Here is a 122,679-nt window from a genome sequence, read left to right as displayed (position 1 = left end):
ATAAGCTAGACTAGTTCTCTAAGAGTAGTATTATTATACTAGAGAATAAAGAGAATATCTTCTCTGCGTTATTATCTACTATATATAGAGTAGAAGTAGCTTATCTCTCTCTATAATATATAGAACTTAATAGGCCTGCTTATAAGCTTATAGTATTAGAATAACGTATATAAGAGTATTATAGAAAAAGTAATTTAAATATTAGATAATATAGCATTAATAGATACTAGATATATAGTAATAATAGAAATAAGAGTATATTATCTTATAAGACTAGAGATAAATTACTACTAAGCTATAGTAGTAATTAATAGATATTTATATCTAAAGCTTAGTTAGCTCTAGCCTCTTAAGCCTAAGTTTAAATAATTAGCTCTTAATATTTATATCTATACTCTACTATTACTTACTATTAAAGACTATCTCTAGTAGTTATAAACTCTAAGTAATACTCTTAAATTAGAGTTATAATTAATGCTTTATAAAAGTAAGAATTTAGAAGTATATAAAATAGCTTACTAATGCCTATAGTAAAGGGCCTTTAAGAAAGTCTTAAAGAGAATAGTAATTATTATATATTAAGCTAGTATTAGCATAGAAAGAGATTACTAAGCTTTAAGTAATTAATAAAGCTACTATATAATATAAATTATATAAAAGAAAGCATATATAGAAAGAAGAGATCTTAATAATTAAGAATAGTCTTTAATAGATAACTCTAAAGAAGTTTAGTGCATATAGTAATAAAAAGAAAGCAAAGAAGTAAGTATATGCTAAAGTAGATAAGCTCTCTTAAAGATAGTATAGATAGTATAATAAGACTAACGTAGTTTATAAGCAAGCTATCTAACCTAAGCAAGCTGTCTATCTAATAGAGTTAAGATAATTATAATATATCTATTATAACACTACTACTACTATATGCAATTTGCAGGTAATAGAAATATTATTTAGACGCGTTGCTATTAGATGCATCTATAATTTTAACTTTGCAGGTATAAGCATTATAGCTAGTCTTCTTATAACATCTGCAATAACGCTATATATATACTCTCTTTATACTCTCTCTACTCTTCTTTTAGCTACTACTCTCTCTTTTAGCTATTAGATTAGCTATCTTACCTACTATAAGGCTCTCTGCTGCCTAAATATACTTCTTCTTTTAACTTCTAACCTCTATTACTATCTCTACTATCTTTTAAAGCTCTGCTATCTTCTGCCTTACTAAGATTACTTTATAACTTATTAATGCAGCTCTCTTATTAAGCTATATAATAGCTCTAAGAAGTAGAGAGACTAGAGAGTCTCTATATAGTTATATACGCTTATAAACTAAGATTAATTAAGCCTTTAGTTTAAGAAAGTTACTTAGTATTTTTAATTCTTATAAGGTATTCTCTAGCTTAGGCAGTATTAGCGTATAAAGGACTATATTAAGCTTTAATAGCATAGCTTCTAAGTTATATAGAACTAAACTAGCACTTCTAAAGCTTATATAGATATTCTTCTTTATAATTAACTTCTTAAAAGCTGCTTTAAAGGCTAGTAGAAAAGCTTTCTTCTTAATCTGCTTAGAGCTATACTATGCTAAGCTATTAATCTTATTACTATATACCTGCTTTAAAGGTAAAAAGTAATCTATATTAAGTAGCTATAATAGGTGCAATAAGTAAGCAGGTATATAGAGAATAATAATCTTCTCTTCTTTATAGTATTTATTAAATTTATATAAGCTATAGCTCTTATAGCTATCTATAATTAGCAGCCTATATATACTTACCTTTTAGTCCTTTATATAGGTATTAAAGTGCTTTAACTAAAGTAATACTAAGCTTATTTAACGTCTAGCTATTAGAACTAACCTTAATTACTTAATTCTAGAGTAAATTATAGAACTAGAAAGTTATAAGAACCTTACTAGAGAAGATAAGAAAGAGTAGAATAGCTTATTCTTTAGCATTAACTTCTTATATATTAGTAACCTAACTATAGTTTTCTAGCTGCAGACTCTTTATACTACGCTTCTTAGAGCCTATAAAGACTATCTAGCTATAGATAACCTCTATTATAAAGCTTATCTTATTAAAGTTATATATATCTTTATCTATAATGCTATACTTTGCCTTTATATTAGTAACTAGCTTAAACTAAGGCGTTATAATGCGTAGATCTTTATTAAGAGCTTACTAATAATTATATAGATAACTTCTTTAAAGCTTAATCTTAGGCGTATACGTCTTAAAGTTATTTACTTAGTACTTACTAATAGGCTTTCTACTGCGCTTAGTAAGTAGATTATTAGCTATATCTTGCACTATAGCCTTTATAGTAGATATACCTTATATATTAAAGCTTAAGTATACGTTAGATAAGAGCCTCCTTCTTTAGCTTAGTTAGCTTTTTTAAATTAAGCTTATAATTGCGTTAAGAGAAGGCTCCTTAGCGTTAGTCTCTAAGAGTGCTTTAAGGCACGCTAAAGGCTATAATAACGCATCTTTTACTCTTATTATAATCTTTAATTATAGCTTAGATAGCAAGCTATAAAGTCTCTTTAGTATAGATTAATTACACGTTGCGTTAGAATAGCATAGTAGTGCAGAGTAGTTATTAGGCTATTATAGTTAGAATAGATAGCTCGCTTAGGTTAGACAGCTCGCTTGTGAACTACGTTAGATATAATATATATATATATATAAGAAAGTAGTAGAAGTAGACTCTAAATAATATTATACTTTGCTTTATACTATATAGAGCTAAAATAAGCTATTTTACGCTAGAATAAGATAGTTTTAGTAGAGGCTTAGCAAAAGTAGCTTGCTAACCTATATAGCTTACTAATCTATAAGGTATGTTATATACTTTAGTTATAAGAATATATTATCTAGTTAATTTTACACTTTATACTTTAATATCTAGTTTTCTATATATAATATATCTAGAAAATATAATTCTAGTTCTAATATTATATATTATATAATTATCAGCCTAGGTAGGTAGAGCAATTTAACTAGTTTTATCAAATTAACGTTAAGTTAACGTTAAAAAAAAGAGACCAGAGCGACTTTATTGAATCGTCGTATCTGTCGAATCGACAGCAAATCGTGGCGATACTACCAAAATACCAAAAAACAGTTTTCCTGACGTATGCTACGCTTATGCAGAGTGCAGTTGTAATAGAGAGTCGTTCGGAAGATAAAGGCGCAGCCGCTCTGCTAAGCGACTGAACTAAAACTTACCTTATGAATAGTAGCTAGAGAGCAAGAAGCTAAGCAGCTAAGAGATACAGTAAAATTATCTTAGCCTAATAGCATTCTATATGACCAGCGCTCTTGAGGGACATCTGCAAACTTGATACTAGTAGGATGTTTTCTTCGAGCCGGTAGAATCCTTCTGATATACAAGTCTCCTACATTGACTTTCTCGTAGCTCTTCGTTCGTTCTCCTTGTGCATCATCGTCTCGACAACAATTGAGTACTTCTAGTTCTGCATCCGCATCTGGGGTTAGAAAGAAGGGCAGGGAATAGCGTTCCTGTCCGGTCTTGTTCGTTACACGAATGAACCGTAGCCGGAAATCTCCCGTTCGTCTGCTTCTCTAGGTATTGTCCTACGTTGCACACAAGCGTGCCGGGTTTTGGTGGCGCGTCAACCCAGACACCATCCTGGTTCAGAACCTCGAGAGCGGGAATGGAATCTTGGAGGACTAGTGTAAGCCCTAGAATACCGCTGTTAGCAGCTCTAAGGATAATCGAATACTGCGGATGTTTAGGGCATACATGAAAAATCAGCGTGCGCTCCTAGGCCCACATTCTCTTCATGTTTCCCTGTAGGTGTGGGAGGATAGTGTAACCGGACGCATCCCTGTAATGGGGAACTGGAACTTTTCATCGAAAGCATGTTCATCGAGATCAAATGCGATGGCCAGGATCCCCACGAGCTTCATGGCCAGTGGTAAAACTTGCTTATAGTACTTGTACAAGCCCTCACGCCACCATGGCGTATCTTGAGGCCAAATGTTCTGCGGCCTGGTAACGTATTCTGGAGGCTGTCGGCCAGTTTTGGCTGTGTATGCTTGCTCGGGCTCTAAATAGCAGTCGCCCATGGTGAAGGCTTCTTTGATATCTTATTGGTATAAGTTAAGGCTTGTAGTCCGAGGGCAGCATGGTTGAAGAGCTTCACTTACCACCTCGTGTCCGTGGATCAAGCCGAGTTTCAAGCATAGGCTCGTAGCCTCGAATAGCAGGGTTTTTGTGCACATGCGCGCTCATCTTCACCTCAAGATCAAGCGCAAAAAAGCGCTTGAGCAGAGCGAAAACTTCATCAACACTTTCCTGTGGAATCGTATGGTTTTCGATATAAAAGAACCCACAACTCTCACATGCACTGCGAATGTCTGCAGCAATGGTTTTCCTATCGGCCAAGGAACCGTCGATGTTGCTCACATCAATTATGGGAATGGACGTGAAGCCCCTGGGTGTCTCGGCTACTTTACGATATGTGGCATCCGATCCGGAATGGAAGTAAACGTACTTGATAGCTTTCTAGGTAGCCTGTAAGATGCAAATATGAGTAAATCAAGCGTTGATGACTAACCTCTTCGACGGATGTGGGCGCGAATTCCGCCGCTGATACTGGAATTGACATTTTTCATGAAGAGCGTACGAATGGCATTCACTCCTGGTATTTGAGCGATCACCGCATTGCCCGTGCTCAAATCGTCAATGAGCATTGTTAGTAGTGTACAACCCATCGGACGAACTTATCCGATGTGCGCCAAGGCGGTAACGTGTCGCCGACATTGCATTGAGAATAACACCATTGATTGGGCTTGCACAATCTATGTTGGGTCCACCACAGCTGCGGTGCCATCTAGTTGTTCGATCAATACTTCTCTACAGGGTCACTCACCGCGATACGATTAATAATCCTTGTAACGTAGTATCGATAGTGAAAGAGCTAGGCATCCTACAGCAATCAGAAGTGGAGAGTCTAACCCTGGCGGCATGCGATAAGCTCAACTGTGTCTGGTGAATACTCGACCTACAAGATTGCATGAATCTGCCCGTAGACTGCCTGATCGGCCTCGAATCATTTCGTGCCTCAAAGTGCTCATCAAATGGCTCTCACACTATCATATCATGTTAAGAACTTGTTCGCTTCCTCCTATGGCAAGAATCGCCCAGCGTTCTTTATTTGGCACCCGAAAGGAACACCTTCCACCGAAAAGAAGTGTGTATGAAAGTCTCAGCGACATATTGTGTACTGATGCATGGTGCACAGACTCCTTCAGAAAATAGACTTCTTCATCCTCACATATGGCTGTCTGGCATTTTTCACAAAGTGGCTAGACCAAGCCAACCTTAGCAACGCTTATGTGAGCGGAATGCGCGAGGACTTGGGCATGATGGGGACTGAGTACAATCTTGCAGTGACATGTTTTCAAGTTGGTAAGATGTGTCCTCATGGACACCGGCGAGGTATTGCTCACGTCTTTGAGGTCAAATTCTTGGGCCGATCCCAGCCAACCTGCTCTTAACCTGGGTTCCTCCCCGGATACTTCTTCCGGGTCTAGAGCTTCTCTGGGGTATCCTCACAATTGGAACAACCTTTGTTACCAGCACTCACCAGCTCTATCCCATTCGATTCCTTATTGGGTTCTTGGAAGGAAGTTGCTTCGTAGGCGTGCAGTATGTCCTGGGCTCTTGGTATAAAAGGACAGAAATAGGGAAAAGGACTGCAATCTTTGCATGCGCGGCATACGTAGGGACCATGTTCTCGGGTTATATGCAGTCCGCCATGATAGCGGGCATGAACGGGAAAAGTGGATTGGCCGCCTGGTAGGTTCTACCCAAACGGTATTGAGGCGCCCGACTGACATAGAATGGAGGCGTTGGGTGTTCATTTTCGACGGTATAATCACCATTGTCATCGCTGCATATGGTTTTGTATTCTTTCCGGATACCCCGAACCAGACGAAAGCATTTTACTTGTCAGCAGAGGAGAAGACGAGATGCGTAGCGAGATTGGTCGAGGATGGAAGAAAGGAGGAAACAAGACTGAGCATAGATCTGTTCAAGCGCACGATGTTGACGTGGCAGCTTTATGTTCTGACGATCCTGTGGTGGTGAGTTAGCCTTGGACTACCCAGCGAAGTGTGCTGAATCGACCTAGTTTTTGGAATACGACCGTCGGCAAAGTCGCAAATACGGTGGCGCAGCTCTTTCTCAAGAACGATCCGGATCATGACTGGTCTCTCTACGAGGTGGCGTTTTCTCTACCCGTGGCATGATCGCCAGCGCTGAATTTTTGCCAGGTCAACAACATCCCTACGTCCATCAATGGCTTCAACATCGTCATGGTACTGCTTCTAAATACCTACATTGATAGTACGGGCTGTCGGATGAATGCCGTAGTGCTGAACCTAGCTATTCTCGCCTTCGGTACGGCCTGTCTCGTCGCCTGGGACATTCCTCTCGGCCTGAAGCTTGCTTCATACATGTTCGCTGGATTAGACGGACCCTTGTCGCCAATATTCTATGCTTGGGCAAACATTCTGACATCTGGAGACGCACAAGTCCGAGCATTGACGTTGGCCGTTATGAATAGCTGTGGGGCTGCACTGACCACTGTGTTCCAGCAGTTTTTGTATCCAGTATCAGATGCACCGAGATTTAACAAGGGGTTCAAGGCGAGCTTAGGATTTCTGGTCGGCATGTGTGTCTGGGTTGTTGTGGTGAGAGTCTTCGAAATGCGAGAACTGGCAGGTAAGCAAGGTGAGTTGGAAAGGTCCGGCAGCGATGTAGACGTCGAACAAGGAGCGACGATGGTGGGCGTCGTTGCTGGCGGTAAAGCGTGAGTCAAGTGAGCAGAAGCACTCGTGTTCGCCACAGCGCTCGAGACGCGTCGGCGGACTGCTCTACTATCGAGTAGCTTGGGATGTCGGGAATGTCGGGAATGTCGAGGGAGCTGGTAGCGGACAGGCTGTGAATGCGGGTGCTTCGGCTCCAGTTTCCATCGCCAGGTGCGGCAACAATTCGGTGGGTGCCCGGTTTAAACTCGACCTGATTAAGAGAGAGAGCTACCGCTATCTTATCTATAAGCCTGCACAGACTTGCCAGCTGATCAATGTATCGCGAAGAGCTAAACCAGCCTTGAAGTTAGACAGCTTAATTGAATTGCCCTTGCATGGTGCTCATGATCGTGAGGCACAGCACGCGCGAATCATTGCAGCACAGGCGATAAGAATGCAGCGTCTTCGAACATCATGGTTGACGTATGAGTGTAGCTACACGCACTCACTAGGCAGCTTTAGTCAGCAACAGTGTGGCACCACTTGACAGTTGTCAGCCATGTTGGTTTTCCAAGCATGTCATGAACATTTCGGAATCCGGGTCATGGTCGCTTCCCGGTAAGGCTGTGTGACTTGTCATCTTCCGTCAATGTCAGCTCCATCATTTCTTGTCCGCCCGCTTCTGTGTCCTTTGGCTCCTTGACATTCTCCGTACCCTCGCGGTTCCCTGCATAAGACTCACAGCCTCGTGCATTCTTCGCGATGCCGTCAATGCCTTCCGACACGCCTGACACGAAGCACCTACCGCGGATCCTTTGTTTGCACGGCGGTGGTGTTAACGCTGCAATCTTCGAGGTGCAGTCGCGATCCCTCGTTCGCCATCTGCATCATTCATTCCGTCTCGTGTGGGCAGACGGCCCGTTTCTCTGCGACCCCCATCCGGACATAATCGGCGTTTACGGCTCCTACTCGCCGTTCCGTCGCTGGTTACGATGGCTGCCCGAACATGCTGAGATCGATGCCGAGAGCTGCATCGACGAGATGGGCTATGCGCTGAGAACAGCCATTGAGGATGATGACCGAGATGGGGGCACAGGCGAGTGGGTTGGTCTGATGGGCTTCAGCCAGGGTGCAAAGGTGTCTGCAAGTCTCCTACTCGAGCAGCAAGCGAGGGAAGAAGAAGCCAGAGCGCGACAGCGACCAATAGAGCCTGGCCTGATACGAGTGCCCGGAATCAATTGGCGGTTTGGCATCCTGCTCGCTGGTCGAGCGCCGCCCAGCAACCTGAACCCGACCATTATGCAGAGCCAGGCATTGGTCGATGCCGGAAGCATTTCAGAGGGCTTCCAATTCTGTAAGGAAGTCGACGACAGAGCAATACTGCGCAAGCCGACGCTGCATGTGCACGGAACTGCCGACCCGGGGCTTCACCTGCACCAAAAACTTCTGCACGACTATTGTGAGGACGGTACCACAACGCTGGTCGAATGGGAAGGTGCACATCGCATTGCCATTAAGACAAAAGATGTCGACCGAATAGTCGGTGCTGTATATGATCTCGCCGAACGCGCAGGTGTGGCTGTGTTGCGAACTGTATGACCATGAGAAGAAAATTTGCGTCTCGTTCATCGTTCGACAGAAGCAGCACACTTTGTTCGCGGAGCCGGACTTTCACTTTCAACACGATACCGTCTGCTACTGAATCAACCTATATCCGAATAATATCAAGACTGGTCTGAATGCTTACCACGGCCCTATATCAACGGATTACAAGCAGACACAGCTGATATTCAACCCAGTTGAAGTGTTATAATCGCGTACTGCTCAAGGCTGGTGTATGACTTTGCGGAAGTGGCCGCTTCAAACGCATCGTGTTTAAATGTCGTCACCCGGAGTAAGCCTAGATGATGCATCCAGAATTCTACAATTCAAGACTGTTCCTGCCTCTCTTCTCTGATCCTCTTCTTCTCTTCCAGATTTTGTCTCCATTTCATGCCGTCTCTCATGACAAGCAGCACAACTGCTATTAACGCCACGTATACCAAGGCAAGGAAGGTGAATGCCCACCCAGGGTTCATCGCGTTGCACATAGGGACGATCGCCGCGCTTGTCAAGTTTTAGTGTATGTTTTTTTTTTACCATAGCCGCACGTAGTAGTGTACTTACCTTCCACCTGCCGACATGAGACAACGGGCAAAGTTGATTGCAGCTGTTGCTGCAGCCGGCTGATCACGATGAAGATCAATCAGCAACCCATTCGTTATATTAAATGCCGTACTAATGCCGAATCCGATCACAAAGAGAGATATTTCGGGGCCGGCAATATGCGTCTGGAACTTGACTGTCCATCCGAACGCGATGAGACCAAGAATACCAATGACATGACCTGGAATAACAATCTGCATCCTTACGCGCTCGATGGGAAAGTAAGTCAGATCTTGCTGTTTTCCTTTCTCAATTGTCATGCCTATGGCCTTTGCATGCCGTCTAAAATTCCAATCCACAACATGGCCCATTGTCAGCGACGAAAGCAGCGAACCCATGCCATTGGCGATGTAGCAAAGACCAAGATTGAGCTCGTTGAGATGGTATGCGTTACCATAGAGAGCGGGAATCGCACTGACAGTGACCATCATGCCTGTGAAGAAGAAGCCATTGTATAGCAAGATGATGCCAGACTCTTTCTCTGCAATAATCTTGAAGGTTGCAAAGGGATTTGGAAACGCAACCTTGCGTTTCTGCGGCTTGAGGCCTCCTCCTGTAGCATCAGGCCCTTGCATTCGATGCTGCCACCAGCCCAAGACGGACTGATTGACGCCCCTGGCGGGAATCGAGCCGTTACCCACGACGTTCCGGCAAGTCTCCGGGAAGAGGAATATAAACAACACTAGCAGTACGCCTGAAAAGACGGCGAGGAAGTAAAATATCGCTCGCCATCCAAGGTACTGCGCCAGGATCCCGCCGATTGTGGGGCCAAACGCAGGGCCAAAAAGAATACCGGCTCCAGCATATCCCATGTATTTGCCTCTTTCAGCGGACGTGGCAATGTCCGCAACGACTGCGTAAGTCAACGCAATTGCAGCAGTTCCACCGATCGCCTGCAACATCCGCAAAATCAGTAAAGCAACGTAGTTTGTCTGCAACGCAAGACCAATGTTGCCAAGAATGAAGATAACGAAGCATACAATGAAGGACAGGCGACGGCCATTGTTGTCCGACATCGTTCCGATGAACGCTGGAGCAATGGCTTGCGCAATCTATTCAGCAAACTTTAGACTTCTGCATCTGCTTCTAGTCTGAATAGGTGGGGACGCACCATGTATGTAGTTATTGAGAGATTCAATTGTGTGGGCGAGATATTGAGCACTTCGGTCAAGACATTGAGTGCCGGAAAAAATGTCGTTGCTCCAAATGGGGATATCAAAGCCGAGATTGACACCAAAAAGAGGATCCATATCTTGGCTCCTTTACCCCATATCGTGTATGGTGGCTCGGATATTTGCCTTTGTAATCTTCCATGTTGCGGTCCATTCTTCTCAGCGTCCTGGTCATTCGAAAGGTCCGCGGACGCAGGGGCACCATTGATAGATGTATGCGATTCCAATTTTACGACAACCATGCTTTGGTTTTCTGCGAATCGGGGCGACTTGAGCAAAGTACAGAATGTTTGTGATGTAGATACAAGATTAGAGATTCAGAGTCGCAAACTGACCGACAACAAGTAAGTCTGGGATCCCAGAGCCTTTTAGATACTCTGCCGCCCGTTCAACTAATGAGCTAACGCCGGTAGGTGGAGCAATGCACACTACCTTTCCTCGCCCAACAGCTCGAGAGCTGCCAGGTGTGGACTCGGTGATGACGATTGCGCATTGTGGCAACGTCGCATCGATCGAAACGTGCAATTTGATTCTGTCAGGACGCCCTATCTAAAAGGGAACCACATTCCCAACGACACGATATGGAGCCCAAATTGTCCGCCGAAGAATGGGTAGGTATTCAAAAGGCAGGGGGGTGGTGGCGCTGCTCCGAGGCCGGAAATACACACGCGGTCGTGACATCAATTATTTCCGCGCACGCCCGAGATGCCGATAATTACTCAACACTTCATGAGGGATATGCACCTCCGTCACTCACAATATGGCTTTTTTCGTAGAAAATGTGGCAAGTACGAAAAAGACACTGTCAACGTTGTTGTGTATAGTAAATGCTCTTGAAATCTGAATACGTTGACACAAGTCACAGGTCATGAGCTTAGGGTAATGAATTCATTCGGAGTCTAAGATGAACAAGAAAGCGAGAGGCAGAAGTGAAGGACAATGAACCAAAGGCCAAGCACTACCGTCGTAGTGCAAACAAGATGGCTGTGTGCCTAGCTATGTAAAGCTGATCGGGAATGACCGAGTCGCGATCTCAGCGCTCCCTAACACGTGTCGGCATATTTGTGCTCCTGATATGCGTCGGTGGTGGGCTCTCCTGTGGGAGAACAGTGCACTCACTACTGGGTTTGCACATAGATTTCAGAGTTGCCACTGCTCTGGTAGCCCTCGGTGCTGTCTATTGTTAGTAATACGTTACCAACGGAGTGAATTGGTGGCTGGTCTTACGCAACAATCTGATAGTAATGAGTTCCCAAATTTAAACCGTAACGAGCCCAGGCGTTGAAATGGTTTTGCATGTTCACGCTACCTCCAACACGCTTGGCGGTACGTACAGACCAGTACTGCTGGAAGGTCCTAGTGCCATCGATGGAAGGTTGATTGGTACGGGTGGAAACAGAGACATCGTAGGTGCCGCCATCGGTCTGGAAGCTACCCTTACGCTGAGAACCGCTGCTGGGGTTGTAGGTACCGTAGGATTCGATCACATAGTACTCGACAAGAGGGTTGCGAGTCCAGCCGTATACAGCAAGGTAGCCGTTACCCGAGGGGTTGAAAGAGCCACCGTAGTTGATGGTGCTTCGATATTGTCAGCATGCGGGAGAGGATAGGAGAAAGTGTGTCAAACCGCCCGGTTCCAGGATTCCAACCTTTGCCACCAACAAAGTTGCCAGTGTTGCGCCAGACTACAGAGTACTTGCTGCCCTCGCCCATCGTGTATACTGCAGAACCACCACCATCGGACCACCAAGAGTAGAAATAGCCATTGTTGTAGCCCTCACTGTTCGCAGTGTTCTGGCGCCTCTCAAGGGCCGCAGTGGCGTTGCCATCGTCGCGCTCAGAAAGGAAGTCGAAGGGGGCAGCCAGAATGCCAGTGGCAGCCGTCATGGCGAGGAGGATGGACTTGAATGAGACCATTGTGAAGTAGAATGTGCTGGTTCTTGCTGGAGCTGTTGACCGTCCCCCATTGAGGGGACGTGAGCTTTATACCAGACACTTCGGCTTAGTTAAGCCTGATGTGTAGGAAGAAATCTCCAGGTGTAAATGTCTCAAACCATCTCGCCAGCACAATTAATTTGGAGATGCCAACTTGTGCAGAAGCTAGACAAGGGAGATCAGCATGAGCCCTAGGTCACACAAGAACTCCAGAGCACACATGACTGACATGAGATACCTACCCTAGCACGTCCTCATAGGATACAAGCCCGCCGGGTGTCGGCCAGACAGTCTTGGCCCTATCCACCTGCACTGATAAGGGCCTGTCTGGTAAACTGGAGGGACCAGTTTTGCCGTGGCAGAATCGGGCAGAATTTTAGCGCAAACGGAGCTTCCAGATTGCTGACTGACATATGAAATAGCTTCTTTAAAACAGAGGCTCCAGTTCGTAGACGCGCTTAAAGGGGTAACCTTTAAGCCTAATTTGTAAAGAATTAGCGCAGCTAAAACAGAGCTCTTACTGCCTCTCTACTTGTCATAGTAGTTTTTTAGGAGCAGGCTCACGTGAACGCTATACCTCTTTCAAAGCAAAACGGCCGGCGAAACTGGCGTACCAGACAGGCCCTAAGTAGCTAATTTTGGCCCATGTCCGATGCGTGAACCAAACCGTGTCCATTTTGGGAACTATGGGCGGAAATGAAAGCACGTGATTGCGTGTGTGACTGTCGAAACCCACCGGGTGATGTACTACTGCCCAGAGCGCCAAGTTGTGCTCGCCCGGTTTCCACCCTTGGGTCCTGTCTCCTCAAAGCTTGTTTTGATTAAATGTCCTTTAACAACCGAGGTGGTGGCATCGATTTCTTCTAGAAACCCGGAAGAGGTAAAATGCTCCATCCCTGTCAGTGAGTACACGGACATGAAGGGCTTCATACTTTTGCACCGGAAGAATCTTTCTTAGGCCCTGCTACCGTGTCCCAAAGCAGAGTTATATTGTAAAAGGGCTTCATACGATAGGAGTGGCCCGGCCCAAGTGGTGGCTGGCATACTCACGTCACAATTCGCAAACGCCGCCATAAGCATATGCGCACCTCAGCATTTCGAGCACGTACGGCGTTCTTGTGAATTGGTGGCGAGGCAGCGTCGTGTGGACGATCCGAGACAGAGCAGCCGGACGCGTAAAATGGAAGAATGGATCTCTGCCGCGGGTTGAAACCGAGTGGCCACATGAAGCGCGATTGATGGATCATGTTGCGGGGTGCATGTCACGAGTCGATGCGAGCCGTTGAGACCTAGCGAAGAAGTACGTGGGGTGGCAGTTGATGAATTGCCGGAACTATTCCGAGAAAGCCCGAGGAGTCTTGCGGTTGGATTATTGGCGGCTCAGTGTGCTTGTACATAGTACATCAATGCTGGAGGTAAGGGCGAACGATGGCAGTATCGATGACTGTCATATCTCCACATTTGCTTTTACTTCTTCTTTTTCCACGTGCAGTTCGCTTTGCGTCCCAAGTTGACGCCCCGGCTCTTTCTGATGAGCAGTAGGGAACGTTCCCTCTTCCATGGCCAGGCATATTCACGCCGGAACAGGCTGTGACGGGCTTGCGGTGCAAAATCGCGGACACAGTGTAGCAAAATCTCACAGCTCGAGGCCGAAACGTCTGTTCGCACGCTGGTCCAATCCAACAGGTCGTGTGGGCAGAAGTTGGTGTTGGAGTGACGTGCACCTTCCTAATTCGATAGTGCAGGGAAGCCGCGACGCATAGCTTCGGAATGACATTTCCCACTCTGCTCCGCGCGCCCTTCGGGACGACGACAGCCCTGAGGCACCACAATGCCGTCAACACAGTTGTTTCCGCTTGTACGCCTCTGCAGTACGTCGCGTGACCGACCTGCTATTCAATTGACCTCACCACTTCCCAGTAACACGACCGCGCGTGCATAAACACGCTTTCGTTGCCTTGTCCACCCCGCGCTCACGCTCACGCTCACGCTCACGCTCACGCTCACGCTCATTTCGCATATCGACCAAGCACCTTGCCATGTCGGAATTTGCAGCGTATACAGCCAAGGGTACTAAGAGCGCGTCCGCACATGGCCCAACTACCAACGGCAGCAGCAATAGCATAACATGGGGTGCTGAAGATAACCCTGCCGCCCCTTGACTTCCGTTCCGATGTTCACACTACGCCCACAGCTTCGATGCTGCGAGCTATCCAGCAATGCACACTGCTAGACGATGTGACCATGGAGGACCCCACCACTTTGTCCCTGGAGCGCTTCATTGCCGACCTAGCAGGCAAAGAAGACGCCCTGCTTGTACTGTCTGGTACGATGGGCAACCAGGTTGCGCTGCGCACGCATCTGACTGCCCCTCCGCAAGCTGTTCTATGTGACCGACGTGGACACATCATAAATTACGAGGCTGGCGGCGTGGCGAGTCTCAGTCAGGCCATGCTGCAGCCCATCGACGCCAAGAACGGTACATACATCACACTGGAAGAGGTGCAGAAGTACGCCGTTATCTCTGACGACGTTCATGCCTGCCCTACACGCGTTATTTCGTTAGAGAACACGCTCAACGGTGCCATCATGCCTCTCTCCGAGGTGCGTCGCATATCTGCCTGGGCGCGGGAGAGCGGCATCATCATGCACTTGGACGGAGCTCGTCTATGGGAGGCGGTTGCCGCTGGTGCCGGCACCCTCAAAGAGTTCTGCGCCGAATTCGACAGCATAAGTCTGTGTTTCAGCAAAGGGCTCGGAGCGCCAATCGGCAGTATTATTGTAGGCACAAAGGCTTTCATCAAACGCAGCCGCTGGATTCGAAAGTCCATCGGCGGCGGCTTGCGACAAGCAGGTGTCGTTGCAGCACCTGCACGTGTCGCGGTCGAGGAGACCTTTTTGGGTGGTAAGCTCACGCAGTCACACGAAAATGCGAAGAAGATTCAGAAGATCTGGACCGACTTGGGAGGCAAGCTACAATACCCTGTTGATACGAACATGGTATGGCTCGATCTCGAGGCCCACGGCATTGACATTGATCACTTCATTGAGCTTTCGGAACAGTACGGTGTCAAGGTACGTGGTGGCAGATTTGTCGTACACTACCAAGTTGGCGAAGAAGCAATTGAGAGGCTGCGCAAAATATTTACAGACATCCTTCATGGCACAGAATCACCAGGCAAGTCGCAACATGCTGAGCATGACCCTGAACTGTTGAAGCTCAAGGGAAAGGGGATTGAGTAGGAAGGCGCGACATGAGCTTTAATGAAAGCCGTGATTGACTATCAGACGATACGAAGCAAGTCGGGCTTGATATGAATAACGCTAAGTAATTGTCCGTAGTTCCGAGCACTCGGAATTGTCGGTACATAAGCTTTACCAAGACGCACTAAATTACGTTATATGATCCATGGATCCAATGTAGTCGTCTACAATGAAATAAACTCACCCCAAACAGCGTCATTGAAGCAGGACGGTGATGGTGAGGTGAGACAGGTACACAGCTGCAGATTGCCACCTCCTCTGCATAAAGGTCTTCTGGTATCATATCCATGCATCAGTCTTTGTGCCATTAGTGTAGGGTGTCCGCGACAGTGCAGCGGTACGGAGTGCGCATCGTGAAGGAAGGCGAGACGCCGAACGAGCGGAAATGCGAAGACAACTGGAGGCGAGGGAATGCGCCCGCACAACAGAATTGGCCCTCATCCATAAATGCTGAAAGTGGGACAAGGACGAGACACGAACTAAGGGACGACGCTGAGGTCTGCGGTCGCTGCGACCCGAGCAACGCTACACGAAAATAGTTGGGTCCTCGAGACGGACGAGCCGCATCCGGATACACAAAAGGAGAAAGGCTCCTTTGGCGAGATTCTCAATGAGCTGCTGGTTGATGCTGGGGAAGCTCATAGTCCCAAACTTGCCATTGAAACAGCAATGCAGTACATTGTCGAGCCTAAAGGGGGTCAGATACCGAAGAAGGATGAAATCACAGAAGACATACATGCCATTCTGATCACAGGAAGCGAGTGGGATGCACATGGCGACGACGAGTGGATTCATGCACTCATGGACTTGATCAAACGTGCGTCTTCCAAAATCCCCGATCTGACAAATTGCCTAATAGGCAAGTAGACCTATGGATCCACCGACCGGATATTCGATTCACTGGAATTTGCTTCGGTCACCAAATTCTATGTCGAGTGCTAGGGTCGACGGTGGCACCAGAAGCCAACGGGGAATGGGAATTGTCCCACTCACCTATCATCCTGTCCAACATTGGCCGCCAGCTCTTTGACCTGCCCGAAGAAACAGATCGTATCCATTTGCATCAGATGCACCTCGACCATGTGGTGAATGCACCATCAGTGAGTTCAACAGATTTGCTACCAGAAGGTACTCAAGTACATACCTGGGGCACGAGCGAGCATACAGGCGTGCAGGGTGTGTACATACAAAAGAGGCTATTCACGACACAGGGACACATGGAATTCAACGAGGCTATGGTGAAGAGGCAACTGGAGATGCGAGTGAAGTCGGGCACTCTTTCAGAAAAGGATGCGGACGAGGCGAGTGAACGGGCGGACTGGATGCACGACGGCAAGATAGTTGCGAAGGCTGTCATACGATTCTTCCATGGGGATGATGACAAAGTACAGTAGACGCCAACAGTTGCAGCAATGATTTGTGCGCGCTCTTATCAAATTTCACTTACTATTAGAGAGCAACAGTCATTTCATACGTAAGCTCAGGGAGACCTAGTACCTGACTAGTACGCGATAGAGCACTAAAACAGCCCTGAAGTTGTATGGCTTAACTTGGTCGCGCTTTAACAGTGCTTACGGTTTTCAAACAGCGTACGATAACTAGCGCAGCACCTAGTGATGCATATACAGGACGCATGGCCTCGTACAGCTACCAGCGCTCATAATTTGAATACATGCATCATGTGAAACACTCATTCACAGCCTGCCATTCATGAAAACTGCAATTTCTGCTCCGATAAAGAACACGTGATAGCGCGATGCCTTGGCGCGATCCATTTGGTCCCAACTCGTCTGACCTTTCAACGCCCCACACGTAATTACCCCATCGCCCCCCGTTACGTTCTGAACAGCTTCTCCCGATGTTCAGAAACCCTAGAGAAAACCATTGCCTACCCGAATCGTCGCATGTAGCGCCTTCAACCGGTCGTGCTCCTTCGCCACCTCGCTCCTCGACGAAAGCCGCGAACATGGCAGCGACGAATAAAGGCGCATCGAAAGTCACCCCTAAAGCGATTACCACGGCCGCGTCCGGGAAGAAGCCGGCAGGTCAGACCACACTGGTCGGATCCGACTGGGCGAAAAGATTGCCTGCCAACCACACGAAGAACAAGTCGAAGCCTGCGGGCACACCCAATGGTAACATCTTGGCCTTCTTTAAAAAGGCCGAGGATATCAACAACAGGATTTTTCTCCAAGAGCGAGGTGCGAACCCTACGATCGTGCTGGACGAGGTGGAGGAGGATGTCGGCTGGAGCGACGAAAGTGCCAATGGCGTCATGACTCCAGAGGCGCGCGAAGATCGCTATAACGAGAACGGCGGCAGCAACAAGAAGAGAAGAATAAGCGAGAGCTCAGCAGGACTCACAGAGCAAGGTCCCTTGTCTGCTTGTTCTCCACCGCCGCCAGCGGACATGGAAAGCGCCACATTACAAAGTCTCGCGCCTGCCGCTGTCAAGGATGCTCCGGGGCGGCGCAAGAAATCAGGCCCCTTTGTGGATGATTCGGAATCTGAAGACGAAAGAGTTGAACCATCTATCATCAAAAGAGGTACGATAAATTTGGAACCGACTGAGCAATCACCAATCTCTAAACTTTCGGAGGAGCCCATTCCTTTAGATGACACCGCACCAGCCATGGTCAAGCCTCCCCAGACCGTGAGATCCGAAGGCACTCCACGATTTGAGGGCGAGCTCTACGAAGATTTTGATGACTTGGAGGACGACGACCTGTTGGAGGGTGAAGAATACGATGAACGGCGATGGATGCGCGAACAACAGAAGTTGGAGATGCAAGAGGCGGGCTTCGAAGGCGATCCAGATGATTTTGGCGCCACAGACATGTTTCCGGGGGACGATGATACGCACATGGACAGGGAAAAGCCGGCGGACTCGGTCGTGCCGTTGTGTCCAATATGCAACGGCAGTCTCCCTGGTTTGACCGAACAAGAAGTCTCGGTACATGTCAACGCTTGCCTGGACGGAAATCCACTCCCTTTACCACACGCAAAAACCTCGCCTGAGGCTACAACCACACCTACAAGCAACGCAAAAGCGTTTAAGCGCCCCATCAGGCCAGCGAAATCGGGACAATCGAATCCCTTTCAGCTTGGAGCTGCCAGCAGCACACCGACTTCGGCTTTCTCGAAGCTGATGGCAGGACACGCAGAAGACGCGGCATGGGCATCGGCAGCAGCCGAGAACAACGCGGCCCGTGGCAAACCCGCATACCAGCGCACATGTCCATTCTATAAAATTATGCCAGGTTTCTTCATCGCCGTCGATGCTTTTCGCTATGGAGCAGTAAAGGGCCAGAAAGCTTATTTCCTCAGCCATTTCCACAGCGATCATTACATTGGCCTTACATCCACTTGGTCACATGGACCCATATATTGCAGCAAGGTCACTGCAAACCTCGTCCGACAACAACTACGGGTCGATCCTAGTTGGGTAGTGGATTTGGACTTCGAGGCGAGGACAGAGGTGCCTGGAACGCAAGGCGTCTTCGTCACAATGATATCAGCGAACCATTGCCCCGGGAGCTCACTTTTCCTCTTTGAAAAAGAAACCAGTAATGGAAAACCTTCGAAATTGCAACGCGTCCTACATTGCGGAGACTTTCGTGCGTGTCAAGCACACATCGAGCATCCATTGCTTCGGCCAGATGTACTAGACGTCGTGAGTGGCAGGAACAAACAGCAAAAGCTAGATGTTTGTTATCTGGACACTACGTATCTGAATCCAAAATACGCTTTCCCACCGCAGCTGCAGGTTATTCAAGCGTGCGCGGACATGTGCGTAAGTCTGAATAAGGGTCGTGCAGACGACGCGGATGGCTGGGAGCAAATGAAGCGGGAGCGAGCTGGTCAGGGCATGGTCAAATTCGTACGCAAAGATTCCAACGCCGATAATCCAGAGCAGCCGAAAAGCCCTGAACGTGGCCGCCTTCTGGTCGTCGTTGGCACATACAGCATCGGCAAGGAGCGTATATGTGTTGGCATCGCCAAAGCCCTTGGGAGTAAGATTTTTGCTCCCGCTAACAAGCAGCGTATCTGCGCTGCACTTGAAGATCCAGAACTCAATGCTCTATTGACGAAGGATCCTCGGGCCGCGCAAGTCCATATGACACCGCTGTTCGAGATCCGCGCCGACACACTGGACGACTATATGCGGAACTATGCCGATACCTTCTCCCGATGCGTCGGCTTCCGACCTTCTGGCTGGAACTACCGCCCACCGAATAGTCGGTTCACAGAATCACCAGCAGTACAGACTGTGTTGCACTCACAGAACTGGAAGAGCGCTTTCTCCATGAAAGACCTCACTCCTCAACGTGGAAGCACTAGTCGCGCAAGTTGTTTTGGTGTGCCATACAGTGAACATAGTAGCTTTAGAGAGTTGACAATGTTCTGCTGTGCTCTGAGAATTGACCGAATTATTCCTACGGTAAACGTTGGAAGTGCGAAAAGTAGGGAAAAGATGAAAGCTTGGTGCGATCGCTGGGCGGTCGACAAGAAGAAGAATGGGCTGTTCAAGCTTGGTGATGACGGTTGGTGAGCACCGTGCGGCTTCATCCTATAACATAGAACTATAATTACGCATCACAGAGCTTGTAAACCTCCACTGGGCTCTCCATTCTAAGGCTCTTGCATGTGTTTTGTTGTGACATGCTCAGACTTCTAGTGATTCACATTTATAGTTGTGTCAGAGTCCAAATGGCGATCAGTCACAGGTTGCACTCTGAATAGCTTTGAAAGATGAAGACTCTGAAACCCCTCTGGTCAGCAGCCTAGCGGGGAACTGTTTTGTGTGTTGATAGACACCAGATCACCTTTGGTATGTGACCTTGGCTTCGTCAACATGTATAGCTTTACAATCTTGTGCAATACCCGATGCTAACAATTCTCGCTTAAGTGAACGCTTTCTCAAGTTGCATGATGAGTGAGATATATCTAATGCAGCAAGATTGCTACAATAATGTAAAGAAATAGAGAAAACTATCAGAGAAATTTGTTCATTACTGCAGAAAGTCTTTTACCTTTGACTAAGATATAGATAGGATAACTGGTTTCTCCGAAGTGAGTGAACCTTTGTGCTAGTCTGATCTTGGCTCAAGGTCACTTTGCTCACATTCCTTTCATGGCGTCTTTTACTACATGTCCACTATTCTGGCTGAAGGTTGGGCCAATCAAAGGGTCACAATATATGGGGTGCTTATGGACATTACTTGGCTTAATTATCCCATCCTGGTCGAAAGTACCGCGCAAATATTAGTAAACTACCGATGTACGACGGTGGTCTCCATGATCACTTTATATCCAAGCGTATTTATAGCGCTCGTAGGAAAGGTACCTGCATTTTGTCAAACTGAGATAGCAGGAAACCGTCTCATCCAGCATGCACTTGATCATCCCCATCGTTATTCTCATAGGAAGCGTCCACGCGCATTGTAAGTAGGTTTTTGCACAGCCTAGAACCATCTCCTTGATTTAGACCAATTCTCCAAGCTCATCGTCAATGGCGTTCCAGAGACTAAAGAATGGACAGCCATCCGTCAAACTAATAATTACCAAAGCAACCGGGTGTGACTTCAGTGACATCTCAGGACATGCGCTGCTTCCAGAACCGAGTAGGCACAGGCACTGCAACAGCGACGGCTGGCACGGAATGAGGCTTCGTCGTCGAGTCGCAAATTACGCATTTTGGTCCGATGCAGTTTTATATGGCGAAGGTACCAGAGACAGCAGACATCAACACTTGGAAGCCAAGCGGCAATATTTGGTTCAAAGCTGCAAGCACAAGTGCGCGAGGAAGGCCTCTGACGAGTGGGGTAGAGACGTGGCCGGCTTATGGTATTTCCAACTCTTATAGTCCATCTTTCGATTCGCGGTACATGCACTAAGGACGAACAAAGAAGACCAATGTGTCGTTCACCATTCCCAAAAATACGCCATCGGGCAAGTACTTTGTCCGCATCGAATCCATCGCGCTACACCAAGCGCAAAATGTCGGTGGCGCACAAGTCCAAGTTACAGGGGGAGAGACTGGGAAACCGGCACCGCTTGTTTCCTTTCCGGGCGTATACTCTGTCAATGACCCAGGTTTTCGATGGAGCAATTACCCCATAGCAACGAGCTATAATGCGCCGGGGCCGAAAGTGTGGGACGTAAATTGATAGAGAGACGTTATATCGATGCGAAGGTCGAGAGGGTGTTTGGCAATTCTACACCGAATGGCAATCCTTGCTGTAGTGCGAGTGTTTTTGTTGAGATATCATGGAGCGCTCCTAATCGTGTAAGATGGATTACTGTCACACCATATGTCGGTCATTCTTGAGCGCGATCTCACGTTCCCACTTGTTGAACATGAACGCGGTCTCGGAACCAATGGCGACAACGACGGTCGCAACCAAGGCAATGGCTGTACCCAGTCGAGCGAATCCGAGGGAGGTGAATGCTGCGAATCCAAGAATCATCGTCAGGTATGCGGTCCGGAAAAGAAGCAGTAACAGGTCGTCCGAACTAGGTCTCATAACCAATCGTGATGGAGATGGAGACTCTGAGAGAGCTCCATTTAGGCGCGAGGGCACTCGAACGTGAGCTGCGAGGCTAGCTAAGTCATGAATTTACAGTCGATGTTCTATGCAAACGACAAAATAGGCGCGGTGCATGCTGATCCGCCTTTCCTCAACAGTTGGAGGGTCACTCACCTGCACGTCGAGTCAGAGCCACGTGCAGGTTCGTATACGCGTCGTAAGCCTTTAGTGACGTGCTTATCAGCTCTGCAAATCATACCTCGTGTGTTGCATGAATTTGTCGATCCAAATGCACACAACCAGGCGCAGGTAACTCCTTTGAAGCACAACCCTTTCTTGTTGTCGGGCCCATGCGGTCAACTTTACTTGATCTTTTGACCGGACGCGTGTGTATCTTTAAGAACAAAGCAATGAGAGTCAATCACGTAAAAGTTGTATGATAGATAGCAGATGGTTGTCTTACAAGTCTATTTATTTCGTTCTACCTACGTCATCGCGCTGCCTAGCCTCGCAGGCGGAGCAATTATCCATGCTTCGATCATGACGTCCTGACACGAGATGGACGACCGACTAATACACACCACGAGACATTGACTATTAGAAGGCCAGAATCTGGGACATAGTGGGCACAAGTTGCGGCTGCATACGATGGCCTCACCAAGCGATCCACCCCGGTGCTATATCTCATTCCTCAGTCAAACGGACTCACGTATTCCAAACGCATGCTCCCCTCACAAACCAACTTCAAGTCCTTCTTCCCCTGCACAGCTGCGACTTTTTGCAACATGCACTCCTTCTCACCTGCAGTCAAGTGTACATCCCGCAAATCGACGATCAAGCACATCAACCCCTGAAGATGTGCGAACGTCTTGAGACAGTGCCGGCTCTCTATGGGCCCCTCGCGAAACTCGTAGAAGATGGTTTCAGGCTTACACTTCGCTGTCGTGATGGCGTTTGCTTGCTGTGGCAAAAGTCGCTGGGCAAGGCCCTTTTGACACAATTCCGGATCAGATATAAAGACCCAGGTGTTGGCGACGAAGGGCAACATGGCAGTTTCGATATAAATTTGGCGCGAGACAAGAGTGAGATTCAAAAAGGACCTTTGCCCGCCACTGGACAGACATGCCGCGGTGTGATAGGGGCGGATCTCAAAGTTCCGCATACGGTGGTTGAGTTGAATGTCGTGGCCACCTAGGACAAAGGTGAATATTAGAGTACGGACTTCGCCGGGAAGCTGTAGGAGAGGCGAGAGTTGTATGTTGCGATCGCTGCTGCGAAGGTGGTCAGACGCTTAATTGGCGCAATTGAGCCACGGGAAGTTGTACTTACACGACAATGCTGTCCGCAATCGGCAGCAATTGCGTCATGTCAAAGGTCTCGCGTGAGGTGTAGGGCGATGGCGTTGGACGACGTGGCGCGGCCGTCGACCACCCTGGGCGGCCAAGGATGAGCATTGTGTGATCGTCACGTTTTGATACGTGTAGGTTGAGCTGATCAGGGTATGCTTGAGTAGAGTAGGATGAGGGTCTGGTGGAGGAAAGGTGAAGGTCGTTCTACTGGGGTGAACTAGCTTGACCGTTCCCAGTTCCCGTTTGGTCGCACAACAGGCGCTACGGCCACTTTATCACCTCCGCTCAAGTCAACCCGCAGCAGGAGGTGAAACATAGGATAAAGTCTGCGTGCTTACTCGCTAGTATTGTTGTTTCCTCACACTAAGTCTGGAGGAATGTCACGTGTATTTGTTTGTCTCTTTCAAGATAAGGCATTGTCCCCACAACCAGTATTACCCTCCACTTTCCACGTCTGCTAGGTCGGCCTCTTTTCCATCGTGCCTCTCATCTCTTTGCTCTTCACCTCTTAAAAGATCTCGCCCATCGAATCTTTCTAGCAAGCCCACCTCCCAACCCTGGAAATTCCTCGCAGTGGGTGGTAGCACTTTCTGGCTCTCGTGGAGAGCTTTTCGGAGCTCCAAGAACAATTCTTCCGGAAACTCTACATCCTCGACACTCGTGCTCTCTGGCTCACCGGGCTTGAGTGGTTGCCATTTTTGCGGCTGATAGAATACCTTCATTGATCGCGTCGGATCGAGACGACCCGGTGATGGCATGGAGGATGAGAAGAGGAGGTCCGGTGTGAAGACCCATACAAGAAGAGACGGTGTTGATGGCACTGACGCTCTGTCTATGGTTGGTGTGGTGGGGTGTATGTGGAACTTGCGGAGGCCAGTGTTTTCTATGAGATAGAGTAGCCGAGCCGTTATCCATTTCTGGGTGCTATACATGGGCGACGACGTTTGTGGCCAGGAAGCAGAGTGTATGTCCACGTTCCATTTCCATAACCGCCATCCGTCAGAGGTGTCGTCTGGAGTGCCTAGAGTGGCATTGCACTGCTTGCAGACAATGAAGCCCTCTTGAGTATTTTCCTGATTCATATTCTACGCGAAGTCAGCATTGCTACTTGGCTTGATGACGTTACGATTCACGAAGCGGTCGTGTCATGTAGCCTGGACATATCCTGCCAATCCCAAGAGTCTGAGGGTAAAGAGGCAGTGAAACGCCTGGCCGCTGACCCGACACACCGGCGATCCGTCGACCTAGGGAAGAAGATGCGTCCGATGCCTCGAGTACGTGTATGAGCGTATTATTCTAGGGCGATTGTATCGACGATGATGCCATGGGGAAGGCCAGATCGCCTTCTTTGCACCCGTACGTGCTGTAGCGGCACTGTGATGTCGCAAAGGAAAAAGCATGCCTTACCTGTGCTCCTTGGCAGTCCTGGTCCTTGAGCAGGAAGCTGGTCAGGTCGACGAAGCCGAGATGGTGCGTGGCCTGGAGCCGGTTGCCCGCGGCGTAGCCCTTGCCATGAATGGCACTGTCGTGGGCATGGTGGTGTAGATGGTGCTCGTCGGGCTTGTGGCAATGCCAAAAGTCCATCATCTCGGCCCAGTTCTCGTTCGGCAGGTCTCTCCACTGGGTGATGCTATCGCACGGCACGACTGCTGCGCTGCAGCCCTTGCACCGGACCTCGAGGCCAGACTGCCTGTCGAGCGACGCGCCGTCCCAGGGCACGACGTTGGCCTTGCGGTCCTCGCTCTGCAGGGCGCCGAGCACGTCGCTGTCGTCGAGCTCCTCCAGCTGCAGGCGCAGGGTGATGTCCTTGCTGTTGGGCGCTGCCGGCAGCGTCATTTCCGCCTCGCCCCCGCCCTTGACCTCGAAGGGCATGCGGATGGAGGCGGTGCGGCCCTCGTGCGAGACGGTGATGCAGATGCCGTCCGAGGACAGCTTCGCCGTCGTCTCGCGGTTGTGGTGGGTGCGCAGCGAGGCGAAGAGGGTGATGGTGCGCACGTGCAGCAGCAGCTCGGCGTACATGGTGATGAGCGTCTCGTTGGGGGCCATGGGCTGCGCATTGTCCTCGTCGCTCTGCAGCAGATTCGGGGCGGCAATGTCGGGGTCGTCTGGGGGCTTGGGGTTCATCAGGATCTTGATCGTCTCAGGGTCGAGCCCGAGGGCTGCGTACGCCGACTCGGGCAGTATGGGGCGCGACATACTGCATGAGGACGCGCCATGTTGGCGGGGCGAGGGCGAGGGCGAGGGTGCGAGGTGCGTGGGGTTAGTGAGCCCTGGAGGTCGCGCGCACTTGAGCAGCGCCCGTCGCCATGTTCCAGCCTTGGCTCATGCAGTGGAGCCGACATGACATGGAGGATCTAGCCGCTCTGGGCCGAGAACGAGGCATTCAAATATTATATTATCTACAGCATGTATAAGCATCAAGCCGACTCGACTTACTGCCCCTTCTTCTGGCTCTCCTTCGCCTCCTGCGCCAGAATGTGCTGCACGCCGCGCCGGATGCCCTCGCCCAGAGTGACAATGGGCTCGTAGCCCAGCCGCGTCCGCGCCTTGTTGATGTTGTGGTACTTGGACATGGAGCTGTAGCGCACCTGGGCCCGCGTCAGGTTGGGCGTCTTCCCCACGAGCCAAAAGCCCCACTCCAGGACGGTGCCAATGGCCCACGCCGTGTCCGCGCTCAGATGCCACACGCTCGACAGTGGCAGGCGGTCGCCTGCCTCGTGCCAGACGGCGCGCGCAAAGTCCCAGAAGTAGACGGGCTCGCCGTTGGTGATGAAGAAGGCCTCGCCGTCGACGCGCTCCGTGTCCAGCGGCAGCGTCGGCATCAGCTTGTGTGTCTGGAGCAGCGCGATGAGAGCAAGCACGTGGCCGTGTGCAATGTTGCCCACGTATGTAAAGTCGAACAGGTTGTTGTTGTCGCCGATCTGGAACTTGGTCTGCCCCTTGCGGTACGCCGTCACCATCTTCGGCAGCACTTGGACGTCGCCCTCGCCGATGATGCCAGCGGGCCGGATCGCGCACGTGAGGAACGTCTCGGGCGTGCGGTTTGCTGCGAGCACCGCCGTCTCAGCGTATGCCTAGACACATCAGTGCACGTCAGTGGCCGTCTGCATTTATCATCTCTGCCCGGGGCGTCCTTACCTTGGTGGTGGTGTAGTACTCGGGCTGCGCATCGCCCGCGACAATCGGCCACCGCTCGTCCGCGTTGACCAATGGCTCCGTGGCACTGAGAATGACGCTGGCCGAGCTTGTGTAGACGAAAGCCTTCACGCCTGTGTCCTGCGCCGCCTTGACCAGATTCTTGGTGCCTCCAACATTGACCTTGTCGTGGATCTCAGGCTTCAGGTTGAAGTGCGGCGAGGCCGTGTGGATGACTGCGTCGGGCCGGAGCTTGGAGAAGAGGGCCGTCATGGCCGCCAGGTCGGTGATGTCGCCGTCATGGTACGATACGTTGGGGCTGCCATTGCGGTTCGAGTTGGTTCGTAGGTCGAGCACCTCGACCTGTGTCTGCGGGTGACGCTCCACGATGTACTTGACGATGTGGCTGCCCAGAAAGCCGCAGCCGCCGACAACAACCACCTTGCCTAGTGATGCTGGGCCTTGTGATTGCGACATTGTGTCGTGTAAGTGTTCAATCGCACACGTGTGCTGTTCGGCGACGAATTGTTCTGCGGCCGACACGAACAGCTCGGTCGAGCAGCTGCCGCGCCTAGGGGTAATTGGCTCCCGCAATCCCAGCGCCTTGGAACATCGCCAAGCTTGCATCTTCACTCCATACTTCCTACTCCAACATGTCACAGCCATCATGCACACACCAGTCACGCCAAGAGTCGAATGTGAAAAGCGCGACCTTAAGCAATATTTTTCATTGCTACTGAGCAATGTCTGTGATATGACCATCATAAAACCCAACGCCGTGCTATGAGCAGCCTATGCTATGCTTGTCACTCCCAGTACGCCATGTATGCAAGCCGTGAGGCCAGTTGTGGGTATCGGTGAGTCACTCTTGCGATCAATGAAAAGAAAGTGGCGGCCGTTAATGTCATGATCCTGCACAGTACGAGGCTGCTCAGAAACAGTTCCTGCCAATGTTAGCCGCCGTGGAATCAAAAACCCAAAGTGGTGCCATGGCTGACATGATCCCGCATGAAACTCCTACAGTCAAAGAATGTGACTTACTCTGCACTATCCTGGACCGATCTCCTCAATTTGCGGTTGTAAACCTTCTTCTGGTCAGAAGTACCCCAGAAGAGGTTGGCAGCCTCCGGGTTAACTAGTGTCCGAGGATCGTATGCCGGCGACTCCTCCTCAACAGCAGCAATGATGGCCTCGATGTGGGAGCGCATGTCATCCTTGCGGGCAGCGTCGTAACAGAGGATGCCGTCGGGCGACACGCGGTGATGGAACAGAGGGGTAGCAAACTTGACGCGTGGTAAAACGTCTGGAAATTTAGGGCTGATGTAGAGCATGATGGTGAACATGCCGCCGTCTAAATTGGTCATGGGCCTACCAAAAAGGACCAATTGCCAAACGAACGGATTCCTCTCGACAAGGTTAAGGTCCAGTGTGACGGAACCGTCCGTTTTGTAATTCTCGACAATTTGTTCGAATTGGCGCTGAAGGTTGCTCGCGATGCCCATCTCCTTGTGTACAGCTGCCATGCCTTCCTGGGCCCAGCCAGTCATCTCCTTGTTCAGCTCCTCGAAGATCTTCACAAGACGTTCTCGGAGAGCTGTGTACTGATAACAGCCCTCCATGGTATTTCCTGGGCCTTCGAATGGCATCTTCTCGAAACGATCCCCGTCCTTGTGCTTCTTGGCAGCCTCGTCCACTGTTGCCAGGTAGGATGGGTAGTACCAAAGGAAACGTCGCTTGCAGAGATCTTTGAACGGTTCAAACGGCGTGTCTTCTCCGCCTAACTTGTAGTCCTCCTCGGCGTTGTAAACGGTCACGCCCGGGCGCTCTTGGTGAATTCCGAGGTACTCTTCCAGGCGCTCTACAACGGAAATTCTCAATGACTCGTGTCTAATCTTGTCGACGTATGCTGCCTGATTCTTCTTATCGTAGTCCGAGTTGGCGTCTTCAAACCCGGGCTCGTTCTCGTACGGATTGGACGACATCAGGCTCTGGATGGAGATGAGGATAGACTCAAGACCCTGTGCTGAGGACCACTCCTCGCCACGCTCGCCTCGCCACGTTCTGTTCGGATTTGTTACAGAAGCCCGCATAGTGGACCGGGAGGGAGACTCACCCAAGTATGGACAAACAAACCTTCCCGGCAGCGTAGATGTTGGGGTTGAAGCGTGTGCGTCCGCCATTCGTTGTGATGGCAGTGACACCGGGAGCCTTGGTTGGGTACTCTTTGGTGAACTTGACAGCGAACTCGAAGAAGCCAAACTCGTAGGGCGTGTCGGGCGGACCGATAATCAGCGCCCTGACATGGCGCACATCAATGTCACGGCACGCGACTGCAATGGAGAGATCAGAGCCCCTCTGGATCTCGCTCAGCTCGCGCGTGATGCGGAGGATGGACTGGTTCGACATCTGATAATGCCGTGGGGGCCTTCAGGCTGCGGGATCGCGTGGTGAGAGGCGTGCTGGTGCGGGGTGGATTGATAGTGCGGGCTTGGAGCTGGCGGTGGTTGGGTTTGTGATAGAGAGGGGCGGGGCCGGCGCGGGCGCGGGCGGAGTTTGAGCAAACAGGAGGAAAGGGCAGCCAGCCGTGGGCTGGTGAGTGAAGTGAGGTGAAGAATGGACGTTGAGGAAGCTCAACAAGCTTGAGCTCAGGTGCGCGTACGACCTAGGCTGCGCTCGCTGCTCGTGGAGGGACAGCGTTAGGACGACGACAGGTCAATAGAAAGCTGCAGACGCGGCGATGCAGAGCTTCACACGAGCTTGCGGAGCTTCACAAAGCTGTAGGTAGTGTCTCAGACCTGAATGTGCTGCTGATGAGCTGTTGATCTGGTACACCTCCGCTGCGCTGCAAGTGGGGCACAAGCCTGCCAGGGTCCAACACCATCCACCGTCGTGAATCCAGCCCTTGATCACGTCGCATTGCGTCGCGAGACACCAGCCGCTTCGGAACTTCGGATCTCGGAGCCAGTACGCGCTCGCTCAGCACTAGACCCGTAGTTTTGGACAATCATAGTGCATACGAAGCTCCGTCCATCTCTCCGCGGTTCACCATGTAGGGCACGATTCCCCTGCCCGCCGCGAATACGCTGACATACTGCAGGGTCGTCTTTGCGCTCTTCGTTATCAACAAGGCCGGTGGCCTTGTCTACAACCGCGAGTTCCACACGGGCATGAGCAAACTCTCCAGCAACGACTACCTCACACTCGCCGGGTCGTTCCACGGGTGCGTGATCGCATTGCGATGCTTTCACGGCTACCACTGACTAGTCATAGCATGCACGCCATCACCGCCCGTCTCTCCCCCGCCCCGCCAGTGCCCAATCCTCTTCCCGCCTCCTTAGCGCCCTCGCCCTTTATAAACCGCCCGACAGGCCTCGAAGTGCTTGAATCGAGCCATTTCCGCATACAGTGCTTCCAGACACAGACAGGCACCAAGTTCCTGCTATTCACCGAACCCCAACAACCCAACGTCGATACCACGATGAAGAAGATCTATGAGTTGTACGCCGACTACGTCATGAAAAACCCATTCTACACGGTTGAGATGCCCATCAGATGCGAGAAGTTTGATCGTAGCTTGGATGGTTTCGTCAAGGTCAGGGGATGACCAAGGGAACAGTCAAAGACACCACGCATTATCCCAAGGCGCTGAGGAGTAATACCGATACCTCTACAGCTCGATCGAGTTTCAGACGAACATAGCTGTAGGGGTGCTGTGTTTAAGAGGCAGATGAAGGACTGGTCTGAACTGTTCGTGTAGCGCCAATGTGCCTGTCTCCGCCGAGGACCACCGCGTCTGTAGCTAGTGAGCACACCCGGCAGGCGAAAGACGTAGCAGGCCACCTAGCATGATGTGCACTTGATCTCGCGGTGTATGGCCAAGAAGAGACTCCCACTTGCTCATTAAATTCATGTGGTCATTCCAGACGCTGTTGTCACGCCATTTCTAGTGGTACAGTAGAAGCCGTAGATGCTCTATCCATGGCTCATAGCCTCCATCGACTTGTCTCATAGCGCTGTGCCCCCGCTGCCTAAGCTCATGCCGTGTCCATCTTATCCTCGTCGTCCTTCTTGCCCTTGCTTCCGCTTCCGCTGGGCTGCCCTTGATTGTCTAATAGCGGTTGCTTCTCGTCGCCCTCAGCCACAGGCTCGAGCTCCGTCTTGCCCTCTGCGGCGTCCTTTGACTTCTTCTCCTTGTCCTGCCGTGCCTTCTCTTCCTCGAAACTCATCCTTAGGGCTAGTGCCAACTCAGGGTCTACTGAGGGGTCTACACCAAATTCGAAGTCGTTGCCGCCTGAAGCACCGCCCTCGCCTCCAGAGCCGCCCACTCCTCCTGCACCAGATGTACCGTCGCCGCCGAGTAGCGGGGTTGAGATGAGAGAGTCGCTGAGGAGGTTTGCACTCGGGGGAATGGTGGCAAGATACGATCCCTCTCCGCTCGATACGTTCTCGCTAAAGGCCTGGAGTTTCTTGGTGGTGTCGTCACTGAGTTCACCAAAGGCCACGATGTCGATGTTTATGCCAGTCTTCTTCATCTTCTTGGCTAGCTTGATGAGGTTCTTTTCGTCTTCCTCGATCGGGCTGCAGTTGAATATGATTATCCGTTGCTTTTGCGACTTGTTTTGCCTGTGTTTGAGGGCGAGCTATAACGCTTTATTAGTACATGTATACTGAGCTACCAATGTATCACATACAGCTGCAACATTGATGCCCGTCACGAAGTGAGAGTTGCCCTTTATCTTCGTCCTGTGGAGACCATCGAGGACCTTGCCGATGTCCGTGGTCAGGGTCGTTAGGATCTCCGGGGTACTGCCACCCATGCTCATTAGACCGACTGATGACTCGGGATTGGCGCCGGTTTTGGCAGAGAAGATGAGGTTCACGGCATCCTGCTGTGCCTCCCACCGAGAGGGTACGTAGTCGCCGTTTCTGCTTGCTTCGCTGTTGTCCACACTGTTCACATCAGCAAGTATTCGGAGGTCGGGCATGAGCTGCGTACACGATCATGGAAGCTTCTAACACCATCGTGAGGGTCGAGTTGGGGATGTGAGAGTGGATGTCGGAGTGGGTGAGTGGGCGATTGACGACGATGAGCTTAGGCGGAGGTCGGAGGTCTACAAGCAATCGCCGCAGCGCACAGACTGGATAGCTAAGAGTGGAGTCACGTGGAGCGGCGGATGCGCGAGTCGTGATATGCAGTTATATTGAATTGCATTACTCGCTGTCTAGTAACCTCACTTCGATGGTGAACATTCGAGCAATTGACCTTAGTTGTGTGTTAAATTGTTGCGCATGAAGTCGCATTACATTTCTGGTCTATTTTGCCATCTCTCGAAGTCCTCTGATGATGTTCTGGTGTCGTAGTGGTCTGATGCGTAGGGTCTTGGCGGTCCTGCTGCCTTATAAGCCAGTTTCTGCGGCCGCTCCTTCCACTTCTCTACAACCCGCTCCCAGGACTCAAGGCAACCACAACCACGATCAACAGCACTCAGGAACACCCGCAACAGTCTCACAAGCTCTCAAAGATCACATCTCGTCTTTCCTACACTTTTTTTCCTCCTTACGACACCAAAAACACGTCGAACTTCACCTGTGTACGCGTCGCGATGCAGTCTCAGAACATGATTTCCGCTCTGGATTTGGCCAGCAGGTCCGCGAACATGGAGCTGGAGTGTAAGTCATTCCTTCTCGCACCGGAGGAGCCACTGCTAACGCCTTCCTCACAGTTGAAGCAAGCATTGCGAGGTTGGAGGCAATGTGCGACACGCTGTGCGCAAGCACGCGCGACCGCCTGACGCGTCGCGTGAACCGAATTCCCGCCACTCTACGCGCCACACCCATCATCGACATTCTGGCACCATCTCCCGCCACGGCACCTTCTACAGCTGTTGCCAGTGCTCCCGCGGTTTCTTCTTCGTCGGCCACGCATTCAGCGTCGGTCTCGCGTACCAAACCGACAACAAAGCCAATTGCCAAAAAGGCCCTGAATGCCTCCAGGAAGGCCAATCCCGCTCCGACTGCTGCGAAAGCGAAGCCGGCTCCCAAGCCGGTCACTAAGACCTCTACATCGCCTCCGCCTAGCAGGCACACCGCGATGAGGTCCAAGAAGAGGACCAGCGAAGACATTTCCAGTGAGAACAAGGAAAACTCTCCCGTCGTGAACAACAAACGCGCCCGCACGAATGCCGTCACCAAGACGGCAACCAAGACAAAGGCGGCACCTACGACCCGAGCAACTCGAGCAGCCTCTCGCCAGCAGAGTGCGCAGATCCTCTCGCCCAAAAATGACAACGTTCGACAAAAGGGCACGAAAACCAACACTCGCCCACGCTAGGTGTATGGGTTCTAGTTATTGCATGGTTCTTGGCGTTGTATACCCCTTCGTTGACGGCGTTCTGGTTATCCTTTCCGACTCATTCTGCTCTTCTTTCACATTCATCTGCTTTCGACAATCTGCCCTCCCCAAACTTCGACTGGGCTTGAGCTGTCCTTGGGTTGCAGTCCCCGTAAGGGCGACTCCCCTCGGGTCGCTCGCCCGGTAGAATCCGAAGGGTCGAGTAGCGGACGTCTTGGTTCTTGAGGAGGACGATGAGCACTGAGCAAAAGTCTCTGCTTGCGATTTTGTTTGCTTTTTTCTGGAAGAGTTTTGCCCAGACGCGGCTCGTGTTTTGTTTCTTTCTAGACGTACGATTCCCAGACGTGATGGTTTTTGGTTCGGTTTTGATTTCTCTGGCAGTGCAATTCCCAGATGGCGTTGGTTTTGATTTTGAGTTATCTGGACGGACGATTCCCAGGTGCACTTGCTTTGGTTTGTTTGTTTTCCCTGGACGGATCATTCCCAGAGTGTTACTGTTTTGTTTTGTTTTGCTTTGCTTTGCTTTGAACGAAATTTCTTTACTAGGTGGTTGTGGAGGATGATGGGCTTTACGAAGGAACGAGATGAATCAATGAAATGACGATAACTCAGCTGTCCACTTGACCGTGATGGTGTTTGCAATGGTGATGTGATGCACGTGTACTTGATTGTCGCGTCTGTGTTTGCATATATATCATATGTGGCCTCACATTTTGAAATCTGATATGCCAATCGGAAGAGACTAGCCTGCATAGTCAAGCAGTTTTTGTACTTGTTAATGCAGTCGTTTATCCAACAGTAGCTCAAATCGACAAGCGTTCAAGCTAGACATTCCAGCAGCCTGTCTAACATCTACTAGTATCATACAAAACAAGCTCACTATTCACACACGTGCAACTACAGCCTTAGTCCCAGCCCATGACTGCATCCTCGACGATGGGTCGAATGATCTTCCTCCCCGCACCACTCTTGTGCGTCCACACCATCTGCCGGTTACTCAGCTCATCAACACGATGCCAGGGCGTCAACTCAATGCCCTCCTTATTGTTCTCCAGCGCTTCCTTGACGGTCTTGAAGAGCGAGTCGGCTTGGTCTTGGTCGATGCGCACATCGTCACGGACCGTAAGGACGATTTCGCGAATCTTCTCCTTTTCGCCGTCTTTGTAGTGCTTCTTGTATTTGTTGAGACAAATGGAGATATCGACGCCAGATTCAGCAGTCCAGGCCTAGAAGGGAACGTTAGTGTTTGGGCGAGAGAGAGGGGGAATGAGGGTGTATACAGCATGTACGGCGAACCAATCAAAGAGCTCGGCAAAATCAGTCTTAAGTATCTGATCATCCATCGAGTATGGAATTGAAGCGAAGCCCAGGCTGACGGTAGGTGTGCGTGGAGACGGAGTGTCAATCAGATCACCCTTCCAGTCCCGACGCAATAGGTCGCGCAAGTCAAAGTTGTCGATGTCCTTCTGTGCCTCGGAGAGCTTGTCGTCGAGGTCTTCCATGACATCTTCCAGGTCCTTCTTCGCCCATGCGCTCCTCGCGAGTACGCGCTTCGACGTCTCAATATCGGCTTTGGTGGTCTTGTCGCTCGTCAAGCCGCCAGAATCAATGGCAATGGCGCCGAGAATCAGCTCCAGTAGCTCGTGAGGCATGTGATATTCTTCGTCGAGCTTCTCCAGCTCATCGAGCATTTGTCGGGCAACTATGGTGGTGCAGCTGGCAGTGATTTCGAAGATGCGCGGTTTGGCGTCAGGTGCGGTGCCGCGGTCCTTGTGATGGTCAAATATGCTGACAATGTTTGCATGGCTCCATTTGCGCAGCGGCTCAGGATGGTCAACGAGGACGATTCCTTTCAGCTTCCTGCTCAGGGTTTCGGGGTCTTCTGGCAGCTCGTCCATGGTGAGCAGGTCTTCGTGCCCGGGCGTCATCTGAGAGTTATCCAAGGCCAGCTTGTTCTCGGGACGTAGGTCCAGCGCATGCGATGGCGTCTGCAGCAGTGCGATGGCTTTGATGGGATGCGACGTGTTTGCTGTCGAGTGCCCAAGGTGGTATGCCCACGTCAACGCCGCCGTCATGCTGTCCATGTCTCCACCTTCGTTCCCTTCCACGATGGTCCATTCTGCTGCTTTGCCGGCCTGCCAGTCGACAAGGAATGCTTTCTTGGTTGCGCGACTCCATTCGCTGAAGTGTCCGACTCCCAGGCGCTGCGCTTTGCTTGTTGCGCCCAACACGCTCTGCTTGGACAGCAGGCTCTGGGGCATTGCCGCAGCAGGGCTGGCCGCGAGTAGCACGGGGAGGAGAGCTCGAATGGCCTTCATTTTGGGCCTGGCGATGGGGAGATAAGAATAATGGCAGATGGAGGAGTTTGACAACAAAAGTCGCGCCCACCCACGTGCACAAGGCGGACCTGCAGTTCAGCTCAGGGCGGTTTCAGGGTCCAACATTGCGTCAGCCAAGAACACCCGCCTGCGCCTCGCTGAGCTGTCTGGACAACGATGGAGCGATGGAGCGATGGAGTCGGTGGCTGGACAAGCCTTTTCACTTGGCAATACGCCAACAGCGATTTGCTCGGAGTCTGGAAATTGGAGAAGCCTTAGAGTTTGCGCGTCGGATCGCCACAGGTATCCTTCGGTAGAGCACGGCAGCCGGCACAGGCGCGAGCCCCCCTTATACGACATAGTCCACGCGAGAAACAAAACTAAGGCGTCGCATTCTTCACCTGCGCGTACGGCCACCTGCGCGTACGGCCACCTGCGCTGCATCCGCCTTGACTGTGACTCCAACACAGCCTCTTCTTCTCTTCTTCTTCTCTTCTTCTCTTTTATTTCGTGGCCAGCTGAAGCCCAATGGATCCCAGCCGGAGCAGCGAGGGCCACTCAGTCGGGCCATCGACGACCTCCACTACCACTACCACAACACACGGCCCGCATACCTCGACAACGGTACACTCCACAACACCTGGACACGGGACTTCGGTGCACCACTTTGGGCCTCATTCAACGACCGTCACCAGTCCCACAGTCACGACCACCTCGCAAACATCTGCGCCGCAGCCGCCGACACCAGCCGCGAATCCATCGCGGTCGATTTCGCACAGAGTGCGCAGCTCCTCGATTTCGCAAAGAGTGCGCAGCTCCTCGATCAGGATACGGAGACCCTCGTCGCAGAGTGTTCTGCCCGCACCTTCACCGCAGCCCCAGCTTCCGCAAACATCCGCAGAAGAAAATGCATGGCAGGCTGGCCGACGCAGGAGCAGCTCGGAACCACGGCCGCCGTCTTCCGTTCTGTTCCAGGACGACAGCGAGTTGCGCCGGCAGATGACAGCCACGCCTCTACAGCCGCTGTACGAGGACGCTGTGCGAACCGGCAATGGAGATGCTTCTGCGCCGAGGGCTGGACCCCCGCCATCCCAAGGGCCCAGCACAAGACGGCAGGGTTTATCGAGGCAGATCTCTGCATTGAACATACGGCGCAATCACAACCAGGCCCATCATCACCAGCACAACACCATGGACTCCAATGTGGTGGATGTGTTGGACGTCATTGGTCAGTCCGCCCTCCTGGCTGTGCGAACTCGACTGACATTGCCATGTAGATCCCGAGATTTCTGCTCTCACCACGCTGAACAACGTTCAAAACTCGTTGTTTCTTCCCAACCTCCCATGGCTCTACAACCGTCAGCCAACCTACGACCTAGGCCAGGCGACGTCAGATTCGTCCGACGAGGAGATGGGATCGGCGTCCCGTGAGAAGACCCGCGAGGACCAACTGCCACACACGACGCAAGATGGAGAATTAGAAAGCGCTGCACAGGGCAGGGGTCTCACGCGGACCAACACCATTGATTCGATTCTCTCTACCATGGAGGAAGGTCCGGAGCACCATTATGCAGTTCTTCCCCATGGCGCTTCTTTACCAGGATGGACCGATGAGGAGAAGGCTATCCTGGACGACCATGTCCGCCATGTTCTGCACTCGAAACGCGCAAAGTTCAAGCGCACCATGCGTGGATTTGGCCGCTACGTGCGCAATCCCCTTGGCTTCATTGTCACCCTCTACTTTTTCTTGATCACTTTCTGGGGAGCCGCCTGGGTCCTCTTCCTTATCGGCTGGATCTATGTCAAAGGGCGACAGCAATATTTTGTCGAAATCTGCGATCAGGTCCTTACCGCACTCTTTTGTGTTGTTGGTATAACCATGTTTCCATTCCGTATAGTCGACACTTATCACATGGCCTATGTTGCTTTCTACGCACACAGGACATGGCGCATACGGAAAGAACGAGGTCTGGCTGCTTTGAAAGACCACAACGAATTGCCGCGGCAGTCCATGGCCGTAGACAGAGACGAGGTCGTGCAAGCCGAGATCGAAGAAGAAGCCGAAGAAGAACTGCCAGTGCTCACCGAGGAAGAGCAAAAGAAGCTCGAATACCACCAAGCGAAACTTGCAAAATCGCATACCTTCTATCGACCTACCGAAACGTACACTCACAACGCATTTTCCATTAGACTTCTCATCACAATCATCGTCTTACTCGACTGTCATTCCATGTTCCAATGCGCTCTAGGAGGCACCACTTGGGGTATCTACTACAAGCACCGACCAAAGGCTTTGACCGCTGTCATTCTGTCTTGCTCCCTTACCTGCAACATTACCGCCGGTATAATCATTGGCAGAGGCGATAAGCGAAGTCGCAAGAAGCTCGTTGTGGAGCAGCTCCTGCGGCAAGAGATTACCGAGGAGGCTTTGCAGAAGCTGAGAAAGGAACGAGGCCTGAAGGCTCGAGGCCTCATGACCAAGGGCCAGAAGAAGCATGTTCAGAAGCAGATGGGCGAGAAGAAGAAGAATCCTTTGGACACTATTTTGCATCGTGGGTAGTGTTGGATAATGGAGATTGAATATAATAATGTTTACTACCTCATCTCGCCGACCCCTAGCACCTCGATGCAAGCATACACTTCACCAGTTGCCAAGTCGTTCCTCCCTGTCCATAACCACGCACGTCATGAAGTTGCATCGAACTGTTCAACACATTTACCGCAATCGAGCGGCGTATCTACTCTTCGACTACTATGTATGCATCATTAGTCTATACCATTTGAACTCTTGAAGCTATACACACATATCCGCACTATCGAGCTTGACTACAGTCGGCTCGCTGTACATGTTTTGACGTAGTAGTAAAAGGCAAATTGAGGTTCACTTTAGTAACGATTCGATCCGTACACCAACAAACAAGCACATGGCAACTTGATAGCACTAGGAATGCCACGCATGAAAATCTCAGACATGCATTTGTCCATCTTGACTACTTCACTTCGTCCCACCTTGAATCAGCCATACCACTGAACCTCAAACGTGCCCAATACACCCATCTCCTACCACATAGACTAGTGGGCACCGTACCCGTTCACGCACACGAGTCAGCCTGCGACGACATGACCCAATCGCCATTATTGCCTATTTCCGATCTGACATGTCGATCGATGGATTGGCAAAGCTGACTCGCGAACAATGCGGAAAGAAAAAGCAAAAGAAGCTTTCACGAGCCCTGTCATGGGTGCGACATGGTCCACTCGCACACACCGATACGGGAAAGGGCCTTTTCTGCGTCTTCTCCACTCGCCCGCATGAGATCGACGGTCTAGGTCACATCTCAAACATGGGAAACATGGGACGTGGTAGCCACGATTCTCACATGCTTTGAGCGTTGCACTCCGGGTCTAAGTGGCTATCAAATGCTTGGTTCAAGTTGTGTCATGGCACTTCAGGCTTCCAGTACATAGTGTGACTGTAAACTCGCTTGGATTTGCATGACTGCACATATCTTACTAGGCTAAGTATGTCGACATAGGGACAATGCCTTTGCAAAACCGGACGAAAGCGCAATACACAACATCCTCCCTGTAGGCGCAAGGCTAAAGTTCCCGTGCATCCGGTACTAATGCCATGCCCACAATGTACTTTTTTTCACACCGGAAAGCCACGAAATATCATCCCACGTACAATACGACGAAAATGAACCACATTTGCTGAATGGCCATACTAGGTCGTACTTGTGTGCCCCGTATAGCATGAGGCTCTATGGGGAAGTTCCTCATGATGGTGGGTCCCGTCCTCATCCTCGGCGGAAGAGCGACCCAGGAAGCTGCGTATGACTGAGATCAAACACTTTGATCTGGGTCGAGAAACGCCCAAACAAGGGATGGTAGTAAGGCACGATTCGTGTGGTATATTTTGGGTATGCGGTGACGCCCGAGAGTATTACGAGTACCCCCTCGCAAAGATGAAGAAAGAAAATTCGTGAGAAGAGCATCGAGAGCACGCTAGATTGTGCCGAGGCATTCGGAAAATTAGCGCCGCCGGTCGTTTTTGAAGATGAGATATATGACAATGTCCTCGGATGGTAGAAAATTAGTGGTGATATGGTACACGGAGTGCTGATGATACGGGGCAGCAACGTCCTCGGTGTGAGCCTTGGCAGATTTTAGCGATGCGGGTGCTCGTATGGTCGCATGCCGCCGTACTCGACCCCTTGCATCTGCCCTGGTGCGGGACCTCCCCATTGCGAGGCTTGCGGTTGGGGCTGAGGCTGAGGCTGAGGTTGATGTGGAGCTTGTTGCGACTGTAGAGGTGGCAGCACGTTGTTAGCTGACGCCGGCGCAGCGTTGTTTGCTTGTGCCAGCGAGGCCGTCACATTTCCGTAAATATGCGACTGAGATGGGTCGACGCGGCGGAGCATGTTCCAAGTAGTGGTCAACTCGTTGCGCAACATGTCATTCTCTTCCTGAGCCCTGCGGGCGTATTCAGCCTCTGGTCGTAAACGTGCGTTCTCGACGCGTACAGCCTCGTGTGATCTGGAGAGACTTTTGATGTACTCGATTGCTGCTGCAAGTCAACGTCTCATTCGTATGTTTGAAAGCGATCGACTTACACTTGGTGAGAATCTCCCATTTGCTGGACTTGCTGCCTGGAGAGTTTGGAAGAATCACGTTCAGCTCGTCGAACAGACCCTTCATTTCGCTTCTTCGCTTCCTTTCTGCCATCTTGTGGCTTACACGGAGCTCTGGAGTACGACTATAATTGCCGCTACCAGCAGCGAGTGCAGCGGCGTGGTCGGCGGTGCTCTGCAGGCTCGTAACACTACGGTGCTGCATAGAGTGGTGGTGTGTGGGTACCATGTCTAATCAGTGTTAGTGTGTACTTAGATGAGATGAAAGCAGACGCGCGTACCGTCATCTAGTCTCTGTTGCCCATAGGGCATCTTGGAGTCTGCGGTCATGATGCTACTTGTAATCGATGTGGCATAACTGTTTTGCCGCGATGGCACATTGGAGCGGTCCACGCTAGATTCACCACTGCTGGACTGCCTCCTCTCCATTGGATAATCGTCGCCAGGGAAAGCCCAAGCGAAACCTTTGGTGGGAGCAGCAGCCATTGGATCTGGCATGCCTGAAACACTGCGGGGGTTTGGGTTGATGACGGGAGCCCTCTTCGGGGGGTGGATGATTCGAGGCGCAGCATTGCGACCGAGAGGCGATAGCGGTGAAGTGCCATTAAGCCGCTGCTCGCCTGGGATGCCTCGCTGATGTTGCAAGTTGGATACTAATGAGACACGTGAAGGATTTTGGCTTTCGTACGGCGAAGATGGGCTCGCTATGTTCAGCTGCGTCATTCCGGCGTTCATACGGCTGTCGACACTGCTGCGACGCGAATCAAATTGCGAGCTCGCATCAACGCTGAGCCGATGGTCCGAAAAACCTGGATTCATTGGCGGAAAGGCGTTGGGCTGTTCGTGTGGTTACAAGGTGGTCACATAACGGGAAAAAGTCCATCATACCTGCTGCGAATACCCAGATGGATGCCGACTTGAGGACGGCGTGTCTGGAACGGAACTGCGCGAAGGCGATTCCTCGGGGTTGAGGAGCGTGTGCACATTGAGACTCATGTTGGGATTATTGTTGGAGACAGTGGACGAGTCTAGGGCACGTGTCAGACGGTCAAGATGCAAACGTGGGCAGCGCATGCGAATGGCAGCTGGCAGCTGGCAGTAAGACTCACGTTTACTCTGGGAGACAGACCAGTTGCCCGAGTCGCGGGCTTCGCGGGCGTCGGATTGATGTCTGGGGTGAACCGGGCTCTGCTCGGAGGGAGGGAGCTGGCCGGTCAAGGAAGCAATAGATGGCAACGGAGGGCCTTGAGACACGCTACCGGACGCGGGAGGGCGTTGGTGCGAGACAGAGTCCATGGCGCAGCGCAAGAAGGAGCGTCGGTCAGTGTGCACAACCTCAAGGTCGAGGAGCGACCTGGGGATGGAGCAAGAGGGCTGGGGGTGGGTGATGCAGACAGTGCGCCAGCAAGGGGAGCGGGCCAATGACGTGCGAGAGCGGACCGAAGCGATAGGGCAGCGGAGTCGGAAGGGAGGACAACGGTGGTGGACGGGTCAATGAGAACAGAAGAGGCGAGCCGGGTCGGTGGTGAAGAATGGCAGCAGCGTGTGCAAAGCGTGAGAAAAGGTGAGAAAGAGCGAAAAAGCGAAAGAGCGAAAGAGCGAAAGAAAGAGAGAGTGACTGAAGTAACGAGAGATGCAGTGCGAGGTGTGGGAGACGAGGGCGCACAGAAGCGTGTTTGGACGGCTCCTACCCAAAGGGGACGCTTCCAGGTGGTGAGGCGGGGCAGAACAAATCTCGAGGCGCGCCAAGATTGGAAACCCAGGGCAGGCGCAAGTGGGTGGTCGCTGTGGTCGCTGTGGTCGCTGTGGTCGCGCGGTCCAGCCCTGGAGCGGCTTCCAGTGTGGGAGTCGAGCTCAAATTCGCCGATGACGATGCCGAGAAGGCCTCTTTTGGCGTGCAGCAGCGCTCCAAGCCGAACTGGCAATGGCGGCACGGCGTGCTGCGTGTGGAGCTACGGGGGCTGCTAGTGAGGGGACAGCCGAACGAGACGTGGCTGCAGTGAAAGTGCTGCTCCTGCTGGCCACGGGAGGAAGACGGGCCTGGAGGGGGATCGTGGTGGGAACTGCTCCTGGTGGGTGGTGCCTCGTCGTGGTACACGGCGAGCGAGGTCCGACTAGGCTTCTCGGAATGCTTCTCGGCCGTGAGAAATAAAGGCACAGCAGACGTCGCGGTGCCGCGGTGCAGTGCGCGTGGACAAGAGGCTGCTCAGCGTTCAACAAATCTCGGCAGACATCCGGACGGCGTACAGGTCCTGGCGAGGGCGGGATGGCAAAGGGACAGCAGCAAAGTGTCGGTTGCGGTTGCGGTTGCGGGTGGATGAGTGAGCGCCGGCGTGCCTTGCATGGGCGGAGCTGCGAGCACTGGTGGTCCAAGGGCGTCGAGGAGGCGACACAAGAAAGCAACGGGCAGCCGTGGGCCTGGACGGACTGCTGGTGCTACGCTGCGTACTGCGTGGAGTCGAGGAGCAGGAGCACAGCACAGAGTGGTTGCAAAAGACTGTGGGCTGTGATCAGCAAGGGCCTGGGGGGGGGACAGCCAATTGCTGCAGACAGCAGATGGTGGTGCCCAGAGCCTGAGCCGGCCACACGTGGGAATCGTTCAATCGAGGCCTCGTGTATCTAGCCAGCCGTCTTAGCGGCGGCTAGCTGCACTTAGTATGGCCTCCCTGTCTCCCTGCCTCCGCGCGAACCAACATGAACGGCTCCACCGTCAGACGGCACCGCACACACGACAGGGTTGCAGTCGCAGTCGCAGTCGCAGTCGCAGTCGCATCACTGCGAGCATTCCAGCGCCGCCGATGCTGCGCGCATGCAAATCGGCAGCCAGGCAGGCGCAGCCGGAGAGGGGAGGGCACGAGATGCGCGCATGGAGCCGTCCCGTCTGGCCGTGCAGTGCGCGGTGGCTGCACGGTACCTAGGAGTAGTGGTGCCATCCATCGTCACTTTAGCCAAACCCAGCACTGGCGCCCGCGCCGCCACGAGGCGCCCAACCGGCGAGAGCGCCGAGAAAAGCAAACTCTGCCCACTGCCCGTCCACTGCCCATCCACTGCCCGCCGCCTGCCCTTGTCTTGATCGCTATCACAGCCCGCGAGACTGGTGACGTGCCATGTATGCTGCTGCAGCCTCATTCAGCCACCGGGCAGCTGCGTGCATCGCATACTGCATAGCGGACCAACACCGTTGACCTGCATCGACTCGGTCCGCTAGCGGGCTCCCCATGCCCAACATACAGAACCCCGTCGCGCCCGCCCAGGCAGAGAACACGTTGATTCCTGAATCTTGCAGCATCGCATTGAGCCGTGCCACTGACCGACCGCATTCACTGCGCTTTACTGCGATTTACTGCGATTTACTGCGAGTCGACTTCTGCCAGATCATCTGCGACTCCTCTCCCGTGCTCGATTTGCCCACCAATGGGCCGTCTTGATCGGCCGTAGCACAAGCGCACAGCACTCGCAATGGGATCCACGGCGCATCTCCGCGCCTAGTCTCGAGATCCTTCGGCTCAATTGTCCCATTTCGTGTTCCCTACACATCGTGGCGAAACGGTGACATTCCAGCAACCACCCTGGAATCCACATACGCAGAGTTAGAGTGCTTAAAGCCGACGAATAGGCCCACCCTCGGTCTGTGCTGGTCTCTTCAGGGAGGAGCACGACATTGTCTGAAGCCAGACTAGCACCATCAGCGTGCCTTGGAGCCATGGCGACGCTCAAGCAAAAGCACTCTTTCTTAGCAAGAGCATGTGGAAGCAATTCCCGGCACAATTTCATGCGTGTTGTTCACGCCAAGCCGCAGTTCGGGCCTGCCCTCTTGAGCAGACAGACAGAATGCCACACATTCGAGCACCCTGTCCTCTTACCGTGCAACATACCTCTCAAGCCGGCCGCTCAAAGTCGACCACGGGCTCAGACCATCTTATCAACAATTCCAAATGCCCAACGAGCCAAATTTCTTCGCAATTTCGTAATCTGAGACAAAGTAGGAGAGCGACCCTTTTGTGATATGATCATTCGGTTACACGATCGACAAATGAATGTCCTGTGCACAACCCCAGCTCTCGAGCTACCACTTGAAGAGCCTTCTCGAGATTGACATGTTTGTTTTCGATCTCACCGCCATCTGCAGACTTCCTGGCTGCTCCTCTGCGAAGCCTGCAGTCAATCCACGTACCCTACTTACCACATGGCGTCTCACTGTCGCCACAGTTCTGAGTCGTGTAACAAGACGCAGACCCGGCAACCAGGTCTTGTAGGAAAACGGCCTCTGTACATGCATGTTCTGTACTCTGCGAGAATCATCCAACAACACAGGCATATCATACCCCGCAGTAAGCGCTGTCTCGAACCATGGAGCCTGCCCTCATCCACTTCTGACCAAAGTCTACTCGGAAACCTACTCGCATCATGTCAAATGGATTAACCGGTCCATTCACCATCAGCCACTACGCCAGCATGCAGAGTCTGAAACGTTAGGTAGATACACGACATTTGCTCAGCTATTAGCGCAAGAGTTTTCTTCCGCGAAACCCCATCTGCTGTACCCGGTGTTGTTGGAGCAACGGCACACGTCGCGTCTAGTGCGTCGGTATCAACTACCGCATACATGGCTCCTTTACGGAATTTACACTTGTTCCATGCACGTAGGCACACCGCCAGTATTGCCCGATCTAAGCCACCGGCCGACGCGCAGAATCTCAGCTGATTCTGTGGTGCCACCAAACGACACGTTATCAGTACATCATCTCACCTTGAGACACAGCCTTTGCGTACTGATGCTGTGCATCGACGCGTTAACTGCCAGCAGTCGGTAGCCGGTAGCAGGTGCCACTGTTGAGGCTTTGATTGTGTCACAGGTGTATTGCTAGTTCGAGTAGGTCGTTACGCGCTCAGCGTTGATATTTGGAACTTCTCTAGCGTACGGTGAAGTAACATGTGCCGAAAATGGACTGACGACTTCAAATGGCATGACGGCATGCATGACTCTCATGCGCTTGCAATGAACAAAGCCGCCGAAGCACCTAGCTAATGTGTCCCATGTTGTCGAGTACCCAGTTTGTTACGGGGCGATGCGCCGAAGCAGTAGGTACAATTGCACTGTACAACCCCTGACTCGTGCAGGACAGGGAATGCTGGTTGCATTTCGAGAAGCAATATACAAAAGGACCGGAATCGAACGACACCGCAGGAATAGACGCTTGCTCATGTGGTACGAGAGCTGAAGCAGGCAATGATTTACGTCGCGTCCTTTCGGTCCAGACAACGTAGCTGGTACTGCTTCGTAACGTGCCATTGGCAACCGAAATATTTCTGAGACGTGCTATTCCGGCTCTCCTGCTGACTGCATAGAAATTTCATTGTCCCTAGGACCAGGCTGGCTGTTACGATGGGGCGGCTATTGAGCTTCGGTCCCAAAGAATTGTAGACAGCCATCAAAGGCTGCATGGGCGTTAGGTTTGCAGTAGTCTGCGCGTGTGGACGTGGACATTGCAGGACCAGACTCGGCCCGCGCAGCCAACGGTCGATCCTCCGCACCCTATCAGGACGTCTGGGGATCATCACGTCACGTGCTAGCGTACCGGAGATTTTGCAACGTGCGCGACGCGGGGCGCAAGGCGGCAGAGTGGGAACATCCGGGCCGGCCTGAGTTTGCTGTGCGCTGCATGCAACACGACACACGACACAACACGAAGACAACGCGTCGGTGACCAGAGAGGTAAGGACGGAGACCACTGCATCTCCGAAAATGGGGGTTGGCGCCCAAACGGAACAAATTGCTGCGGTGCCGTTGAAAGCCGCCTTTCCCTTCTTGAGACTGCCCCGCGAACTCCGTGACCTGGTACCCAGCACTTCCACGGCTTTTGCAATTGGTCGCGGGCTGACTTGGCCCAGATCTACGACTATGCTCTTCGGATAGACGATGACCGGAGCCTGCGTGCTCTGCGCATTGAACGCCGCAACTTGAAATACTTCACGCCCAGCGCGGCTGCGATCCTGCTGGTCCTTCACCATGAGTATTTCCTCGTCAACCGCCAGGTTGCCCGCGAAGCCCTCGAAGTCTTGCTCAAGGACCACACCGTCTTTCTCAGCTGCGGTCCCTTTGTGCTCAAATCTCTGCTGGAGAAGATCGAGGAGCAAAATGGGCCGGGCCGACAGTGGCTCAAGTGGATGAAGAAGATCGAGCTGGACTGGGTCACCTTTCCCAACCTGACTCACTACCCGCCCGATCGTGAAGAGGGTAGAGACGACTGGTACTGGGAGCAAGACGAGCAGGAAGTCGATGTCGACTATCTCCGTGGCGCCCAATACAACGGCCACTACGACGAGTACGATCACGAGGGCGGTCATTACGACGACAACTTCTATGACCCATCCGACGCCACCTTGTATCCATCCTTCCAACAACCCCCAGCAGTCCAACCGCCGGATCCCAACGACCCCTTCGGCTTCGGAGGCCACTATCCCTTTACTGACCCCTCTCGCAATCCAAACCCCGATGAAGCCCCATCTTTATCTCGAGAAGACATTTCAACCAAGCTCGACTTGCTCGTGCAAATGGAAGTCACCCCGCTCTTCACGTACCTTGCCTCCCACACCTTCAACCTAACCAGCATCACTATCCCCCTCTACTTCATATCCCGCGAGTCCCATCACCACCGCAGCATCACGCGCCCTGGGTACACACTACCACTGAAAATACGGTACTGGGTACAAGTATGCGTGCATGCCCTCGAGGTATTAATGGATGCTACATGTACGCTCGATGAAGTCGTTGTGAGATATCTGCCGTGGGATATATGGGCATCCATGGGCCCTGCGGACGATCTGAGTCGCGTTGCCAACATGGGCGTATGGTTTGATGATGACATGGATGATGAGAGAGAAGGTGAGGGCGAAGCATTCCGCGCTATCTGGAGTGCGCTGAGGGAGAAGGGATATCGAGGGAGGATGGGACTGAAGGCAAAGATTAAGTATATCAAGTGGGATGGTAACGTGGATGCGTTTCGCGTCGGAGACGAGTTGGAAGTCGTTTTCAGCAAAGAGGACTGACGATAACCTGGATGGAGCAATCTCCGAGTATTTAATGAGTAACAAATGAGTAATGAGACGAAATGTCAAAAACGCAATTCCCCTTGGTGCACGATATTGTTGCGAGTAATGAGAGCTGACCGAATCGACGGTATATCTCATGGCGCGAAAGCCTGATTCTGCGTGAGTAATATCTATCAGTCGAACTTCGTTGTTGGGTATCAGCTTTTCGGACAATGCTTGGACGAATGGCTTTGACAAAGACTGCTGTGGCAGGATTCTAGCAATGTTTGCACATGCCTCAGCTACATGTAGTTCGATGTCTTCGCACGACAGCACAACACGCAGGTTTTGTATAGTTATTCATTCATGCTAGTTGTGTCTCAACGCCGTACGATAGCGAGCATACCCTGCCAGCCGTAGTTTTCCAACCCAACTTGTTCCAATGACACAAATAAGACACAATTGTTCAACACAAGCTGGAACGTTAAGCATGAGCGGCAAAAGCAATAGCCCTGACCGCTTTGCAAGACCAGCGGACAAGGTAACTCAATCGTAGCATCAGATCCGTCGTGAGCGCCATGCTTATGATCTATTCAGCGACCGTAGTCCAGATAGCCCGCTGCGAGCAATCTAGAAGTCCCAGAACGATTCTGTACCCTTCTTGCCGCCCATGCCATCACCTTGAGTGACAATACCACGCGAGGTGCCCTGCTTGTTGGTAGCGTTGTTCTCCTTCTTGCCAGGAGACTCGTCGAAGAGTGAGAATGACTCGGCACCCTTGCGAGTTCCCATCCCGTTACCGGCCACGTTGATGCCAGCGCGAGTCTCAGGAGAGTTTTGGTAGAGAGACCAGTTAGTCTTGGTAGCCTTGTGGTCGACAGATGGCTTTTTCGGTGGCGCGTTCTTGGCTGCGGGGCTCTCGTCATTCATGTCCCAGTGTGCACCAAAGTCCTTCTTGCGGTTCTCGTTCTTGATGTTGTGCGTGACATCGCTCAAGGGGCGCTGGTCGTCGTCATACGGAGCATCGTCAGCGTCACCTGCGGTGGTGCCCATGACGTGGTCTTGGTACAAGCCCATGCCCTTGTTAGAAGTGCGACCCTTAGTCGAGGCAAGCTTGCGCTGGCCTTCTGGTGTGCCATCGTCGACAAACTCAAAGTGGGGGTCCGCGTCGGGGCGCGCCTTGTGGACAACGGGGCGGCGGACTGGGGAAGTCTCCTGTAGCAAATCATGTCAGCAAGGAGTCACACGAGGGGGAGCAGAGATACGGAGGCAACCTCAAGCATCTCTGGCTGATAGAAAGGACCGACCTCATCGTCGCTCCAACCGAAGTGCCGGACGGCTTGGGGCTGCGTCTTGGTCTTGGTCTTGGCTGGGGTCGCAAAGTCCTCAAAGTTCCAGTTGGCCTGGCCCTTGGACTGGGACTGAGCGCGCGCTGTGCTCCGCACCTTTGAAGAGTCCTCCTCTGGGCCGTCACCGAATGTAAAGTGCTCGTACTTCTTGGGGTTCGTCTTGACGCCGGGGCCCTTGACTGCTGCTGTGTCGTCGTCCTCGTCCTCCTCGAACAGACGGCTGGCCTTGTAGTTCTTGCCACTGCCTGCCTTGACGGGGATCTTCTGCGGTGACGGCGACGGAGAGGCCGAGTTCTCGCCGACGAACAGCTCCGAGTACTCGCGAGGAGGCGGCTTCGCTGACTGGGCACGCGGTGCTATCGGCCTGGAGTCTTGCGATTCGTCGTCTTCGTCGATGCTTCGGTTCTGGAACAGGGAGAGGGAGGCATGCGGGTCGTTCATCGCATTGTTGGTGGATCCACGCGAGCGCGAGGCAATCGAGACCTCATCTGCGCCGCGCGAGGTGGTGGAGCGGCGCGAGGCTGGCTCCGAGTCTGGCTGTGCAACGGCGGCAGCGGTGGAAGCAATCAGCTTGGACTGCTCCTGGCTCTCGCGAATCGGCCAGTTGCGCGAGCGCGCGCCGATGACATCGATCTGCTTGAGTAGTGCGCCCTGGTCCCAGTAGAGGCGGATTCGGGTGATCTTGCCCGCGCCGTCAAAGTGCACCTTGTGGATCTGGGGGAATTAGCCGTGCTGGAGCCGCCATGGCAGTGCAAGTGCGGTTTTACCATTGGGAAAGTGACGGTCCGGTCCGACACAAAGTTGTCGTCCAGGCCTGGCAGGTAGGCGCCGCCGCCGTTCTGGAACTCGATGGTCGTGTCTACGTCGATGCTGAGCGCATGCTGGCCCGCAATGGCATCGAGAATCTTCTCGCTCTTCTTCTTCAGCAGCTTCTCCTGGACGGACAGGTGCTTGATGATGGCCGTCGCGTCGCTTATGCTGGTGAGGGTGGTGATGTAGTGGAGCGTGGCATTGGCAGCCAATGCGCCCGTGGACGGATTGGCCAGGAAGGCCGCATACATGTCGCGGAGTGACATGGCGCAGTGGGGATATTGCTGTTGTTGCTAGATATGTGGTTGGGTGGGGATATGCGAGTGTTGATGCGGGGGTCGTGGTGGTGGCGCGTGTTGGTGGTACAGAGGCGGGCGAGGTAAACAAACAGTTGCGCGTGTTGTGATGGGAAAGAGCGACGACGACAGCACGCTGGAGAGAAAGGCGCCCCTATGGTCGCGACAGCAAACGACCCGCGGTCCTGCTCATTCTAGCCGTGTTGTTTCCATGCAGGGGTCTCCCGCCGTTGCATCACAGGCATTAGCTTGCCGCAACGTCGCCCTAGTCCCCATATTGCCCTCACTAAGATTCCGAAGCTCTGGCAGTTGCGGAGACCGTTTGGGGGAATATGCGTTTTCTTTCATCGATGCTCGCAGGCCTGCGCCATCTCATGAGCATTTTGTCGACAATGTCTTGATCAGCCGGCCCGAGTGCGTCTTGCGTCTTCACATGCTCGTGTCGACAACGTCCATGCCGCCTGGCGCGTTTCAGATTGCCTGTCCATGCGTCCTCAAGTGCTCCTCCTTCGTCTGTTGGTCACGTGCCGTGAGATTCGCCTCGAGGCGCTGCCATTGATCCCTCATCATAGCGAGGCTGCACGCTGCTCCGATGCTTCACAGACCCGCCAAACGTTGTGTGAGCCGCACGAATGTTCAGAATAGCTTTGCATACTCACAAGTACTGGTATTATATGAACATGATGACGCGCTACACTATGTACTCATACAACATGGAACGATAGTACGCTTGGAATGACGAGCTGAGACTTTACGAGACAAAACAAATGGACATGAAGACATATGAACAAGATCAACCACCTGCACTTAATCGTCTCCTAGGAGGCTCTCCAAATCCTCTTCGACGCCTCCTTTCTCCGCGTCTGCATCAAAGCACATCTCCCACCTGAGAACCTCACTTGGCCAGTCCATCTCAACACTCGGCCGTTCTCTCACGAACCATGCCAGGCCCGCACCAACAGCTCCGAACAAGGCCAAACAAGACCAAAGTGCCAGATTCGTCGTCTGCACGCTCACATCGTCGCTGAAGTAGTAACTTGTGCCAGACACCGCAACAGCGAAAGCCTTAAACAGGCTAGCGACCTGTAACATGCCTACTGCAGTGCCTGCAGAAAAAGCATCAGGCGTCGTGTTCAGGACAAGCAGCGCAACGCAGACAAGTGCACCTCCTGTTAGCGTGTGCTTGACCAAAATGCTCAAGACAGATACCACCGGAACCAAAGCCACGCATGACGAGGCCAGAACCGCAAGGAGAGGAGTTACAAGGTAGATCGCGGGAAACAAAAGGGAAACGGAGCGGTAGATTTTGACAAGACCGTACTTCTGCATCGCATATGGAATAGCGAAGAAGACGGCCACGCCAGCAATGCCTCGGACAATCAAGACGACAATGCTAAGCCACTCGCATGGTATGCCCATACCGCCATGTTGCGAGTCGCTATGACCGAGATGGGGGAGCAAAACATCAAAAGTCGCGGCGTGGAGAGATAGCAAGCAAAACGAAGATAATAAGACAATGAAGGACGGCGCCTGAAGGAATTGTGCGATCTTGATAGGCTCAGGGCGGGCGATGACGTCGACGAGAGTAATGCCTGTGTCCGATGAATCGCGGGCAAGAAAGGCGGCCTTCTCGCAGTCCATGTTGTCCACCGAAGACTGTTGTGGCAGTGTTTCCTTGAGGAAGATAGACGCTACAAGTGCGATGGCAAAGACAGCAGTACCGCATGCGAGTTCGGAACCCAGGGTGGGGAACTTCTCCCATACCATGCCGTAAGCTTGAAGACTCTCTGAAACCATTCCCTGCATGAGAGGTCCGAGGGAGCCACAGAGCGAGATCAATGGTAGTCTCGCAACGTTCTTGGCCCTGGCATCGGCACTTGTGCTTAGGTCTCCAATCATGGTCAAGCTGGTGCAGACAATCGTTGAGCTGGCCATGCCTGCGAAAAAACGGAATATAGCACATCCTCCGAGGCTGGTGACGAAGCCTCCACTCAAGCAGCAAACGAACATGGTCCACAATCCAAGCAGCGTGACACGTCGTCGTCCCATTCGATCTGTGAGGTAGCCCCAGAAGAGCCCACTGGTTCCGCCAAACGCGTATGCGCAGTCAAGTATGCTCCGGAGGTAGGACGTGGAGAGATTGCCGCAGTAGTCGGATGATGAGAGGAGCATTTGGAGCTGGGGTTGCAGGCTAGAAGCCATGATACTGCAGAACAAGAGTGTAAGCAAACATGGCTTGAACTCCTGACTACCACTTGAATGCAGAACTTACGCTTCAGCCAGAAACACAATGTAGACCAGCATCAGTTGCCTGCTCCTCGACTTGTCTTGCCCACTCGCGATATCGAAATTATCCGCCTCTTCCTCGGCATACAGCTCCTCTTCCAACTCTTGCGCTGGCACTTTGTCGTACTTGCCCAACTCCTTCACCGGAATGAGCGACCTCGTCCTTCTGTGAAATCCCAACATCTTGAAGTACTCGAAACCAAACAAAAACACAAACAGCAATGTCGATGACGCGTGAGCTGAAGGACAGGCAGATCACGACCGGCGCAATCAGGACCCAGTGAGCGTAACGGCCTCCGAAGAGTGCCTAATAATATGTGGTAATGGTGCTAGAGGGAGCGACAAGAAACATTCGACACTGTCAAGGGAGTGACAGACTCCGCCTGGAGAGAAGAGGTTGCAAGTGTGAGGGCGCCAACTGCCATGGCGAAACAAGAGGGGGATGGCATGGTTCGCAGCACCCTGAAACGCACCGTGCACGCCTATCGGGCTATTGGTCTCAGCGCGTCGCGCTAACGATAACCAAGCCGCCCAGACGGCACGCAGGTGATGTCAATCGTTGGCTGCCACTGATCGGTCCCCGCATTCGATAGTTGGGGGTGCAGTAGTGCGGGTGGCGAAGATCAGCGGGTGAAGGAGTTTTGGAGTCATACATGATGGAATGCATCAAAGGTAGGAGTCACAGTCACGACCAAGCAGTTAGGAACGAGGCTTGTTTCCTCCACATTATCGTATTCTACTAATACACTATCTGATGACCTCAACCCAGCCTGACACTCTAAATGGGAGAGGGGGGGAGATCAAAATCAGTTGCCCGTGAAAGAAATCCGGTTAAACAAAGGTCGTTTGTTTTTTTGGGATTTTCTGTTCTTGAAGATCGAGGGCGCTGCGCCGGGCAAAGCAGGGAGGGGAAAATCATAATCGTGATAGCCCAGTACATGAACCTCCTCTTTCTACGTATCATTGTATGTGCTGCTATAACCTGAACGCCAGCAAAGAAAGGGAGCTGTTGCTCGTGTAAAAGCAAGAAATGGGTGAAATCGCTATACAAATGCCCGCTCGTGATCGTTTACAATGCAATGAAGTTACTAAGCGCCGTAGTTGTTGCCCATCAGGTCGTCCAGCGTCGTGGAGGGCTCGGCGTACAAGCTGTCGAACTGTCCTCCAAGCTGGTTGAACTCGGGAAAGAAGTTCGCGGTGTTGTTCATCGCCATACTGCTTGGCTGCATCGTGTCGAACAGTGTGAAGTCTGCAGCTGGCCGGCTGAAGGCCTGCATGTCCATGTCCATATCCATGTCGCCAAAGCCCTCGTCCATCTGCAAATGTGGGGAGAAGAGAGTGACATCTGGCTGAGCCAGAGGTGAGAGATGCGGAATGCCGTTCGACATGGTGTTGGTGAACGGAAGAGGATCAAAGTCAAAGCCAGTGCTGAGCGCCGGTGTTGGCTGCTGCTGAAAGCCGGTGGTGAAGTTTGATCCCAAGGCGCAGGTGTTGAAGACATCGTTATGGTTGATGGCGGTGTCCTCCGGTGTCACAGCATCATCGAATGAAGTTGGCTCAATGGGCGAATGTCCGGACGAGTATGTGAAGTGAGAGCCGTCAGTGGTGATGGAATCGCGTCGGAAGTCATCCTGAAAGCCATGCATGCTCACGGCCGGAGTGTTGAAACCATAAAACTCGGCAAAGTTATCCATCATGGGAACTTGAGGTGAAGGAGCATAGGGTGTAACAGGTGTCGTCATAACTGCCGACATAGGAGTTCCAAGGAAGGGAGTGAGCGGCGTGGTAGGGCTACGCTCGCTGCTGGTGGGCATCTTCTTGCGTCCGTTGCTCTTCGAGCGGACGTACTCCCAGCCATGAGCCTTCTCCATGTGCTGTTTGCAGTTCGACTCACGCTTCGATGCGTATGTGCATGGAGGATAGAGACACTTGTACTGCGCTGGTTGGGCGGAGTGCTTGTCATTCATGTGCCTATCGCGTTCCTTCTCGGTTGGCCAGCCGAGGTCAAAGTACTTGCACTTCTCTTCGGAGCACTTCCATGGGCGAGAGTGAGTTTTCTCGTGCTTGGTCAAATCGCAAGGTCGCTTGAACTCCTTCTTGCAGTCGCGGCAGGTGTGCATTACATCACCAGGCTTGTCGGACTTCCTTCGGCGTGCCATGGAGCGGGTAGCTTCATCCTCATCCATTTCGTCGTCAGAGAGAGGACGCTTTGACACCTTGTAGGAGCTGTCGATGCCCTCTGCGAGAGACATGGATTTGCCATTCTTCTCACGTACCAACTGCATGGGGCGGCCATCGTGGCTGAACCCGCCGCGGAGCGTGATCTTCTCATCGCTATTGAATGCTTGATTAGTGCGGGTAAAGAGAAAAGGCGCCGCGCGATCATACCGGGAGTAATCCATGTCGTCTAGTGACTCGCCCTTGGATTCTTTTTGTCGTGTTGCAGCCATAATTCTGGCGTATCGTTGGATCTGCTCAGCCAAATCAAGGAAGTAGTTGTTAGTGTACGGGCGGTCGGATGGTAGGCGCTGGTCTTGTTCGGACAGTTGCTCGACGGTTGCGTGCAGAAGTTGAATTGATAGTTCGCAGAATTGGAGGTAAGAAGTCGCCGAGGCCGAGAGCTCCTTTAATCCACGAAGAATGCAATAAGCTTTTGCATACAGAGAGGGGGAATTTTTGATTTCACTTACCGGTGCCAAGAATATAAGGGTCTTCTCAAGGTCGCGGAGGTTGCAAATACTCTTCTCACCTATGCGTCGTGGAACGTCCTGGATCAGGGGGTGAAAGTCCTTCAAAGACTCCTCTGCGAGGATAGGCTTGATAATATTATCGTGAATCTGCTGGCACGCGTACTCGCCAAGGGTGTGCTTCTCCTCCGAAGCGCCCAATGACGACATGGACCGGGTGATAGCAGAGTGGGTTGACGTGATGGAGGTGTTGACGGAATCACTGACACTGGAGGGTTGAGTGCGAGCAGCGTCTTTAAGTATGTCAGAAGGCGGGGCTCCCAAGACGGGTAGCTGCGATGGACGCTTACCGTATTTTGATCCACCAATGCTGGATCCGAGACCGCTATCAGAAGCGTGCTCGTGGGTGTTGCGTTGGACTGCAGATGGCTTTGAGTCAAGCTCCATTGGGGTGGTGTCCAGAGTAGCGTTGTCGAGAACAAAACTGGGGACCGGCAGCACTTCAGGGTCGGCAAGGATGTTGGCAGCGATGGCTGAGGCCGCCTTGTGTCCGGAAAGCTGCTTGTCGAGGCCCTCGAGCAAGTTGGTGATGCGACGAACGTTGGAGTGCTGGTCGAGGAGCGCTACTAGGCTCTCCGGACTGGTTGGCGACCGACGGGGCATGAAGGGTTGATTCTCCAGACCACAAATGTCGGAAGACAAGTTCTTTGGCGAAGAGAAAGTGTCACTCTTGCGAAGAGACATGCCATGCGTGTTGAGAGGGGAGGTCTGGCCATTAATAGGCCGGCGACGGGGGTGGCTGTTCTGGCCGTGGGGTGCAGACATGTTGTCGATGACTGGTCGCACCTGAGCTCGGATTGAGTGGAAGGCCTCAGGCTATGAGTCACTGCACCTGTAGACTTTACAGAACCCGAGATCCTTTGGATCAAGCGTGAATTGAAGCGGATCCAGATTCACTTTCTCATTGACCACAGAAGGGAAGCGGTTTGGCGGCCGCGGAGTGCCGTGCAATGATAGGCTGGAATGGGCAACAATGGAGAGCTGTAAGTTGAAGGGCGCGGCGGTCCTTTCACACGCCTGGCGGGGGTAGTGAGCAGTATATAGAAGGCGCAGCAGCAGTCGGAGTAAGACGGGCGGCAAGCGGCAAAAGACGCAAGAAGGGCGGAGAGACGTCGAAATGAGAGGGGTTGAAGCCTCAGGACAAGATCCAGGTGGGACAAGCGGTTTGTATGGAGAAAGGTTTGCGGGCAGAGGGGATAGAAGAGACGTCGACGTTGGCGGGAGTGAGGTTGAGAGGAATCACGTTGCAGGCCGTGCTAAGCCTCAATGAGGGCTGCTGCCTACGCCAAGAACACGCGTGCACGCCCTAGAATACGAACTATCCCAGCATTCGCACAATAGCACGCCCCGAGGTCGAGGTTTGCAACGCCAATTGTGCAATTACTCTGCTTCACGCAGGAACTTGCGTCGTTGACGCGCGGAGCGGGGGTATTGCAGCGCGCACTTCACCGCGACCGCTCTTTCTTCACCCACGAGTTTGCTATCGCTCGCAAATGGCCCCCAAACGAGCGGTCACTCTGCGACGGGAACACGCTCGCCATCCACTGCGCAGGGCGCCGCTACGCCCAAAAGAAAACCGGTCAAAGTCCCATCATACGTCCAGCGAATGGGAAGCGCCACGCTAAGAAATGCTTAACAATGTGGGTGGTGGCTTATGACTTCGCCGCGATGTGTGCTCCGTCTTTCCGTCGTGAGCGGCACAGTCAATAGCGCACTCACTTCCCGCTGCGATGAGATAAAGAGCACTGTCCTGCAGTATACACATTGCTAAACTGCGCGCTGTCGGCCCTTTGCATTGTGCAGACTACGTCACAATAGCTGTGCCGTACGCGTAGTGCAGTTGCTGAGCGGGTAGCCGAGACGTCAACTTCTCACCGGTAGCAGTGGGGGCTAGAAACTTATCAAACCAGCATCGTGCTCCATGTGATTGACAAGGCTAAAGAGGGCTGATGTTGAGGGCGGTGGTTAGAGGAAGGTTGGACTTTGATTATCAAAACCCGATCCTCCGGGTGAAGCGGATCTGGGACGACACCATGTGAGGCTTGAGTGTTTTGAGAGTTTAAGGCCTCCCACTGTCGCCACTGTGTTCGTCCGCAAGTATTGCACACTACTGATCACATTCGATGAGCACATCTGTGATATGTGGACACGTGTCCCCCATCTAATATTTCGGCTTCTCCCCTCTATTGCTCCGCCTTTTCTTTTGCCAATTTGTTGATGCCAGATGCGGACTCTCGCGAAGTAGGAGGCAAGTTGTAACAACTGTAGCTCAATTGTCTAGGATGATGAAAATACATACGAGACCGCTGATGTCCGGGATTGCCTGTTCAAAAGAATCTCAAGGCATAGCTAACCAATCCTCCGACCAGCTTGGTGCCCTCTTCTCTCCCTCATCGTCTTCAAACGCTTTTTTACATGCCTACCTCACAATTTGCTCCGACCATCCCACCCTTAACTCCGAATCTAGCCCTTTCCACTCGACCATGTCAAAATCATTGCAAAGTGACTGCACAACCCGATCCATACCAACACCGCACCTCTCATCTCTCTTAGTTCGTTCATTCATATCTGCTGTTTTGTGCTTATTATCGCATGTACACTTGTCCAAATACTCCCCTTGTGTCTGGAACCACATGTCCGGCTTGAAGCCGAATTGCTCGATCGTGGAGTCTGCAGCAAACCTGTTGCCGTGTCGACTTGTGATGGCAAACATACTATGCCGGACTCGAGGATCTGACTGTACGGAGCTATGGTGAAACACTATGCGCGAGTTGGGCGTAGGCGTGAGCCATTCGACAGTAGCGCCGATGTCTTACAGTGCGTGCTGTATGTGGTCGAAGAGAAGATGGATGCTCGCGTCGCACATGTTGAGTTTCGATATGCCGGCTTGCAGACATGGTGATAGAAGTGGAGGGAGTGTATCTGCCCCCGTTGCGAACAACAAGTTCCTCTCCTTTTCCCTTATAAAGTCAATAGTGATGATGGTAGGCTTATCGGGGTTGGCTTTTGGTGGATTCCTGAAGTTTATTTGCCCGATAATGGCGACTTCAAATTGCTGGAGACACACATTGAATATGTGTCAACAGGGTGCAACAATGGTCTTGACTTGATCATAGTCGCTGGCGCTATGAGCTTTGGCCTGTTCAGTCAATGGCAGTGAGGCCTGCGACTCGAACAGTTTAGCTGTTGTGCTGAGCTTGAACCATTGTCGCTTCCGTATGTGACTGTGTAGGCCGTCTGTCCAGATTGATATCATATGACAGCGAAGGTTGATAACAAGTTCGAGGATTGAAGGCCGCAACTTTCATTCAGGAGGAGCTTAAGAGGATGTTGAACACCGGTCTGGTTGTGTATACACTCAAAGTGAATCACGAGACATATTGCTTTGCAATGGCGATAGATACAGTATGAAACGCGGTGGAGGCAAGCGAGCACTGGAGTTTTTCTGGAGTACCACAAGATACCTAGTGTTTGTGGACTAGTTAGAGCCATCGCGACAAGGCGCGACCCTCTGGGCCGCCACAGGAAAAGGATAGACTAGGATATTGGACATTATCTTTGTGTTCTTGCAACTGCTTACAAACACACATACCCAGACATCACAGCGTGCAAAGCGAAAAATGTTTGAGAAAATAGCATTGGACACTATATACATACACCAGGCTCAACTCATACTAGAGAGCGAGTGGTGACAGGAAACTAAGACTTTTACCTATGGAGACCATGAACGCCATCCAGAAAGAGAGATCTCATCCATATAGTATCGTAACATCATCAACAGACAGCCGAAGCCCAGAGCCATTGACCGTGCCACAAGGGCATTATTCAACGACCCATAACTTACCATCGAAATGATCAAATCAGATACAGGGAATGTGAAGGCAGTAAGGCGCAGGGGCGAGAAGTTTAGTCGAAGCTCTTCTTCTGGCCCTTGAACTCGCCGAAGCCACCACGGTTGGTGCTGAAACCACCACGACCGCCACGACCTCCACGATCTCCTCCACGGCCACGACCGCCACCACGGCCGCCACGGTCGCCAAAGCCACCACGGCCGCCTCCACGACCACCGCCGAAGCTTCCACGGCCTCCACCGCGACCTCCGCCGAAGCCACCACCTCCGCCATTGTCAGCGCGGGGAGCGGCATAGTCGATGCGGATAGCACGGCCCTCAACCTCTTGTCCGTTGAGTGCCTCAAGAGCAGCGGTAGCCTCTTCAACGGTGCCGAAGTCAACGTATCCGAAGCCCTTAAGGGAGCCAGTGTCACGGTCGGTAGGGAGCGAAACACGGGTAATGTTGCCGTACTCCTGGAAGATCTCCTGGATACCTTCATTGGAGCAGTCGAAGGAGAGGTTGCCGAGGAAAAGGGTGTTGGCAGGAGCGCTGCGCTTGTCGCCGTACTTGTTGGCGCGAGCGCTCTGGTCAGGCTTCTCACGGGGAGTGCTGAAGTCAACATTGAGGCCACGGCCGTCAAGCTCGTACTCGTGCATCTCAGCCTTGGCCTTCGCAGCATCGGCGGCGCTGGCGAACTCGACGTAGCCGAAGCCCTTGGAGCGGCCGCTCTCGCGGTCGGTGATGACACGGCAGCCCGTAATCTCACCGAAGCCCTCGAACTCACGGCGGAGCCAGTCCTCATCAATGTTCCAGCTCAAGCTACCAACGAAGAGGTTCTTGATTCCCTCTGATGCAGGCGCCTCGGTCTTTGTCTTCTTGACGGCAGGCTCAGCGGCGGCCTCAGCCTTACGCTTCTTGGAGGGTGCCTCCTGTTCGCTGTCGCTGTCGGAATCGGCGGAATCAGAGTCGGAGTCAGAGTCAGAGGTCTGCCGAAGTTAGCTTTGATCGATGAGTCAAAGATTTGATGTACTGACCTCAGCCTTCGCGGCCTTGGTGGCAGGCTTCTTATCCTCAGATGCACTGCTGTCGGAGTCGGAGTCGGAGCTGTCGTCTTTGGCGGCAGCGCCGTTGGTCTTCGCTACGGGCTTGGCCTCTTCCTCGCTGTCGCTGCTGTCATCGCTGTCGGAGTCGGAAGAATCTTTGGCGGCGGACTTCTTCACAACCTTCTCGTCCTCGCTGCTGGCAGAGCTCTCATCGTCATCCTCGCTGGCGCTGGACTCAGAGTCGGACTCAGGCTCGGGTGTTGGTGTCTTGGCCTTCTTCGACTTCTTCTTCTCCTTGACGGCAGACTTGGCAATGTCCTTGCTCTTGGCCTTGGTGGCTTGAGCAGGCTTGGTCACGCGGCCGGCCTTGACGCCAGAGACCTCGGGCTTCTTCTCCTTCTTGGAGGACTTGTCGGTAACCTTGGTCTTGCCCATGGTGATGGTGGTTGACTAGATCTACATAGAATCAGTATGGTGCAAATGGCGACAATGAGTCGATGTTGCGGGGAAAGAAGAAAGAAAAGGCGGGACGAGGCCCTCTGTTCGTGCGGCGACTCCCGAAGGAGATGGAATGCGCCGGAAGCCTGCTTCAACTGGATGTCTCAAATTGCGAAAAGCCCACTGGTATCTCTCGAGACCGCCGAAGCGGATGTCCCCTCAAGCCCACGGAAAGCCCACAAGAGCCCACAGAAGAATTGGCCTCAAGGCGTGTGTTCCCACAAGTGCCGAGAAGACAAGACGATAACCCTCATAGTAGCAAAAAGCCCTCAGATTGATCTTGTTGTGCTCTGACGAGCGACGAACGTGCCCCGCTGAATGTGTGTGTTAAGGAAACTCAACGCGATGCCCACTGACTTGAATGTGTTCTGGTAGATGCAGAGATGAAATCTGTGTATAGCCCTCAGTTGTAACTAGAAGCCCTCGGAAAGCCCTCAAGTAGATCTCGAACTGAATATGTGCGAGGTAAAAGGCGACAAAGGTGGTGATGATGGTGGTGGAAGAGAAAAGTGATGGGTGGCTGTCGCAACCTTTTATCTGCGGCGCACTTTTCACGCCAAGATTTCGACTTTTTAGTGGACCCGTGGCCAGTGCTCCAGCGCTAATGCACCGCTTTGCCCTAGCTCAAGAGGAGAGGGTCCTCGAGTGCGCCAGCGGGAGTGCGCAGTGGAGCCATCCGGACGTTGACGACTCTGCAGCTGTGCAGCGGACTGTATACCATATGTTCAAGGCCGCCTGGTGTTACATTTGGTGACTCTGGAAGAAGACTTCATCGGCTACGAGTACATAGAGAGAAAACGCCATCCGTCGCGCCCACATGGCCATGGCCTCGCCAGCACACAAACCACGCCGGAGGAGAAAGATTGAAGAAGGCTCCCTCGCGCACGTGAATCACGGGACACTCGATCTCGATGAATCTACCAACGTACGAAAACCGGCCTTTCCGCTCGTTGCATTCCTCTGGCCCGCGAAGGGTACTGTGTCGCAATGGGTCACGATTCCTCTGGTGCTGATGGTCGTGGGGTTGTTCCGATGGACCACCAGCTTATGGGGCTACTCTGGCTTCCAGTCGCCGCCAATGCACGGGGACTTTGAAGCGCAGCGTCACTGGATGGAGATTACGAAGCATTTGCCCGTGTCTCAATGGTACTTCTATGACCTGCAATGGTGGGGACTGGACTACCCTCCACTTACGGCATACCATAGCTGGATCCTAGGCATCATGTAAGTGGAATACCTACATCAGCTTGGAACGATGGTGGCTGACTCCTGCAGTGGCTCTGCAATCAACCCCGAATGGTTCGAGCTCTACGAGTCGCGAGCTCTCGACGATCCCTCCCTCAAGGTCTTCATGCGTGCGACTGTCTTCGTTTCCGAATATCTCGCCTACATACCCGCGGTCGTCATCTTCCTTCGCCGTTACTCCCGCCTCGAGGGCGTCAACATCTGGGAGGCCTCAATTGCCCTGGTAGCAATCCTTATGCAGCCTGCGACCATTCTGATCGACCATGGACATTTCCAATACAATACGGTCATGCTTGGGTTTGCAGTCGCAACCATGTCGAGCATGATAGCTGGCAGGCCTCTGTGGGGCTGCGTCTTCTTCGTCGGTGCGCTGGGCTTCAAGCAGATGGCGCTATTCTACGCGCCAGCCGTCTTTGCTTACCTGCTCGGCATATGTCTGTTTCCAAGGATCAATATCGTGCGGTTCCTTGCCATTGCTTTGACCACAGTGGCCGCGTTCGCTGTCTTGTATCTGCCATTCATGCTGGGCGTTGCGTATGATGTCTACGAGGGCATCGCGTACGACAAGCTTCCTCTACCGCCTCTCATGGAGTCTTTGCCAATGGACTGGGACGCGCAGGCCTGGTACTACCCATTCGCTTTGCAGCTGGCGCAGTCTGTCCATCGTATCTTCCCATTCTCGCGCGGTCTTTTTGAAGACAAAGTCGCCAACATCTGGTGCACCGTCCACACTTTCCACAAGCTCCATCGATACCCTATCGAACTCCTCCAGCGCTTGGCTCTGGGTGCAACCTCAGCAGCTATACTGCCGCCATGTCTGATCATATTCTTCAAGCCCAAGAGGTCACTACTGCCTCTTGCTTTTGCGGCTGTTTCCTGGGGCTTCTTCCTTTGCTCGTATCAGGTTCACGAGAAAAACGTATTGCTTCCATTGCTGCCCATGACGCTTCTTTTAAGTGGCAAAGAGGGATTGTTACCATCTACTCGCGCTTGGGTCGGACTAGCCAACATGCTCGGTGTCTGGACTATGTACCCGCTGCTCAAGAGAGACGAACTTCGCGTTCCATACTTTGTCATCTCCCTCCTCTGGGCCTACCTAGTTGGCTTGCCCCCAGTGTCCTTCTCGGCATATCACGAAGGAAGCCGGAGTGGACTCAATCTGATCAGCAAGATACTCCACCTCAACATCTACATGGCCATGGTCGGCTGGCACGTTGCGGAGGCCTTCTTTCCGCCTCCTGCCGACAAGCCGGATCTCTGGATCGTCGCAAATGCTATTGTCGGGACCGGCGGATTCGGCCTGTGCTACCTTTGGTGCTTGTGGCGATTGATTGCTAAGAGCGAACTTTTTGGCGCTGCCAAGAGCAAGACGTTGTAGAGGTGTGATGGCATCACGTTGCATTATTTCGACATTCTTACAAGATACCCATCTAGATTTGGAGAGAGAAGCATGACCGTTCCTATACTGTACATTCAATGTCGCATGTAGCCCCCAAGTATTGCGCCATGCCATGCTCGATGTTGTACAATTATCGTTCCTCGTATCGTATCATACATCTGTCAAAATGGAGCTTATATTTTGAAGCCGTATCCGGCCATGCACTGCTTGTACTGTCCTACGAGGTCGGCGCATTCCTTCTGGGCGTCGTTGGAGGTGGAGAACAACATGCACTCGTCGCGCTTTGCCTTTTGCTCGGTGCATACGCAACACGGCTTGACCTACCTATGCGTCAGTGCACGATCTTTGCGTGGCCTCAATTGGCGTACCTTTTGAGGTGCGGTGCTGTCTTTCAAGTCGGAGCCCATGTTGGCCGCGGTTGGTGGTGCTAGATTGCCCGGTTAGCAATATGCACATCTTCTAAGCACATGGATGAAAAAGTGTACATACCTGACGACATTGTGTGGTGGTGGTGGTGTGGTGGTGAAGTGAAGTTTGTTGCTTAGCAATCCACAATTCCATGCGCGAACTTTCCTCGAGGCGGCTCTCGCATGTCATCAGTCGACTTGGCTTGGCATTCCCGCGGCGCCACTCGGTCGAGTCCCTGCGCTTTCCCACGCAGTCGCAGCCTCGCAGCCTCGCTGCAGGGATGTTCTAGGCCCACGCTTCCTTTCGTGTTCGTGTGCAAATAAACCCCACCACGCCAAAACAGTCCGGCCGCACCACAACTGCCCCCAACTTTCTGCCAATACAATACCTCACTTTTGGAACCTTTGTACAGCCTGCTGTACGAGTCTCTGTGCACAATGTCGGGATCTAAAATCTTTTCGATCGAGGGCAAGGGCCTCAAACTCACCACGGCCGAGGACATTGAGCCACACATTCAGGACCTGAAGGCACATGACCAGGTTGAGGAGGTCAGGTTCTTGGGCAACACTCTCGGTGTGGAAGCTAGCGAGGCACTGGCAAAGGTACTCGAGACCAAGAAGAGCCTCAAGGTATGTCAAATCGCCATGAGTAGTCCCTCTATCCAGGACGAGCGTGATTGACGTGCGGGACAGGTCGCGAACCTCGCCGACATCTTCACATCGCGTCTCCTGTCCGAGATCCCACCTGCGCTCTCCCACCTCGTCACTGCTCTCCTCTCCCTCCCCGAACTCCACACCGTCGACCTTTCGGACAATGCTTTCGGTCTCAACACTGTAGCCCCACTTGTCGACTTCCTCTCCCAGCACACGCCACTGCGCTACCTGTACCTGAACAACAATGGTCTCGGCCCCGCTGCCGGTGTCCTCGTGGCCGACGCGCTCACTGCGCTTGCCGCAAAGAAGGAGGCTGCGCGTAAGGAAGGCAAGCAGGTGCCTGACCTCGAGCTCGTCATCTGCGGGCGCAACCGCCTCGAGACTGGCAGTATGCAGGCATGGGCCAAGGCCTACGCAGCGAACAGCGGAGTCAAGACCATCAAGATGACACAGAACGGTATCCGGCAAGAAGGTATCACACATCTCCTCGCCCATGGTCTTTCGCATCTCTCCAAGCTCGAAACCCTCGATCTTCAGGACAACACCTTCACAGCCATGGGTGCAAACGCCCTTGGCAGCGTCGTTGGGAAGTGGACAGAGATGCGTGAGCTCGGCGTTGGTGATTGCTTGCTGGGCGGTCGTGGTGGTGTTGCTCTCGCGTCAGCCCTTGCCAAGGGCCAGAACAAGAAGCTCGAGGTCTTGCGCCTGCAGTTCAACGACATCAACGCCAAGGGTCTTGCTGGTCTTACTTCTGCTGCGTCTAGCTCGCTCCCCGCCCTCCGCCGTGTTGAGTTGAACGGTAACAAATTCGGCGAGGACGATTCGAGCATCGACAAGCTCCGCGAAGTGCTCGACGCACGGAAGGAGGAGAGCGGCGAACACGAGGACGATGAGGAATACTGGGGTCTCGATGAGCTCGATGAGCTCGACGATGATGAGGAAGACGAGGAGAGCGACGCAGAGGCGAAGCATGGTGAGGACAGCGACGAGGAGGGTGTCGAGGTTGAAGAGAAGACCGCACGACAAATCGTCGACAACAAGCTTGCCGAAGAGAGCAACGTGGCGCAGCAAAAGGATAAGAAGGTTGACGACCTGGCAAATGCTTTAGCAAAAGCCGAGATCAAGTAGAGAAGCTTTGAAGTGAACAGTTGAATTAATACGTAATGGCTTCGGCTTGCATTGAACAGAGTGGTAAAACATTGTAGATGTGTATCAACCACACTTTCAGTAATGATGACGTATACGACCATGCCACATGGCCCAAAGAAAGTGAACGATGCTGCTTGTGTGACTTTGAACTTGCCTGTACTGTCATTTCGCATTTCAATTCCTCATACATTCAGCTATATATCTAGTTATACATTTAGTTATACATTTGACTACACATGCTCATGGTATCGATGCTTCATCCCTGATGTCCTTCCTCAGTTTGACGTTCGGACTGTAACCGTGCAGCCATCACGTCACCTAGATGACTGCCCCAGCTCAAACCTTGGCCTGGGAGCCAACGGACATGTCTGCAAGCTTCTGGCTAATCTCATGCTCGTGCTTGGTCAGATTCTTACGTGCCTCGGGTGTGAGATTGGTTTGGTCGCTGAGCGAGTCCTGGCGCTTCTTCGCGGCAACAGACTGAGCAGAAGAAGCCAAACCACCCTTTTCCGTATGTCCATGAGCCCGTGTCTCGCATGAGTGGAGGAGTTTGACGTCGTCCTCAGAGGCGGTACCTTGCTCAATCCCGGGCTTGATAGCATCCTCGGCATTCTTTGGGTTGGATTCCTTGTCAAGACGAGATTGATCCTGGGGTATGAAGGTCTTGCTGTTGGCACGTGAACGGATGCCAGAGGAGCCAGAACCGCTGCTGAGAGAGAGCTGGCGTTCACGCTTAGCAGCGACCGACTGCGCGATGGAGGTGATGCCGCCCTTTTCGGTGTGGCCATGGGCACGGGCCTCGAGAGAGTGAAGGTGGTTGGCTTCCTCAATGGTGACGGTGCCTTCGGCAACCTTGGGCTCGATCTTAGCGATTTCCTCTCGGAGCTGGGCCTGTAATTCGGGGTGAGGCGCATTTGTGTGGCCGACAGCTTTCTGCATCTCTAATTGCACGTCAGTACACTTATTCCATTCGGCGAAGTGCCATGGACTTACTGCTGACGACGTTCTGGGCGTTCTTGAGGACCTCCGTTGTGACATCGTTAGGGTTCTGATCGACCGCAGCCTTCAAGTCGGTGATGATCGTGGGAAGAGAAGTGCGAGGAGCCTGGCCCAGTGTGGGATCAACCTGGTGGATGATCGCGCTGCTAGAAGCTATAGCCTCAACAGCAGAGATGATCTTCGCCGTCTGCAAGTCGCTGACAACGGTGTTCTCGGATAAACGGCGAGCATCTTCCGTGGTGATGCTGGTGGGGTTGTTCTGGAGCTTGTGGATGACATCTTTAACGATGCCGACCAAGGGGTCGTCAGCCGGAGCATCTTGCGACTTCTTGAGCAAATCTAATGTCCGCATAGAACCCGGCTTCTCAGTGGCGCCAGACATCATGGATGATAGTTTGGGGGAGGAGGACATTGTTGAGATCGGGTTGTAGTTTAGGGCTGCTGGCCTGGTGGAGAGTCTGGCCGTTGTTACTTTGCATGTGTGAGTTGACAGATGAAAGACAGAGCGGCAGTTCGTATTGTTTGGCAATGACGTGATGGTGTGTTGTTGAGGCCGTGGAGTCGCAGGTAATGGGCAGGTGCAAACGCGACCGTGCCTACAATAGCAAGCAACGGCGTTCTCTGGCTGCAGGAACCAGGTTTGTACCGAGCTTCCTTAATGCCCGGCGCCATGAAAGTGGTCTGCTCCCTACGCGTAATTCGAACACATTACTGGTAGGCAAGAGAGATCGCGTGTCAATGACAAGGGCCCGAAGAACTACAAGACAACAGGAAAATGCTCCAATTTCTCCGCTGTCTCTTACTTGTTGTACCAGATCTGATCTGATGGATCACAAGCCAGGCTTGGAGTGCAGGGAGGGTTCACCTTTTGGGGATGCGATTGCTTGAGCACTAGAGGACAAGCCACGCTATTATTCTACTATCCTGACCTATTGATGGATTCGTACTCTATTCCAGGAGACAAGTGTTCACACTCGTGGGCGTAAGTGGAAATTGATGTAGCTAATACAGTGAGCCAGCTGCACCCGGGCAGAGAGATAATATGTAGACTCATGCTGCTGCAAGGCCGGAGTGCGCGAGAGTGATTGCACTAGGCTTACACAGCCCTGAACAAACCATGAAACCGTCCGCAAGTGAGGACTTGTGTGAAGGAGAATTTAGGAGAGGCAGCCTTCGAGGTCATTCAGCTATCCAAGAACATGCAAGCTCGAGCCTTCACCAGTCCTATCAGACACATTTCTCACTGCTTTTGCCTGGAGAACGCAACCCGTCGCCACAACGTTGCAAAAGTTACCGCGCGTCCTTCTCACATGCCAATTTGCAGCTCGTAATGCCAACCCTTCCTCATGCGGCCTGCCGTGCGCCTTGACGCGACACACTCGCGTACTCGTCCGCCTGGGCAATCAGAACATCGAACAATCATGCATGACACAGGCAGCGAATAATGTTGCAGAGCAACGAATGAAGGCAGATGGCAAAATAAACTCTCCGACAGCTGCGAAGTTCTGAAGTTCTTGGGCCCCTTGGCAGGGTTACGTTGACGACCATCTGGGCAGATCAACGTTTCAGCTTACTTCGGACTGTCTTCCGGATTGAACACAGGTCATCCTCGCTGCGGATCCAGGCTGCTTTTCTCTGGACTTAATGCTAGAGTCATCTGGTATTGAGAAGGAATATGGCAGAACAGTGCCGACCCCCGAAAGTCCGCGCGATCGTCGTGATGTGGCTTTGAGCTTGGTTGTCGCATCGCTAGCTACGAAGAGTGAACGCTTGTAACACAACATCCCGTCTGGCGACCATGAACAGACTTCTCCCCGCACATCCTGGATGTTCTTCTAACGCACTCTGACACCTCCCTCTGTAGGTCTAGGAACGATCGATACGCTGAGGCAGCCTTAGCAGAGCTCGGCGTCGTAACACGGACGTACCCGCACCACGTGCTGACCAACTACAGCTCTCACGAACATCGTGAAGCTGTAAGATGCATGGGGACAATCCCGTCGAAGTGGACGCTAGCTGCCGCTTGTCATCCCTGACAAAATGTGGGCCTATCTGGAACATGAGGGCGATTAAGGTAACAATACGAATCTTTAGAATAAAACCTTCTCACCTGTCGTTCGAATGTGCCATTTGTGTCCACTCACTATACGTTCTTTTTCAATCCTAGTAACTTCAGTTCGTCAGGCCCGGTGCCGTTTTTTATACTGTATTTATATTTCTCGCTCGTCGCAAGCCTGAGCATACTAATAGGGAATCGGAGTTGAACATAATGTCGCTGAGATCATGTCCAGTCAGTGGCCAGCATGGCTCTACATGCCCATCAGGACGAGTCGGCCCACGAGGTTGCGCATTCGCCGTTTTCCAGCCGAACCTGGATGCATCTATCACTTACAGAGAAGTTCGTAATTCACATCAACTCCTGTCCACAGAAGGTACTGACGTGATCAGAACACGGAGGACCCAGATACCCTACACCACAAGGAACGCAAAGCTCTCAATGAAGTTCTTATGCCACAAGCACCAGCACGGTCCCTAACAAAGGGCCTAAAGAATGCAGATGTCCTGCAACCAGAAGACGATGATCTACTCGCGCTTGCATTAGGCGCCCCTGCCAGGAGGGTCTTAGCACGAGCTGAAGAAATTGGACCTAAAACCGGATGGAAAGACGGATACTTGTCATCTGAATACGGCTTCCTACCTCCAGATCCATCAGACTCACCTGTAGCGCTTCGTGCCTCACCTGGCCGTGTATGGTCGGATCTTTGCGAACGCATGCCCGGCGTTGTCGCCCGTGGCAACATGCGCACCTCTATACTCTCATTGCCCTTGGTATATGGCACCTCAGACTACATTCCCGACCGAGCCTTGTGGGCAGCCACAGTGTGTCTTGGCATATTGGCTAGTGTTTACAGGTACGAGGAGGTCAATGACGGCAACGAGGGTGTCAGTGTCGTTGCGCCACAGTCTGCCTTCAAAAACATACACGGTGACGACGATGAAGAAGAAGAGACGAGAGGCATCCCCAGGAATATCACAATACCGCTACGTCAGGTGTGCACACGAATGGGGCGAGCTCTGCCTCATCTGACACAATTCGATGTGTCGATATACAACTATAAACTTCGCGATCCGACCAGTGTTCAACCATACCTAGTCAGGACTGAGAACATGGACCTGCGATGGCCTGTAGGTACCCTTTGCTCTCTAAAACTCTCGTGCTAATTGTGACAGGTCTTCAAAGATCGCGGTGAGGCGATGTTCCTTCAGTGTATGGCCGAAGTTCACGGCTGCTTCCAATCCGGTGTGGAGGTCGTAGTTCGATGTCAGGAAGCCGTGATGAACCGAGATTCCGAGGCATTATTGAGGAACATGGTAGGACTCAAAGAGCTCGTCGATCAGCGTGAGTATCCTTAATCCCGTCACCCTTCGCTCCAACAAGAAACACGACTGACGAAGCTAGTACCCTACGTGTTCCACAAAATCAGCGTCAATCCGAACGCTGGCGAACAATTTGCAAATCCGGTCGAATGGGGCCAGCGCTACGCCAAATTCTCCGCGCCTCTTTCCAAACGTGTGCCAGCACTTTCTGGACTCGCTCTCCCTCTCTTCCTACTGATGGATGCATTCATCGGCCGAACAAATTACACCTCCTTCCTTGGCGTTGAAGCAATTCACTTGCGGAGATGGCTGCCATTGAATATACGAGCATTCATCACAGCGATTGAGCAGCATTACCGCGTTCCTGAATACGTCAAAGCAAGTGGTGATGCACGTTTGGAAGGTGTTCTAGAGGGCATCATCGAGTCGTACGCAGGTGAACGGGGCTTCATGGGAACTCATCGCTACAAAGTCTACGGCTTCCTGGAAGTGGTCGCCAAAACAGGGCGATCAGAGACCAATGGTAATTCGGGCGCGGGTGACTCTGAAGGACGCCCGTGGGAAGAAGTACACCGCACCCTCTCCGACTCTATGAAAGAGAGGCTTAACCCATATCGTGGACAAGTCAAGGTCGAGCCACATCAGATGCGAGGCAGTTTCGAAGAATGCCGTTTCCAAGCCAAAATTCGAGACAGGCAAACCGTTGATCGCGACCCTTCCCGGTCGACTGGTATGGTATGTGTTATTCTACACTAGCTGATCATGAAGCATACACTGACTTCTTAACTCTACTTGTGCAGGTGACATTCGACTTGGCGGATACCGGCATCACGTTTCAGCCTGGCGATCGACTCGCTGTAATGCCAATTAACGCAGGCCATGAGATTGCGAAAGTCGTGGCCGCACTTGGCTTGGACACGTTGATGAGCAGAGTTGTGCCTGTCGACGAGGGTTCAGAGTGGGAACGGTTTTCAAGGCACGTTCAGCTTATCTCCAAGAAGCCGGATGTAAGCTTGACCGTCAAGGACATTCTCAAGAGGGGGCACTTGGCACCTCTGACCAAAGACCTGGTACTTTCGATACACCATGTACTCCACTCATCATCTACAAGCATACTCAGCATCCTTCAATCAAATGAGTGGCCGGTAAAAGGGAGCTTTGGTGACCTCCTACAGCTTGCTATTTCGGAGGTGCCACAAGAGATCTGGGATCGCGCCTTCAGCCTCGAGAATCTCGCCTGGCTCCCGAAACTGCTTAAGCTGGAAGTACCTCGCACGTACTCGATCAGCAACTCATCTTGGATGGAGCTCCTCCCAAGCACCATCGATCTCACAGTCTCCCGTACCGAAAGTGGACGTGATCCCATCTTCGAGAGCGTGCAACCTACGCTGCCTCTTTATGGAGTATCGAGTGGTTTTCTCAACCCTGCCCCAGGGACCCTAGAACATTCCGATGAAACCGCCAACGAAGAGCCTGTTTTGATTGGTGTGTCTAGACCGATCCAGTTTCAGCTACCGTCCTCCTCGACTGCCCCGGTTGCGATGTTCGCGGGCGGGTCCGGCATTGCTCCTTTCAGGGGCTTTTGGCAGAATCGCATTCAGTCCGGTATTGGACGCAACGTCTTATTCATTGGTGTTCAATCTCGCGAGAAATTCGTACATGAGGCAGAATTGCGCAGTCTGGTACAAAACGGCTCATTGGAGCTTCACACAGCATTTTCGAGAGATCACAAGGGACTGGTATATGACCCCGTTATGCGAGAGCTAATCGAGCAAGAGACAGAGCCTCGCTACATAGACAGCACGATCATTGAACAGGGCAGGCTTGTATCAGAACTGGTCATGTCGAGAAGTCAAGGTGGCCTCGGGGGACACCTGTACGTTTGCGGATCCGTATCTGTTTACGAAACTGTAATGTCTGGGATCCGGCAAGCCATTTACAAGTACCAGGCTTCCACGCAATCTACAGCAGACTCCTTGCTAGCCACAGCTTTTGCTGAGCGACGGTTCATGCTGGACATCTTCATGTCTCCTCGATCCATGTCGATGAGTACGCCAACGATTCCGATGTCAAAACTAGCATTACATACGGGGCACAGGAAAGGTTCGAGGATGTGGATAGGTGTCCATGGAGGAGTGTACGATGTCACAGACTTCCTACCAATGCACCCTGGAGGCACACTGATTGTTGCCGCGAGTGCTGGGCTGGATGCGACAAAGACGTTCCACGAGCTTGCACACGACACTAATCCGGAAGTCTCCTCCCTTCTCTCAAAATATTTCATCGGACACCTGGGCACCAAGCCGAAATGCGCAAACGCGGAAATCAGTCGATTGTACGATATGTGGTACCAGTACATGCGGACGAGTATCGAGAGCCTAACGACACTGTATTTCGAAACGACAAACATCCTAGAGGATTCCAAAATTTGGTTTTCGGGAGGAATGTTAAACATTGGTGGCGTGAGAAAGTTCTATCAATTTCAGTCGCGGCTGCTACAGAACGGATTCTCGAGCCTCTTTGGAGCAAAACTCCAGGAGATATATCTCAAAATATCTTACTCTTTGGCGAGCAGTATCACATCCGATGTTCGTCTACCGGATGTCATCGGGGCCATCACTCGCGCTCAGTCTGGACAAAGTGCAGCGAAAAGCATGCGCGAGACATCGGAGATCGGACAATTCGTGAGCAACAATGCGAAAGCAGCACGCTTCCACGAAAATGGCATTCTAAAATACGCCCAAACGGTGACCGAACTGGACATCAGTTTCTTGGAACAGATCCGTGATGAAACAGCACAAGGCATGGATGCATTCGATTTGGTTGCTGTCATGGATGAGTCCGCAAATTCGAAGCAGGTCAAGCTTGCTTCATACTTGCTGACCATCCTCGAACGAATCGCGGCGCACCTAGATGCTTATTATGGGTCATTATCGCAGCAATCAGTGTATCATCCCGAGATTGAGAACAATCCAGCACGCACACGCTGGCACAATCTTCGCAAAAAGATTGTGGATGGGTCTTTCTTCGTTCTCGCGAAGCCACTGTCTTTAGCTAGCAGTGACGATTCTGTTCCTGGGCTACAAGCACGCTCAGGTCTCAACGTCAACTTTGCACAAATTTTTGCCGGTGCACAACAAACGCTTCAATCAAGCCCACAGAATTCGCAATCATATACTGAAGCTCAGACGCAAAAGCCGCGACGATTGGCTGAAATGCATACTGCTCGCGCTGCCAGCAACACCCAAGCGCCAAGCACGTTTGAATCCCAACAGCAAAACTATGCCTTGAAGCGAATGTCGAACTTCATCAGCTCTAACATTTCAAACATTCGAAGATTGAGCCGCTTGCCTGCTGAGTATGACTTCAACGATATAATGGCAGTGTACGGAAAACAGGCTGCAGGGACGACGGCGAATCAGTCTACACCAGTCGGCCAAAGTCATGTCAAGACTCCGAGCCAAACAACTACCGATAGTATACAAGGACTTCGGGTGAGGGGCAATACTCCGCCTCTTCCTGCGCCGCAAGCTATTCGCGTCAATACTTCAACCCCATCAATCGAACGAAATGCCTCGCTACGCTACCGGCAAAGTCCGCTTTCCACTTTACCTCTGCACAACCAGATGATACATGCTCAGAAGCCTTCCGAGTCAACATCAGAGTCGGTGAGCCCATTTACGAGCTTGAATGCAGCCACAATACATCTTAATCGTCGCCAACCGCCCCGAAGCAGTACGCCACTGCCGGCTTCTCCTCGGGCCTCGTTAGCTTTGAGCGCTGCATCATCGAGGAGGAAGATCAGTGGCGAAGCACCTCCCTTGCCAAATTTGCCAGGATCGGCAGCAACGTTGATTGATCTGAAGGTTGCAGGAAGTCTAAATGGTGATGAGATCAAGTTTCAACAAGCTCAGGCGCAGAAGTCACAGGGAATGTGATACTATCAATAGCTCACGCGCAGGCGCAGGAGTGAAGGAACAATATAGCGAGGAGATATACGTAGATGACAAAGAATATGAACATCACGTTATGCAGCCCTGAGTTCCTCCCAGTCCCGAGAAATGGGTGAAGATCGCGAAGATTCAGCGCCTCGACGCGATCGACCTCTCAACCTCAGTTCGCGACTCCTCACTCCGCTTGATCAACAGCATGACCATGAAAACACAAGCATTGACTTTGGCATCTTACAGAAATTATTTCTCCTCTTAGGAGCAATTCTTGCGATGGCTGCTTTCTCACAAGCCTCAGAGACAGGCGCCAGCATCATCGCTAAGATTCTCAAAGAACTAGGTGTCACTGTCGTCCTTGGAATTGTGGGAGTACCAGTCCCCGAAATTGCGGAACAGGCGATCACAACAGGTATCCGGTTTATAGGTTTCCGTAATGACTAATCTGCCTCCTATGCAACTACAGCCTACGGATATTTGACGGGGCGGCCAGGTGTGTGCCAGGTCGTCGGTGGTCCTGGTATTTTACACGCTATTGCCGGAGTAATTCAACGACTCTATCGACGAATCAACGAGCTAATTCATGACAAGGTTGGCAACTCGAATGAGAACAATTTTCCGCTCCTTCTTCTGGGCGGCTCAATCGAAAGCTATTAGGTCACCAAAGGAGGATTCCAGGAGCTTGACTCTGTATCTCTCCTAGCTCCGCATACGAAAATTGCAGTGCGAGCAGTCGGAGTAGACGTACTATCAACACTTGTTGCCAGCACGTATCGTTCTGCGTTCTATGGACGGCCAGGAACAGGCTTTGTCGACCTGCCAGCAGATGTAATCAACGATCTGATAGCTTCATAAGACCTTGATCTTATCTGTAAAACGCCCAAATTGGTTGATCCGCCAAAAGGTGGCTGCGAAGAAGCCAGAATCGATCAGGTCGTTGCATTGATCAAGATTGCGAGTGCACCATTGGTGCTCATAGGCAAAGGCGCAGCCTACGCCAAAGCAGAAGAGCCCATCGGTACCTTCATCAATCAGACGCAACTAACTTTCATTCCTTCACCTATGGGTAAAGGAGTTGTTCCAGATTCGCATCCCACGAATGCGTCCTCAGCGCGAAGTGCAGCGCTGAAGATGGCTGATGTCGTCTTGATATTGGGCGCTCGATTGAACTGGATATTCCATCATGGTGAAGCGCCGAAATGGAACCCTGAAGCCAAATTCATCCAAGTCGACATATCTGCAGAAGAAACGGGACGGAATTCGGAGAGCGCTGAGCATTCTTTGCTCGGAGATGTAGGCGTGGTTGCCACTCAGTTATTGACATGGCTCGGTGATTGGACGTTCGATCTCAACAGTTCTGAATACATGGCAAAAATTCGGCAAGCAAAGGAAAAGAACGAGAAGATCGCGTCTCTGACAGCTCAAGGCCCTTCAATGCCTCTGAAGTACGCGCGGGCATTCGATGTCATGAAAACCACCCTTCATAACCTATCTCAGCCCTCAGAAGGCAGAATATGCTACATGGCAGAAAGTACAAACACAATGGATATAAGCCGCTCAATTTTTCCTCTTGAGCACCCTCGACTACGTTTGGACGCTGGTACCTACGCAACTATGGGGTTCGGGCTTCCCTACGCGATAGCTGCGTCGGAAGCCTATAATGCCCTGACTTCACAGGTTTTTTCTGGACCTACCAAGAGGAAAAAGACTGTTGCTATCGAGGATGACTCAGCGTTTGACCTCAGTGTTATGGAAATTGAAACCATGGCGCGCATGGGAATGGACATCGCCATCTTTGTTATCAATAACGGCGGGATATACTTCGGCGACTCAGACACGGCCGAAAACTGGCAGGCAAAACACGAGAAGACAAAAGGTGGTAAACCGGGTCTGAGGAGCTGGGCTTTGGGCTGGGAAGTCAAGTACCAGAAGCTCGCGGAAGCATGTGGAGGGCTCGGCTTTCTCGTGCGCACGCCCGAGGAATTGAAGAAGGCTACGCTTACTGCCTATAATGCTACGGTACCTGTCATTGTGAACGTAGTCATACAAAGTGGAAAGACGGAGAAAGCTGTAAGTCATAGCCTCGACAAATTGATGTATGGTCACTGATCGTGTGTAGAGTTTTGGATGGCAGGTAGCGCGAAAGAAGAGGTCAAGAAAAGCTCACATGTAATTTTTATTCAGCTAGCAATGGGCCCTGCGCTACAACGAATATGCATTCGTTTATTTGCACATATCAGATGATACCCGTCGTCTTCACGCAGCAAACACCAAAGGCTCATTATGAAAGGCCATTGGCCCACCAATGTAGCGGATTCATGTGATATTGAAAGAGAATATCTCCTTCAAAACGTGAACTTGACCGCCCCCATGCATTCCATACAAAAAGATCATATAAAGAATATCGAGGTATAGCCGAAACGGGGGCTTTACATGAAGGACACCGGGATCGATTTCGTTATTGTTAGCGGGTAATCGAGGTTCCCATTGACGGAGCTTGCAAAGCGCCCAGGCCGCTGGCTTCGTCTGAGTTCGAAGAGAGCGTGCAAGTCCAGGTCTTTTTACTGTGAGGTCAGATCTAATTTAACGCATGATCTCAATGTTAAAATGCTTTTCAAAAGTGATATACATAGTCATGGATGCTGATAGACCTAGTCTTTACCGCCTGTGACCGCCTTGAAGGCGCCTGACGAATAGTGTGACCATGCTAGGCAGCTGTATCGAAGTATCGGTCTAGGTGCGGAAAAAGCTATTGTTCGGATCAAGCCACCAATACTGGCTTTATTACCTCCAATCCCTCACGCACAATTGCAAACTTCCGACGCATGCCTGTCGATCGCCTCACCCATGGCTTCCCAAAGGACATACATGCACGATTGTCGTGGTACCCAGGATTTACAAGAAGACCTCATAGTCTCTACTGCCAGCGAGTCTACTTTGATCAGTCGCGAGAGCCGCAATCTTAAGTGAATGTGGAGGCTTCTCATCAGTTGTAGCAGTGTAACTAAGACTTTAGTAGAACCGAAGCCAACCAGCGTGACTCACGCCTCCTCTGCCTTCCCCCAGAGATCCGCAACAAGATCTACAACTACGTTTTCCACGGCAACATCCAAGTATACGCTGGCTACAAAATGGACTGGGACGGAGAGTGGCAGTCAAAACTCCACTTCCTGCAAACCTGCCGCCAACTTTGCTTCGAGGCCACCCTCCTCTTTTACCGCACAACAACATTCAGTTTCGAACTCATTCATCAGATCGAAAACTTCGTCTACCGTATAAGAGGCCTGCGATTGTGGAACATCCGATCCATTCGGCTGGGTGCGAGCAGCGCGGCTGTTCTCATCGATCCGGGATACGCAGACGCACTGCTATGGCTTCGTATCTTTCCGGGACTGGAGGAACTGCTGTTCTGGGGCGAAGTCGATGAGATGACGCGGTTCCATCTGAGCTGGCTGAAGCTTCGTCATGATGGAAGAGGTGTCCGTCTTGTGTTTGAAGGTGCTTAAGTGCAATATTGTTTGATCTTTGGCTTCATAGATCGGTGATCTTGTATGGTTTTGCTTTGAATGCAGATGCACAGTAACGGGGCCGCCTCTAAGTCTACAAGGCCTACAGCTTGTTTCGCATGATGTTGCTCTCTGTACAGCTATTTACTGAACTTAGCTGTTAATATTAGTCTATGGTAATGTTTGGGCAATACATAACACGTGCCACGAAACGTCTTCGCTTGACATTATAGCTGTAACTCTTTTGCGAACGCGAGATCCACAGTGAGGTAGTAGTCACCTGTCAGTATTTCATGCATGGTCTACGGTTGATCTGTGTTGCCATAGGCTGCAATCATCGGTACCTAAGCAATTGGCGCTAGATTGGATCAGTCGCACAAGGTATACAAAGCTCCCAACACCTCGCCCATCGCGCTAATTGTACACCAATAGCTACACCTCCAATTAGAACCCATAATCTTGCAGAAATGGGACCGAGTGTATCGAACTGCCCCGCGGCATGCACTGGACCTCCCAGCTCACTTACCCACATGTATGACCATACAGCCAAACACGCGCACGCAATCACTCTGACGACGCACAGCACCGAAGCAAACCAGGCCAACTCGGTCTTGCCCCGCCTTCCACCGAAGCTCCGCAATCGCGTATACCGATACGCTTTCCATGGATATCTCAAAGTCTATCAAAAAGAACACATCACTCAGGATTTAAGACGGTCGAGCAAGGCACTCATCGGCACCTGTCTACAAATCCGGAGTGAAATAACACCGTTACTATATAGCGCCAGTACCTTCTATTTCAAACGAGTGCCACACAAGAAATTCGCTGATAATGTGGGCAAGGAGAAGAGAGGGTTAATTTGGTCAATTTGCGTGCCTGCGTCTATCCTTCACGCGCTCACTCCCAAGTATATAAGCGGCACATTCGCGCATCGTTTGAAGGTATTCCCATACCTCCAAGAGCTTCGAGTTCGTGGGACGTTGGTTCCGTCAGTCCCACTTTACTGTTGAAACGTTATGTCGCAACGATGAGCCTTCGGTGCGATCAAGAAGAAGTTCTCAAACTCCATGCTCTCAAGTGTCGTGCTCGGTGCTAGACGAATACCCCTACACTCTCGGAAGAAAAACGCAACCGCATACCTCAGCTCCATGCGTGCAAGGTGGATGCCAATACACGATCGCGCGCCCACGCCGAAAGGATGAAAAGCAGTCTTGGCGTCGGGCGAAAGTGCTTCCGCCGTGTAGCCTTCTTGGGACGAGATCCATCGCTGTGGGTCGAATGTAAGAGGATCACTCCAGATTCGGGGGTCGCGATGGAATGTGTATGCTTGAGTATCGACAGTGACACCTTGTGGGATATAGTGACCAGAAAATCTGGTGCCACCTTGCGGTACAACGCGGGGCAGACTACTTGGGGCAGCGCCATATAGGCGTAGAGTCTCCTCGATTGTGGCGTTGAGTAAAGGTAGATTGATTAAATCACTTTCTGTGAAGTTTTCCCTCAAGCCTGCCGTCTCTACTTCGAGCGCTGACTGCAGCTGTGGTTGTTGGAGGACAGCCCAAGTCAGATAAGTCAATGTGACACCAGTGGTATCGGTACCAGCAATGATGATGTTCATTGCTTCGATTCTGACGTCCATGTCGTCGATATGGCCCTCGCCCTCCTTTTCGCAGTCTTCGATGACCTTGGCGAAGATGTTTGACTCACCTGTGCGAGAGCGTGCCATCTCGACTGCTCGACCTGCGCCTGTCAGGATGAATTCGTTGGCATTGAACATCTCCTGTACGGCGTTGATCGGGACGAAGCGTAGAAGGCGAAGGAATGGCATCTCCACCATTATGCCTGCACCCATGGTCAGTTTCTTCAGCACGCGAATAAACTGGTTCGCCTGAACACGATGTAAGTGGGTATATCTCTAACCTTGGGGAGCTTTGACTTACGTGTCCTGTTTCTAGCATGCGGAACGACTCGCCAAAGGCAAGGTGAGCGCTAACATCCGAAGCAAGAAGCATCCACCAGTTGTATACGTCTGCAGTGCTCTGCATTGCATCGACTTTGATCTTCGTCACGACAAGCAGTGCCTTCTCACGAACAGCTGGCTCCCAGTTCTCAACGAGATAAGACCTGCTGAAGGATCGTGAGAGGAGCTTCCTTCTGGCACCATGCTCACGAGGATCCAGCATTGTGAACACGCCAGCCTTAGGGAAGTTTGCCAATCGTAGGTACCATTCACTTTTCATGTACTTTGTTCCGATCTTATGGATTTCCTTGAAGGCATCGAGGTCTGCCACACCAACCTCAGTAGGCGAGAGTCGGACAATTGGGCCATATTGTTTGTGGAGAGCATCGATGTAGAATATACGTTGACCAGTGACGACAGCGCGCTTCAAGCGGTAGTGTGTGAAGCGAGTGTACCACGGCCCGGGAAGGTGTCTTGTAGGACATGTGAGACCGACATAGACAAACTGAGTAAGTGAGTGATGGACTCAAGATTTGAGGTCGAAGAGCTTTTACCTTGATTGTGAGTAGACCCAACACTATCAGTGCGACAAGGAGAGGCTTGTTAGCAGTAACAACATCGACGAATGCCATTGCGTGTATCCTTGTGTTGATCAGGGCCTGAACATACGCCTCGAGAGATGTCGATTCATAACAATTTTCCAGTCTCATATAGTAGCCAACTGACTCCTGAAAAAGCTGGGGATCCGACCCGTGTGTCGCTGTATTGCATGGTAGCACAGTGTTCTAGATGTCTCCGTCGAATGGCAGAGTGGATATTGCACCTTGCATCTGCGAGCTCGAGCTGACAATGGACAAGTGCACGATCAACGCCATCACGCAGCACTCAGACTGCCCTTGTACAAGGTACTGCATAGACAACTTTCAAGTGCTTGATGCCATGATCTAGCGGTTTCTGGCAAGGCGGTCCCGTCCAAAACGTCATACCAACAAGGTTAGCTTGGTAAAGTTTAGTTATCCCCACACTTGGTAAAGTTTAGGTTTCCCCCACATCTATGCGATTCGTGGTGTTGGCGACAACACTGTACCGTGGTCCTCGAATACGAGAAATCTAGAGCTGGAATGAGATCTGCAGCCCCTCGTTAAATTCGAGGAGGAACATCGGGGTTGCGGGGCCGTACACTACTTAAGCTGCATAGAGATTGTCTGCAACTTCGTGCGTGATCCAGAAAGACGCAAGGAAATCTTTTGTGTACACAGATTCACGTGTCACAATACTCTGATATGCAGCCGTTCTCGGTATGCCGAAGTTGATATAGTGCGGTTACTAGCTGCACGACCAGGTCGGGATGCGGCATGTGCTCGACATCTTCCCAGATGGTTCGAAGATGATGCTGAGACGTGAACTCAACGTAGTACAGACGATAACAAAGAGCTCCCGGTGTATGTGGCACGACTCTTTTCTGGTCTTCGACTTTCGGACTCCACACGCTCGGCTGACGCGCCGGTGGCTCTCAATGGATCGAACGTTGGACCTGCGATTTCTTGAAGTTTTAGTGAAGACCTCCATAATCATCTTTCCCAAGCCGGTGAATTAACTTCGCGCTATGACTAGCCCTCTGAGCACAAGTTCTTAGATTGTGGAGGGCAACGTGAAGATGCCTCGCTGCACACTCAAAGCCCCAGCGTCAGCACATAACGGAGTGCTTGCCATGGCTCGAAACCATGTTGAAATAGGACACTTAGTATAATTGATGCTATTGTCGATGCGAGAATGATGGAGCGTCTGATATCCAATACAGAAGACTACTTCCGACCCTCAAGTCTTAGTCATCAACCCCAAAACAGCAGGTGCTTACCAATGACTCAAAGACACAGTACAATTTCTGCAATCTCACATAGCGACCGTTCTTTCAAATCAACAATAGTCAGATCAATCGGTCCGAGAATGCATGTTCACGAACACCCAGCATCATCCCCCTTCCTCCAGCGAGCCCTCAAAGCCGCCCTACCATACAGCATAAATCTGGTATACCGCACACAACACATCAACCGAACTGAACATGCACACGTTCTTGCTACATTCGCACAAGATGCGGAGGTCCCGACATGCTGGGCAGCAGCCTATCTCGACCGGTCCATGCGGCCAGAAACTGAACTGTGGATCTTTGCTGCTGGAGAATTGCCAAATCACTCAAAGTCACCCGAGGGATTTTGCGATGAGTGCAAACGAGCGGTGCTGTCGTTGCTAGACTACATGTCTACTTTGCCTACGCCGCCGATGCGTCCGGACAATCAGCCTGCGCTAGACCTCGCATATCAGCATGAGAAAGAGTTCCCAACGCCGGGTCCCGATGGCGAATATCCGGCCCACCCAGGCACATTCATGCGTCACTTGCTTGAAGCAAAAGTGATCTTGGTAGGCGCATGCCCTAAACCAATATTGGAGATCATGCGCGAGAACGGGCTAGTAAGACGGGACATGCCAGGCGCACATTTGGAATTGAACAAGTTTGTATTCAAGCTTTCTGATCTGCCGAAAACGATGGAATTACCTGAAGGGCTACGTTGGGGTGATATGAGAGAGCAAGACATGGTTACAGTGAAGGCGCGCACCAACATTCCTCGATCAGCAAAGACGCTGCTTTCATTGAAAAGCATGGGCGTATTCGAAGAGGGAGGTGGAAGACCTGTAGCATGGACATTTCTCGGACTCGACGGTTCCCTCACGACATTGCACACTGAGCCGGACTACAGGCAGAAGGGTATAGCCAAGGCTGTTGCGGCGAAGATCATGCGGAAGTATGCACCCGGGCTTGCCGTGGATGACGAGGGCAACGCCTGGTCGCATGCAGACGTATACTTGGGCAACATGCAGAGCGAGAGTGTGTGCAAAAGTCTGGGGGGTAAGGCGCTTTGGAAAGACTACTGGACGCGCATAGATCTTGCAAAATCTGGCAGCCTAGGTGCTTAAGCAGTCACAATGAAGTTGCCATTGCATGTCATTGAAAAGCATACACTGAATCCTGTCTGTATCAAGTCAGCTAAAGCACATAGACGTGATGTGAGTATGCCAGAAATGGAGTATAAGTGGTGCTCAGGAAAAAATTAGAGTTGTGTTGCGTTTAGATCCTCATGGTGATCAGGGTTAAAAATTTATCATCGTCGCATAGTATGAAGAGTGTGAAGAAGGAATAAGACTTACCAAACTGTACGGCTGGTACCGATGCTCATAGTAAGCATCACACGCACACAAGGCCGTGTTGAATTGTTCATCTTATCGTATTGTCGTTGTCGGTCCTATATCATGAAGACATGGTTCGACAGGCCGTAGCCGTACCGAAATCTCTCAAGAAATGTCGCTGCAAACGAAGATACTTAGTCGAACAGACCGAAGCCCATGTCGTCGTCCTCGGACTCCTCCTTCTCCTCTTCCTTCTCCTCGGCCTTGGCAGCCTCAGCGCCGCCGGAGCTGGCGGCAGCACCACCAGCGGCGGGGCCGGCGGAGGCGTACTTGTCGGGGTTGGCAATGCGGTCCTTGAGCTCGGCAATCTCCTCCCACTCGTAGTCGGTCTCGATGGCGACAGCGAGAACCTTCTTGTAGGAGTTGACGACGGAGTGCATGACGGAGGGCAGAGTAGGGAAACCGGTAGCAAGCGAGATGCTGGCAATGGTTGCGATGGCAGAGCTGAAAGCCTTGAGAAGCTGGGACTCCTCAATGTCGAGCACGGAGGCCTCGAAGGTCTGGCCGTTGTCGTAGATCTGGTAGATACCCATGCCGTAGGTGAAGGGAGAGATGTTCAACAAGTTGAGCAGGGTAGCCTCGGAGGCACCGACCTTGTTGCCAGCCTCAATGAGCTTCAGGTCGGCCGTAATTTCAATGGTACCACGGGCAATCTTGGTGGGGACACCGAGAGCCTGGAAGAAAGAGGTCTTTCCGGGCTCCATACCACTAGGGATTGTCAGTCTATGCCGCTGTGCATGTGCAACGTGTATTCTTACGTGTTTCCAGCAGGGACGAAGACATCGAGGGGCGCGAGGGCACCGGCACGGGCGGGAGCCGCGACACGGTTGGAGAGAATCTTGTCACGGGTCTCCTTGAGGTCGGCGTTGGTGAAGACGAAGCCGACGTTGCCTGCGCGATTGTCAATTTCTGCTGCCGAAGCTGCGCGGCGCGCGGATGCGTGGACTCACCCCTGACGTGGGGAAGAAGGCGTTCGTACTCCGGGGAGTCGTTGATCAGGCCCTTCAGCGCACGGCGGACCATGGTGTTCTTGCCCATCAGGACGACACCGTCACCGCGGAGCGACTGGCGGATCTCGTGCATCTGCTGCGACGAGACATTGTCGACGGTAACGATGAAGATGGACTTGTACTCCTTGAGAAGCGTCTCGAGCTTCTCGAAGTAAGCGACCTTGAATTCTTTCTTGCCCCCCATTGTGTTCGTGTTGACCCAAAGGGATGTTTAAGGACTTAGTAGGGTTGTAGTATGGTTGTTGGAAGAGGAAACTCGCAGCTCGGCGGAACGCGAAAATTGAGGTCGTGAGCTGTGGCCCGCAACCGACGCTAGTGCCGCTTAGGCAACGCGCCTACTTGAAAAGCACAACATGTACGGACCCTGCACTGCGCTCTGCATAAAACACCATGGCATTTCCGTACCAGTGTCTTGTCGCTCGCAGCGAGTCGTCTGCAGACGGGGCAGCCTGGACGCTTTTTGGCGCAAGTGGCTCCAAGATCGTTGTTCAATCTAGCAACGGCGTGGCGTCTGTATGGTCGCGGCAAGCTGTCCAGGTACTAGTAAGTGAGAGATGTTGAGGAAATAGATGGATGTCGTCAGTTGGAGATGGGATAATTTTTCTGTTGGAAAGATGCTGAGCGTGCCAGGATCCCAAAGATGATGACACACAAGAGCCCCCAGGAAAACGGATCAAGCTGTCAACACCAAAAGAACAAAAATTCAATTTCTCAAGCTTGGTGCTATCGAACAACGGCCACTATCTGGTTGGCGTGACTGGCGAAGATAAATGCGTTCGGGTTTTCCAGATCGATGCCCAGAGCGGTCTCCAGCAATTAAGCGAGCGGTAAGGTGCTGCAAATTCACGATCGTACGATGTACTGACAGGTGTGAAGTTGCATGTCAAGAAGGCCGTCGGCAATCACATTGACATCTGACGACTCCACTATCTTATGTGCGGACAAATTTGGAGACGTGTATGCTTTGCCACTGTTACCTTCGCCGGAGGATGAACAGGTAGAAGCCCCTGCACCAGCGCTGCCGCTCGAGGAGAAAGACTTCACTCCATCCGCGACTGTTTTCACGGTCCACTCTGGAAGGAATCGAAGAACTCTCGAGGAGCAGCTTAAGCAGAAGGCCAAGGGGCCGGCCAAGCCCAAAGAGGCGATTACCTTCAGACACGACCTCCTTCTGGGCCATGTCTCCATGCTCACAGATCTGGCGTTCGCCAAGATAGGGAATAAGAGCTACATTATTACAGCAGATAGGGACGAGCACATCCGCATATCGCGGGGAGTGCCCCAAGCCCACATCATCGAGGGCTTCTGTTTTGGACACGAAGAGTTCGTGAGCAGACTCTGCGTGACACGATCCGGGCTACTGGTCTCAGGCGGAGGCGATGCCCATCTCCTTGTCTGGGACTGGCGGAATTTCCTACTGAACGAGAAGTTGCCACTTCGCGATACTGTCATTAAACATCTCAGGTCACGACCAGACCTCAGCTCATCCTTCAAAGACGATGCATCCTTCAAGACTGCTGTCTCTGGGATATGGGAGGTTCCCGGCATCAAAGAGGTGAGATCCTGCACTTAGTACTTCCACTCTTCGCTAATCTCTCAAGACGAGCGAAGTACTTGTGGCATGCGAAGGGCTGCCAGGACTGTTCAACTTCAATGTTGGTACGGGCGCAGTGAACGGCGACTCGCTGTCACTGATGGGCAATCCGCTGGACGTCGCATTCGTGCAAACCTCGCCAAACTCTTGGACGACGATTGTCTCCATAGACAACGTGCACAAAGCGGGGTCGACATCGGAACTTCGGGAGAATGCAGTAAGCACATCTGCCCACTTTGAATATATGTGAGACTAACGAGATCTTTCAGGACGGAGCGCGGTTGCAGTACTTCTCAAAGCAGGTAGATGGCGCATGGCGCGAAGACGCCGAAATGGGTGCACTTGTCAGCTCATTTGCCCTAGGAGGCACAGACGGTCCAGATCTGACGACTGCAGATGATAAAGCAGTGCGAGACATTTTGTATCATGTGGAGAATTTGCGAAAGAGACCAGGCGCTGAGGATTAGGTACGGAGCACTAGGTAGCAGAATGACAGTTTACATAAGATCGGACCCTTGTTACCAATACACCACTTTTGGAGTCGGCCTGTGACGTAAGAGGCTCTGGACTCGCAACAACAGTAATCAGATGGAGCAGATCTGGCCCAGCCGTACGTTCTCGGAACTTAATCGAGGAACAGGTATTCTTGGCCATGCCGAGGCTAACGAGTCGGCAAAGGTGCCCCATGTGCCGCCGCAGTTGTGGTAGTTCCGTGCAAGAGTCTGCCGGTGGCCGTGGTCTAGTACAACTCGATTTCTAAGAGTCCGGGATCGTCGCATGTACCGACGCCGCCGGCGATTTTTCTTCTCGAAGCCAAACCACCACCACCTGGGCGTGTACATCTCGAGCAGTGAGTGAAAATCCTTCTTCCTTCTGCCACCTTGTATATTGTGTCGGGCAGCGCTGAGATTAGTCCCAATCAGGCCGTGAGCACATTTCGAAGGAAGCACACCCCTCCAACCAGACTCGCCGTCGTCCCACCAGCAAGATCTTTGTAACATCTCCGGAGTTCACCTTCAGTAACACCAACGATCTCTAACTGTTCTTCGCTGGACTCAAAACCACCGACTTTCAGCGTTCTCTGCGACACTCGGTCCCTCTTCCTAGGCACCCGCTCTCATCTTACCTCCCCGCCTCTCACTTCCATTACCAGTCAGATCTTGCACGCGAGACCCGCGCACGTCGCCAAAGTGTTCGCCTCAACATTCCGACGGGCATCTCCTAGGTTCTTATCCTTATTCTCTGTGCCTGTTGCAGCTGCTGCATCGCACAATCAGCGCGTGACACCCACTGCGGCTTCGAGTTTGTCAGCCACACCAAAAGTAGATTCGCGAAGGATGCATTCAAAGGTCGTCAGTGAGTAATGCGCATACACTATTCGTGAGGACAGTGCTGACATTATGCGCAGTCATTGGGTATGTTGCAGCGCGTTCTGTGCTACCTGGAATAGCCCCACCAGAACCATGTCTTTACGGATTTTGACCACATACTGACAACCTTGTAGCTCAGGGCCTGCAGGCCACACCGCAGCCATCTATGCGGCGCGCGCCGACCTGAAGCGTAAGTCGCCGAAGCATGCACCAAACTAGACTTCGCTAACAATGCGCAGCCGTCATGTACGAGGGTTTCATGGCTCTTGGTATCGCAGCTGGTGGTCAATTGACCACCACAGATGAAGTCGAGAACTTTCCCGGTTTCCTGAAGATCGGAGGTGGAAAGCTCATGGTATGCACTCCGCGCCAGTTGACACTAACCTCCGCTAACAAGCCATAGGAACACATGCGCGAACAGTCAGAAGCATGCGGAACCGAGATCATCTCCCAGACCGTTGCGAAGGTCGACCTCAAATCGCGCCCATTCAAATACTGGTTGCATCCCATGGGCGATGATGAGGAGATTGAAGAGGAGGAGCACACTGCCGATTCCCTCATCATTGCGACTGGCGCAAAGGCGAGGAGATTGGATCTGCCTGGAGAAGAGCAATACTGGGGCTTTGGTGTATCGGCCTGCGCAGTCTGTGACGGCTCGCTGCCCATGTTCCGCGACCAGCCCCTGGTCGTCATCGGAGGTGGTGACTCTGCAGTCGAGGAGGCCCTATACCTCACGAAGAAGGCAAAGAAAGTCACCGTTCTGGTACGGAGAGACAAGCTACGAGCCAGCAGGACAAATGCGCGCCGCCTCACTACCCACCCGAAGATTGAGATCTTGTACAACACCAGCGCAAGCCAGATCAAGGGCGAGGACAAGAAGAACGGCCTGATGACTGAACTGGTCGTCAAGAACAACGTCACCAAGGAGGAGCAGACGGTCCCGGCACGAGGACTCTTTTATGCTGTTGGTCACGACCCAGCGACGGAGATTTTTAAGGGCCAGCTCGACATGGACGAGGACGGTTACCTGATCACTAAGCCCGGCGAGGGCCTGACCAGCGTCGAGGGTGTTTTTGCTGCCGGTGACGTCCAGGATAAACGATACCGTCAGGCCATTACCAGTGCCGGATCCGGCTGTGTTGCGGCCCTTGAAGCTGAGAAATGGCTCGCCGAGCATGACGACAGCGTCGGCAACGAGCTCGAGACAGAGAACCAGGCCGAGAAGTCACAGACCAACGGCGTGGTACCCGAGTACCGCTCCAACCCTCTTTTGTAGATTCATCAGTTTTGTCGCATTACAAGGATCTAGCATCAGTGTTTCGTGCATCGACTATATAGAGCTTAGGAAAAGGAATTGGGAGGGCATTCGTTGACTGGAGCCCTCACTCATAGTTTGTCATATCCCAAAGCATGTGGCATAGACTTGGCTTTTAGGCATTTGAAGGGTCAGATATCAGATATCATTGACTCTCAAGCAATAGATAAATCTAGATAATATATTTGATGGGTATATATTTTGTGAACAATCTTGTTGTGAAACGCCAGTGCCCATGATAGACCCGGCCCTTAGCACCTCTATTTGATGCACTACATGGTTGAGCATCTTGAGACGCCTAAGCCGAATGATACACATGATTGGGAAATGCCGTGACTGCGAGAAGATGCCGATTCTGGCTGGGGCGCGTGGTAGGCGAGGTATATCGCGCCTAGGTTGCTGTATCAATGGCCAAACCCCATTTTAAGGAGATGGAGCGCACTCTCGAAAGCTTTCACTACGTCGATATCTAGATGAAGTAGGTCAGTAAACAAGCACACAGAGGGGCACACATAACACACAGTGGTTGCGTTTACTCTCAAGCTCAGCTTCTGAATTCTGAACGAATTTCGTACGGGTCTGAAGACTGCGCAGTTGTCAGCGAGGGAGCAAGATGGAAACGTGAAGGGGAAACAGTACCGCTGGAATGTCCGATCTGTCTCATGCTCGTGACCAGATTCTGCCCAGATGCGGAAGTACTACGCCTTCATCAGCATCGTGAAATGAGCATGCAAAATGAAGCAATACATTCATGAGACTCTCCCACTCTTCGGCTAGCTCACCCTCCTGTGTGCGACACTTGTTCATGGCCTCGTGGTATCGGCCATGAAGCTCGTTCCAGTCGAAGTCCTCGATCTTCTGCGCAGGATTGCTGTCAACGTCGTCCTCTTCCATCTCATCATAATCCTCTTCAGCGTTCTGGTCAGAGTCCTTGCGCACTTGCTGGGCCGACGGTGGTCGCTCGGTGTCATCAGAGCTCACGCGCTTGTGAGACGGACTGGCGGTATCGTCATTCTGCGTTGCGGGCGGCTCTGACTTGGGATGAAATTGGCCGTCCATTTCCACTGTCGATGTGAATGATGCGCCACTCTGTTTGAAAAAGGGAGGAGAGGAAGGCAAGTGCACAGGCTGTGTTGGCAGAGAAGATTCAGACGGGTTGTCAAAGTCGCTGTTCATCTGCAATGCTGTGCAATGGTGGTCAGTGCTGTGGGTGAGTGAAGCATCAACAAGACGGGTCTCTCCTCGGCCCAGCGAATGACTTTCGCATAGTGGTTGTCGCAGTATAAGGTTGGTGAAGGCTGCGTGTTTGTGTCACGTGCTTATGCACTAATCCGTTTTTGTACAACGCGGCATGACGTTGGAAGGCGCGGGCGTCTGACTCGCGCTCGCGCATCCGCGCTTCTGTTGCCTCAGTCACGCAGTGAATGAGCGCACGCCGACAACAGGGTGTCTACCTGCCGACCATCGCCTTACCTCCTACACGATACTCACATATACACCTCCAACGCAACGTCCGCCCCCATAGCTGATTTGGGCCCATGGGTTTATAAAGCGCGACAAGCCCCCACGGCTACTCACCACTCACCATGGTCACCCGCTACTTTCCTCGCCCTCAACCCCTCGGACCACAAGGAGGCGATATCACATAACATATATCCATCATGGAGTGCGACATCTGTGGAAAGGCTGGCAACCTAACGCATCCCCTACACTGCATCACTTGCGCCCGCAGCCATCTCGAACAGCCCCGCATCGACCTCGCTCGGACACTCATAGACAAAGACGGCGTGGAGAAGCATGTCAAGGCCATCATACAAGGCTCGGAAGACAAGTCCAGTCAGCATGTCTCGCTGTCCGACTCAAAAGGAGGCCTGTTGGTCGACCGCCAGGAGTGCACACACCATCTGAACTGGCAACGGACCAAAGCTGAGACGGCTGAAATACAAGAGCGCACACAGCTTATCACAGAACAGTCAAAACATATCCGGGATCAGATGGAGGCTACACGGAAACGGATCGAGTCACAGCGCGCCGCAAATGCACAACGAAAGTCTGATCTATCATCCGCTACTTATGGCATCGATTCACGGCGCGCCAACGAGCTAGACAAGGTCCAACAACATCTTAAGAGGATAGACTACAAGTCGGATAAGATGCACCACGATACTATGGAGCTGCGCATGCAACTTTGCACTACCGCTGCGAAGCTCGCCGGGCTTAAGACTACCAGAAGGAGGAACAAGGACGAAAGCGTAAAGGTTGTCTACAATATTGGGCCAGGCTCAAGACTCCGGATCTGGGATCTCAGGGATCTGAACGAGGCTCCACCTGACCAACTATCAGCGTCATTAGGTGCTGTAGCTCAACTCCTGGTCCGAGTCGCTGCATATCTGGGCATCCGCTTGCCCGCCGAGATTACACTTCCTCACAACGACTACCCACAGCCGACTGTATTCAGCCCAGCTTCCTCGTACAAAGGAAAGAAGGTCCCTTTCCCAGGGTCAACGCCTTCGCACTCGTCAAGCAACAGTCCAGAAGCATCCCGCACTATCGATCCACGCGTACACCTACCGAAACCGCGAACGCTTTTCATCGATCGACCTCTTGGTCATCTCTCCGCGGAAGATCCGCCAGCCTACTCCTCCTTCATCGAGGGCGTGTCTCTACTCGCTTACAACGTGGCTTGGCTATGCCGCACTCAAGGCATGAAGGATAGCTTCAAGCAGTGGGAAGATATATGCCCTATGGGCCAGAATTTACATCGACTTCTGATATCGCAAGAGACATACTTGCATCAGCGACCCGAGAATCCTCTCGACAAAGACATTACATCAAAGACCTCTCTGCGGAAGAAACCCGTAGGTTTCGGACAATTTTCGCATGCTACGTCACACTCATACATGAACATCGCCGAGAACGTGCGGTATCTAAGTGGTTGGAGTCTATCGCCAATGAAAATCGTTGATGATTTGAGGGCATTTTTGCTAGCAGAACAGCAGGCACAAGAATGGGACGTAGTCAACCAGAAGGAGTGGGAGGATATGGAGAACCTCATAGCTGAGGACCCGATCATAGTAGGCGAGAAGCGCCGTGACGCTGCAAGCATCAGTGACGGACGCAGCTTCCTGACATCAACTACAACGAACGGCAGGGCTACACCATCACAGAAAGCCGACGTTTCAGAAGGTGAGCAAGCTGACCGTAGGAGGGGCACGAGTGGGTGGACCAAGTTGAAGAGCCGGCCTGACGACGTCGCGAAGAATGACCTGTAGCTGCACACGACTTTCATGGAGCTGTAATCGCACATAAAATTCGTCCTTTTAGATACCCAGTAAACGCGATAGACATCAGGACTTTGTCTTTGGTAATCCAATATTCTTACGTACTGCTTATCAACGTCGTCAGATTTGTCCGTTTGACTTTCCAGGGCGCGGAAGCTACGGTTACAAGCGGCACATCGCGCTAGCATTCCATGACGAGCGACGCGCCGTGCGGCCGAGATGACAATCGCATATCGCGAGCACCACGCCTTCCACTAATGACTGCTGAGAAATGCCGTTGGGATCTTAGCGTCACACAGTTTCTAGGGTCTTTCAAGGTTTCCAGGCATAAGTAACGCCCCGGGTCAGGATATTGCGCCATCGCCAAACAAAGGTTCACGGTGACCGCGAGCCCCGCTAGACGCCGAGCTAGGAATAAATTATTCTACAATTCTCACATCATAAACTTTCTCTTCTGACTCTTTTTAAAAGCACTTCAAATCTCGACTATCGCCTTCCATCCTTCTCACAACCGTACTCTGGATCTAGAGAGAGCTCACTTTCGCATCAAGTACCTCCAGATTGCCCTCGCTTAGAACCATGACGCATTCGGAACATCCCATTGAGACGCCTCAGCGCGCACCCTCCCCAGTCCACAGATTCGGTACCCTGGCTGTTCACGCTGGTAGTCCGCATGACCCTGTTACTGGTGCGGTGATCGAGGCAGTATGTTATTGAAAGCGTATAACCGAATCCCCAGTTAATCAAAGCAGATCTCACTTTCTACAACCTTTGCGCAGACCAGCGTCGGCAAGCCAGTCGGCCCATACGACTATTCCAGAGCTTCGAATCCTAACCGGTGCGCTCATACCACAACTTTCAGAAAACTTGTATCTAATTTAAGTCTAGTGACAACTTCGAGACCGCAATCGCCGCACTCGAGCACGCCCGCTATGCACTGGCCTTCAGTTCAGGTTCCGCAACCACCGCCAACATTTTGCAATCGCTTGCAGCAGGATCCCATGTTGTCTCCGTCTCAGATGTGTACGGAGGAACGCACCGCTACTTCACCAAAGTAGCACTCACACACGATGTCAAGGTCACGTTTAGCCCCAGCATTGAAGTCGATATTGCCGACCTCATTCGACCGAACACCAAGCTCATTTGGATTGAGTCGCCATCAAACCCCACATTGACGCTGGTGGATATCAGAAAAGTCACATCTGTTGCGCATCAACATGGCATCATGGTCGTCGTAGACAATACCTTCATGTCACCTTATATACAGAATCCATTGAACCACGGTGCAGACATCGTAGTTCATTCAGTCACGAAGTACATCAACGGCCACTCTGATGTGGTCATGGGTGCGGCAGCCTTCAACTCGCCAGAGCTATACGACCGCTTGTCATTCCTTCAAAACGCTATTGGCGCAGTACCATCAGCGTTCGATTGCTGGCTCGCGCATCGAGGGCTTAAGACGCTCCATCTCCGTGCCCGCGAGGCGACCAAGAATGCAACTGGAGTTGCGGAAGCCCTCGAGGCCTCACCCAACGTCCTTTCCGTCAACTACCCTGGTCTTGCATCGCATCCACAGCGCGAAATCGCCATCAAGCAACACCGTGACGGAATGGGCGGCGGGATGCTCAGTTTCCGCATCAAAGGAGGACACGAGGCTGCTGAGCGCTTCTGCCAGGCTACCAAGATCTTTACTTTGGCCGAGTCATTGGGTGGCGTTGAGTCGCTCTGCGAAGTTCCCAGCGCAATGACGCACATGGGCATCCCCAAGGATCAGCGTGAAGCGGCTGGTGTCTTCGACGATCTTGTCCGCATGAGCTGCGGAGTTGAGGATGAACTCGACCTTGTCGCTGATGTCCAGCAAGCGCTCGAGAAGGCAGTCGCCGCAACGAAGACCACAAACGGGAAGGCCACCAATGGGGAGGCGACGGCATAAAAGCCGACTTGAAGACACTTAACGACACATGCATTACAAGGCGTTTTGATGGGTATTTAGATCTGTGCACACGATTACGGACTACCCCCTCGCAACATTGCGAGCATTAAGATACCAATGATTACTTCTTTTCAATCTTACCATTCTTCCCTATTGCAGGTTATTAACTACGGCGGAAAGCAATAAAGAGTATCCAATGTGCCGAAGCTGCAAACAGCATCGCGAGGCTTCGATTGCGACGGCAACGCTCTGTGTATGCTTCATGCACCCTGTTCGCTTTCCACCGTAAGTGAGAACCTGCAAGGTACTACGTGACTGCAGACGGCATTCGGCAAACCGCAGTGCGCAAAACCAGCCTTGCACAAGAGAGGATACTCGCCATTAATGCTAAGAGAACCGATATACTCTCACAACCACTCTCAAACATGCAAGAGAAGAGGGATCTCGTGACGATTCAAGAATTCGATGTTGAGATGTGGGCTGCAGTGTGAAACTTGAGAAAATCAATACAACGCTTCAAGCTGACAAGACGCAGCATTGCTGGCTCAGACAGTACTTCGGGCGTACTTCGAGCTATATTCTACTTCATCATGACGCACCTGGAGAAGATGGTGAAACTCACCAAGATAATTGATGTCGCCTTTGAGAACGGCACGCTTACTCATCTAGTTCGATACAGCCAAGCAATGAAAGTGCCCTATCTTAGGGCAGTCATCCAGGAGTCACTTCGGCTGTTTCCGCCCTTTGTTGTGCAGATACCACGTTATGCGCCAGCTGCAGGTTTGCAGGTCTCAGGTTTTCACATTTCTGTTTGATTCAAAGGTTCTTACATGCGTTCCATAGCTCAGTATTGGTTCGCTGACTCAACCAGGTGGGCATGAATGCCATGTTCACACAGTACGATAAGAGCGTTTTTGACGAAGACGCGTACGAGTTCCAGCCTGAGCGGTGACTGGAACGTGAAGAGGCGTTTGGGACCATGGACAAGGCTATGCTAGTCTTTGGTGCTGGCGTAAGGACCTGCATTGGTAAACATGTACGCTTCCACATTTGTCAAACGTTGTTCAAGTGAGCTGAACATATTCAGCTTTCCATCGCTGAAATTTACAAGCTTGTACCAGAGTTCTTACGCCGATTCGCAGTCGAGATGGCACATAACAAGCCATGGAAAACTTACAATGCAACTTTGTGCGGCAGAGTGATGTAATTCGTCATGTAGGGCAGAGGGATTTATAGCGAAATAAATAAGCAAAGGCATGAACATAATTCATAAGGATCTTCATTGGATGAGACTTATATGCAATGCTACGCTAATATACACCAAACAGCGCCAAATAATGTCTAAGAGCTACTGAAACTATACCGATGCCGACGTCTAGTTCTTAAGAACATAACGGTACCTAGGGAGACCCTTCTCAAAGTCGACCAGTACCTGATTGGCCTCTTCCATAGGTCTGACCTGAACCCACGCCTGCAAGTTCGTCTTCTTTGCCAGCTCCAACATGTCGCGAATATGCTCCCTAGTGCCGATCAAGCTACCAGCGATCTTGAGGTTCTTAAAGATCAAGCCGAGAGGAGAGAAGCTGGGCAATGGGTCATCAGGAGCGCCGAGCTGAACGAAAGTGCCGTTGACATCGAGCAGGCTGAGGTACTGGTCGAGCGGGAAAGATCCGGAGATGGTTGAGATGATGAGGTCAAGCGAGTTGGCGTTCGTCTTCATCCAGTCAGGATCTTCCCCGGTAGCAATAAACTCATCAGCACCAAGCTTGAGGGCATCATCCTTCTTGCTGGATGAACGAGAGATGGCGACAACCTTGTCGCATCCGAGAGCCTTCGCGAAAAGAAGGGCAAAGTGACCGAGACCACCAACACCGACGACACCAACGCGCTTTCCTGGTCCGGCGCCGTAGGAAACGAGGGGGTTGTATACAGTGACACCACCGCACATGAGGGGCGCGGCGAACTCAGACGGCAGACCATCGGGAATGGGGATGGCGAACGAAGCAGGTCCACGCCACTGCTTCGCGTATCCACCGAAGCTCTTGTCTCCGTTGGAATGGCGTCCATTGTAAGTCATGGTCATCTTGTTGCAGTTGGACTCCTGCTTGGTCTTGCAAGGACGGCATGCTTCGCAACACTCGCTCTGAGCACCAACACCAACGCGGTCGCCGACCTTCAAGTCCTTGACGTCCTTTCCAACACGGGTGACCTTTCCAATGATCTCGTGACCGACGACAAGAGGATATTCGGACGGTCCCCAGCCAGACCTGAGAGTATGGATGTCGCTACCGCAGACACCGCAGTGGCTGATGTCCATTTCGATATCAGTGTCTTCGAAACTCTTGGGGGTGAATCCACCCCATTTCATGTTTCCCTCAGCCGCAGAAGGGTCATGGGCCACCCAGCCCTGGAAGTCGGAGTTGCTCGCAGCCATGATGTATGTTGTTCAAGATGTAGGAGGTGAAGGTGCAGCAAGTTTAGATATGGAAAGGAATTGAATCGACCGTCTGAAAGAGAGTACTAAGGTGACAAAGTTACAGCTTTTAAGCATACTCATCTTCTTGCATTTGTAATGCTTCAAATGACGGTGTCGTGAATTTGCTGCTTCGCCGATCTTTGGCCGGAAACAAGGACCCACCACAATGACTTCACAATCGAGACACGAGCAAGCATCCCCGTTGTTTGCGCGCCCGGCGAAGAGATTTAGTTTTCGAGAAATTTCGATTTGGACTAGACTTGAAATCTGGGATGTGATTGACCAGTAACGTCGCAGTGAAGCCGCCGACCATGTGGAAGCCACCCCGATGAAGGATCAAACCTCCGTAGCATACCCGCTAGCTCCCGCGTACTCGATTTCAAAGCTGGTTACATATTCAGCATCATCTCCTTGAGATGCACACTCGACCCATGTCTAGACGAGATTGCCTTCGCCGAAGTCTTCCTGTCGACTATCCGTCTTGGTCCAAAAGTCCTAGTGCATTTCCGCATCTTGATAACATTTTTTCTTCAACTCCACACTTCGACTCCAGCAGGTAAGAAACGAATGTAGCTTGGTATTACCGCCAAATACCCCAGCTCCGTGCCCATCCATTCCTCCACGATACGTAATCGACGAACCTTCTCGAAGGCTTTTAGGTCCAGCTTAACGAACTTGACACGCTCAACCCATCGATTTGGGGGTACCAGAACGTTTCGCCGTAGTCCGAGCCTGATTTCATCGAGTTTCTCGCACTTTCGTGCGATCCTGACGAAAGCTGTGACGAGTTTGAGTATGAATCGCTCCTTTGAGCGGATTAATGCCCGGTGATTAGGCTCGACACTCAACGACACTAGCTGCGGGCAACAATCCGCGATGAAATGAAGTGAAGATATGAGATATTTGATTGGATTCTTCCATCGCCTCTTGTGGTTGTAGGTATCGTTCCGGTGGTCTTTGTCCATGTCCTCGGTGAGCTGGATGCTGCGCATGCGCGCAAAGTGATCGACGCTTAGCCTCACGCTTGGCTCCAGCGAGAGAAAGGACGGAAATCAACATGTCGTTGCTTTCGTCAGTTTGTATCCAAATTTGACAGTCGCGCCGTGATACAGCAGTGTTAAGGCCTGTATGCGAATAGTTCGGCTGACCCGTAGCAACACAGGGTCAAAGCCGCTGTTTTGAATGTGCATCAGACGATCCTTGCCAGGGATTTTTATAGTGGTGGTAGTCGGCCATGGTTTCCCGCGCTCGTACTCCATGGCAACAACCCTACTTTTGTAACCACGTCTACGTGCATAGGCGTTGATCTGCCTGTAGAACGAGATAAAGTAGTAGTACGCCTCGTCCTGCTGGACAGAAGCGATTCTGCGCACCAAGTACACGTGGGTATAGCTGAGACGAGTGAGGATATTCGCTCGGATCTCATATGGAAGTAATTCTATCGGGAATGGCCAGGTGCGATAGATCCGGTGAGAGACAATTGTGGGTTTCGAGTTTGCGATTCTTTCTTCAGCCATCTTTTAGCGACGTCCATCTCGATAAGACCTTGAGATTTTTGGCTGGCACTATAATTAGGGATCATAGAATGTTAGGGCTTGTTGATCTGGTCGAGATGATAGGTGTGAGATATGGAGGTTGGAAAATGGACTGTACCTTTTTTATGTTTATGTACTCACGAGGTCCTAATTTGCTTAGCGGCTGGTGATAAGTTTCATTCCTTATCCAAGTTAAACTCGTCGAACTATATACTCCGTGTCTCCCACGAATGGCTTACCTCTTGCTTTAGCTTTCGCTTGATCCACCGCACACTTTTCTCCATGAGGAGCAAGGCATCGTCCGTCTCTTCCCAATGAAGTATCATCTCAACACCTCCATCACGTGGTGGCTTCGCTCCAGGTATTGTGAGTTTGGCAAGATGGTCTCGCTTTCGATCGTCAAAAATGACTCTCACAACCCTGTCGCTATTTACGATACTACACAGCAACATCCAGTCTTTTTTGTCTATAACTGTGCTTAGTATCGGCATATTGTCTTTGTATCGGCAGCGCAATGGCAGCTTAATGTCGAGGTCGTTCTGGCCGGACACCATCTCCAAAGACAACGTTCGTTCACCGAAACCGTGTTCATCTCCGTAAAGGGTCCTCTCAAACGTGTTATAGCGATGGGGTAGCATATATACACTGAGTTCTTGGGTCATGCGTGCTGATAGGACTGAGGTATCTGTAGGTTTAGTGTGTAAATTCGTCTGCGGCACAAGGCCATGAGGTAGATTCGGTATGTGAAGGTCACACGTGCCTGCGGATTGATGCGAAGTGGCGCCCATCACACCCGAGCAGAACTTGGAATGGTTGGAGATGAACCTGTACAATCAGTGAAGGTATGTGATTGCATGCAATAATCGAGATTCAATGATTTCCGCACATGCTTTCGCAAATGGAGGTGAGCAGACGTTACTATTTTTGTTGCTAGCTTCATTTGCCACGTCACACATATTCTTGTGGAGAAGAGGCACCACAAATATTGGACAGAAAGATCTCTGATTCGCCGTCCACCCATTTTTTTTATGTATTGGAAGACGGTCTCTGCTTATGCGCTGTGTTTTCACAATTTAATGACAGTAGTGTTTATGAAGTGAAGCGAGCGTCCAGACATCCTATAAATGCTCACCCGAATTTACTTAGATACTTGCCAATCATGATTAATCCTCAGCAACTTGATAATCAGAAGCTTGAACAAGACAATGTCTGGATACCATGCTACTTCTCTACCCACGGCAAGCTCTTCAACAATCACAGTCCGTGGTTCTGACCATTGGCAAACGTATCTGTGTCCGCGAGATGCAATCCTGAGTCGCTCTACGGATGCATTGAGCAATACACGTGCCGACCGCGGTTTTAATTAGGGTCACTACAGTATCGAAACAATACAGGCAATGTTCAGTGGCTGAAAAGAATCATGACCATGCGAGTCTAGCGTTTGCCTTTGCCGGGGTGTTGTGCTGATCAGCGCCCTTTCTACAAGCAGAGCCCGATGGAAAACGTTGAAATTATAAGAAATGTGCTATGACAGCGCTCGAAGAGTGTCTGAATTGAATCCAGCCTTATGCATAACGTCGCCGGCCTCGCAAAGACTCATCCCAAGCGTGCGGTCCCCAGTGTGGAATTTCTGGATATAGCGTTGACGAGTCCACACTGGGAGAGGTTTGCCTGGTCTAGACGAAGCTAATAAATGTCGTCCAGCGTCATGTCCTATTCAACTGACGTATAAAAATTAATGTCGTGCGTCTTCGGGTCTAGAATTCAGAGAGAGGATGGAACGAGATGAGCAACATCTATGGAACAGAATTCGTTTTCAATTGTCCTTATCTTATATACAGCGTGCACATCTTGAATTGCCTGGAAGAGAGGTGCATGTTCTTCCGTTGGGCGATAGAAGATAACATCTTGCCTGGCCGCGATGTAGTGGTCATAATCGCCACCACGACCTAGTAGTCCGAATTGAAGGATATTGTGGGCAACAATTCTGTGGTGGTGACAGTAGAAACAAGACTTGGATTGTTTCAAAGACAGGACGCACTTTTGAATGAAGTCACAAGACACGATGCCGTCGAGGAGAACATGGTTTCCGATGGTACTGTTCGGCATCGTCTCACCGATGATATCCACGGCTGAGCCTGTTATGATGAATTCAGACATCTCTGGATCGAGAAGGCAAATGGTCGTGATGGGATATCGTTGGGGATATCATGCAATTGAACAGGTACCATGAAATCGACAATGCGGCGTGAGAGTACAGATAACAACCAAAACCCCTCCAACTTTGACTTTAGAATGATGATCCGATATAATCTGGCTCAAACCTACAGGAATACTAATGGAGTCCCCAGCCTCCTCCAGGGGCGCCGATAATTGCCACGTGGGGCGAATATGCCAGATTCAAAACCATTGGGGATTTTGTTCCGGATGAAGGTTATGGCGAGGGAGATCAGGTCAACGCAGCGCAACTCTAGACCACATTTGAACTTCTCGAATATGGGACCAATAACGTCGCCTGCTGGGTCTAGGTGGCGGCGATTTCGTGGAAGCGGAGACGTTACAATGCTCCTGGCATCTTGTGAACGTCGAGATATGTAGAGCCACATATCCAATGGTAATGTGCTCTGTTGCCCATCGTTGGTGGTGATGAAAAGACAGTAATCACTATCCTGAGGGTAACGATGGTCGTACGCGGACAGCCGCACGGGCAGGATCGAGTGGAGCTACAACATGTTAGATCTGTAAATTAACACGAGCCTAAGCATATCTGAGTGTTTCTCTGTAGGAGTAGATGCGCAATAAGCGTTCCTGAATCCATTATTCCAGCATGCTCGTTGATGTCTACCTGGCGAGCGCTCGTCGTAGCTGTATAGTCCACACCGAGGAAACGGAGTTGCTTTGATATGGCGGCGATGCTATTAGTGTATGTGGGCAGAGGAACTTTTTCTGTCAGATGGTGTAACTATGGGGAGTAGTACGATGGTGCGTCGAATAGTGGGAAGTCAAGCGGCGTAGCGGATGTGATCGTAGATACATCAGGGCTTGCCAGGATGATGGCGCTGGAGTAATGAAGCGATAGCTTCTGATCTTTGCAATCTTTTGGGGAACAGGTTTGGTATCGGGTGCTCCTAGAGCTCCGGGTCATTCTAGAAGAGAGTTCGTGTACGCCAGTGAAGTAATCCAAATATCTCACCTGACAATATTGCGGGCCACTTATTAATATACCATCCGGGAGAACCACATCTTCCAAGCTAGCCTCCTCTGCCAGACTTAAGGGAAACGCTCTGCGTAGCTTTTCTGCGGCATCGCCGGTAAGGTCTATTAATTCGTTCGCGAGAGCTGCAGACTCATGTAGGGCAAAAGCTCTCTTGTCTGCATCGTCATCCGCATCGCCTTCTTCATTGCTGTCTGTATCGCCAGTAAAGTGTATTACCTCGCGAAAGAGAAGAGTAGATTGGTGCGAAGAAGAAGCTGCCTCAGTTGCGCAGGGAGGATCCGTGAAGCTGGAGAGATGGTCTACCAGCTTATGGGAGAAATCTCGAAGTGTCCTCGAGTTTAGGGCTTCGCAACTGGCATCGTGCTCTCGGAGAAACTCGCAAATGGAGTCATAGTCCAAAGGCACCTGGAGATCGTATGAGAGTAATGTCATGACACTCCTAAACTCTTGGTCTGGCATAATAGTCGTTAACGCGATATCCGATCAAGCATCGTTCTCTGAACACAACGAATTGGCTTGCGTACTGTAGGTCACTAACAACGACGGACAGCGACCAGGGTGCCACAGTAGACAGCCGATCATGAAACCTGAAGCTATACACAACATCGTGTGGTTGTGAAGAAGGCCTAACTGGCTGGTGTATAGCTTCAGGTCATTGGATTCCTTGTTCACTTCTTCTCGTGGGCGATAACATGTAGTGCCAGTGCCGGATTGCTGCATAGCACCCGCATGTTGTCAAAAATTTCTCATTCATTTTGCATCTTCATATGCATCCTTTCGATATTGACACGATCTCCAGGCTTGGGCGAAGACAAGTATGTGGTTCAGGCGAGGCCAATTACGTCGTCGTAGCTTCACATTCATGACGTCACCAGCTCCGACGTCTACCGAATCCCGCGCCACAAACCCTAGTTTCACGTCCCAAGCGCCCTACCAGCCCTATCAATCCCGTCCTCCTTCACGAGCAAGAATAAGCGAGTGCGAAACATGCACGCCAAGTCAGCCCCAATCGCGGAACAGCTTCCGTATAGAGCCACGATAAAGTAGTATAAAACATACACATGCCCATTCTAATCATCAAGGTTCCATTCTCTTCGTGGTGACGATGCCTACTCTGCTCACTCTAGTCCTTTGCACCCTCAATTTCACCATCGGAATTTTATCCATCACCGTCCTCGCGCTCGTCGCACATACCCTGACGCTCACGTCCTCTCCGCCTTATGTGCGCGGTACGAGTCGCTCCATATTGTTCTGGCCAGGATGTGGCGGCATAGTGGACATGATTTTATTCATAATTCTCTGGCATTTAACACCTCGCGAAAGCGTTGGCCAGGTGCATCAAGACTCGCATGAAGATTCCAACGTAAACGCTGATCAGTGTCAGGAAAAGAAGCGCAAATACTTTTGGAATGGATTAGTGTTCGTTGCGAGCTTCATATTCGGCAGACCAGCAGTGGTGTTAGTCTATACTTTCGTGGAGTGGGGACGGGCGGAAAAGGGTGACATGATGATGGGCAAGGGCTACTTCACTACGGAGACGTGGGCATGTGCTGCTTCTCAAGCTGGTGTGGAGGGTGCTGGATCAGTGTGCCAAGAGCTCAGAGCTGCGCGGTATCTGCTGATACCAGAAGTTGTGCTGGGAGCTGCCATACTAGAATTGGTGATTTGCATGAAGTCAAGGTTTTCGGGCAGAAAAAAGCCTGCTGAGGAAGAGGCTGCATCAACCGCTACGAAAGCATAATTCAATTCGATCACGTGATTGAAACCAGTAAATTATATCCCGGGAAGTGGTTGATATTTGTGTAAGTGAGTGTGCATCTAAGATATGAAATTAAAAGCAAAACCGTTCGAGAAGTCATTTCCACAGCAGGAAGCCGTCTGACATTTGTTTCCTTGCAAAGTTCTCCAGAATAGCGTCCCATTTGGAATTTACGTCGCAAGCTATGTCTCTACCCACGCCTTGCCTAGGCACAACGGCCCTGAACCTTGTAGGACCCAAGCGGCTTGTTAGGAGGACCACCCAGCGTAAAGCATGCATCGGGCCTCTGGGCGTTGTTTGTAGGCCAAGTGTAAGTTTGGCCAGAGGGGCAACCTGCTCCGACGTAGAACACGACTGATTTTGTTCATTAGCGCGCAATGCTAACTACCTGTGGTCTTTGACTTACTCTCGCATCCCGCGCGTGGCGCATCGAGAATCTTGCCACTGTTGATTCCAGCTGGAAGATCCTTGCAGGTTGCTTGGTTGGTCAAGGTGACGCTTCCAGTAGCACTCCCGGGCTGGCAGCCTCTGTCACTGAAAGTGTTGAGCGTGAACAGAGTTGCTTGACGCGCGGAGACATCAGAAGGTGCAGCGAAAGCAGCTGCAAAAAGAGTGACAAGAGTAACAACGGTGAACTGCATCTTGAAGATTGTTGGGAAGCTGTGAAGCAAAGATCTAAATAGTGATTTGAGAAGGTGTAGGAAGTGATTGTAGAGGTGCTGGTAAAGAACTCCCCTCTGCGGATGAAACACAGCTCTTTATACCTCCTGCTTGAGGCTCTCATCGATCCAAAGTTTGGTACGCTCTCATCATGAGCGGAGCAGAGTTTTCGCATCCTCATACCCCCGTTGATATAGACATGGTAGTACAACGACTCAAGAAGATACGAACACACTCATCGTCCGGCGTTTCGCCTTTTCAGGTTGTTATTCATAGCAATCAGTGGCCGTGTGACATATGTCAAGGGTAAATCGTCGTGATGCTGGCCTGGCCGTGGCCACTGACGTACGTAGGTGAAGGGGAAGTTGGTTCAGCTCGATGGCACCGACAAACGATATACTGACCGGCGTGAACTCAAACTATGCGTGACCTCTGTACGACCGATTGCTTCCATCTAATGGTCCGGGCGTTCGTTGTTGCTCTTGTCAGAACTTCTTCGGCTGTGCTGACCGATGACATGAGAGTGTGAGACAGCAGGTCCTTGAATGATATAGCTTCTCTAGAACACGAACAGGTCATCACTCTCCCTTGGCATAGGAGTATAGCGGCTCGTGATGTGTTCGGTTTGCATAATCATAGCAGTGTATGTGTTTCGAAAAAAGTGAGCTGAAAGCTGTGTGGTACTTTGATACGACCAACCCACTCAAATTCTGATCACATTGCCAATGTCGTCGAGCCTGGATGGATTGGGGTATGGCAGCGTGCGCCTATTGCGCGTGTATCATCGGCCTAGTACTTACAAATCTTGGGGAGGGGGCAGTGAGCCCGAAGCCGTGCCATAGGTGGCTCAAGCGCTAGTCCTAGGTTAGTGCCTTGGCGAGTGTCTGACAGAGGCAACTGCAATCCTCATCACATCTCACTCACTCCCTGTTGCCTACTTTGAAAGCATTCCACACACGATCCACAACAAACGAAGATAGGGCTTGCAAGATGACAAAGTCGGGAGTACTTCGATTACCAGGTGGTATCATTACCGTGCGCCGCCACAAGGTCCACCCAGACCGAAGTGGTTCATTCATCATCGACTAAATAATTACAGGAAAAGAAAAAGAAAACATGCGCTGCGGTAGCAGGGTGTATCAAGCAGAGATGCCCAAGCTGTCAAAACGCCGCTGAAGTGTGGACATGTAGTCCATCAGCACATGAGAAGGCCCCGGATCATGCATACCAGCTATGTAAATGCAAAACAAACTCCGAGAAAAGCAGTACCCGACATTTCGTCCACATGTAAGAAGAATTGACACAGTCGTACAAAGCCCTGTGGCCGGGCGATGAAGTGGGGTATCATCGACCGAACAGGCCATTTCCAACGCTTACTGTACCCAGACCGTTGCGTTGACCCATGGGCAGCCGCGTCGTATCCGGCCGACCTGCGCCTGGTGGACCGGATGGAGTTGCCGAGGGACCTGCGTTCAGAGGTCGCACGGCGCTACCCCAGCGGTGTGCGCCTTGGTCATCTGGCGTTGTCTCGAGCTGGTGTGCCGCGGGACTCGATAGCATCGCGTACGAATCTCGACCAGGTGCTCCATAATTTCTTGGATTAGAGACAGGAGACTCCATATACGGTCCTTGGTCAGCTGGATGCCTCTTCATTTGCAAGACTGGTGATTCTGATTCCCCTAGCCGTCCGTTCGTGTGCTGAGCGTTGGATGACGGTGGATTCGAAGTGGCCTCGATCGTTGATGCGGAACCATTAGGAGCAGTCAGATCGACTACGCGACGTTGTCCAGCCGGCGTCTGATAGCTCGGCACTCTTGAAGGGCCTGGACCGTAACGGGCTTCCTGATGATGTGACGGGTGCCGCGGATTTGCCCACGGAGTACTCTCGAGAAACTGCTCTTCTGCCGCAGCTTCATCGGCGGTCGTTGTCCGGTTGTATGTTCGGAATGAAGGAGCAGGCGCGGGACGGGTTGCAATCTGCAGCGCGCTATCAGCTGCCGACTCTGTGGGAGAAACACTCAGCGACTTACCTTCATTGAACGGAAATCGTCATCGATGTCCACGGGGCGCGCCGTGCTGATATTCGGTGCTGCTGGGAAGCCAACGTACTTGGCAACGCCAGAGAGGATAGAGACCTCGAGGTTGTACGCCGTCTGATGCCGTATTTGATCTGAACGCTTCTCTGGGAGTTTGATCATGTACTGCGTGTCATCGCAGCCCAGTGATCGCCTTCCTCGTTGCAGCTCAAACACTCGCTGGTTGCACTCTTCGAGGATCTCCTCGCGAACGTGTCGGACCGTCTGGATATACTGACTATGCATCTGATGCCGTTCTGCTATGGTTATAATCTCCAGATTCTTCTGCTTGTATTCGAGAAGCTTTGTCTCGTACGCGATCTTTTCTGCTCGCCGATCGTCTATGCACTTCATCATCGCCAGATATTCAGGGTGGACACAGCTGGGCTGCTTGAGCATCTCGAGCTCTCGTTCGTGTTGCGCTATTTGCTCGTCACACAGCCTGCACGTTATCAGCAATTGCCCTCATTTACGACAACCGTATTACTTACTTTTCCCGGAATAGTTTGAATTTCTTCTCGATCTTTGCAAGCTCGTCGATCGCATTCTTCTTCTTGGCGACTTCTTCGTCTTGGGCTGCGCTTTGCTCTTCGTCGTGCTCTTCCTCGCCTTCGCCATCCTGAGCTTCTCCACCGACAAACTGCTCGCTTAGAGCAAAAGGGTCTTCGGCCTTCCGCTTGCCTCGTCGTCCACCTTTCCGTGGCTTCGTGTGTTTTGCGACTGTCGCCAGCTCGCCAACGGTCTCAGCTGCGATGTTGGCCTGTCTTTGCTCAAGCTCCATCTCCTCGTGTGCGAGCTGTGATAGGCGCTCCTCGGCAACTTCGAGCTCCTCATCTATGTCTACTTGCTCAGCGCTGTCGGTCACACCAGCAAGCGAGCCATTAGCTGCTGGAAGATTCGCAGTCCCGCTACGCTTGCGTGCAGGTTCATCCTCTTCTGGCTCTTCAACAGGGCTGCCCTCTGCGCTTGTACGCTTTCGCTTCTTCCCAACAGATTCCAGGCTGGCAGCTTCGGAAGCAGCAATCAACGACAATGAGTGGAGAGGATTGTCTGCGTCGACCGCATCGTCGAGAGTCGCATCCGCATCGTCGGTCATGACAGAAGGTGTAGGTGGGGCCGATTCGTCCTGGTCGACTGTCCGTGAATGCATCAGCTTGCTTGGTGTTCTTGTGTACAATGCTTCCGCCAATGACGTATCTGTGGCCGTGCGCCCAAGTTTTCGAGGAGTGTTTTCTAGGCGTTCCGTCTCGGCCTCGGAATCGTCGTCGTCCATTTCGCCAGCTGTTGTCGGTCGAGGCGTTGGTTCTGATTGATCGTCCGACGCGTCTCCGAGTTCGCTCAAACTGCTGGATCCGTTGTCGGCAATGTCGTCGTAGCCACCAGAAGCCACGATGACTGGAGTAGGGCCCGTCGCCGCTACACTGGGTGCTGATAGTGCCGAAAGCATTGCGGCTTCCTCGACAGTCGGCGCAGACAAGTGCGCTGCTACAGGCGCTTGTGAGGGGGTGTTGGTGTACGAGAGGTCGGATCGCTCGGTGCTAGGTGGCAGTATCGCGCCTATTTACAGTTGTAATCAGCTTCAGGGCCTATAGTGGGCGTGTAGACGCTGTGGGTGAGTTGTGGGGCAAGTCGCATCTCCGCTGTCTCTCCTCGGTTGACGCAACTGCTCGCCAGTAGCGCCAAGAGCATCGTCAGAAACGAGAGATTCTTGCAGTTTTCCCCTACCATGAAGTATTGTGGCCGACGATAGAGGACTATATGACGTACCGTTTGCTTGTGAAGTGTCCGTAAGGGTGTCAGGAGCTGTTCGTGATGTGCTCCTCCTCGCCTCGTGATGCGCGCTCATGGTGCGCCCCGGCGGTAAAGGGCGTCAAATCGTGTCCAATGTTCCGTATACAGCTCAGAAGAGTATTGGGAAAGAGCGCGATGGTCTGCGAGTGCTGTGTGAAGTGGAGGACCTCGGGCGCAGCGAGCAGTCGAAAACGCTTCTGCCGCTGGCACAGTCGTGGACGCCGAGAGTGGTCTTGGGCTTCAGCAGAGGTGAATGCGGCTCGGCGATAGCTCTGCAAGGTATGTGAGAGCGTAGATGCGCAGGGTGCAGGGCGTGGAGCATGTGAGTGCTGGTGGGCGGAGCGGAGAACAGCTGGGTAGTCTCGTGGAAACTGCGCGGACTGTGACCCTGCTGCAATGACCACCCGGCGATTGTCCTGCAATCAGATTATCATGCCCGCAAAGGCGGTGACAGACCGTCATTCTGCCGCAACGCGTCCCGATGCGGTAACGCGCGCTTTGCTCCACCTAAACTTTTCTGACCAGCAGCAGTCCGCAACATACAATTGTCGCAATGGCGAAATCAAAAGACAAACAGTCCGCGAAACCAGAGTCGCAGAAGAAGAGCGAAAAGTCATTCATCAAGATCGATAAGAAGGCGTTTGATCCGACGTTGGCATCGTTGTTTGCTAGCAGTGTATGTCTATTTGCTGCGAAGTCTCAGTCAGGTACGAATATGCTAACAACCCACATAGGCAGGCCCAGTGCAAGCCCCCCCAAAGTCACGTTACCAGGATCGCGTACAAAAGGCGGCAAATGATGAGGAGTTGAGCGAACTGGAGGATGCGGACGAAGAGAGCGAGGACGACAGTGAAGCTGCCTCTGACGATGCTATTGAAGAGGACGTGGAAGGCGGGACAAGCGATAGCGACTCTGACGAAGATGTCGAATCCGACGCTGAGGAGTCATCTTCAGGAGGATGAGGCAGTACTTGCTAAAGTGAACAGAGTCTGCACTCAACGGCGCTCATGAGAAACCCGCCAAGACAGCGCAAGCGAGGCGACAAGGAAGAGGTGGAAGATACGTACATGCGAAAGCTAGCTCGTGAAGAAGAGAAAGAAGAGCAGCAGCGACAGAAGAAGCGCAAGACAGAGAAGAAGGCACGAGTGGAGGCTTCAGACGACGATGAGTCCTCCGACGAGTCCGAAGCAGCCGGCGAAAAGTTCACAATCCCCAAGCATGAATCCCTAGCACAAACCGACGATAAAGATGCTCAAGAAGTCGAAAAGGCCGGCCGCACCGTCTTTCTCGGCAACGTTTCGAGCGAATGCATAAACTCCAAGTCCACCGAGAAGGCCCTCAAAAAGCACCTCGAATCCTTCATCGCAGATCTAGCCGACAACAACCCCCCACATAAGGTCGAATCCATCCGCTACCGCTCCATCCGCCTTTCGATAACAGCCTGCCCAAAGCGCGCTGCCTTTGCCAAAAAGGAAATCAAAGACTCGACCACCCGTAGCACAAACGCCTACGCCGTATACACTACCACAACTGCCGCCCGCGAAGCCGTCAAGCGCCTCAACGGCAGCGTCTTCCTCAAGCGTCACATGCACGTCGACTCCGTCGCCCATCCCACCAAAATCGACCACCGCCGCTGCGTCTTCGTTGGCAACCTCCCCTTCGTCGACGACCGATCGCAAGTCCCCACCGCCGAAGGCGAAGTCAAGAAAAAGCCCTCCTCCGACGTCGAAGAGGGTCTCTGGACACACTTTGCCTCCGCCGGCAAAATCGAGAGCGTCCGTGTTGTCCGCGACGCCGCCACCCGTGTCGGCAAGGGCTTCGCATACGTGCAATTCGTCGACGAGAACGGCGTCGAAGCCGCGCTACAATTCAACGAGAAGAACTTCCCTCCCATGCTGCCCCGTAAACTCCGCGTTACGCGCTGCCGCGCGGAGAAGAAGAACAAGAAGGACAAGCCGCGTGTTGCGCTGCCGGCGAATGGCAAGGGCAAGTCGGGCTACGTCGCTAAAATGACAGACGAGCAGAAGAGCATGCAGGGCCGCGCGCTCAATATGCTAGGCAAGGTCGCAAAGGCGCAGAGTAAAGAGGGATTCGTGTTTGAAGGGCATCGCGCGAAGGAGGGGCAGGGCAAGAGTGGGCTTAAGTTCAAGGGTAGTGGTGGGAAGAAGAAGGGCCCGAATGGGCGCAAGAGTAGGAGTACGGCGTGGAAGAGTAAGAGCAAGAAGTAGATGCGAGTGGGGTTCAGTTCGATACCAATGGTTCTGCGATGAATGTGTGTTATGTCTGCGTGTGCTGTGGATGGCTGCTCATTTTCATCTTGAGAATGCTAGTCCTGGAAGCATACTTTTTGAGTTCAGGAACTTGTTCACCACTTCAGGGACCTAGATGTTTTGCTTCGCCACCTTCGAATCATGTGTCAAATGATTGTCGAAGCAATTTTTAAAATCACTGGAGCTACAATATCAAGGCTTTGAGCGACGTCCATAGTCTGTGTTACATAGGAAGGGTCCACGCAATTAGCAAGTCCGCACCATGTAACACTTCACAGGGAGCAATAACATCACGCGCAGAACAAGTCAAAGTCATTCAAGAAAATCGAAGTGTGGTATCCATTTTCCATCCGATGAAGGACAATCCTTTCTAGTGAGCTACCGCCAGCAGACGGGTTGGAACAGGCGTCTCACGGGCGCCAGTAGTGAATGTGGGGGGTATTTGGGCAACAAGTGAAACACAGATAACACAAAGTGTAGTAAAGGGAAAAAAATACAACAAAGAGTCCGCGGGCGGAAGTAGAAGAAGCAGAAGAAGAAGAAAAAAAGCAGCACCGTCCCATGATCCATGCCCAACCCATCATTGAGCCACGGATACCTTTGTTACTCCAACCGTGCCCACGTATGTATGTTCCAGAGTTCGTTCCAGTGCTAAGACAATTTGGTGGAGAACTGCCAGAGGTATGACAGCACGGGCAACATGCAAAAAGTTCAACCGTGTACCTGAAAAGCAATCGCTTCGTAAGTCGTGAAGTCAAGAGAAGTCTTGAAAAGTAAAGGGTGATGTTAGAAAAGGGATCTACGAAGAAAAAAGATGGCGGTGCGTAGACACCTAACCATCGTCCTCATCATCGTCCTCATCTTCATCTTCCTCGCTGGTGCTTTGGCGCTGAACGGTACCAGCCTTGCTCTTCTTGATGATTGGTGTCCCCTTGAGTTGAGTGCTTGACGCCTTTCTCTTCGGTCCAGAGCTGGAGGGTGCTTTTGGTGGAAGAGTGTCGTTTTCCTTGTTGCCCTCCCCCTCTTCACCACCTTTTTGTGCATCCATGGCTGCCACTTCTTCGGCAGTCAAGAACCGTCCACCGGGTCCACGGGGGCGACGCATGGCATGGTTATGCCTGGACTCGTGCAGATAAGGTTTCCTACCCTTAGATGTCAGCCGGAGAGCGTCCTCGAGCTTCTGCCGGGCAAGACGTCGCTTCAGGATGCGGTGAAACTGCTTTGCGTTTACGTAGAGCGGGGCCTCTTCAGCCTGAGCTCCCGCAACGAGTTCAGGTGATTGCTGGTGCTGTTGAGGTTGCTGAGGCATCTGGGGAGGCACTGATGGTCTTGGGCCAACATGACTCATAACAGGCTGTGGCTGTGGCATAGCAGGGCTGCTCATCTGCGTGCTCATGCGCCGCTGCTGCATAGTCTGAGGAGTCATCTGGACTTGTGTTGGCATGTTGCCAGACATGGGGCCAGACACCGCGGTGGGAGACCGTGGAGCCACACGACCGTCAACCTTCATCTGAGCTCCAGCCATCCGAGGCGACGCTCGTGGATCCTGTGCTAGCTGGCCGGGGATCGCATACTGCTCTTGGTAACCAGCAGGGCCCGCTGCAGCTGCTGTAGCCATGGCCGCCGCCTGAGAGGGCGACATGCCGTATGGCTGCGGCATGCCGGGCATATAGCCTTGCTGTGCGTAATTCATTTGCTGATGATGTTGCGGGTTTGGTGCGCCACCCGGACCGTAGCCTTGCGAAGGCAGTATCGGTGACGTCTGTTGGTAGGAATGCATCTGTCCTTGTGTGGGCGAGGTTATTGATGGATTGCCACTTGCAGGATTCTGTGCGCCACCATAGTTCTGCAGATGCCCCGGGGCATGCCCGTGGTGGGGCTGTTGATATTGCGCGTAGTCGGTCATGGTAGAGATGTTTGGTGTGCGAGACACTGTGGGAGTACAGGCTTAAGATACGCGACTTGAGGCGGCGTTGTCGCGAATATTACCCCAGACCGCCACTGAAATGCACAGACCTGATCTGGTATCTGACCTCGTGGAAGCCTCCGTGTCGCGCGGAGATGAGATTCCTGTCAAGTCTGGTTCCGAGATAGTGATTGGGATAGACGTGGACTGGGATCGCGACTGAGACGACTACAGACGCGACTTGTAGTGTGGAGCCGCAACGACTGGTTGGAGAGCTGTAGCCTGGAGCTGAACCGAGATTAGCACGCGTCCAATGATGCGCATCTTGGAAGTCTGGAGCTTACCAGCAGAGGTGACCTGCGACGACTTGAAATGCCGGGTGGCTGGATGTTGAAGGCGGCGGATTAGAAGAGCTTCAAGGTTGTGTCCTGTTTGCTGATCAAGTGCGAGGTAGCGGGAAGAGTACTGTTTCTAGGCACGAAGCACAAGCTGGGTCACGTCGCGGCAGGGCCGATGGTTGATGCGTTGTCAATGGCCACGCTTATGAGGCGAATCGTTAGACAGATGCACGAGTACAGCCCCGGTGCAAATCTTGAGGCGCAATGAGAGCGATTGGGTGCAAAGCTAGATCTTGGGGCGGTGCGCCTGCTCAGATGAAGAGGCGGACCAGCGACGATAGAGGACGCAGTCTAATGGGCCGCGCCGTGTGGGGAAGAGCCGTTGCGGACGTTCACCAGTCAGGACTGAAGCAGAGAGTTGTCTACACTGTTAAGAGTAACCGTCAGCTAGGCCAGGACGCGGGTTCGAGGGCAATTGGAGGAGGTCGAGGGTGGGCATGTGCTGGCGAGCGGGCGATTGGAGGTGATGCGTTGGCAATGCAGGTTCATGCATGCGCGCGAGCGCACTTACCGACTTTAATCAGCGGCAGCGCACATCCACGTCAATTGCGCGCCTGGTCGAGTGCTGCGCCGTATGAGATGACGCTGGCAGGTGGAGCAGAGCGTGCTTTGGTTGCGGCTCTAGTGAGTAGGGCGACCAGCGACAGCGCAGGTATATAGTGTCGCGGTGTGCAGGTGATGTTGCTGGTAGCGACAAGATGCAAGAAGCTGGCTGTGGGCGGGATACAAAGAAACGCTTTGCGTTAAGCAGCCGTGTGTTCCCCTTCCTACAGTCGCCTTGTTAGCAAGAGGACTGGCATGGCGGGTAGTGAGGGCGCGTCGGCGTGAATGCTCGTGAAAGCACGGGAATGACGCGCGCAGGGCATTGCGCTAAATGCGCGACAAGAAAGCAACAAAAGACAGGCGGTCGCGGTAACAAACAGATGCGGCGACGATAATGTTCCGAGACGCACTTACGATGCTGGGCCGCAGCCAAGTTGGATCACGAGACTTGTGGTGGTGAGGTTGACTCGCGTCGATGATTTGACAGCAGCAACGCAGGTCTTGTCTCACGGGCGCGTGCGAAATGCCTGGCAGGACCGGGGGCTGGGCGGGCTGCACGCTGTGTGGAAGCGCCGCTGTAGTGTACAGAGGTACCCGTAGGCGTTTGACGTCTGTGGCCACGAGCGTGCAGTGTTGCAAGACTCGTGATTTGGGGTTGGCTATGGCTAGCTTGGTGAAGCAGGAAGCAAACTGATTGATTGGAGAGTGAAGCAAAGCAGAAATTGGATTGGGCAACGCAATGGGCGGGCGGGGTTCTAATAGGCAAGAACCATTCGCTCGCTCTTTCCTCGCGTGCCGGAGGGGGCTGCAGGGGTAATGCCGGCCTATGGTAGGCTTCAGCGGCCTCGCTTTTCCACTGGCGAGACGCGCCCACCATTCACGGCGCCCACTGACCGCTTAAATGTTTCTTTTCTACAGCCACGGCATCGCGGACTCGTTTGGTATTGCCTGGGATGAGATGCGATGCTGCGATGCTGCGAAGCACCTGCAGAGCCCGCCATGGTTGATGCGCGCTGCGAGGTGCGCGTCGTGACGTTCGTCGTTCGCAGCGTGAGCTCGGGACACCTTCAAGGTTAACGCACACCGGCATTCATCCCGTCCGTTCTCACGCCGCGATAATCTCGTCTCGTCTCATCACTTCGAGCCGACGACAACGCGACCTCATCTTCACGACCGTGGAGCATATTCCACCGCTCGAGCAAATCACCGTCGCACGCTGCCAAAATCCCGGGCGGTTAGCCAACAGCGTGATTCCGCAATTTTCTCTCTCGGCCATATTGCCACCTGATTGGCGCCGCGGACCAAATTATGACCGTGGCCCCAGCCGTCTCCATGCCGCCGCTGGTCGGTTCTGGAGCCTCTGACGCGCTCAACAAGGAACCGAGCACATGATCTCAGCGCCCAAACTCTGCGGGAATATCCTGCGCCTCCCCGGACGGCCGTAGCTTCAGCCTTCAGCGATGCTACCGTGCGCCTGGCAGGAGGCCTGACGTCGCACCGTCTGGAGGCACAGCGGGAGTGCATGTAGCTATCCTTCCGCAGTCTGCGTGTGCCCAAGTTACAGTCTCGACGCGCTGCATCGCGCTTCTGTCGTGTTTCGCGCCCAGCTCGCGCATCGCCCAGGCTTCGAGCGACTATTGGCCCAGTGCTCGTCTCGTCCGCGTCTCAGACGATACAACGTCAGCGCCGTGCCATGCAGCCAACCACATGTTTTAGCGTCCAAGCTGAAGATCGCCGCGCTGGGAAAGGCACATTCAGGCGCGTCGCTACCTAGGTGCCGATCAGAGCGCAGTTGCTGGACTCTTGTCTCCTCCGCACAGGCATTTCCCAGGCAAACTCAAACAGGCCGCAAGGCCAGGTTGCGCCTCAGAACCAGCCACCAGGGCTTTCTTTTGCCGGAGGAGGGTTGCGCTGATGTGTCGACAGTCTCCGTCCGCTTAGTACCCGCTGCACTGGTCCAGCCGCTCTGTGAGGTCACACAGCGCTGTGAACAGTGTGGCAGCATGTTCGGTGCAGATACCTAACCAGGTGCTTCACCGTCGGCTGAAGGGCTCTACTCTCGACAAGCAATTTCCATCGGTATGCTGGACGTGTTGATTCGGGCCTGCCGACACTTCAGACATCACATTGTGTGAACTAAACCTTCGCCCGTTACATCAATCCGTGTCACACCCTTGATATGCCTGGAAACACAACAAGATTGCGCTGTCAGAAGAACTCAAACACGATCAACCTTTCTTGAGCCGCAGCATCTCTGTCTGCATCGAATACCCGACGATAATTGTCATCTGAATGCTTACCGCTGCGGTCGGAAAATGCGCCTGTGAAGCATTGCTACTCACCGGTCTTATACATTGAACCATACTGGCGGCATCATTACTTCACTTCGCATGCACTCTGCTGACTTACAGGCGATTGCGGTGCGTTTCACCGCAGGTAAGCTGCCTCATTTCCAGACGTCACATGATGCACCTATAGACCAAGTACCGAAGTACCCTGGTAGGGTTCGGTTAGAATCGTTGAGCAGCACATGGTTTAGCGTGTGGGATTGGATTGCTCATCGCATTATTCATTCTAGGTCAGATCTTCCCGGGCTCGCGTCTCCGAGTGTCCGATTGCGAGTCCGACCGTTCGACCTTTGAACTTCCTTTCGACAGTGCATGCGCAAGGGGTGCCATCAATAACTGTTCAAATGACAAACCTGTCACAACCGCACACACAGGGCCAGCAGTTCGCGCTCCCACAGACGCGTAGTCCCCGAAACGATAAACACTGTTGATCGGCTAAGCTTCCATAAACTCAGCCGGACTGAACCAACCGTCCCGAGCCGAAAGTATAATGTCACTCCCGCTCAATCGCAGTTGCTGAACCGAACGTGAAAGCCGAGTCCACGTAAGCCATTTCCAAGTCGCCTTCCTGTCCTGGCCAAGTACAGATGATGTTACATCAACGTCCATATGTGCCAAGGCTAATGTAGACCTGTGGCTCTACGTCGAGGTGACCAGGAGAATTGTTTACAGGTCCTGACGTTTCGACGATCGCTGGTGCGGCTTTTCCAAGCGCGACCATACTAAACGGTCGTTCATTGCTATCATCACGAAACGCGATTCTAGATATACTGCGAGCTTGCCTTGCATAATCATAGAGTCAGCGTATTTCGATTGGTAAGAACGTAACAGCCCATGGTCTACAGAAAGCGATAATTACAATGCATGCGCGATGCTTGTTGACAGCCGTATCTGCTCTGGGCTGTTGCATGCAAGGCTGGCAGCGAGGTCATGGCAAAAGGTTGCTCTTCTAGGGCGTTCTGGTCTTGCAAGCGATATCTTCTAGTCTCAGAGTTTGAGCTTTCAGGCTCAAGAGTGAGACTTAGATCTTGATAAGTTCCCTTGGAGTGTCTACTGACACATCTAATGAATACGTTATCACAAAAAGGTCGCTCCCATTCCGAAAGCGAAATTCTTGGTTCCAGTCGTTCAACACATTCCCGCAGCCGCGTTGATGTGAGTCTTCTCAGATCGCCTTTGCTTCGAAAGCGTTCCCTCCAATCTGCCTAGCTTATCGCACGGTTAATATACAGCACCGGTCAACATGCTGGTTCGGCCGAAAATGGGTAGCTGCATAGCACTGCAGTATATGGGCAGCACCAATAGCATTGCCGATCAAGACGGCTCAACCGCAAGCCACAACTCACTGCATGCATCTCGAGCCCTTATAGGATACAGATTTTTAGTTGATAAAGCTCAAGCAGAGCAGCAAGCAAAGTGTGGAACAAAACCCTAACTCCAATCTATGTCCTGTTGCGGGACGTTCACTGACGCCAGCAAACACACCATGGCCTCTTCGCGACTCTACCGCGAGGCTCGTCTCAAATTTGTACACGATGCAGAAGCACGCTACCAGGATAGTAAGGACATCAATCTACTTCGAGAATTCCTTGCGCAAAACGGTCGTCCTGAGGATGCGCAGACGGCAGCCGCAATACTCGGGCAGAAAGTGGCTGAAAAATGGGGTACGAAAAGGATAGGCAGTGCAGAAATCCCAGCGGAATGGATCGATACGCTCAGGGCCAACATCGGCACTTTCGTTGCTGTTGGCAACTATGCCATGACAGGAGCACCAGAGAGTGTGGGCCTGGCCTGGTTTGCTGTCAAGCTCACGCTTTCTGCCATTCAAAGCAACTATGACCTGTATACTCTTTTTGGATCAGCCTTGACAGATATATCAGAACTCATGATCATAATTCCGCACTATGATCGACTCTACGACGAGAGATCAAAGGCGAGCGCAAAGAATGAGTGGAAACCGAGCCCCGTAGTAGAGAAACTGTTCGAGGATATCATACATGCTTATGCTGCCGTCCTCAGCTTCTCTTTCTCGATCCAACGCCATGTCAGACCTGGTACCCTGGCTAAATTAAGACATGGTATTAAAGACTTCTTTGGTGCATCGTTGGCAAAGTTCGAGGGGAAGATGGCTGACATCGCGTCTTGGAAGAAGAAGATACTAGAGGATAGCCAGGCGATATTCCAGGACAAATCCTTACATGAGCTTGATGCCGTGAGAGACATTGTTAGCGGTATCGAAGCTACAGTGAACCAGATTAGAAGTTTCCAGTCTACACTCGGGAAAATGCACGAGGAACAAGCGCTGCAGTGGACGTATGTGTTGAAGAGCATGGAAGACATCAAATCCACAACGAAACCGAAAACTCCATGGGACCTCGCCTTACAGAGTTTCGAGAAGAACAGGGAAGCTTTGAATCCTCAAAAGAACACGAGTGATGCTTTGGGGGATGCGATCGATCAGCGCCATCCTGGCACATGTCAGTGGATATTCAAGTGTACGGGCTACGATGAGTGGTGTATGTCGTCAGATAATTGCATGTTATGTATCAGCGGTCAACAAGGTGAGTCAAAAACTCCTAATGACTCTTGGAACGAGGCTAAACGAGACAGATTCTGGGAAGACAACAGTGCTTGCAACAGTCGTGGAGACACTAGATTTACAGAACAGCGGAAATACTGTTTTGCTCTACATGAGTTGTGTTTCCAGTCGAGGGAGTGCATCGGGCAAGAAACTCAGCGCCGAAACGGTGTGCAACACATTGCTCTATCTACTGTATGAGCGCGCAAGTCGTGATGAGAACCAACTCAAACTCCTTGAAGTGTGTAACAAGGTTTTCGCACTATCAAGGAAAGAGGACGACCGAATCAAAGCGATCACTAAGAGCAATAAGGCAGTGACATTGCCCGAATTCGTCGATGCCTTTCTCGCCATCGCATCACAACTACAATCCAACATCATAGTCGCGTTGGACGAGGCAGACGGCCTCGATGCCGAGGATCAACGGGAACTGGCCAAAAAGATAGAAGGCGTCCTCGCGTCACCTAAGGGGACGATGCATGATCCACGATCGGTGAAATTTCTCATAGGGTGTCGCTCAATCTCCAAGTTCTACAGCCAGGTCCAGGACATGACAGGACTATCATGGTCTATAGATGTTGGCATTTTCAACGATAATGATATGAAGAAACAACTGCTAGATGCACTGAAAGCCATTCCGGGTCTCACAGAAGCAGAGCAGAAGGAGGCCACTTATGCCATTCTTAAGAAGGCTGGTCCTCGATTCGCGTACATTGGAACTATCGCAATACCTTTCATGCGAGAACCATTCCGGCGTCCACTTTCAAGCCGACTGCAAGAACTACCAGAAGGAATGAACAGTATTTACAACGAAGCACTCAGAAAGATGGGTTCGAATTATGCTGAATTGCTTCGCACAGCGCTTGTTTGGTCCTTACTTGCACCAGTCCCTCTACGAGACCACGAGATAATGGACATGTATCATGGCACCTACTTCCGACACGGATTGGAAGTGGAAGAAGAAGCTAAAGGACTTATCGAGCGAACTTTCTTGAGAAGTTCCAAGCTCGAAATTGAGCAGCTGCAGGACGCGCGAGGACCTTTCCTAAGACTTGACCTCGAGCCCTGGAGCGGTTACTACATTGTAAACTTGGAAGACCCTCCCCAGATACGCGAATTCTGTCTGAGTGAGAAGGAAAAACAATCTCGGGAGTCGGACAACGAAGCACACATCTGTACACGTTGTATGGCCGCGACATCAGAGACTCATGCTTTGACCATCTCACCGAGAGACGGTCACCTGAAGCTTGCGCTAGATTGTATGCGAACTATGAATAATGCGGTGTTTCAGAGACGAGCCACATACATGGACATAACACCATTATGGTGCCAGGATGCAACGTCAAGTGATGTTCCAAACGTGGAATTGCCCTCGCAAAACGACCATAACGTTGTCTCCACAAATGAAAACGCCACAGACACAGCATTTGCCGAAGGAGGCGAAAGTACCTTGGATGACCATAGTACTGGAGAACAATTGGGCGGAGAACTTGCGACCAGCAACAGGGTTGGTAGTCATGAGGGAATATCTAGTGACATGGTCCTAGACAATGATGATCACTCTGTGATTATCCCAGATGCTATTGATCTTGATGATTCACAGGATGACGAGGACAGAGGCGAAATTGACCTGATCAATCGAGACGAGAAAGTTGATTATGCAACTGACACACAGTCGTTGGAATATAGGATGAGTCGCTATGAAACATTGTACTGGTCGTATCATATTCAACAAGCCGAAGCACTGTGGAGTCCGGAGGAGCGATCGAAGAGCAACCGCTGGACTGAACTGTTAGGAGAGTTGACGCAATGGGTGACTAAGAACAAGAACTGGTTCAGTCGATGGCAGTTGGAGCAGCCATCATTGTCTCGCCATGAGGGCCGGCTCAAGCCTTTGCATGTCGCTGCATACTTTGGTTTGACAAGTTGGGCGTCTCATCTCTTAGAGAGTGGTGCAGACATTGACGAAGCTCCCGAAGGGGGAGATGATTCGCCCCTACAAGTGGCTGCCGATAAAGAGAATAGCATCGAAATGCTTCAATTACTTCTAGAGAACGATGCCAATCCGAATATGGCCAGGGGCAGGTCCACCCCAGCATGTAAGCATCCACCTATTCTATCTTTATCATGGCAAGACTGACTGGCTTTCCATTGAAGTCCAGAAGTGGATGCTTAACCGCTCAGATTTGTCAGACATTGAGCTCTTGCTTAAGCATGGAGCCAATCCAACACAGATCGACCAAGCAGACTCATGGACTGCGCTCCATTGCTTCGCGTGGACAGGAGAAGATCCGAGGGTCTTAGAAATGTTACTCAATCACACTGTTGACGGTGTAAAGCCCGACATTAATGCTCGTGATTGGCGAGGGAATACTCCAATCCACTTTTTACTCTTGCGACGCGATGTACCGAAAATCCTTCTGAAAGCTTTCCTGCTGCATGGAGCAGACATTAACAACGAGAACAATCACTCTGCTCGTCCGCTCCATATGGCCTGTCAATATGGGGATCTGGAGATTCTGAAGATTCTGCATGAGAGTAAGTCAATCACCGATATTGACGACGAAGATGACAGAGGAAGCACTGCTCTTCATGAGGCTGCAGTGTACGGTCATTCCAAGTGCGTTGAACTGTTATGTAACGCGAACGCAAATACAGACATACAAACGATCAAGTATGGAAGAGCTGCCCTGCATGATGTGGCGTGGATGGGAAACAAAGAGTGCGTGGAGATATTGCTGAAACACGGGGCGGACCCAAACATACTCGACAAACACAATCGAACACCACTCTTCTTCGCTTGTTTAGATGTAGTCAACGAGGAGAAAGCCGAACTCTTGCTGGACACTTTGCTGGAGCAGAATGTACCTCTATCTGAGATCAACAAGCTTACAAAACGGGGACGAACGCCGTTGCGCGAAGCTGCTGCACATGGCTTTGAACACGTTGTCGAGAAGCTCATCAAAACAGCCGATTCATCAAACGATTCCGCAAGTTTGGCTCTGGATACACGAGATACCAGAAGAGGTATGACACCATTGCACCGGGCTGCTTGGCTCGGCAAAGCAGGCTGTGTGCGGCTTCTGCTCGAAGCGAATGCCAACGTCACAATACGAGACAATAGCAGTGAATACGGCAAAACTGCCTTGATCCTAGCATACGAGCACTGGGCGGGAGCAAGCCACCAAGGTGCATTTGAGGACATTGTGTCGCGGCTGGTCGACAAGGACCCAGATGCAGCTGTAGCTGACCCCGAGCTCGCAGCTGTTTGTGCAATTAACGGCAGCACCCAATTGCTCCAACAGCTCAGTACAATGGGCGCAGATTTTAGTCGTCAAGACCAGTACGGTTGGACACCCATGGAATTGGCTCGCCACCATCGCCAAGAGCATGCCAGTCACTTCCTGAGGCAACAAGCCGCGTGGGCTGGCACGCTACCTTCACAATGGGCTGCGAATAAGCTAACAAATATTTCACAGGACGGGACTACCGTCACACATACTTCTGGTCAACGAGTGTGCCTTTCAACTACTAAACCTCTACCGCCAGGCCTTGACAACTTCTACTTTGAGATCACAAGCAAAGCGAAAGCTCGTGACAATTCTGGCGCAAGCGAAACCTCCAAAGAAGTCTACCCTATCGTGGGAATCGGTTTCTGCACCATCGGTGGTTCTGCCATCCTCTTTCCAGGCTGGCCGCCTCGTGGCGCCGCGCCAAGCGCTCGATCCTGGGGCTATCATGGAGACGATGGTGCTCTTTTCGACAGTGGTTCGGATATTCAGCCAGTCGCAGTGGAGCTGCCGTACCATGCAGGCGACACTGTTGGCTGTGGAGTTGATCTAGCCACGCAGAAGATGTGGTTTACGCAGAATGGGCATAAACTGGACAGCGAGTTTGGTAATGTCAAGGGTAGACTGTTTCCATTGCTTGGCTTGCGAGATGAGGTTGAGATAGAGGCCAATTTCACAGGACCGTTTTTGTGGAAGGATAGTGGTGGGGAAGAGGATGAAGTCAATAATGAGATCGTGAAGGTTGGAGCAGCTGCATAGCAAGAACATGGAAGCAAATGCCGGCGACTACCATGGCAAATATGCAGTCAAATCCGACCACAAACAATTGTATGATAAACACCTGATGGTTGATGTCAAAAGCACAGGACAAATCCATTGGTCAGCCCCGCCTAATCCGCGCCTGCCGAGGTCGGAAGCGGCTCCCGAAAATGATCTGCAATCAACTGCAAGCGACAGACTTGCACCACTTTAGACTCAGTCCCGGATAAGCATGTAACAATTCTAGTAGATTCGCACGACATGACCCCTCTCATGCTGCTTCGCTTCGTTTTCTTTTCACGTCTTTCTCTCACACCGGCGACATGACGAAGAGCTCAATTTCCAGTCAGGTATCTGCGGAAGAAGTGCGGGATGATGAACACGACGCAATCATCGAACCGGATGCAAGGGAAAGAGATAGACTCGAGGAAGAATGGGAGGACAGTCTGCGATTGAAAGTCGATTTGCGACTCTGCAGCATCGCAGGCATACTCTGCAGTCTCAACCTACTGGACTCTGGTGTCATTTCCTCGGCCTCGGTTACCTCGATGCTCAGCGACTTGGAGCTCAATGTCGGCAACAGATACTCAGTCTCGATCTTCATCTTCACGATCGCTAGCATTGCTTTCCAACTGCCGTCGACGATTGCAGTCAGGACGTTTGGTCCGCGAATTTGGTTCGCCTTCATCACTTTTTGCTTCGGCATTATTACGATGTGCACGGCTTTTGTGCAGACGTGGCGCCAGATGATTGCGATGAGGATATTACTGGGCATCGCAATGTCGGGGATTTACCCTGGTTTGACGGTGCTTCTTAGCGCATGGTATACGAGGAAAGAGCAACAACTGCGCTTTGCGTATATGCAGAGTGGAGAGGTTATTGTTCTTGCCACGGGAGGCATCGTCAACTTCGGACTGAACCAGTTGAACGGGAAAGGGGGTTTGAAGGGTTGGCAATGGATGTTTATCGTACAAGGGTCTATCACTGCTTTCATCGGCATCGTCACGTACTGGTGGATGGTCGACTTTCCTGAAAAGTCGGACCAGAGCTTCCACTTCCTCAGCAAATACGAAAGCAAGATCGCTTCGGATCGTATCCAGAACGACAGAGGCGACGTCAAGCCTGACCCCTTCGCCTGGTCCAAGGTCTTCGTGCACGCCAAAGACCCAAAGATTTACGGTTTCTGCGTGCTCTACTTCCTCCAGAACCTCGTGTCTACCAGCTTGTCCTACTTCCTGCCCATCATCCTGCAAGGCGGTATGGGTTTCAGCACGAACAAGTCTATCCTGCTCTCCGCGCCTCCATACTACTATGCTGTGATCCCGGCTATTCTGTCTTCTCTCGTTGGCGACAAGTACCAGCTCCGTGGCCCCATCATAGCATTCAACTGCATCACGCTGATCATTGGCTTTTGCATGCTCGGCTTCACCGACCAGGTCACTGTTCGCTACATCGGCACGTATCTAGCTACGGGCGCATACGTCGCCAACTGGGCCGCCATGGCGACGTATCAAGCGAACAATATTGTTGGACAGTGGAAGAGGGTGTTTAGCGCTGCAGCGGTGACGGCATTCAATGGGGCAGGTGGCATCGCAGGCAGTTTTATCGTGAGGCAGCAGGAGAGCCCGAGATATATGACGGCGATTTGGGTGAGCATTGGCTCGCATGTTATGATTATAGGGCTGGTGGGGGTGTTCTCGATGTACTTTTACACGACGAACCAGAGACAAGCGAGGGGGAAGAGGGTGTTGGAAGGGACCGAGGGCTTTAGATTTACGTATTAGGTGAAGACACGATGGGATGACATGAGGAAAGGGAGGGCTCAATGCAGGTGTTGCATGGTCACTGAGGACGATGACAAGCAATGCAATACAGAAGAAGACGTTCGTTCCATGTGGGAAATCTCCATTACAAACCCTCCAAAGCATGAGCTTATAATAGCTCGAGTTGGGCAGACTCGGGATGGAAGCGGGTTGACGTCGATGTGGGGACGGTCGATTCGTGGGTGCATGACTAGCGCCTGTCTCCCAAGCGTCCAGCTTCAGCGACCATCTGTCTCACCTCAGGCGGCTGTTGCAGCACGAGCACGAGCTTCCCCACACAATCGCATCCCCATTTGCACTGCTTTGGCAACACATTCACTCCAGCGTCTCCTGTGCACCGTCGTGTCCGTCCCGTCGGTGGTAGCAGATCTGCGGGTTGCCATCGGAACAGGCGTCCCCTGCCAGCCCCTCGACGTGCAACGACAACCCCCGTCCGCCTCCGCCGAGCTTATGCGCATCATTGTACACTGCCATCACTTGTAGCACCACCTCTTTATACCACATAGCCATTTCTGCAGGTGCGCCGCACCTCCCGCCGACACAATGGTTCTTTTCTCGGCATATACCGTGCCATCTACGACTACGTGCCCCAGAGCGACAATGAGATCGCGCTGACTGAGGGCGACGTGCTGATGGTGCTGGAGAAGTCGTCGGATGACGACTGGTGGAAGGCAAAGAAGAAGGGCCGGGAGGAGGATGAGGAAGAGCCCGAGGGCTTGATCCCAAACAATTACATTGAGGAGGTGAGTCGCGAACCGCTGCGTCGGGGGGGGGGGGGGTGTCTGAGCTTCCGCAAGCAGGAGCTGATGCAGGCTTCAAACGACGTCTGCATCTGTGGATGCGAATGAACAGCGTCTGACAACATACATTTAGCTCGCTCCCGTCTCGCAGGCCAAAGCTCTCTACGACTACGACCGCCAGACCGACGAAGAGCTCTCGTTCAAGGAAGATGCCGTGCTCGACGTCTACGACATCACAGACCCGGATTGGACCCTGGTGGGAGAGGGCGCCAGCTATGGATTTGCTCCGGCAAACTATATCGAGCTCACAAAGGGTGTCGCGGCTCCCGCGGCTGCGGAAGCTGCGTCGCCTGCGCTGCCCTCCCGACCCTCGATACCAGCCGCTCCCGATTCGGATGACGACCAGCCGCCGACTCCAGACAGCCCGCCACGCGTGAGCCCCGCCGCTGCTCTTGCGGGCATCATCCAGAAGAAATCCGAGCAAACCGCAGTACCCCGATCAACCATTTCCCCCCCACCCAACGTGACTGCTCCGGCTCGACAACG

The 122,679-nt window shown here is 52.0% G+C and overlaps 56 protein-coding genes across 56 annotated transcripts in view; 24 read left to right on the top strand and 32 right to left on the bottom strand.

The window, feature by feature from the left end:
* Nucleotides 1-3,812: 3,812 nt before the first annotated feature.
* On the bottom strand, nucleotides 3,813-4,642 carry SNOG_15274 (hypothetical protein; the record flags this gene model as incomplete). The annotated part of the gene is made up of 3 exons (XM_001805378.1): nucleotides 3,813-4,120; nucleotides 4,182-4,539; nucleotides 4,592-4,642. 3 exons carry the CDS (start codon nucleotides 4,640-4,642, stop codon nucleotides 3,813-3,815), a joined length of 717 nt encoding a protein of 238 aa, XP_001805430.1.
* Nucleotides 4,643-5,767: 1,125 nt separating this feature from the next.
* On the top strand, nucleotides 5,768-6,854 carry SNOG_15273 (hypothetical protein; the record flags this gene model as incomplete). Its single annotated transcript, XM_001805377.1, has 4 exons — nucleotides 5,768-5,835; nucleotides 5,886-6,122; nucleotides 6,170-6,260; nucleotides 6,312-6,854. The coding sequence occupies 4 exons, from the start codon at nucleotides 5,768-5,770 to the stop codon at nucleotides 6,852-6,854; spliced, it is 939 nt and encodes a 312-aa protein (XP_001805429.1).
* A 696-nt stretch (nucleotides 6,855-7,550) lies between these two features.
* SNOG_15272 (hypothetical protein) lies at nucleotides 7,551-8,387 on the top strand (the record flags this gene model as incomplete). Its single annotated transcript, XM_001805376.1, has 1 exon — nucleotides 7,551-8,387. One exon carries the CDS (start codon nucleotides 7,551-7,553, stop codon nucleotides 8,385-8,387), a length of 837 nt encoding a protein of 278 aa, XP_001805428.1.
* A 329-nt stretch (nucleotides 8,388-8,716) lies between these two features.
* On the bottom strand, nucleotides 8,717-10,009 carry SNOG_15271 (hypothetical protein; the record flags this gene model as incomplete). Its single annotated transcript, XM_001805375.1, has 3 exons — nucleotides 8,717-8,894; nucleotides 8,955-8,997; nucleotides 9,067-10,009. The coding sequence occupies 3 exons, from the start codon at nucleotides 10,007-10,009 to the stop codon at nucleotides 8,717-8,719; spliced, it is 1,164 nt and encodes a 387-aa protein (XP_001805427.1).
* Nucleotides 10,010-11,039: 1,030 nt separating this feature from the next.
* SNOG_15270 (hypothetical protein) lies at nucleotides 11,040-12,082 on the bottom strand (the record flags this gene model as incomplete). The annotated part of the gene is made up of 4 exons (XM_001805374.1): nucleotides 11,040-11,235; nucleotides 11,285-11,338; nucleotides 11,393-11,750; nucleotides 11,815-12,082. Coding segments are annotated over 4 exons (681 nt in total). The 3' UTR covers nucleotides 11,040-11,234.
* A 2,055-nt stretch (nucleotides 12,083-14,137) lies between these two features.
* Nucleotides 14,138-15,555, top strand: SNOG_15269 (hypothetical protein). The gene has a single exon (XM_001805373.1). It carries the CDS (start codon nucleotides 14,300-14,302, stop codon nucleotides 15,341-15,343), a length of 1,044 nt encoding a protein of 347 aa, XP_001805425.1. The 5' UTR covers nucleotides 14,138-14,299; the 3' UTR covers nucleotides 15,344-15,555.
* Nucleotides 15,556-16,033: 478 nt separating this feature from the next.
* On the top strand, nucleotides 16,034-19,916 carry SNOG_15267 (hypothetical protein; the record flags this gene model as incomplete). The annotated part of the gene is made up of 4 exons (XM_001805372.1): nucleotides 16,034-16,181; nucleotides 16,532-16,696; nucleotides 17,350-17,910; nucleotides 17,980-19,916. 4 exons carry the CDS (start codon nucleotides 16,034-16,036, stop codon nucleotides 19,914-19,916), a joined length of 2,811 nt encoding a protein of 936 aa, XP_001805424.1.
* Nucleotides 19,917-21,669: 1,753 nt separating this feature from the next.
* SNOG_15265 (hypothetical protein) lies at nucleotides 21,670-23,348 on the bottom strand (the record flags this gene model as incomplete). The annotated part of the gene is made up of 5 exons (XM_001805371.1): nucleotides 21,670-21,971; nucleotides 22,069-22,117; nucleotides 22,154-22,288; nucleotides 22,604-23,165; nucleotides 23,224-23,348. The coding sequence occupies 5 exons, from the start codon at nucleotides 23,346-23,348 to the stop codon at nucleotides 21,670-21,672; spliced, it is 1,173 nt and encodes a 390-aa protein (XP_001805423.1).
* Nucleotides 23,349-24,539: 1,191 nt separating this feature from the next.
* On the bottom strand, nucleotides 24,540-25,439 carry SNOG_20174 (hypothetical protein; the record flags this gene model as incomplete). The annotated part of the gene is made up of 2 exons (XM_001805370.1): nucleotides 24,540-24,617; nucleotides 24,651-25,439. The coding sequence occupies 2 exons, from the start codon at nucleotides 25,437-25,439 to the stop codon at nucleotides 24,540-24,542; spliced, it is 867 nt and encodes a 288-aa protein (XP_001805422.1).
* Nucleotides 25,440-25,642: 203 nt separating this feature from the next.
* On the bottom strand, nucleotides 25,643-26,855 carry SNOG_15264 (hypothetical protein; the record flags this gene model as incomplete). The annotated part of the gene is made up of 2 exons (XM_001805369.1): nucleotides 25,643-26,317; nucleotides 26,382-26,855. The coding sequence occupies 2 exons, from the start codon at nucleotides 26,853-26,855 to the stop codon at nucleotides 25,676-25,678; spliced, it is 1,116 nt and encodes a 371-aa protein (XP_001805421.1). The 3' UTR covers nucleotides 25,643-25,675.
* A 560-nt stretch (nucleotides 26,856-27,415) lies between these two features.
* On the bottom strand, nucleotides 27,416-28,784 carry SNOG_15263 (hypothetical protein; the record flags this gene model as incomplete). The annotated part of the gene is made up of 2 exons (XM_001805368.1): nucleotides 27,416-28,396; nucleotides 28,512-28,784. 2 exons carry the CDS (start codon nucleotides 28,782-28,784, stop codon nucleotides 27,416-27,418), a joined length of 1,254 nt encoding a protein of 417 aa, XP_001805420.1.
* A 761-nt stretch (nucleotides 28,785-29,545) lies between these two features.
* Nucleotides 29,546-30,301, top strand: SNOG_15262 (hypothetical protein; the record flags this gene model as incomplete). The annotated part of the gene is made up of 2 exons (XM_001805367.1): nucleotides 29,546-29,598; nucleotides 29,643-30,301. 2 exons carry the CDS (start codon nucleotides 29,546-29,548, stop codon nucleotides 29,980-29,982), a joined length of 393 nt encoding a protein of 130 aa, XP_001805419.1. The 3' UTR covers nucleotides 29,983-30,301.
* A 19-nt stretch (nucleotides 30,302-30,320) lies between these two features.
* Nucleotides 30,321-31,472, bottom strand: SNOG_15261 (hypothetical protein). The gene is made up of 3 exons (XM_001805366.1): nucleotides 31,375-31,472; nucleotides 31,070-31,328; nucleotides 30,321-31,018 (listed from the first exon to the last, which is right to left on the bottom strand). The coding sequence occupies exons 1-3, from the start codon at nucleotides 31,398-31,400 to the stop codon at nucleotides 30,413-30,415; spliced, it is 891 nt and encodes a 296-aa protein (XP_001805418.1). The 5' UTR covers nucleotides 31,401-31,472; the 3' UTR covers nucleotides 30,321-30,412.
* A 563-nt stretch (nucleotides 31,473-32,035) lies between these two features.
* Nucleotides 32,036-32,709, top strand: SNOG_15260 (hypothetical protein; the record flags this gene model as incomplete). Its single annotated transcript, XM_001805365.1, has 2 exons — nucleotides 32,036-32,048; nucleotides 32,102-32,709. The coding sequence occupies 2 exons, from the start codon at nucleotides 32,036-32,038 to the stop codon at nucleotides 32,707-32,709; spliced, it is 621 nt and encodes a 206-aa protein (XP_001805417.1).
* A 926-nt stretch (nucleotides 32,710-33,635) lies between these two features.
* On the bottom strand, nucleotides 33,636-35,048 carry SNOG_15259 (hypothetical protein; the record flags this gene model as incomplete). Its single annotated transcript, XM_001805364.1, has 2 exons — nucleotides 33,636-33,902; nucleotides 34,020-35,048. The coding sequence occupies 2 exons, from the start codon at nucleotides 35,046-35,048 to the stop codon at nucleotides 33,636-33,638; spliced, it is 1,296 nt and encodes a 431-aa protein (XP_001805416.1).
* Nucleotides 35,049-35,225: 177 nt separating this feature from the next.
* SNOG_15258 (hypothetical protein) lies at nucleotides 35,226-37,608 on the top strand (the record flags this gene model as incomplete). Its single annotated transcript, XM_001805363.1, has 4 exons — nucleotides 35,226-35,303; nucleotides 35,519-36,073; nucleotides 36,180-36,276; nucleotides 36,326-37,608. The coding sequence occupies 4 exons, from the start codon at nucleotides 35,226-35,228 to the stop codon at nucleotides 37,606-37,608; spliced, it is 2,013 nt and encodes a 670-aa protein (XP_001805415.1).
* A 1,609-nt stretch (nucleotides 37,609-39,217) lies between these two features.
* On the bottom strand, nucleotides 39,218-42,026 carry SNOG_15257 (hypothetical protein; the record flags this gene model as incomplete). The annotated part of the gene is made up of 7 exons (XM_001805361.1): nucleotides 39,218-39,618; nucleotides 39,665-39,913; nucleotides 39,964-40,469; nucleotides 40,571-40,625; nucleotides 40,792-41,056; nucleotides 41,374-41,600; nucleotides 41,930-42,026. 7 exons carry the CDS (start codon nucleotides 42,024-42,026, stop codon nucleotides 39,218-39,220), a joined length of 1,800 nt encoding a protein of 599 aa, XP_001805413.1.
* Nucleotides 41,215-41,685, top strand: SNOG_15256 (hypothetical protein; the record flags this gene model as incomplete). The annotated part of the gene is made up of 2 exons (XM_001805362.1): nucleotides 41,215-41,246; nucleotides 41,322-41,685. The coding sequence occupies 2 exons, from the start codon at nucleotides 41,215-41,217 to the stop codon at nucleotides 41,683-41,685; spliced, it is 396 nt and encodes a 131-aa protein (XP_001805414.1).
* A 350-nt stretch (nucleotides 42,027-42,376) lies between the features above and the next one.
* SNOG_15255 (hypothetical protein) lies at nucleotides 42,377-42,755 on the top strand (the record flags this gene model as incomplete). Its single annotated transcript, XM_001805360.1, has 2 exons — nucleotides 42,377-42,391; nucleotides 42,426-42,755. The coding sequence occupies 2 exons, from the start codon at nucleotides 42,377-42,379 to the stop codon at nucleotides 42,753-42,755; spliced, it is 345 nt and encodes a 114-aa protein (XP_001805412.1).
* Nucleotides 42,756-43,022: 267 nt separating this feature from the next.
* Nucleotides 43,023-43,387, bottom strand: SNOG_15254 (hypothetical protein; the record flags this gene model as incomplete). The annotated part of the gene is made up of 2 exons (XM_001805359.1): nucleotides 43,023-43,105; nucleotides 43,267-43,387. 2 exons carry the CDS (start codon nucleotides 43,385-43,387, stop codon nucleotides 43,023-43,025), a joined length of 204 nt encoding a protein of 67 aa, XP_001805411.1.
* A 2,041-nt stretch (nucleotides 43,388-45,428) lies between these two features.
* SNOG_15253 (hypothetical protein) lies at nucleotides 45,429-46,732 on the top strand (the record flags this gene model as incomplete). Its single annotated transcript, XM_001805358.1, has 2 exons — nucleotides 45,429-45,521; nucleotides 45,575-46,732. 2 exons carry the CDS (start codon nucleotides 45,429-45,431, stop codon nucleotides 46,730-46,732), a joined length of 1,251 nt encoding a protein of 416 aa, XP_001805410.1.
* A 612-nt stretch (nucleotides 46,733-47,344) lies between these two features.
* On the bottom strand, nucleotides 47,345-49,139 carry SNOG_15252 (hypothetical protein; the record flags this gene model as incomplete). Its single annotated transcript, XM_001805357.1, has 3 exons — nucleotides 47,345-47,929; nucleotides 47,962-48,777; nucleotides 48,831-49,139. 3 exons carry the CDS (start codon nucleotides 49,137-49,139, stop codon nucleotides 47,345-47,347), a joined length of 1,710 nt encoding a protein of 569 aa, XP_001805409.1.
* Nucleotides 49,140-49,976: 837 nt separating this feature from the next.
* SNOG_15251 (hypothetical protein) lies at nucleotides 49,977-51,638 on the bottom strand (the record flags this gene model as incomplete). Its single annotated transcript, XM_001805356.1, has 2 exons — nucleotides 49,977-51,375; nucleotides 51,442-51,638. The coding sequence occupies 2 exons, from the start codon at nucleotides 51,636-51,638 to the stop codon at nucleotides 49,977-49,979; spliced, it is 1,596 nt and encodes a 531-aa protein (XP_001805408.1).
* Nucleotides 51,639-51,676: 38 nt separating this feature from the next.
* SNOG_15250 (hypothetical protein) lies at nucleotides 51,677-51,971 on the top strand (the record flags this gene model as incomplete). Its single annotated transcript, XM_001805355.1, has 2 exons — nucleotides 51,677-51,735; nucleotides 51,791-51,971. The coding sequence occupies 2 exons, from the start codon at nucleotides 51,677-51,679 to the stop codon at nucleotides 51,969-51,971; spliced, it is 240 nt and encodes a 79-aa protein (XP_001805407.1).
* A 180-nt stretch (nucleotides 51,972-52,151) lies between these two features.
* On the bottom strand, nucleotides 52,152-55,324 carry SNOG_15249 (hypothetical protein). Its single transcript, XM_001805354.1, has 3 exons — nucleotides 54,146-55,324; nucleotides 53,844-54,079; nucleotides 52,152-53,789 (listed from the first exon to the last, which is right to left on the bottom strand). The coding sequence occupies exons 1-3, from the start codon at nucleotides 54,965-54,967 to the stop codon at nucleotides 52,544-52,546; spliced, it is 2,304 nt and encodes a 767-aa protein (XP_001805406.1). The 5' UTR covers nucleotides 54,968-55,324; the 3' UTR covers nucleotides 52,152-52,543.
* A 1,061-nt stretch (nucleotides 55,325-56,385) lies between these two features.
* SNOG_15248 (hypothetical protein) lies at nucleotides 56,386-57,068 on the bottom strand (the record flags this gene model as incomplete). Its single annotated transcript, XM_001805353.1, has 3 exons — nucleotides 56,386-56,464; nucleotides 56,626-56,883; nucleotides 57,019-57,068. 3 exons carry the CDS (start codon nucleotides 57,066-57,068, stop codon nucleotides 56,386-56,388), a joined length of 387 nt encoding a protein of 128 aa, XP_001805405.1.
* A 757-nt stretch (nucleotides 57,069-57,825) lies between these two features.
* SNOG_15247 (hypothetical protein) lies at nucleotides 57,826-59,512 on the bottom strand (the record flags this gene model as incomplete). The annotated part of the gene is made up of 2 exons (XM_001805352.1): nucleotides 57,826-59,020; nucleotides 59,069-59,512. The coding sequence occupies 2 exons, from the start codon at nucleotides 59,510-59,512 to the stop codon at nucleotides 58,109-58,111; spliced, it is 1,356 nt and encodes a 451-aa protein (XP_001805404.1). The 3' UTR covers nucleotides 57,826-58,108.
* Nucleotides 59,513-60,392: 880 nt separating this feature from the next.
* On the top strand, nucleotides 60,393-62,198 carry SNOG_15246 (hypothetical protein; the record flags this gene model as incomplete). The annotated part of the gene is made up of 2 exons (XM_001805351.1): nucleotides 60,393-60,799; nucleotides 60,851-62,198. The coding sequence occupies 2 exons, from the start codon at nucleotides 60,393-60,395 to the stop codon at nucleotides 62,196-62,198; spliced, it is 1,755 nt and encodes a 584-aa protein (XP_001805403.1).
* A 39-nt stretch (nucleotides 62,199-62,237) lies between these two features.
* Nucleotides 62,238-62,728, bottom strand: SNOG_15245 (hypothetical protein). The gene is made up of 3 exons (XM_001805350.1): nucleotides 62,709-62,728; nucleotides 62,588-62,646; nucleotides 62,238-62,539 (listed from the first exon to the last, which is right to left on the bottom strand). The coding sequence occupies exons 1-3, from the start codon at nucleotides 62,716-62,718 to the stop codon at nucleotides 62,393-62,395; spliced, it is 216 nt and encodes a 71-aa protein (XP_001805402.1). The 5' UTR covers nucleotides 62,719-62,728; the 3' UTR covers nucleotides 62,238-62,392.
* Nucleotides 62,729-63,010: 282 nt separating this feature from the next.
* Nucleotides 63,011-64,531, top strand: SNOG_15244 (hypothetical protein). Its single transcript, XM_001805349.1, has 2 exons — nucleotides 63,011-63,256; nucleotides 63,320-64,531. Exons 1-2 carry the CDS (start codon nucleotides 63,065-63,067, stop codon nucleotides 64,406-64,408), a joined length of 1,281 nt encoding a protein of 426 aa, XP_001805401.1. The 5' UTR covers nucleotides 63,011-63,064; the 3' UTR covers nucleotides 64,409-64,531.
* A 234-nt stretch (nucleotides 64,532-64,765) lies between these two features.
* On the bottom strand, nucleotides 64,766-65,810 carry SNOG_15243 (hypothetical protein; the record flags this gene model as incomplete). The annotated part of the gene is made up of 2 exons (XM_001805348.1): nucleotides 64,766-65,370; nucleotides 65,423-65,810. The coding sequence occupies 2 exons, from the start codon at nucleotides 65,808-65,810 to the stop codon at nucleotides 64,766-64,768; spliced, it is 993 nt and encodes a 330-aa protein (XP_001805400.1).
* A 2,390-nt stretch (nucleotides 65,811-68,200) lies between these two features.
* Nucleotides 68,201-76,259, top strand: SNOG_15242 (hypothetical protein; the record flags this gene model as incomplete). The annotated part of the gene is made up of 12 exons (XM_001805347.1): nucleotides 68,201-68,479; nucleotides 68,660-68,828; nucleotides 68,889-69,541; nucleotides 69,607-69,876; nucleotides 69,982-70,682; nucleotides 70,905-72,191; nucleotides 72,859-72,953; nucleotides 73,016-73,165; nucleotides 73,658-74,217; nucleotides 74,431-74,823; nucleotides 75,222-75,319; nucleotides 75,773-76,259. 12 exons carry the CDS (start codon nucleotides 68,201-68,203, stop codon nucleotides 76,257-76,259), a joined length of 5,142 nt encoding a protein of 1,713 aa, XP_001805399.1.
* A 1,000-nt stretch (nucleotides 76,260-77,259) lies between these two features.
* Nucleotides 77,260-78,851, bottom strand: SNOG_15239 (hypothetical protein; the record flags this gene model as incomplete). The annotated part of the gene is made up of 3 exons (XM_001805346.1): nucleotides 77,260-78,147; nucleotides 78,200-78,724; nucleotides 78,774-78,851. The coding sequence occupies 3 exons, from the start codon at nucleotides 78,849-78,851 to the stop codon at nucleotides 77,260-77,262; spliced, it is 1,491 nt and encodes a 496-aa protein (XP_001805398.1).
* A 1,315-nt stretch (nucleotides 78,852-80,166) lies between these two features.
* On the top strand, nucleotides 80,167-81,192 carry SNOG_15238 (hypothetical protein; the record flags this gene model as incomplete). Its single annotated transcript, XM_001805345.1, has 1 exon — nucleotides 80,167-81,192. The coding sequence occupies one exon, from the start codon at nucleotides 80,167-80,169 to the stop codon at nucleotides 81,190-81,192; it is 1,026 nt and encodes a 341-aa protein (XP_001805397.1).
* Nucleotides 81,193-81,479: 287 nt separating this feature from the next.
* Nucleotides 81,480-82,704, bottom strand: SNOG_15237 (hypothetical protein). Its single transcript, XM_001805344.1, has 3 exons — nucleotides 82,413-82,704; nucleotides 82,221-82,353; nucleotides 81,480-82,170 (listed from the first exon to the last, which is right to left on the bottom strand). The coding sequence occupies exons 1-3, from the start codon at nucleotides 82,654-82,656 to the stop codon at nucleotides 81,597-81,599; spliced, it is 951 nt and encodes a 316-aa protein (XP_001805396.1). The 5' UTR covers nucleotides 82,657-82,704; the 3' UTR covers nucleotides 81,480-81,596.
* A 158-nt stretch (nucleotides 82,705-82,862) lies between these two features.
* On the top strand, nucleotides 82,863-84,533 carry SNOG_15236 (hypothetical protein; the record flags this gene model as incomplete). Its single annotated transcript, XM_001805343.1, has 5 exons — nucleotides 82,863-83,015; nucleotides 83,103-83,299; nucleotides 83,349-84,027; nucleotides 84,074-84,283; nucleotides 84,336-84,533. The coding sequence occupies 5 exons, from the start codon at nucleotides 82,863-82,865 to the stop codon at nucleotides 84,531-84,533; spliced, it is 1,437 nt and encodes a 478-aa protein (XP_001805395.1).
* A 670-nt stretch (nucleotides 84,534-85,203) lies between these two features.
* On the top strand, nucleotides 85,204-86,948 carry SNOG_15235 (hypothetical protein). The gene is made up of 4 exons (XM_001805342.1): nucleotides 85,204-85,426; nucleotides 85,571-85,626; nucleotides 85,676-85,791; nucleotides 85,840-86,948. Exons 1-4 carry the CDS (start codon nucleotides 85,404-85,406, stop codon nucleotides 86,710-86,712), a joined length of 1,068 nt encoding a protein of 355 aa, XP_001805394.1. The 5' UTR covers nucleotides 85,204-85,403; the 3' UTR covers nucleotides 86,713-86,948.
* Nucleotides 86,949-87,411: 463 nt separating this feature from the next.
* On the bottom strand, nucleotides 87,412-87,810 carry SNOG_15234 (hypothetical protein; the record flags this gene model as incomplete). The annotated part of the gene is made up of 1 exon (XM_001805341.1): nucleotides 87,412-87,810. One exon carries the CDS (start codon nucleotides 87,808-87,810, stop codon nucleotides 87,412-87,414), a length of 399 nt encoding a protein of 132 aa, XP_001805393.1.
* A 602-nt stretch (nucleotides 87,811-88,412) lies between these two features.
* Nucleotides 88,413-90,023, top strand: SNOG_15233 (hypothetical protein; the record flags this gene model as incomplete). The annotated part of the gene is made up of 1 exon (XM_001805340.1): nucleotides 88,413-90,023. The coding sequence occupies one exon, from the start codon at nucleotides 88,413-88,415 to the stop codon at nucleotides 90,021-90,023; it is 1,611 nt and encodes a 536-aa protein (XP_001805392.1).
* A 588-nt stretch (nucleotides 90,024-90,611) lies between these two features.
* Nucleotides 90,612-91,965, top strand: SNOG_15232 (hypothetical protein; the record flags this gene model as incomplete). The annotated part of the gene is made up of 3 exons (XM_001805339.1): nucleotides 90,612-90,737; nucleotides 90,812-90,870; nucleotides 90,921-91,965. 3 exons carry the CDS (start codon nucleotides 90,612-90,614, stop codon nucleotides 91,963-91,965), a joined length of 1,230 nt encoding a protein of 409 aa, XP_001805391.1.
* A 590-nt stretch (nucleotides 91,966-92,555) lies between these two features.
* Nucleotides 92,556-92,917, top strand: SNOG_15231 (hypothetical protein; the record flags this gene model as incomplete). The annotated part of the gene is made up of 2 exons (XM_001805338.1): nucleotides 92,556-92,753; nucleotides 92,837-92,917. The coding sequence occupies 2 exons, from the start codon at nucleotides 92,556-92,558 to the stop codon at nucleotides 92,915-92,917; spliced, it is 279 nt and encodes a 92-aa protein (XP_001805390.1).
* Nucleotides 92,918-92,959: 42 nt separating this feature from the next.
* SNOG_15230 (hypothetical protein) lies at nucleotides 92,960-93,180 on the bottom strand (the record flags this gene model as incomplete). The annotated part of the gene is made up of 2 exons (XM_001805337.1): nucleotides 92,960-93,038; nucleotides 93,143-93,180. The coding sequence occupies 2 exons, from the start codon at nucleotides 93,178-93,180 to the stop codon at nucleotides 92,960-92,962; spliced, it is 117 nt and encodes a 38-aa protein (XP_001805389.1).
* Nucleotides 93,181-93,340: 160 nt separating this feature from the next.
* On the bottom strand, nucleotides 93,341-94,399 carry SNOG_15229 (hypothetical protein; the record flags this gene model as incomplete). Its single annotated transcript, XM_001805336.1, has 1 exon — nucleotides 93,341-94,399. One exon carries the CDS (start codon nucleotides 94,397-94,399, stop codon nucleotides 93,341-93,343), a length of 1,059 nt encoding a protein of 352 aa, XP_001805388.1.
* Nucleotides 94,400-94,876: 477 nt separating this feature from the next.
* Nucleotides 94,877-95,958, bottom strand: SNOG_15228 (hypothetical protein; the record flags this gene model as incomplete). Its single annotated transcript, XM_001805335.1, has 3 exons — nucleotides 94,877-94,936; nucleotides 95,083-95,418; nucleotides 95,590-95,958. The coding sequence occupies 3 exons, from the start codon at nucleotides 95,956-95,958 to the stop codon at nucleotides 94,877-94,879; spliced, it is 765 nt and encodes a 254-aa protein (XP_001805387.1).
* Nucleotides 95,959-96,019: 61 nt separating this feature from the next.
* On the bottom strand, nucleotides 96,020-96,467 carry SNOG_15227 (hypothetical protein; the record flags this gene model as incomplete). Its single annotated transcript, XM_001805334.1, has 2 exons — nucleotides 96,020-96,094; nucleotides 96,216-96,467. 2 exons carry the CDS (start codon nucleotides 96,465-96,467, stop codon nucleotides 96,020-96,022), a joined length of 327 nt encoding a protein of 108 aa, XP_001805386.1.
* Nucleotides 96,468-97,740: 1,273 nt separating this feature from the next.
* On the bottom strand, nucleotides 97,741-98,136 carry SNOG_15226 (hypothetical protein; the record flags this gene model as incomplete). Its single annotated transcript, XM_001805333.1, has 2 exons — nucleotides 97,741-97,963; nucleotides 98,018-98,136. The coding sequence occupies 2 exons, from the start codon at nucleotides 98,134-98,136 to the stop codon at nucleotides 97,741-97,743; spliced, it is 342 nt and encodes a 113-aa protein (XP_001805385.1).
* Nucleotides 98,137-98,300: 164 nt separating this feature from the next.
* On the bottom strand, nucleotides 98,301-99,652 carry SNOG_15225 (hypothetical protein; the record flags this gene model as incomplete). The annotated part of the gene is made up of 3 exons (XM_001805332.1): nucleotides 98,301-98,699; nucleotides 98,822-98,938; nucleotides 99,170-99,652. 3 exons carry the CDS (start codon nucleotides 99,650-99,652, stop codon nucleotides 98,301-98,303), a joined length of 999 nt encoding a protein of 332 aa, XP_001805384.1.
* A 646-nt stretch (nucleotides 99,653-100,298) lies between these two features.
* Nucleotides 100,299-100,934, top strand: SNOG_15224 (hypothetical protein; the record flags this gene model as incomplete). The annotated part of the gene is made up of 1 exon (XM_001805331.1): nucleotides 100,299-100,934. One exon carries the CDS (start codon nucleotides 100,299-100,301, stop codon nucleotides 100,932-100,934), a length of 636 nt encoding a protein of 211 aa, XP_001805383.1.
* Nucleotides 100,935-101,332: 398 nt separating this feature from the next.
* SNOG_15223 (hypothetical protein) lies at nucleotides 101,333-101,593 on the bottom strand (the record flags this gene model as incomplete). Its single annotated transcript, XM_001805330.1, has 1 exon — nucleotides 101,333-101,593. One exon carries the CDS (start codon nucleotides 101,591-101,593, stop codon nucleotides 101,333-101,335), a length of 261 nt encoding a protein of 86 aa, XP_001805382.1.
* A 2,037-nt stretch (nucleotides 101,594-103,630) lies between these two features.
* SNOG_15222 (hypothetical protein) lies at nucleotides 103,631-105,134 on the bottom strand (the record flags this gene model as incomplete). Its single annotated transcript, XM_001805329.1, has 2 exons — nucleotides 103,631-104,129; nucleotides 104,179-105,134. The coding sequence occupies 2 exons, from the start codon at nucleotides 105,132-105,134 to the stop codon at nucleotides 103,631-103,633; spliced, it is 1,455 nt and encodes a 484-aa protein (XP_001805381.1).
* An 897-nt stretch (nucleotides 105,135-106,031) lies between these two features.
* On the top strand, nucleotides 106,032-107,706 carry SNOG_15221 (hypothetical protein; the record flags this gene model as incomplete). The annotated part of the gene is made up of 3 exons (XM_001805328.1): nucleotides 106,032-106,154; nucleotides 106,252-106,401; nucleotides 106,465-107,706. 3 exons carry the CDS (start codon nucleotides 106,032-106,034, stop codon nucleotides 107,704-107,706), a joined length of 1,515 nt encoding a protein of 504 aa, XP_001805380.1.
* A 367-nt stretch (nucleotides 107,707-108,073) lies between these two features.
* SNOG_15220 (hypothetical protein) lies at nucleotides 108,074-109,654 on the bottom strand (the record flags this gene model as incomplete). Its single annotated transcript, XM_001805327.1, has 1 exon — nucleotides 108,074-109,654. The coding sequence occupies one exon, from the start codon at nucleotides 109,652-109,654 to the stop codon at nucleotides 108,581-108,583; it is 1,074 nt and encodes a 357-aa protein (XP_001805379.1). The 3' UTR covers nucleotides 108,074-108,580.
* A 612-nt stretch (nucleotides 109,655-110,266) lies between these two features.
* On the bottom strand, nucleotides 110,267-111,472 carry SNOG_20173 (hypothetical protein; the record flags this gene model as incomplete). Its single annotated transcript, XM_001805326.1, has 3 exons — nucleotides 110,267-110,419; nucleotides 110,564-110,819; nucleotides 111,010-111,472. One exon carries the CDS (start codon nucleotides 111,470-111,472, stop codon nucleotides 111,035-111,037), a length of 438 nt encoding a protein of 145 aa, XP_001805378.1. The 3' UTR covers nucleotides 110,267-110,419; nucleotides 110,564-110,819; nucleotides 111,010-111,034.
* Nucleotides 111,473-114,429: 2,957 nt separating this feature from the next.
* SNOG_15219 (hypothetical protein) lies at nucleotides 114,430-119,570 on the top strand (the record flags this gene model as incomplete). Its single annotated transcript, XM_001805325.1, has 4 exons — nucleotides 114,430-115,466; nucleotides 115,651-117,616; nucleotides 117,657-118,950; nucleotides 119,071-119,570. 4 exons carry the CDS (start codon nucleotides 114,430-114,432, stop codon nucleotides 119,568-119,570), a joined length of 4,797 nt encoding a protein of 1,598 aa, XP_001805377.1.
* Nucleotides 119,571-119,893: 323 nt separating this feature from the next.
* The window catches only part of SNOG_15217 (hypothetical protein), a gene marked incomplete at both ends in the record, with an annotated part of 5,756 nt that continues 2,970 nt past the window's right edge, over nucleotides 119,894-122,679 (top strand). Inside the window, 3 exons of the mRNA XM_001805323.1 lie at nucleotides 119,894-121,219; nucleotides 121,912-122,136; nucleotides 122,267-122,679. The exon at nucleotides 122,267-122,679 is cut by the window's right edge and continues 895 nt beyond it. Coding sequence (XP_001805375.1) covers nucleotides 119,894-121,219; nucleotides 121,912-122,136; nucleotides 122,267-122,679 — 1,964 coding nt within the window. The remainder of the gene's footprint in view (nucleotides 121,220-121,911; nucleotides 122,137-122,266) is intronic.
* SNOG_15218 (hypothetical protein) lies at nucleotides 119,906-120,276 on the bottom strand (the record flags this gene model as incomplete). The annotated part of the gene is made up of 2 exons (XM_001805324.1): nucleotides 119,906-120,042; nucleotides 120,081-120,276. 2 exons carry the CDS (start codon nucleotides 120,274-120,276, stop codon nucleotides 119,906-119,908), a joined length of 333 nt encoding a protein of 110 aa, XP_001805376.1.

The sequence above is a fragment of the Parastagonospora nodorum genome (assembly GCF_000146915.1).
Source record: "Parastagonospora nodorum SN15 chromosome Unknown scaffold_36, whole genome shotgun sequence".
NCBI classification, from domain to species: domain Eukaryota; kingdom Fungi; phylum Ascomycota; class Dothideomycetes; order Pleosporales; family Phaeosphaeriaceae; genus Parastagonospora; species Parastagonospora nodorum.
The sequence above is the reverse complement of the archived record's forward strand: the minus strand, read 5'-3'. Positions and strand labels throughout refer to the sequence as shown.

Coding starts and splice junctions, on each gene's coding strand:
- SNOG_15269 (XM_001805373.1), top strand. CDS start 14,300: ATGCTGCGAGCTATCCAGCAATGCACACTGCTAGACGATGTGACCATG.
- SNOG_15261 (XM_001805366.1), bottom strand. CDS start 31,400: ATGGTGTTAGAAGCTTCCATGATCGT. Junction 31,329..31,374: donor TTAGAAGCTTCCATGATCGT/GTACGCAGCTCA, acceptor TGATGTGAACAG/TGTGGACAACAGCGAAGCAA. Junction 31,019..31,069: donor CGGGCATCAATGTTGCAGCT/GTATGTGATACA, acceptor AAAGCGTTATAG/CTCGCCCTCAAACACAGGCA.
- SNOG_15249 (XM_001805354.1), bottom strand. CDS start 54,967: ATGTCTGCACCCCACGGCCAGAACAGCCACCCCCGTCGCCGGCCTATT. Junction 54,080..54,145: donor CCCTTATATTCTTGGCACCG/GTAAGTGAAATC, acceptor CGTGGATTAAAG/GAGCTCTCGGCCTCGGCGAC. Junction 53,790..53,843: donor GACGACATGGATTACTCCCG/GTATGATCGCGC, acceptor AGCATTCAATAG/CGATGAGAAGATCACGCTCC.
- SNOG_15245 (XM_001805350.1), bottom strand. Junction 62,540..62,587: donor ACAGCACCGCACCTCAAAAG/GTACGCCAATTG, acceptor ACGCATAGGTAG/GTCAAGCCGTGTTGCGTATG.
- SNOG_15244 (XM_001805349.1), top strand. CDS start 63,065: ATGTCGGGATCTAAAATCTTTTCGATCGAGGGCAAGGGCCTCAAACTC. Junction 63,257..63,319: donor AGACCAAGAAGAGCCTCAAG/GTATGTCAAATC, acceptor CGTGCGGGACAG/GTCGCGAACCTCGCCGACAT.
- SNOG_15237 (XM_001805344.1), bottom strand. CDS start 82,656: ATGGGGGGCAAGAAAGAATTCAAGGTCGCTTACTTCGAGAAGCTCGAG. Junction 82,354..82,412: donor CCTTCTTCCCCACGTCAGGG/GTGAGTCCACGC, acceptor ACAATCGCGCAG/GCAACGTCGGCTTCGTCTTC. Junction 82,171..82,220: donor TTCGTCCCTGCTGGAAACAC/GTAAGAATACAC, acceptor GACAATCCCTAG/TGGTATGGAGCCCGGAAAGA.
- SNOG_15235 (XM_001805342.1), top strand. CDS start 85,404: ATGCATTCAAAGGTCGTCAGTGA. Junction 85,427..85,570: donor CATTCAAAGGTCGTCAGTGA/GTAATGCGCATA, acceptor ACAACCTTGTAG/CTCAGGGCCTGCAGGCCACA. Junction 85,627..85,675: donor GGCGCGCGCCGACCTGAAGC/GTAAGTCGCCGA, acceptor AACAATGCGCAG/CCGTCATGTACGAGGGTTTC.